Below are 144,179 nucleotides of genomic sequence, written 5' to 3'. Positions count from 1 at the left end.
AACGCAGATTTTGTAACGTCCAGCCCAGCTGTACAATAGAACGCAATTGGGACTGACCGTGTTGTAACATCAGTAAGTCTTGTTCTATTATATCGATTGCAGATGATACAATACTGTCCAGTGAATATATTCTGGAAGACAGAGTCATTAACCCATTGTCCACAACAGAAAGTGATTTTTCCAAATTAACACGGTCAATTTCCCGTATTTTCTCTGCTGTTTCAATTTGAGTTACTTTCCAAGCTTCATTGTAAGCTGCATATATAGAGGCCGCTATGAAACGTTTTTGACGCTGTTTGCGTGGTCCCATAATGAAATCACGCAAGTCAGCACCTTCTTTAAGTAAAGTCAAGTGTTGCTTAATTTCAACCAGTGTGGATGTTTGTAGCCATTTGAGGCAGAGTTTCCCTACACTGTAAGTAGTTACAATCCCTGGATGTTGTCTCTGGGAGTATCTAGGGTCTGGCCTGGTTATTGTGAACCCCTGTTTTTTGTTCAGGAATCTATCTTGACAGTTATTTGTGTCTGTGGGCCAGATCAACCATTTCTTCCAATCAGGATGTGTTCTGTTTTGGTTTAAAATATGTGATACGTCTATCTCAACATCTGTAGTGCTATTACTGTCGGGTGTTGGTTTTGGAATAGACGGTTTGTTTAAGTCTTTAATTTTGGCTAGGCCAAGACAGGTAGTCTGTTGAATTGTGTCATTCAAAAATATCATTTGTTTTGGGATCATGCAGGCTCTAAATAATGATTCTAAACCTTGCACTTGCCAATCTCTTGTACCCCAGATTGTCTTAGTTTCAATATTTTTGTTCCAGAAATCATAACCAAATGTTTTCATTTTTTCAAAAAATGTCTCTGAATAGATCAATTTTGTGTTTGTAAGCATGGTTTTCATTCCTGTCTTATTTAACAGTCTAAAATAAAACGTTTCTGCATCACTTGTGTTAAACCCTGAGAAGTATGAAAATCTATCATAAAATGTTTTTGAACTGCCTTTTGGTGGAGTAGCACAATGTTCCCATTGGTTGTAATTTAAAACATTTCTAGGTTGAGCAGATTTATGCAGAAAATGGTTACCATAGTGGTTATAACAATACATCTGGTCATAATTAGATGAACCTTGTAAATAATCATGTCCTGTAAATTTAGCTGACATCACTAGATCTGACATCATATCATTAATACTTTCAAAGTCCCAATCATCAGCGAATGTGCTTGGTTTTACAAAGTCACTCAATGAAATCTTGAATTGATGAGGATACTTCAGGAGCTCGACCGGACCATAGATTTCATAATCAGTTTTGTCCCATGCTACCCCACCGGGTATAGGATTGGCTGTGAAGTTTACTGAAGAAAGATCTCTTTTCTCGATGTGTGAAGACTTGTGTGGTTTCAGGACCAAGTTGATATTCTGACTTGCTGTGTCCATTGTAACATATTTTCCTTCAATGAAATGTCCAAAGCATAGTACCATGATGAGCCAAAGTATGAGGATGAATACTCCTAGTGCCACCCAAAGTTCAATCCATGGAGAAATCAGATAGGTTTCTTTTAGTTGATGAAAGAGTTCCTTCGCTTTGTTATTAAAAGATTTTGTTGTCGGCTGTTCCTCATGTTCACTTGGATCTTCAGAAAAATCATCGAAGTTGATGAAGTAGCCTGATGCTGTTTTGTCAATTGTTTCAATTGCTTCTGGATTCCTTTTTGTTTTTGGAATTTTCTTTGTTTCATTAGCATAGTCTGTGGTTACATAATTGTAGACTGGTGTTTCTTGATGTAAGATTTTGATTTGGGTTTCAAGAGGTTTAAGTTCCATGGCTTTGTTGCATAGTCCTTGTTGATTCACTGTAGGTTTATCAATTGTGATTAGTCTCTCAGTTTGAACCTCTGTATTTGTAGCAAACTTTGGTGTTCTACTACTTCTTGGGAGTCCACTTGGCCTACTACTTGTTATCGGCCACATGATTGTGGTTTAACCAGGTCGATGGATACAACTCGGTTCTCCTTTTTACCAGCAAGGGGCGGTAATACTACTGATCTTGTCCCGTTGACAGACAAGACAGGTACTGCTTTTCTGTAAGAAGGCCCAAATTCCTTCTTTACCGCAATCTTCTCTCTGACCAGATCCCCGGTTTTTGGAATCCAGACAGGCCTTGCTGGGACAGGTGGTTTCTCTTCAGTGGCTGTTGGCTGTTGCTTCAACTTTATGTTGCTCAGGTCTTTTCTCTTTTCGGTTAAGTCCTGTAAAATAGCCAAACGATCTTTGATATCAAAGCATTTTTCTTTAACCACTGAAGTTTGACTGTTGAGGTCCTGGATTAACATTCTAGTCCCAAACAATAGTTCGTACGGACTGAGACCTTTCAGAGAATTTCTTGGTAGATTGTTAAGACTACGTTGGACACTTATTAAATGTTTGACCCACCCAGCTCCCGAACCTAATACCTTTGCCGTTATAGATTGCTCTATGCCTTGGTTTTTTCTTTACACCATCCCGTTTCCCTCAGGAAGGAAGTGATAAGAGACCCGCAATGCAATGCCCATGCTGGCCATACACCCCCCATAAGCTCGAGAGCTAAAAGCAGGGTAATGGTCAGAATGTAGCATGCCCCATGCGTATATGCCATTATAGACTTGCAAATCTTTTTATAACAGTTGAGACGTCAGCCGAGAGCTGGGGTCTACATTTTAAGTGATGATAGTCTCTATATGTTAATTTGGGGCATTAATCCTACTGGGTTTTATATATTTATTGTTTAATCCCGTCTTGAGCGAACCGCCATGGTAAAACACCGTCTCGGTCGCCACTGCGATCTCTGTTGCAGTTTGGACAGTTTTTTGCAAATATGTGATGTTGCAGGCTCATTCCTGGCCATCAGTATGTGGATTGCAATTCTTCCAGAGAATCTTTTAGTTTGAGGTGTCTAAGACCCTCACACATATGTCCGTCTGCTATTAACAAGCCTCTCCTGTTCGTGTTTGGAATTACCCTATCCCCCACTCCAGGGATTTGAGCAAAAGGAACGGAGTTCGCATCGATTATGTATGTATAATTGAGTGGATAGTTGATGGGTAGCGCTGAGCAGTCACTTTTTGATGACGTTTTCACCGCCAGCATTGTTTCCCCGTCAATGTATTTTCCCGAACGCTTTTTTGTAGCTACGGGAGCCGATTTTGTTGCTTCCGCGGTGGCTGTCTCAGCCAATAAATTCCCTGCAGCGTGAACGCCATCACGCTGATGACTCAGTGTATGTATCACGTGAGTCTTTGGTAGTTCTTTCTGTAAAAGAACTACTTGTTCCCAAAGCGATTTTTGCTTTATTGTGGCACCTGTGTCATCTTTGTAACCGTTTCGAACCCATTTCTGTAAGTCTTCGTTGTATGATTTGACGCAGGAATGTGAATCGCACACTATCAGTGTCGGGAATTCGCGATCGGCAATATCGAGCACCATTTTTAAAGCTATTAATTCAGTTTGATGACCTGAATTGTCTTTTACAGATTGTGACATCGTTACTAGTGGCATCAATTTACGTCCGCGCAACCGGCATTTTACAACCTCGCATGTAGCGTTGTATGCTTTTTTTCCCAAAACTGAGGGTTCTGCATAACTGTTTGTGTATATTACGTATGGGCAGAATGTCGCTAGGCAGAGGATATTCTCTTTCATATTCTAGATTTTTTAATTTTTTCATTTTCGGGTCAAAATAGCATTTCACTCTGTCTGTAGCAAGAGAATCTTCCCATTGTATCCATTTTGGATTTAGTGCCATAGTAGGTAAATTACATGGGCTTGTTAATGCCTCAAAGGCTGATTCTGCTGTTCTGACTGTAATCCGTCTGCCGTCAGCTTGGTATCTTTCTCTTGCTACAGCTGTTTGAACCGCATGAATAATGTTTTCCTTAATGCTGAATGTCTTTTCAGCTTCTGTGTACAAATGTGATTTGTATGCTATTGGTACCGTTTCTCCCTCATTAGAGGTTAGGTATGTGAATCCGCATCTTCCTGGGATGACTCGAATCACAAGGTTGCGTGTGTTGTCGCGTGTTTGTAGTTTTGTTTTAACTAACATGTCTGTTTGTAAAGATCTCAAAATTTCTGTGTGTTCTTGAGTCCAATTGATTCTTTTAAAATCTGGTTTTATTAAGTCATAGAGAGGTTTAACCCTCTCCGCGTAATTTATAATGTAAGTTCTTCTGAAATTCAGGAAACCTAGAATTGAGTGTAAGTTTTTCAGCGTTCTTGGTGCTTGGAGTATAGCACATTTCTCTAGGAAATTGTCTGCCAGGCTTTTGCCTTCACTTGATAATTCATTTCCTAAAAATAGGACAGTCAGATGGGCAATTCTTGACTTCTTGAAGTTTAAATTTGTAACCCTCTGCTGCGAACCCAAGTATGATGGTGTTCACTCTTTTCAAGTGAGTATCCAAGTCATCATCTGTTAGATAGATGTCATCGACATAAGATAATGCCTCATCATCATATATTTGTAGTAACTCTGTTACTCTCGCTGAGAATAATCCTGGGCTGTTCTTTAACCCCTGTGGCAAACGACAGAAATTTTCTGCGAGCCATTTATTGAGAAAGCGGTCAAATATCTGCTTTCAGGTGCTATATTTTGACAAAAGAATCCATTAGAGATGTCTAATGTTGTTTTGTATTTTTTGCGCACTATGCTATTCATTAGTGCGGCACTGTGTGAGTTTTGTACTACAAACGTTTTGCAACATGAGTTAAGGTGTCTGTAGTCCAAAACTAGACGATATGAATCATCTGGTTTGGAGACAGGAAACAAAGGATTGTTCATTTGTGAGGTGCATGTTTCAATCACCCCCTGGTATTCAAGTTGATCTAAGATCTCCCTGACCTGTTTTTTAGCTTCTTGCTTAATTGGGTACTGGCTCTGTGCAGTTGGTTGTGATTTTAACTGGATTTTGTGAGGAGGAGAGTCCTCATCCCATCCCACATGATTTTTATATAATGCAGGAGCTTGGGCTACTGCCCACTTTCTTGCAAGTGTATATTTTTTATGTATTGGAATATGATTTGAGAAGGCCGGCATAATCATTTCTTCGCCATGAGGGCACTCCCTGACAAACTCTGGTGGCCAGTCTTTTTCAGCTAGAAGGATGTCATAACCATTGGAGAGATTTTACCAAAATAGACCCCTTATTTTCCTAGTCTTATCTCCCTCTATACGTAAAGTTAGTTCATATATTTTATGAGGTTTGCTAACTCTGGTATCTGCAGTTTCCACCTGAATGTACTCATTCGTGTCCACTGTCTCCAGATGATTCATCAGGATCTTGCGAGCTATGCTCACTTTTGCTGCGCTGTCTATCATTGTCTGAGCCCACTCTCCGTTTTTCAGCTGTGTCCTCAGGATCCTCGGCATGTTTGATTACTTTAATACTGGCTACCTTCTTCTTTGGAAATTGGAAATTTTTATTTTGATGAGCAGGTTCCTTGTCTTTGGACTTGACGTGCTCTTCCCTGTGTTCTGACCGTCCTCTTCTTTCTGATTTCTGCGAGGAAGTCTGAAAAGATCGAGATGGACGTGTATCAATATCTTGATATCTATCAGGTTTCTTCAAATTATCCCTATTCCTAAGGTTGTATTTTTTCTCAGAGGGCTCCCTCTGGGGAGACTTGTGTCCTTGGTCTGGAGATCTTTCTCTCCGCCGAGGAGACCTTCCTCTGGACTGGAATTTCTTCTCTTTGGGAGTGGATTTTTTATTTCCATCCCAGCTCTTTTTTGGAGTGTTTAGATTATTTTTAATAAATACCTTTTCAGGATTTTCAATTAGTTGGGGTTTCACTGGTTTCCCACCCAAACTATCTCTTCCTAGTTCTTCATAGGATTTTTCTATGATTCTGGCAAGTTAAAATGGTTGGTCTGCTATATCTGTTTCCTTCAACCTTTGGCGGATTGCCACATTTGCTGCTTCCCCCTTTATGTTGGCTAGTAATATTGCCGAGACCTGCTTAAAGTCTTTCAGTAATTTCATACCCAGAGTTAAAGCAGGTTCTGGACCGTATTCATTTTGAATCTGTTTTAGCACCTCTGGTATTACCGACATGGACGGAACACCATGTGTTTTTGTGTAAATGGAAGCAAAGACTGTACCCCAAGTGTCACAGTCCTCCACATGTGGTGCGATCCCCATTGGAAGACAGATAGTCAGAATTCTGTGTTTCTCAACAGGGGTGGTATCCGGAAATACCGCCTCTATTTGAGTTATTTTCTGTGCTAACCAGAATGGAATTTGTTCCCGTTTAATGGGTACTTTACCTAGACAGGACTGTATGTTCTGTGGTGTGATTTTATTTGTGTTCCCCTGATGAGGGGTCAGCTGTGGAATTTTAATAGCTGGTTGGACTGTTGAAGTCCGCATTACATATTGGACTAATTGTCTGTGTATTTTAATCAGTTGTTTTAACTGTGCTAATAGTTCTGGTACTGACATTTTTTCAATGTCTGGATGTGGTGTGTAGCTGGCTAGAACCGGCCACGTTGCTCCTGGTCTACCTAGTGGACCGAGCCTTGTGATGTGATCATTATGTTTTAGGGCGCCTTTAAACCAGAGCAGGTGCTCTTGGTATTTGAGTGGGATTTCCACCTCCTCGAAAGGGGTGTACTCATCCGGTGGTTCCTCTATTTTGTAATAGTGGAACTCCTTTGTTACAGCGTTTGCTGCTGGAAAGTTTATCCATGAATAAAATACCTCTGTCTGCCGATATTCATGTGCCTCAATTACAAATATGACTGTACCACCTTTTGATGTCAGTCCATTTTCTATAAGTTTTAAAGTTATAGTTTTTCTTATGCTGACCGGGATGAGTATTGCATTCGGGTCTTGCTGTAGGAGACTTGTGTCATCCGCTAGGAGTTGAGCTGCTAATCTAGCTGTCTCCCTATCTCCTTCACCGTCTGACATTTTACTGACAGGAAGGTTTTTTGTTGCAGATCAGGTTTTCACGGAAACAAATAATTAGGTGCACAATATTTTGGAACAGTGTATCCTTCAACGTTGAATAAACTAGAAACCGTACATAGGAGTCTCCTCCTACTAAGTTTGGCGGATTTTAACCTTTGACCCACTCCAGACGTCTTTGGAGTTTTATGGGAGAAAGGGTCTGTGTGGAAAAGCACGACTGAGTTACTCTAATGCCTTGCGTTAGTTTTATCGCCTTACCAAACCATTGGGCGACATGTAGTGTAGTTCCTATATTCCCAATAGGCTCTGCGCATTGGAATAATATCTTCAATAGTATAGACGTAGGACAGAGGTTAACTAGGTCTTCTACTGACGATATTAGACTTAAAGTTTTGTGTGCCAGCTAGCTCAGAGTTCACTAGAAACTTTCTCGAATAGGCGAGGAGGAGTTTAACCTCCCTGGATAGACAAGAAGGGATTTAGTTTCTGACAACCATAGAACATGACAACTTTGCTCTCCCTAATCAAGAGTATATCTCCAGAGTCGTGTGAAAACAAAAGACAGCTATTTTACTCAGTCAGTACATGCATACTTAGTTCCACCAGTTTGTAGAGAAAGAAGAGATGGGCGTGTTCAATAAAAGATGTTATTTATTGATCAGTCTCTTTTTCTCATACAAGAGAAATGAATCGCTACAGTTGCAATACTTAAGGTTAAGTAAAGTGCATACAGTAAAAGCAGGATTATAAAATAATACTGTAAAAGCATTGATATGGTTTCTTAGCCATATGATACTTAAAATGGATAAAAGATATACATACATATATACATTGACTAATCGGACTCAACTGGTGCTTCTAACTACGCCTACCCCGGTGTACCTGACCTAAGCCTAATACGTGGGAGGGAGTAACCGAATGCTTGAATGCAACCGAATGCTTGATTTTTATGAAGCGCTGCCTCTTGCTACATTGAGTTCAGCTTATGGATTATCGTTTCGATTTTCCTTTTTTACATGCGTCCAGCCTGTCTTTCATTGCCTGAGCTGCGATTTCGACTTGGCCCTGGATTTGTGTCTCTGCAATACGGTGTCTCCCAAAGCGGATTATGATCAGCTGATGAGCCCCTTAGTTGCTCATGAATTACTTTATTCGGGCGGAGGGATTAAGGCCTTTGCAGCGATGCATGGAGTCCAGGGACATTGGAATGTTTTTGGAGCGCGCATGATTTTTTGGCACGCACTTATATTGAAGAAAACCCGAGTTGTCCTCTGATGGTGCTAGAGGCTCCGGTTACTGAGGAACATGTATGTTCCTTCCCATTGCTTAATTGGATGGCTGAAATGTTTTCAGATGAGAACAATGACTTCCTGTTCGAGGCTGTTGCAACATACTTTGCATATGCATTGTTGGAGTGAGATGTATCGTCGCTTCTCTCTTTCCATGACCGAGGTCATATGTTGGACATTGGATTTTTTTAATATTTTTTTTTCTCTTGTCTTCATTTTTTCCCCCAGGCACTATTGACTTCCCTATGCCTGTGGAAAAAGTTCTTGAATTAATGTGTTTTAAAAATTTGGAGTTTGCTAATTTTTTCGCTGTGGCAATTTGAACTTGTTCCTGAACTCTGCTTTCCAAATTTGCCCCCTTCTTATCCGTGCTCAGATCAAGGGAGGGTGTCGTGGGGCTGAGCCTTGCACTCACACAGTGTTAAGTTGACATGAGCTTATTAGAAGTTTAAACGCCATTTTTCCATTCTGCTTCCTTTTGCACACGACACACACTTTATTAAATGTTTAGAGTTTAGCAGAGTGTTTTGCTTCCCACAAGAATATCATGTTTTTCTATATTAGCAGCCTTGCTTGGTAAGCTTAGTCTGAACAGTGAGTGCCGAAGCCTTCAAGGTTATTTCAACACAGTGATTGTTGTTCGGACTGATCAGCGCACGTTCTAGACATAATACATATGCAGCTGCGGCCACCACTGAGATTGGCGCGTTCTAATAATGCACTTTGTAGGCATAATTGAACACAATTGGAGAACATTTGCATGCTGAGAGCTTGTGCAGAATTTAAAGTGCTCCACTTCTGCTAAATACCAGAGGTATGGGGCCGTCTTTGTAATCCCAAGAGGCCTTCTGTAGATATAAAATAACCTACTAGCACGGGAGGGTGAAATATAGGTATATTTTAAACCTGTTTCCACTTAGCATTATAACATGCATTCTCCTTTTGTGTTTTATCGAATAGTACCTATGCTGATGTCTTGTTTCTGATAATATGTCTTCTTGTATTAGCTAAGATGCTACGCATGAGAACACGGTGTTAGAAATAAATATTTCAAACTTGCACATGTCTTCTTTTACTCCCTGGTTTGGACTAGTATGAGAGTATAACGAAAGAGTGTTCATGTTTTCCACATTGCCTGAGGTAACCTAAGTCACATGTTCTGGGTTGTCTAATCATTGGTATTTTGGAAGAGCCAATGAGACACTGATGCTAGTCTGGTAGGGGATTTTGGGTACTAAGATGCGTTTTGGCACACCCTAATTCACTGAGGTCCCAAGTCGTCTCTATGCACAGTTCTGTATAGGAGCAGAGTCCCTGCAACACTTCTGTACTGGGCCCCTTGAGGAGATTGAGAGGAAGGGGGAGGCAACCTATCTGGTGAACATGAAGACCCTCAGAAACCCTTAACGGTACTCTACATCAATCACCTCAAATCTACCATGGTATGTCTGAGGTCACAATTTTGTTGGTGACAGATGATGGAGAAGAAGGGGAGAGTGAACCTCTCCCTCACCTCCTGTCATCAAAGGTGAAAGATGGTTCAGTGCAAGTTGTCACCCTTTCTCCTACCCTGACCCCAGAAGACCAGTGGGACTTTCGCCAGTTGCTGGTACAGTATACCTTACTGTTGTCCCTCACTCCTGGGCTTACACATTTGTGTACCCATGACATAAACATGGGAACAGCCTTCCTGCCAAAAACTAAATATATGGGCTGTCAGACAAAGTGAGGGCCCTCATCAAAGAGGAGATATCTAAGATGCTGGAGTTGGGAGTGATTGAGCACTCAAGTAGTCCCTGGCCCAGTCCAGTGGTGCTGGTACCCAAGGCTGTCCCGCCAGGGGCTGCACCAGAACTCAAGTTTTGCATGGACTACAAGGGGCTCAAATTAGTCACCAAGACTGATGCTCACTTCATCCCCAAAGTAGATGAGCCCATAGATTGGTTAGGGGGTGCCAGGTTTCTGAGTGCATTTGACTTGACTTCTGGGTACTGGGAGGGCCAGCGCCAGTTTAAGGTGACGCTCTATTGGATAGAAGTACACCCTTCCACTGTCCAGAGGCTGGTGAACCAGATCTTAGCTGGGATGGAAACCTTCAGTGCTGCTTATCTGGATGACATACCTGTCTTCAGTAGTAGCTGGGAGGACCACCTATTTCGTCTGCAGATGGTGCTCAAAGCTCTGCAACAGGCAGGCCTGGCTATCAAGGCCAATAAGTGCCAGATAGGGCAGGGGTCTGTGGTGTACTAGGGATACCTGGTAGGTGGGGATAAGGTACAGCCACTCCAGCCTAAAATATAAATTATCCTGGCCTGAGAGACTGCCATAACTTAAGAAGAATTGAGGGCCTTTCTGGGCCTCATTGATTATTACAGGAGGTTTGTCAAGGGGTATGGCACCATTGCTGCCTCCTTGACTGACCAGATTCTAAAGAAGCAGTCCAAGATGATGATATGGACAGAGATCTGTCAGAAGCCATTGGCACCCTCAAACAAGCCATGTGCACAGCCCCTGTGCTCAAGGCCCCTGACTTTTCCAAGGAATTCATGGTACAACCAGATGCTTAAGAGCATGTCATGGGGCAATCTTATCACAGCTAAATGAGGAGGGCCTAGACCAGCCTGTAGCTTTCATCTCTAAGCGACAACTTCCCAAAGAACAGAGGTGGAGTGGCTTCGAAAGGGAAGCTTTTGCTGGGGACTGGGCACTGAAGAAGCTGAGACCATTCTTACTTGGGGCTTACTGCTGTGTTCAGACAGACCAGAGGTCCCTCAGATGTCTCATGCAGATGAGGGCTGAATCCAAAACTGTTGGGTTAGTCCATCTTCGTACATAGAACGGACTTCCTTGTGAAACAGAATCCTGGGTCCGAACATTACATTGCTGATGGCCTGTCAAGGTTCTTCTGCCTTAGTGATGGAAACCCCCAGGAGGTTGGGTAGTTTTCTCCACATTTTCCTTGGGGCGACACGTGTTAGATCTGTCAGCCTCAGGGTGATCTTACCCCAAACTTTTTTATCTTTACCCTCTACTTTTTACTGAAACTTGTTTTTGTTTGCCGTAGGACTCTGCACTTTGCTACTGCTAACCAGTGCTACAATGCTCACACTCTCTCCCTTAAACATGGTAAAACTGGCTTGCAGCGGATTGGCAAATTTAATTTATACATAAGTCCTTTGTAAAGTGGTATACCAGATACCCAGGGCCTGTCAATAAAATGATACTATCTCAATGTAGGGTTTTTAGTAAGACAGTAGGCTTGGTGCTCAGGCTGATATCATAATGTATGAGATGAGGAAAGTAAGTACAGTGCTGCCAGGTCGGGGGAAATACCCTGTAACCCCCATGGATGTGTGGGTCGTGAAAACCCACCCCAGTAATTAAGAACAAAGTCCCGGGCACACGTAATGAGGATACAATACTGGTAGAAATGTCTTGTATTTGTATTCAAGTGGTCGACATCAGTGGATTCGTTAGAAAGTTTTAATAATGCAACAATAAAAGAAACGACCAGCCGACTAGTGTTTCGTCACAAAGTGCAAAGTATCCTTTGACTCTTCAGGGCTGTGTTGCGGTGTAGGTGGATGGTATAATCAGAGAGCCGGTGGAAGAACCGGAGCGGCCAAGGGGTCCGATGAACCCAGCAATCAGATACACAGTTTAGGATGACGTGAAACTCACGAAACTCAGGGTGCCTAATGAGGATATGGGAACGTTTCACTGTGACGTGTGATGAAGAGGTAGTATCCTTGGTGGGGTGGTGAATACCAAAAGTGGTGACAGCTGCTGAAAATCAATTGACAGGGCGGATGCAGTCGGGCGGATAAGCTGTGTGCACATGGGAGCAGGGTGCCAGTATGGACCGTATGTAGACAGTCCAAAACCGGAGGGTGCAGGAGGCGGGTGTGCTGGACACCTCACGTAAATCGAAGACTAAATGCGCTTGCACAGACCCGGTCTTTGCATCCAGTCTTTGACTTATTTAAGGTGATACAGTGATTTGCCCAGAATCAAAGGATGGTGCACGTCCCTGCCGAGACTCGAACCTGGTTCCCAGCTCTGTGGTCGACCTCCCTAGCTGTTAGGCCAACTCCCCATTGCCAAACCTTAAACTCTCCTTTCATTGCCTATAAGTCACCACTAAGGTAGGCCCTAGGTAGCCCATAGAGCAGGGTGCATTGTAATTAAATGGTCGGACATGCACTTTAAAGTTTAGAAGTCCTGGTAGTGAAAGAATGGGTTGAATTGTTACATTTAACAAGTGCTAACCTTTGACTGGGTACAGATCAACATTTCAAGTTTGGTGTCTGAGAAATTGTAATTTAAAGTCCTCTTTATTGATACATTCCGATTTGAAATTACAATTTTGAAAGTGCACTTTTAGAAATTTTTTATTTTTCTGCAGTCCGTTATTGGGGCACAAGACCGGGTGAATTGGCAGTTATACTCTGTTTATTCCTCCAAGAGAGTCACACAATAGAGGGATTAGATGTGCCTGGGTGGACCACCAACTGGCAGGATGGGGCGCTGAGCTGGGCACAGCCCCACTTTCAATTGAATAGGCTTCACCCTGCCTTGACAGAAAGAACTTGCAATCACTGCAGTGCACTTCAAGAATAACAAAGGGGATTCTCTAGAAACTACTCCTACTTCAAAGAAGGCACCAGGCACTCAAAACTTCTACTTCAAAATAGGACTCTCAGACCCATTCTTCAGTTCATTTTCTGGACCTGCGAAAGTACTCTCAGAGGACTGTCTTCTGCAGTGGCCTGCCGTTTACTCCACAAGACTGTTTTGCTGCACCAGGATGGACTGCTTTACTGCGGGTGACTGTCTTGAATCCTCCGAGGCCTGCCCTGCTGTTTGAGCCCTGTCACTGCTGTTGAACCAGAGTATCTTGAAAGGCTAGTTGTCTGGCCCTCTGATTAGAGCCTCAGAGACAGAAAAGGCTCCAACCATCTGGAACCTGCATCTAGACCCAGACTGACTGAGTCCTAACCCCTAAGTGGTGCCCCTCCAGTCCTAGACCCTTGGTGGTGGTGCTGAAGGTGCCAAGATAGCCAAAATCTAAAACCTGAAACTTCAAAGATTTTGGACCAAAAGCTATTCTGAGAACTGAGGGAATACCGGGACTAACCTGCACACCTATCTGCCCATGGTGTATTACAGGTTGGCCTGACTTTGCTGGCTTTCAAACCATATTGTTCTCCACAGCATCAAATCCTGTTCAGAGGTCTTTCAGCAAAGGTTTATGCGGCCTCCTGGAACTTTAATTGGCTACAGCCTTAAGCTTCGTACCACTGGAGATTTTCGACTTCCAAAATGATGTCTGATAATGGCCTGTAGCCTTACCCCACCAAACTTTACCCTCTGAGAAAATTTTCCTCAAAATTTCTACTAAGTTCGAAGGTAAGCACCAACAGGGCCCAATCCACTCTTTGTATCCGACCCACACTCTATTGCAGTTGGGCATATTTTTCAACTCTGACCTGGTCACTAATTTTACATTCAGTGTTATAAATTCATAACTCTGGTTCTATTGATTGGATCTTTGTTGGTTTGATGTCAAATACTTTTTTTTAACTTTAGTCTATTTTTCTAAATTGGTGTGGCATTTTTCTTGTGTTGGTTTTTCACTTTATTACTGTTTGTGTGCTGAATAAAAACACATTGCCTTCAGGTTAAGCTGCTTTTGCGCCAAGCTACCAAAGAGTTAAGCACAGGTTAATTTATTGACTTTTGTGGTTCATCCTGACAGGGATTGTTGCTGTTGCTTGAACAGGGTCATCTCCATTCAACCAACATCCCAATATCTCACACTAACTCTTAATATTTAGAATGCCTCTGAACACTCTTTGCCAAATGGTACCAGTTTTTGTATGTCACTGTGTTTTAAACCTATTAAAGGTTTTGCAATCAAGGACAAATGTAGAATCCATTGATGACAGTAGACACCAGTTCCCAGGAACATCCTTATCTCCCTCAGGGTGGTAGGAGGATTCATATTCAGAATTGCATAAAGGTGTTCTTTTGTGACTTTTCTTTCACCCTTTTTAGACACATTACAGAGACAGACAACGTTCTTTAAAATGTAATACAATGATTAATTCTATGTATACTCATATGTACTGAATAGAAATTGCTGTCTCTTTAATGAATCAACCAATACACCTTAAATGTTTATTTCTTATTGCACCTTTTCCTTTATGATTTTGGTTTTGGTTTGATTACACACCTGTGGTCTACTTATTCTCTACTTATGCTTTCCTTTGTATGTTTAAAAAAACACATATTATTGTTTGTCCAAATATTTTTGTTTAATAAAATTTGGTACTGGCTTTGCTACTATAGTTCTTACAAATTGTAACTGAATAACACTGTTCGAATTACACGATTTGGTGTTTTGTATGATTGATTTCACATAGAAAGATCTATGAAACCAATAATTTTCTCAAAAATGAGTTCCATGGGAACGCCTGTCCAAGGATTACTTAATTACTACTGTTCACATGGACATAAGGGTTTCTCTTGTTCTTGTTTAAATATGAGGAAACTTTATGGCACTGTCTGCTAAATGATTCAGTAGTTGCATCAAGTTTACAGTCCTCTTTTGTCTTAGATGCGACCAGCAGATTACCAATATACATTACCAAGTCTGAGTTACAGGGTAATCTCAGATTTTCCAGATCTTTCTTCAGAATTTGGCCAAAGATTGAAGGGCTCTCTGTATACCCTTTTGCTATTCTATTCCACTCAAGAACTTTTTTTTTTACTTGTTTTTATTAACAACATTACTACATCCTATCACAATTTAGGGCCACATGCATGAAGCTAAGGAATAGCGATTCCTTAATAGTGATTCTAACGGAATAGCTATTAAGAAATTGCTATTCCTTATGCATATAGGTTTCACTAAATATTAGCGATTCCTACACATTTCTTAATTGTGAATTGCAATTTGCGATTCGCAATTAAGGAATGCCTTCCCATTCAGCCCTATGGGCCGAGGGTTGATGGTAATTTGCGATTCCGGTTTGGGAAAACGCAATTTGCGAATGCATAATGCATAATACATTACAATTAGGGAATCGCAATTTGCGATTCCCTAACTGTATTTGCCAAATAGGTAATCGCAACAATTGTAATTACCTGTTTTGTGAATGCATTTGTGACCGGTAAAATGCTTGATGCATGTGCCCCTTAGACATTTATCATATACATTTTATGTGAAATCCCCTTCATACTTTTGTGATCGTGTTACCCAAGTTCACCTACCATCCGCTCTACACATCCTGAGATTTTGTACATAGTGCAACGTGTTTCAATTTTTATATCAAACCTAATAGATAAATAATGGACCAACAAAAAATGTACTGCCTCCCTCTCCCCGGCAGCAATCAGCAGTAATAACATTAGTTTGTCTTGGTTTACAGGCGAGCTGGGATTATGAATGTGTAGGAGGCATTTTCATTGTTTGTGTTAGGTGTCAACATGCTGCAGGTGAGGGGTTGTATATGTCCAGTGTTATCATGGTAATGAGCTATCGTCGAGGACACTTCTGTCAACATCTTCTCCCATTTAGTTAGATCCCTTTCAGTGTTCTCATCTATTCTTACAGCCCATTGGCGACATTCTTACGCCACACCCCATTCACGCATATCATTGCACCATCTATCCAATGTAGTGTGTGCGGATGGGATCTAGTTTATTGCAATTTGTCTTTTTACCAGAACCAATCCTAACTGCGCAAATCTAAACCGTATACCACTCGAGAACTTTACTCTGAAATTGAACACAAAGAGGAACTGGATTATTCTCATTCACAGTGATTAAGAAGAATGCTTGGCATAAGTCAATGACTGTGTGCCATTCTGCATTTCAAGGAATTTGGAACAAAATCAATGCTGGATTCGGTACTACCAGAAAACAAGGAATGACAATTTTGTTAATTTTTCAAAGATACTTCATGAAGCACCATTTTCCACTAAATTCCTTTATCCCTATCACAGGAGAAATTGCAAGGGCCACCAGGTACTTCTCAAAGGCTACCTTGTGAATAATTTTCTCAGTAACAGGGTTCATCCCTTCCTCTGTTCCTATTGAAAGTTTCTATTGCTTAATTCTTGGGAAAATAGTATAAGATTACCTCTTTTTCAGAAAAATCACATACCTCTTCTTTGATATCATGTCATAAATCCAGAGTTCGGTCATCTTTTGCTAAAGCTGTTAAACAGAACCCTTGAATGTTGTTAATCAATTTTGAACACTGAACCCTAATCTTGTGTTTCAATCTCAACACCATCGGGTATGCATTAAATCGCACAATTAATTAATTTTAGACAGGACTTGAATCACACATAATGAATTCTCCATTTGCTAAAAAGGGGGAGGGGGACAAGGAAGTGGCTCGTGCTCCTGAATAATAGAATCATTGGTAGAGAGAGTCACAGATCCTAAGATGGGAGTAAGAAAGAGGAAGGAAGTTTTGTTCTTATAAAGGAGTCGGTGAGACCTTTACGTGATGCCCTCACACAATCCAAAGGATGTCATGCTTCATCATGGGGAGGTGCTCCTTGTTGGGCTGGCGCTGCAGTGCCCTCTGGAAGGGTCACTTTGTCATAGATCTTTTTAGTGATCTAACCATTAGATGTGTGCGGTCTAAGTGCAAAGATATATGAAGTGTGAATGTTAAAAGGTGACTAGAGGGAAGCTAAGGTAGGTTACTTTACTGGAAAGGATCCCTCTGTCATCAATAAAAGACAAAATGGTTGTGTGCTGCTCGAGGGTAATTATGACTGTCAGTAGCTAGACGAGTGCAAAGTATGTTTAAAACAAGGAAAGGGTCAAAATGTTTCGTGCTGTGGTGTGGTCTCAGGAGGAGCTCCTTTGCACTTCTTCAGGACCAAGGGGAAGTGAACTAAGTGGTGTGGTTGTGCCGTGGCCTAGTTGAGTATAGTAGTGCCACTCAATGGACCCATGTAGTGGTCCTATCTATTCAGTTTGGGCATAAGTGATGGCAGAGGTATTGGCTGTCGCAATTGTTGCGTCGCTGAAAACAGGTTCTTGAACCTACCCGACATCTCGCCAGCTTGGACCACTACACGGGTCCATTGAGTGGCACTACTATACTCAAATCTATGCACCCGGCTTCACTGGTGTAGGTAACGTGGGTACTAGGGTTTCCACAGGAGAAGTGTCTCTCCAACTTTCTGTCTTCCATGGGGTTTCTTCAGGGTCCACTTGAAAGGGTCCTTAATCTTTAAAATTCCAACCGCTACTTACACATAGAGTTGTACGGAGCACGCCGTCAAGTCCCCACACTGCACACTCTCTCCAAGGGGTTCCTAGTCACTCAACCTGGGTGGATCCTTGGCTCTCCAGCCCTTCTACGTCCTCTCGACATTGTCTTGACCCGAGTCGTGGTTCTTATACCATTTTCTTAGTATATAGCTTGGACCCCCTCCCCGGGGCCAACTGTGTATTCTGTGCTATTTACTGTATTTTTATGCAAAGTATTGTGTGCATCGTGTTTATCTCCGGGCAGGAGACATCTAAACATGTTAAAGAGCATTACATATTAAATATATATTTTCATAAATACCTTGTGTGGTTCTTTTACACTTAATCTATACTATACGTTTGCATTCTGGTAAAACAAGCAGCATTACACTCCTTCTGGACTCCACAGCTATGACTCAGAGAGCTTTCTGAGATTGTCTAAGACCTATTAAATCACCATAGGGGTTGTCTGGACTGATGCAAGGTGCCCACTTACCTTAGTGGACATCATACACCAGGCCAGCTTCTCACAACAGGCAACCCCAGGAACTAGAGAAGTACAATATTTGCGAACACTATATAAACATAGACTGGAGAAAAGAAAGGCCAGTCTGTGTGAAAGGGTTTTGGAAGGCCTAAAGCAGGCAACAGAAAGAAGGGATAGTAACTTATTTGGGAGAACAGTAAATCAGCTGTTTCATAGGGATATAACCACCCCCCAGGTCGAGTCCCATGTCCAACAAGCAAACTGGTTAGTCCATGTTGGTAGAATCTTCATCCCGGATAATATAGATGTGGCCCCTATTTATGAGGAAATAATTGTGGGTTTTCTCGCCTACTTACTCCCAGCTTCAATTTAAGAAGTGAATCTAGCCATTGGTGTGCAAATGGTAAGGCCCCAGGCTCTAACCTGTAGACACATATTAGTCACAAATAGCACTCTGAGAACCTATATTAACCCAGGGATTCACAGCAGCTACAAAAGGATGCATACCAACAACATGGGCTGAAAGTATCATAGGTCCAATTTTTAAAAAAGGAAACAGGTGAGATGCGCAGTGATAGAGACCGATTTCCCTCCTTGATACGTCAGTCAAACTATTGAGCAGGGCGTTATGGAAAAGATTAGTGAACCGGGTAACAGAAAATCATGTGCTCACAGACTCACAGCTTGGCTTTGGGAGCGAAGTTGGCACCTTGGAGCAATATATTAATTTACATTTGCTTGTGAGCAAATAAACAATAGGTAAGAAAGGCCATCTATTCTTGTGCTTCACTGACTTAAGTAGTGTCTTTGACCTAATCAATCATGCCAGGTATTGGGAAACCCTGGAACAGCTGAGTGCTCCTTCGGACATTATTTCCTTTCTTTTAGAGATTCATGGTCATCTGACTGCCCACGTTTTTTGTGGTGTGAATGGAGAATGCACCTCAGGTTTTATAGTTATGATGGGCATATCACAATGGTGTCTTATTGCACCACTTTTATTTTAGCTATATGTGAATGAGGTAGATGGTCATGTACAACAATGGAAGATGGATCCCCCTGTAGTTGGTTGATGCCCAAAGCCAATCCTTGCAGTTTTACTATGATGCACAGCTAACGGATTGTAGTGTTTAATTGATAGATTTGTCACATTTATGAGAACAAAGATATGACACAAAACTTGACCATAACGTATGTTATGGCCTGTGGTACAGGCAAAATGAAGAAGAAAACTCACTCTGTCAAGGGCCAGGCATTAAGAGAGGTAGACTATTTCTCCTATTTGGGTGTTCAGTGTTCTGAATCTGGCTCTTATAGCCCTTATTTAAACAACAAACAGTAAATTAGAATTTATTAGAACATCAGAAGCAATATTCAGGTTTGCATCTAAAATTGGAAATAAACCTACAAAAGAGATGCTGCTCTTGTATAAAAGCAAATGTATTAACATTGTAACGTATCGGGCAGCACATTGGGGGCTATTAAACAGTAAAGTATTCCAAACACTGGAGAATTATTTTTTGCGCCGACTTTTGGCAGTACCACAATCAACGTCGTCTCACATCATTCGTAGTGAACTAGCAGTTCCTCACATTGAAGACACCATTCACATTAACGCACTTATATTTTTGGCATAGCCTTTGGACTGAGTCTGGAATCAAGTTCACTAAAGAGAACATTAATGATGGACTAGCTCTTTAAGAGCTAGGTCGTCATGTGAAGAGCTTTCTAATGATAATAGATTCAAATAAATCCCTGGATGACCCTGTGGGCATTTTGTGTTATGGGAAAAAGGATTAAAGATACTCCTTATGAGCTGCTTGGAGGACAGGAGAGGTTCCAGTAAAAGAAACAAAACTACTGTACTTGTAAATAATGCACATTAAAGGGTTTATCTCACAATTCTATGATTAGGTAGTTTACATTATACTGTTGCATTTCCAAAAATGAGTGTGTTGAAAAACACTTGATCCAAATGTCCATGCAATGGAATATCTGTGGAATCAACAGAACATTTATACAACTTTTGTCAAGTTTATCAGGACATTAGGAAACAATTTTTTAAACCATTATTTTTAAAACAGAAATTGTTTTATTTTAAGGATGCACAAAATTATTTGTGTATTAAATACAGTAGAATTGTGCTCCACAGTATCACCATTTGTTTAACGCAATTCAGCAAAGAAAAATGTATGCCATTTGGAAATATTGCATCATGAGTGAGAATAATACATTTATGCCTCTTTTGACAGTACTTTCTTTTAATAAACAGTACGTGAGTTTTATTCTATTATATTACTGAAACAAAGATGCATTTGCACACTATTTTATATGTATTGTATATACTATGGGCTTTAACAATTTAACTATTTTATGTATAGAATTGTGTTTTCATATGCATACTTCTTTTATGGAACCTTTTTCAGAATAAAGATTATTTGAATTGAATTGAGTTTGAGAAACAGCTGGTGTATCTCTGCTAGGACTTTGCACTGCTGTCATTGCAATTCAGGTGGGGCACTCACCATTGAGCCACAAATATGTCGGTGGCCTCTGTGTCTGCATAGCTGTGCTATCTCCGGCTGTACCCACATCTGGTACTGTATGCAAGCTAGCACAAGTACCTTGTGAGCTGTCATTATATGGTGGCAGTCTAGAAGATCATTATTAAAATCACCCCCCTCATCTTTATCATGGTTCTATTCCCTTCCCTCCTTTTGTTTTTTTTCTCATCCATTTCTTTAATTGTTGCAGGAAAAACCCTTACACCCTCCATCATATTCTAACTCCTGCATTTCTCCTGTCAATCCCATTTGTTATCAAACCACTGTCTAAACGATTACTTCTTTTGCTTTGTCATTTTCTTTCTTTCCTTCTCTGTGGGGATTTGATTCAATTTGTTTATTGCCACAAACTGTGTGGGACTGAGCAACAACTTTCTTTCATTCATTGTTTGTCTCATAAAAATCTAGCTTTCTAATTTTAAAGGTACTTTCTAAAGCAAACTGTAAGTATTTACCAAAGAATTGTAATCATACCATTCAGATTGAAATACTGGCACACAAACAGATCACAATGTCCATCATGATTTATTTTGTGTGCAGGGATTCCCTCAGCAGGACATCTCTGACCATTTGTAAAAGTTACAACATAAACTTTAGGCTTTTTCAATACAGAACCCATTATATAATTCTAAACAATCTGAAAAATCACACAAAACCAATTAGCAAACAGCAGCCATTCATTGTTTGGCTCCTAACAAAGATCAACCATTGACAGTGTGGCATTGAGGTGACACCTCACCAATCCCAGTATGACTCCCTGGCTGACTACCCAATCACAGTGCGACTTCTCTGTGAAGGAGGAAAATGACTGCAAAACCTTTCTAAATCAATTTTCACAGAATGAACCCTTGTCTGCCCAACCTAAATAAGACAGAAATCAGCAAATGAAAGCGGGACAGTTTCACTAGCAGAGGAATCAAACAAGAAGAGCATCATCCTTTCGGTACTGTTTTCAAGCCTTAATTCACTGTAGCCGGACCTCGATCAGCAGCAATCCACCCCGGCTAATGCACACACTCGGGTGCACTAAGGAGCAAAGTACACCAAGTTTTATTAAACATAAAAGTGAAAAGGAAATATAATTAATTCAGAAATCCCTATCTGTGTGCATGCAGCACCTTGCACTACATGGTACCCTGTGCAGACATGTGGAGCACAATATCTCAATATCTTGGATTTTGACAAGTCTGATAACCAAACCAACTAATAGTAAATAAAATTCTTTATAAATGAAATTCTCAAGTAAGAATGATACATCAGCACAACATTGATCAATCCACCAATTGAGTCCAGAATCAACATTACATCCCCATATGCTTCGCATATCGCATAACAATCCTCATGAATCTCAAAAACATACTGCTGTATTCCTACTTACACTCCAAATCATTCAGCAACAGCATAGTAAGTCTGACTTCTCAGCAAAATCTTGACACTTTGAACTCCCCTGGGAAATCCACTATCCCCCAGACTGGGCATATAGGATAAAATAAGGGGTCTCTTGGCAAAAGGAGATGCTCTCTAACCTGCAGCCATCCTCTGCTACCAAGATTTATGGGGGCAAATTTGTTCCTCACAATTTGGACAACCCAAAATCTTACTTCATTCTAGTTCTCTCACCGATTGAATTATGCATTAGGGCACCTGCTACATGTCAATTAGCAGAGTAGAACTATTCAAGTTAGTAATGAAGTTCAGCCAATATATACGTTCTAGATGAATGACATTTAAAGGTTTTATTACAAAATTCAAAAATAAGTGGTACAGAGTTTATGTCATGAAGACTCCTAAATGCAAAAATAATAAGAGTATTTAAAATCTGAAATTATTCAAAATCCCAAATGAACAGTAAATCAAAACGAAGCAGAGCAGCATCCCTAGTAGCATAGGAAAATCCTCTCAAAATCTCCATACAATTCTGGCTCTGTGTTAGGGTTTGTGTACAGCAAAGAGCATGTCCCCTCTCATTGCACTAGTGGTTTCTGTAATAGCTCTCTTTAAACATACTATTGAAAGCCTTTCTTGTTATCACAGCCCCTCCTTAAGACTTCTGTGTATGTTGCTCAATGTATTCACAAGTTTGGACATTGCTGTCTTGTTTGCACATTGGACCTTGCTTTTACCAAGGCTTATTTAGAGCACTCCTCCCTAGGCCATGTGCTACTTCAACTCATTAGCATAATAACTGAAGCTCTGCACACCTGCTTGTGAGAACCACACCCAGTTCTTTGAACCACACCCAGCTCTTCAAACCACACCCAGCTCTGTCTATAAAAGGCAGCCCCTGAGCCTCACCCAGTGCTTGTGCCCGTCTACCTCCCACTTACCTGAGAACAGATCCTTCGGGGCTGGCACTCCTGCTCTCTCCAGACCTTCATTGGCTTCAACGGGCGTGGCTGCTGGCTCTTCCTTCTTCCGGTTTCTGGCTCCTTCTTGCCTCAGCCCCTCTTCTGTCCACTGCGATCGACCTGCAAAGAGAAAGAGGACAAGGTTAGACTGATCAGTATCCCTTTTCAGCAACAAGTAAGTGCACAACTTTTTATTACCTGAAAGAACTTTCTCGGCGATTTCTGGATTCATGTAAAGACAATTTGGAACAAGATATCTCCCACGAACTTTGTTGTTCAAACCCCTTTGTTACAATACTACTTTGTGGAACTTTGTGAAATAAACATTGTTTTACATTGAACTTTTTTAAGAATCAAACAGAAGAAACCATTGACCGCAAGGCAAACAGCAAATCAAGGACTTGCACAAATTACCTGTTGTATTTTGATGTATAAGTACAGTATTTGTTTTATAAGAAGTCTGGAAATGTGTGAAAAGTGAGTTTGCTATTAAGAATTTAGGCTTTAGTTATATTAAGGTGAATGTTAGATGTTGGTAATTCTGATAATGATATTCGTTTGATTTTACAGAAGTTTTACAGTAATAGAAAGCACATCCCAGAACAGTAACACATTCCAAACCTGGAAGCTAAAGACCAGGATCCAAGAGGTACTTTTAGAAGAGAATTTCTAAATAGATTAAGGGTTAGGGATAGGTTGCACTTATCTGTTCTTTGTTTATGTTTCATTAGGCACTAGTTTCTACAAGTAGTCAGAGAGGCCGCAGATTTTAGCAGCACTTCTACAGTGGAAACGCAAGAACGGTGTTGTCTCTTTTTTTATTTTATCCACTTCCCCTCTCCCTTGAGCTTCTGGTTCTTAGTGCACTGTTTAAAACTAGTGTGCTGGAACAAGCAGTTTCAGGGATGGGTCGGACTGTCTTCAACCTCCATCAGAACTGAACAGAAACTCAGGTGAGCTGGACTTTGACAGAAGCACAAGCCTTTAAAATACTCAGTTCTGTTGGACGATGAATGCCGGGGAAGAAACAGAGGGCATTGACGCCACGGATATGGCGCAGGCCCTAAACGAGGACTTGGCCCATAATGAATCAGTGTCTGGCATCTTGCAACATATGAAAGAGGAAATAGAGAAATTAAAGTTGGAAAACACCTTTTTAAAACAGGATTTAAGCAGGTATAAACCTGGGGAATCCCAGTGGAACACAGCTTTTACACCTTTGTTTAAAACCTCCTCAGAGACAGGGCGCCAGCAAAACATACAACTTTCCCTCCCTCAGTTGAGGTTACTGTTAATGTTCCTAATGCTGTGCCTTTAGCAGCACCTGAACGTTTTCATGGAGATAGTAACAAATTCCATGTTTTTATCAATCAATGTCAATTACACTTCATTTGTAAACCACAACCGTTCCCTACTGATGCTACGAAAGTGGCATTCGTCTTGTCTTATTTGGGCGGTACAGCAGTCAATTGGTCAATTCCTTTCGTGGATAGAGATGATCCCATCCTCCATGATTGGAATCAATTTAAACGTACTATGACCAGCCTTTTTGCAAAACACACTTTTATGCAGGCAAGTGATAATGAGGTTTTAAATCTTAAACAAGGTAACAAGGATTTATTGACCTATCTCACTAAATTTAATTGTTTACTCACCGAGACACGTTGCCCATAAGAAAAGCGTGTCTCCCTTTTTTATAAAGGTTTGAGAGACGAGTTAAAAGATGCGCTGGCTCATATCGTTGATTCGCCAGAGGACTATTCTGACTTTGTAGATTTAGTCATGAAATTGGAACACAGACTAGGAGAAAGAAAGGGAGATAAATCCAAACTGGAATCACGGTTAACTTTTATTAGACATGAGAAGAAAGACACAGATAATAAACTCCCTGAACCTGAGCCTATGCAAATAGGAACACTCAGAGGTCCACTCACGTCAGAGGAAAAAGAAAGAAGGAGAAAACTTCAATTATGTTTATATTGTGGCAAGGCAGGACATTTTGCCAGAGAATGTCCAGTAAAACCTAAAACTTCACGAAAGGGTACTGTTTCCTCTATCTCCTCAACTGAGTCGGGAAACGATTAAGCTCGACAAGGGGGGAGGTTACTTGTTCGAGAAAACATCCTAATCAAACCTCTAATTCTGCAGCCTTCATGGTACCGCACATACCTAGATATTTCATAATTCAGATCTTTTTAATTGTTACTGCCCAAGTTAGACATTCTCTCCCTGTCCTACTGGATTCAGGAGCAACAGGAAATGTTGTGGATAATAAGTTAGCTAACACATTAGGTCTTCCTATTTGCCTAAAGCCTTGTCCAGAAGCAGTATGTGCAGTGGATGGGTCAGAATTGACCTCTGGATTAATCACAAAACAAACAAGTCCCCTTGTCATGGTCTGTCAAAACGGACACACAGAGATGATTAGCTTTGATCTGATAGATACCCCTAATTTTGGCTTGATTCTCAAGGTACCCTGGTTAACAACTCATAACCCAAAAATTGATTGGGTGAACAGAACAGTTACTTTGGGTTCCTCATTCTGTAGAACCAATTGCTATCAAGAAGCAGGTACAGAACAGAGCACAGTAATACACTGTGCTAGTGTTATACAAGACAAACCAAGTCTCCCTCCTGAATATTCTGACTTTAAATACGTTTTTGATCCAGTGAAGGCTAGTGTGTTGCCCCCACATCGGTCATATGACTGCCGTATAGATCTTATCCCAGGGGCCCTTTTACCTAATAACAGAGATATGCTTTGACTGACGAAGAGACCAAATATTTAAGGACCTACCTAGACGACCTACTACAGTCTGGGTTCATCCGACATTCCACATCTCTGGTGTCATCTCCACTTTTTTTATCCCGAAGCCGGATGAATCTCTGCGCGCGTATATCGACTATAGAGGACTAAATAAGGCTACAATAAAAAATAAATATCCTCTTCCTCTAATACCTGTGTTGTTGGATCAATTAAGACATTCTACTGTATACACTAAACTAGATCTGCGGGGAGCTTACCACCTGGTTCGAATAAAAGAGGGGGATGAGTGGAAGCCAGCTTTCAAGACAAAGTTTGGTCTATTTGAGTACACAGTAATGCCCTTTGGGTTGTGTAATGCCCATGCGGCCTTTCAATTCTTTATAAATGAGGTCCTACACGAATTCCTGGACGTTTGTGTCATAGTATACATAGATGAAATCCTCATTTACTCTAAGAACCCGGAAGAACATACCCAACATGTTGGGGAAGTATTATCAAAGTTAAAAGAAAATCATCTCTTTGCTAAACTAGAAAAATGTACTTTTAATGTCAGCAAAGTGGACTTTTTAGGATACTGCCTGTCACCTCAAGGAATAATTATGGATGAAAAGAAAATGAGTGCTATAACTGATTGGCCAGAACCATCATCTGTAAAGGATGTTCAGAAATGTCTGGGTTTCGCCAATTTTTATAGGAGGTTTATTTCTCATTTTGCAGACATTGCAGCCCCAATAACCACCTTGTTGCGGAAAGGGCAACGATTTCTTTGGTCTGATGAGGCGGCACACGCCTTTCAACTTCTGAAACAAAAGTTCGCTTCAGCCCCAATTCTGAAACATCCTGATCCTGACTTGCCATTTTTTGTTGAAGCGGATGCTTCACAAGTAGCTTTAGGAGGAGTTCTCTCTCAACGAGATGCAGTAGATGGCCAATTACATCCTATAGCTTTCTATTCCAAAAAGTTATTACCAGTTGAACAAAATTACACTGTGGCTGAAAGAGAACTATTAGCTATCAAAGTAGCCTTTTCTGAATGGAGGCACCATTTAATGGGAGCCAAGTACCCTGTTACCATGTTTTCTGACCATAAGAATCTAAATTTTTTTGGATCACTAAAAGCATTAACTCCACGTCAGATGCGCTGGTTAAAATTTTTTAGTACATTTGACTTCGTTATAACCTATAGACGAGGTGCACAACAAATTCAATCTGATGTGTTATCTAGATACGGACATACCTCAGACATGAAACAAGACAAAATAGGAAAACCCATTATTCCTCCCCAAAAACTTTTGGCACCAGTACAACAGAAGGATTTCATCACAGATCTATCTAATGCACACATGCAAATAGCACCACAAGATTGGTTAAAGGATTCCCATAACTCAATACAACGAGGTTTATTGTATCACGACAACATGCTGTTAGTGCCCACCACAGAATTACAAACACAGGTGATAATTTGGCATCACGCCTCACCATTGGCAGGTCATCCTGGCTGGGTAAAAACTCTGGAAAATGTGCGAAAACACTTTTGGTGGGATAATATGAGTAAGGACTTTAAGCAATTTGTCACTACCTGTCCAGTTTGTGCAAGACATAAATCTTCTCATAAGGCCCCTGACTGTTTGTTAATACCAATGCCATCACCCAAACAACCTTGGCACACTGTGAGTGTAGACTTTATTGTAGGTTTACCACCAGTAAAATCCTTCGCAACAGTTTTAGTGATAGTGGATTTTTTGTCTAAAATGGCACATTTTGTACCATTACGGAAATTGCCAACTGCGGCAGAATTTGCCGATATTTTCATAAGAGAAATTGTCCGTTTACATGGTTTGCCAAGTAAAGTGGTGTCAGACCGAGGTAGCCAGTTCAACTCTAGATTTTGGAAAAAATTATGCGAAAAACTGAAAATAGATGTGGCATTATCTACTGCTTTCCATCCAGAAACAGATGGACAAACTGAACGACTGAACCAAACCTTACTTCAAACGCTACGTTGTATATTGGCTGATTATTCTAGTGAATGGTTGGAAGCTCTCCCTGTAGCGGAGTTTGTTTATAATAATACCGAGCATGCAGCTCTACTTTGCTCACCATTCTATTTCATGCAGGGGTATCATCCCAGAGCTATACCCATTTTATTAGAAGATTCCCTGTTGCCTACAGTAACAGATAGACTAATGAGATTAGGTGACATACAAGACAAGGCCAGGAAACATTTATTAAAGTACAAAGAAAGCATGAAAAGACAGGCAGACAAACACAGATCTGAGGCCCCAATGTATAAAATCGGTGACAAAGTATGGCTCTCCACAAAGAACCTAAATATAGAGGGATCCCGAAAGCTGCAACCACGTTGCATTGGACCCTTTTGTATAACTGCCATAGTAAACCCGGTAACAGTAAAATTGGACTTACCAAAAGAATACCCAGTACATGCTACATTCCATGTGTCCTTGCTTAAGCCGTACAACTCAAATAACCGACCTGAACCACCACCTCCACCCATACCAATTAAGGGAAATCTAGAATATGAAGTGAAAAGCATAAAAGACGCAAAAATAATTCATGTACGTCTGTTTTATTTAGTAGAATGGAAAGGATATGACGAAACTGAGAATTCATGGGAACCAGCGTCCTATGTACATGCCCCACGGTTGATTAGACAGTTTTATCTAAAAAATCCAGGGAAACCCCGTCCAGTAGGAGGTCCTTTGAGGGGGGTGACTGTTAGGGTTTGTGCACAGCAAAGAGCATGTCCCCTCTCATTGCACTAGTGGTTTCTGTAATAGCTCTCTTTAAACATACTATTGAAAGCCTTTCTTGTTATCACAGCCCCTCCTTAAGACTTCTGTGTATGTTGCTCAAGGTATTCACAAGTTTGGACATTGCTGTCTTGTTTGCACATTGGACCTTGCTTTTACCAAGGCTTATTTAGAGCACTCCTCCCTAGGCCATGTGCTACTTCAACTCATTAGCATAATAACTCAAGCTCTGCACACCTGCTTGTGAGAACCACACCCAGTTCTTTGAACCACAACCAGCTCTTCAAACCACACCCAGCTCTGTCTATAAAAGGCAGCCCCTGAGCCTCACCCAGTGCTTGTGCCCGTCTACCTCCCACTTACCTGAGAACAGATCCTTCGGGGCTGGCACTCCTGCTCTCTCCAGACCTTCATTGGCTTCAACGGGCATGGCTGCTGGCTCTTCCTTCTTCCGGTTTCTGGCTCCTTCTTGCCTCAGCCCCTCTTCTGTCCACTGCGATCGACCTGCAAAGAGAAAGAGGACAAGGTTAGACTGATCAGTATCCCTTTTCAGCAACAAGAAAGTGCACAACTTTTTATTACCTGAAAGAACTTTGTTGGCGATTTCTGGATTCATGTAAAGACAATTTGGAACAAGATATCTCCCACGAACTTTGTTGTTCAAACCCCTTTGTTACAATACTACTTTGTGGAACTTTGTGAAATAAACATTGTTTTACATGGAACTTTTTTAAGAATCAAACAGAAGAAACCATTGACAGCAAGGCAAACAGCAAATCAAGGACTTGCACAAATTACCTGTTGTATTTTGATGTATAAGTACAGTATTTGTTTTATAAGAAGTCTGGAAATGTGTGAAAAGTGAGTTTGCTATTAAGAATTTAGGCTTTAGTTATATTAAGGTGAATGTTAGATGTTGGTAATTCTGATAATGATATTCGTTTGATTTTACAGAAGTTTTACAGTAATAGAAAGCACATTCCAGAACAGTAACACATTCCAAACCTGGAAGCTAAAGACCAGGATCCAAGAGGTACTTTTAGAAGAGAACTTCTAAATAGATTAAGGGTTAGGGATAGGTTGCACTTATCTGTTCTTTGTTTAAGGTTCATTAGGCACTAGTTTCTACAAGTAGTCAGAGAGGCCGCAGATTTTAGCAGCACTTCTACAGTGGAAACGCAAAAACGGTGTTGTCTCTTTTTTTATTTTATCCACTTACCCTCTTCCCTTGAGCTTCTGGTTCTTAGTGCACTGTTTAAAACTAGTGTGCTGGAACAAGCAGTTTCAGGGTGGGGTCGGACTGTCTTCAACCTCCATCAGAACTGAACAGAAACTCAGGTGAGCTGGACTTTGACAGAAGCACAAGCCTTTAAAATATTCAGTTCTGTTGGACGATGAATGCCGGGGAAGAAACAGAGGGCATTGACGCCACGGATATGGCGCAGGCCCTAAACGAGGACTTGGCCCATAATGAATCAGTGTCTGGCATCTTGCAACATATGAAAGAGGAAATAGAGAAATTAAAGTTGGAAAACACCTTTTTAAAACAGGATTTAAGCAGGTATAAACCTGGGGAATCCCAGTGGAACACAGCTTTTACGCCTTTGTTTAAAACCTCCTCAGAGACAGGGGCGCGAGCAAAACATACACCTTTCCCTCCCTCAGTTGAGGTTACTGTTAATGTTCCTAATGCTGTGCCTTTAGCAGCACCTAAACGTTTTCATGGAGATAGTAACAAATTCCATGTTTTTATCAATCAATGTCAATTACACTTCGTTTGTAAACCACAACCGTTCCCTACTGATGCTACGAAAGTGGCATTCGTCTTGTCTTATTTGGGCGGTACAGCAGTCAATTGGTCAATTCCTTTCGTGGATAGAGATGATCCCATCCTCCATGATTGGAATCAATTTAAACGTACTATGACCAGCCTTTTTGCAAAACACACTTTTATGCAGGCAAGTGATAATGAGGTTTTAAATCTTAAACAAGGTAACAAGGATTTATTGACCTATCTCACTAGTTTTAATCGTTTACTCACCGAGACACGTTGGCCATAAGAAAAGCGTGTCTCCCTTTTTTATAAAGGTTTGAGAGACGAGTTAAAAGATGCGCTGGCTCATATCGTTGATTCGCCAGAGGACTATTCTGACTTTGTAGATTTAGTCATGAAATTGGAACACAGACTAGGAGAAAGAAAGGGAGATAAATCCAAACTGGAATCACGGTTAACTTTTATTAGACATGAGAAGAAAGACACAGATAATAAACTCCCTGAACCTCAGCCTATGCAAATAGGAACACTCAGAGGTCCACTCACGTCAGAGGAAAAAGAAAGAAGGAGAAAACTTCAATTATGTTTATATTGTGGCAAGGCAGGACATTTTGCCAGAGAATGTCCAGTAAAATCTAAAACTTCACGAAAGGGTACTGTTTCCTCTATCTCCTCAACTGAGTCGGGAAACGATTAAGCTCGACAAGGGGGGAGGTCACTTGTTCGAGAAAACATCCTAATCAAACCTCTAATTCTGCAGCCTTCATGGTACCGCACATACCTAGATATTTCATAATTCAGATCTTTTTAATTGTTACTGCCCAAGTTAGACATTCTCTCCCTGTCCTACTGGATTCAGGAGCAACAGGAAATGTTGTGGATAATAAGTTAGCTAACACATTAGGTCTTCCTATTTGCCTAAAGCCTTGTCCAGAAGCAGTATGTGCAGTGGATGGGTCAGAATTGACCTCTGGATTAATCACAAAACAAACAAGTCCCCTTGTCATGGTCTGTCAAAACGGACACACAGAGATGATTAGCTTTGATCTGATAGATACCCCTAATTTTGGCTTGATTCTCAAGGTACCCTGGTTAACAACTCATAACCCAAAAATTGATTGGGTGAACAGAACAGTTACTTTGGGTTCCTCATTCTGTAGAACCAATTGCTATCAAGAAGCAGGTACAGAACAGAGCACAGTAATACACTGTGCTAGTGTTATACAAGACAAACCAAGTCTCCCTCCTGAATATTCTGACTTTAAATACGTTTTTGATCCAGTGAAGGCTAGTGTGTTGCCCCCACATCGGTCATATGACTGCCGTATAGATCTTATCCCAGGGGCCCTTTTACCTAATAACAGAGATATGCTTTGACTGACGAAGAGACCAAATATTTAAGGACCTACCTAGACGACCTACTACAGTCTGGGTTCATCCGACATTCCACATCTCTGGTGTCATCTCCACTTTTTTTATCCCGAAGCCGGATAAATCTCTGCGCGCGTGTATCGACTATAGAGGACTAAATAAGGCTACAATAAAAAATGAATATCCTCTTCCTCTAATACCTGTGTTGTTGGATCAATTAAGACATTCTACTGTATACACTAAACTAGATCTGCGGGGAGCTTACCACCTGGTTCGAATAAAAGAGGGGGATGAGTGGAAGCCAGCTTTCAAGACAAAGTTTGGTCTATTTGAGTACACAGTAATGCCCTTTGGGTTGTGTAATGCCCCTGCGGCCTTTCAATTCTTTATAAATGAGGTCCTACACGAATTCCTGGACGTTTGTGTCATAGTATACATAGATGACATCCTCATTTACTCTAAGAACCCGGAAGAACATACCCAACATGTTGGGGCAGTATTATCAAAGTTAAAAGAAAATCATCTCTTTGCTAAACTAGAAAAATGTACTTTTAATGTCAGCAAAGTGGACTTTTTAGGATACTGCCTGTCACCTCAAGGAATAATTATGGATGAAAAGAAAATTAGTGCTATAACTGATTGGCCAGAACCATCATCTGTAAAGGATGTTCAGAAATTTCTGGGTTTCGCCAATTTTTATAGGAGGTTTATTTCTCATTTTGCAGACATTGCAGCCCCAATAACCACCTTGTTGCGGAAAGGGCAACGATTTCTTTGGTCTGATGATGCGGCACACGCCTTTCAACTTCTGAAACAAAAGTTCGCTTCAGCCCCAATTCTGAAACATCCTGATCCTGACTTGCTATTTTTTGTTGAAGCGGATGCTTCACAAGTAGCTTTAGGAGGAGTTCTCTCTCAACGAGATGCAGTAGATGGCCAATTACACCCTATAGCTTTCTATTCCAAAAAGTTATTACCAGTTGAACAAAATTACACTGTGGCTAAAAGAGAACTATTAGCTATCAAAGTAGCCTTTTCTGAATGGAGGCACCATTTAATGGGAGCCAAGTACCATGTTACCATGTTTTCTGACCATAAGAACCTACATTTTTTTGGATCACTAAAAGCATTAACTCCACGTCAGATGCGCTGGTTAAAATTTTTTAGTACATTTGACTTCGTTATAACCTATAGACGAGGTGCACAACAAATTCAATCTGATGTGTTATCTAGATACGGACATACCTCAGACATGAAACAAGACAAAATAGGAAAACCCATTATTCCTCCCCAAAAACTTTTGGCACCAGTACAACAGAAGGATTTCATCACAGATCTATCTAATGCACACATGCAAATAGCACCACAAGATTGGTTAAAGGATTCCCATAACTCAATACAACGATGTTTATTGTATCACGACAACATGCTGTTAGTGCCCACCACAGAATTACAAACACAGGTGATAATTTCGCATCACGCCTCACCATTGGCAGGTCATCCTGGCTGGGTAAAAACTCTGGAAAATGTGCGAAAACACTTTTGGTGGGATAATATGAGTAAGGACTTTAAGCAATTTGTCACTACCTGTCCAGTTTGTGCAAGACATAAATCTTCTCATAAGGCCCCTGACTGTTTGTTAATACCAATGCCATCACCCAAACAACCTTGGCACACTGTGAGTGTAGACTTTATTGTAGGTTTACCACCAGTAAAATCCTTCGCAACAGTGTTAGTGATAGTGGATTTTTTGTCTAAAATGGCACATTTTGTACCATTACGGAAATTGCCAACTGCGGCAGAATTTGCCGATATTTTCATAAGAGAAATTGTGCGTTTACATGGTTTGCCAAGTAAAGTGGTGTCAGACCGAGGTAGCCAGTTCAACTCTAGATTTTGGAAAAAATTATGCGAAAAACTGAAAATAGATGTGGCATTATCTACTGCTTTCCATCCAGAAACAGATGGACAAACTGAACGACTGAACCAAACCTTACTTCAAACGCTACGTTGTATATTGGCTGAATATTCTAGTGAATGGTTGGAAGCTCTCCCTGTAGCGGAGTTTGTTTATAATAATACCGAGCATGCAGCTCTACTTTGCTCACCATTCTATTTCATGCAGGGGTATCATCCCAGAGCTATACCCATTTTATTAGAAGATTCCCTGTTGCCTACAGTAACAGATAGACTAATGAGATTAGGTGACATACAAGACAAGGCCAGGAAACATTTATTAAAGTACAAAGAAAGCATGAAAAGACAGGCAGACAAACACAGATCTGAGGCCCCAATGTATAAAATCGGTGACAAAGTATGGCTCTCCACAAAGAACCTAAATATAGAGGGATCCCGAAAGCTGCAACCACGTTTCATTGGACCCTTTAGTATAACTGCCATAGTAAACCCGGTAACAGTAAAATTGGACTTACCAAAAGAATACCCAGTACATGCTACATTCCATGTGTCCTTGCTTAAGCCGTACAACTCAAATAACCGACCTGAACCACCACCTCCACCCATACCAATTAAGGGAAATCTAGAATATGAAGTGAAAAGCATAAAAGACGCAAAAATAATTCATGTACGTCTGTTTTATTTAGTAGAATGGAAAGGATATGACGAAACTGAGAATTCATGGGAACCAGCGTCCTATGTACATGCCCCACGGTTGATTAGACAGTTTTATCTAAAAAATCCAGGGAAACCCCGTCCAGTAGGAGGTCCTTTGAGGGGGGTGACTGTTAGGGTTTGTGCACAGCAAAGAGCATGTCCCCTCTCATTGCACTAGTGGTTTCTGTAATAGCTCTCTTTAAACATACTATTGAAAGCCTTTCTTGTTATCACAGCCCCTCCTTAAGACTTCTGTGTATGTTGCTCAAGGTATTCACAAGTTTGGACATTGCTGTCTTGTTTGCACATTGGACCTTGCTTTTACCAAGGCTTATTTAGAGCACTCCTCCCTAGGCCATGTGCTACTTCAACTCATTAGCATAATAACTCAAGCTCTGCACACCTGCTTGTGAGAACCACACCCAGTTCTTTGAACCACACCCAGCTCTTCAAACCACACCCAGCTCTGTCTATAAAAGGCAGCCCCTGAGCCTCACCCAGTGCTTGTGCCCGTCTACCTCCCACTTACCTGAGAACAGATCCTTCGGGGCTGGCACTCCTGCTCTCTCCAGACCTTCATTGGCTTCAACGGGCGTGGCTGCTGGCTCTTCCTTCTTCCGGTTTCTGGCTCCTTCTTGCCTCAGCCCCTCTTCTGTCCACTGCGATCGACCTGCAAAGAGAAAGAGGACAAGGTTAGACTGATCAGTATCCCTTTTCAGCAACAAGTAAGTGCACAACTTGTTATTACCTGAAAGAACTTTGTTGGCGATTTCTGGATTCATGTAAAGACAATTTGGAACAAGATATCTCCCACGAACTTTGTTGTTCAAACCCCTTTGTTACAATACTACTTTGTGGAACTTTGTGAAATATACATTGTTTTACATGGAACTTTTTTAAGAATCAAACAGAAGAAACCATTGACAGCAAGGCAAACAGCAAATCAAGGACTTGCACAAATTACCTGTTGTATTTTGATGTATAAGTACAGTATTTGTTTTATAAGAAGTCTGGAAATGTGTGAAAAGTGAGTTTGCTATTAAGAATTTAGGCTTTAGTTATACTAAGGTGAATGTTAGATGTTGGTAATTCTGATAATGATATTCGTTTGATTTTACAGAAGTTTTACAGTAATAGAAAGCACATTCCAGAACAGTAACACATTCCAAACCTGGAAGCTAAAGACCAGGATCCAAGAGGTACTTTTAGAAGAGAATTTCTAAATAGATTAAGGGTTAGGGATAGGTTGCACTTATCTGTTCTTTGTTTATGTTTCATTAGGCACTAGTTTCTACAAGTAGTCAGAGAGGCCGCAGATTTTAGCAGCACTTCTACAGTGGAAACGCAAAAACGGTGTTGTCTCTTTTTTTATTTTATCCACTTACCCTCTTCCCTTGAGCTTCTGGTTCTTAGTGCACTGTTTAAAACTAGTGTGCTGGAACAAGCAGTTTCAGGGTGGGGTCGGACTGTCTTCAACCTCCATCAGAACTGAACAGAAACTCAGGTGAGCTGGACTTTGACAGAAGCACAAGCCTTTAAAATATTCAGTTCTGTTGGACGATGAATGCCGGGGAAGAAACAGAGGGCATTGACGCCACGGATATGGCGCAGGCCCTAAACGAGGACTTGGCCCATAATGAATCAGTGTCTGGCATCTTGCAACATATGAAAGAGGAAATAGAGAAATTAAAGTTGGAAAACACCTTTTTAAAACAGGATTTAAGCAGGTATAAACCTGGGGAATCCCAGTGGAACACAGCTTTTACGCCTTTGTTTAAAACCTCCTCAGAGACAGGGGCGCGAGCAAAACATACAACTTTCCCTCCCTCAGTTGAGGTTACTGTTAATGTTCCTAATGCTGTGCCTTTAGCAGCACCTGAACGTTTTCATGGAGATAGTAACAAATTCCATGTTTTTATCAATCAATGTCAATTACACTTCGTTTGTAAACCACAACCGTTCGCTACTGATGCTACGAAAGTGGCATTCGTCTTGTCTTATTTGGGCGGTACAGCAGTCAATTGGTCAATTCCTTTCGTGGATAGAGATGATCCCATCCTCCATGATTGGAATCAATTTAAACGTACTATGACCAGCCTTTTTGCAAAACACACTTTTATGCAGGCAAGTGATAATGAGGTTTTAAATCTTAAACAAGGTAACAAGGATTTATTGACCTATCTCACTAGTTTTAATCGTTTACTCACCGAGACACGTTGCCCATAAGAAAAGCGTGTCTCCCTTTTTTATAAAGGTTTGAGAGACGAGTTAAAAGATGCGCTGGCTCATATCGTTGATTCGCCAGAGGACTATTCTGACTTTGTAGATTTAGTCATGAAATTGGAACACAGACTAGGAGAAAGAAAGGGAGATAAATCCAAACTGGAATCACGGTTAACTTTTATTAGACATGAGAAGAAAGACACAGATAATAAACTCCCTGAACCTCAGCCTATGCAAATAGGAACACTCAGAGGTCCACTCACGTCAGAGGAAAAAGAAAGAAGGAGAAAACTTCAATTATGTTTATATTGTGGCAAGGCAGGACATTTTGCCAGAGAATGTCCAGTAAAACCTAAAACTTCACGAAAGGGTACTGTTTCCTCTATCTCCTCAACTGAGTCGGGAAACGATTAAGCTCGACAAGGGGGGAGGTTACTTGTTCGAGAAAACATCCTAATCAAACCTCTAATTCTGCAGCCTTCATGGTACCGCACATACCTAGATATTTCATAATTCAGATCTTTTTAATTGTTACTGCCCAAGTTAGACATTCTCTCCCTGTCCTACTGGATTCAGGAGCAACAGGAAATGTTGTGGATAATAAGTTAGCTAACACATTAGGTCTTCCTATTTGCCTAAAGCCTTGTCCAGAAGCAGTATGTGCAGTGGATGGGTCAGAATTGACCTCTGGATTAATCACAAAACAAACAAGTCCCCTTGTCATGGTCTGTCAAAACGGACACACAGAGATGATTAGCTTTGATCTGATAGATACCCCTAATTTTGGCTTGATTCTCAAGGTACCCTAGTTAACAACTCATAACCCAAAAATTGATTGGGTGAACAGAACAGTTACTTTGGGTTCCTCATTCTGTAGAACCAATTGCTATCAAGAAGCAGGTACAGAACAGAGCACAGTAATACACTGTGCTAGTGTTATACAAGACAAACCAAGTCTCCCTCCTGAATATTCTGACTTTAAATACGTTTTTGATCCAGTGAAGGCTAGTGTGTTGCCCCCACATCGGTCATATGACTGCCGTATAGATCTTATCCCAGGGGCCCTTTTACCTAATAACAGAGATATGCTTTGACTGACGAAGAGACCAAATATTTAAGGACCTACCTAGACGACCTACTACAGTCTGGGTTCATCCGACATTCCACATCTCTGGTGTCATCTCCACTTTTTTTATCCCGAAGCCGGATAAATCTCTGCGCGCATGTATCGACTATAGAGGACTAAATAAGGCTACAATAAAAAATAAATATCCTCTTCCTCTAATACCTGTGTTGTTGGATCAATTAAGACATTCTACTGTATACACTAAACTAGATCTGCGGGGAGCTTACCACCTGGTTCGAATAAAAGAGGGGGATGAGTGGAAGCCAGCTTTCAAGACAAAGTTTGGTCTATTTGAGTACACAGTAATGCCCTTTGGGTTGTGTAATGCCCCTGCGGCCTTTCAATTCTTTATAAATGAGGTCCTACACGAATTCCTGGACGTTTGTGTCATAGTATACATAGATGACATCTCATTTACTCTAAGAACCCGGAAGAACATACCCAACATGTTGGGGCAGTATTATCAAAGTTAAAAGAAAATCATCTCTTTGCTAAACTAGAAAAATGTACTTTTAATGTCAGCAAAGTGGACTTTTTAGGATACTGCCTGTCACCTCAAGGAATAATTATGGATGAAAAGAAAATTAGTGCTATAACTGATTGGCCAGAACCATCATCTGTAAAGGATGTTCAGAAATTTCTGGGTTTCGCCAATTTTTATAGGAGGTTTATTTCTCATTTTGCAGACATTGCAGCCCCAATAACCACCTTGTTGCGGAAAGGGCAACGATTTCTTTGGTCTGATGATGCGGCACACGCCTTTCAACTTCTGAAACAAAAGTTCGCTTCAGCCCCAATTCTGAAACATCCTGATCCTGACTTGCCATTTTTTGTTGAAGCGGATGCTTCACAAGTAGCTTTAGGAGGAGTTCTCTCTCAACGAGATGCAGTAGATGGCCAATTACATCCTATAGCTTTCTATTCCAAAAAGTTATTACCAGTTGAACAAAATTACACTGTGGCTGAAAGAGAACTATTAGCTATCAAAGTAGCCTTTTCTGAATGGAGGCACCATTTAATGGGAGCCAAGTACCATGTTACCATGTTTTCTGACCATAAGAACCTACATTTTTTTGGATCACTAAAAGCATTAACTCCACGTCAGATGCGCTGGTTAAAATTTTTTAGTACATTTGACTTCGTTATAACCTATAGACGAGGTGCACAACAAATTCAATCTGATGTGTTATCTAGATACGGACATACCTCAGACATGAAACAAGACAAAATAGGAAAACCCATTATTCCTCCCCAAAAACTTTTGGCACCAGTACAACAGAAGGATTTCATCACAGATCTATCTAATGCACACATGCAAATAGCACCACAAGATTGGTTAAAGGATTCCCATAACTCAATACAACGAGGTTTATTGTATCACGACAACATGCTGTTAGTGCCCACCACAGAATTACAAACACAGGTGATAATTTCGCATCACGCCTCACCATTGGCAGGTCATCCTGGCTGGGTAAAAACTCTGGAAAATGTGCGAAAACACTTTTGGTGGGATAATATGAGTAAGGACTTTAAGCAATTTGTCACTACCTGTCCAGTTTGTGCAAGACATAAATCTTCTCATAAGGCCCCTGACTGTTTGTTAATACCAATGGCATCACCCAAACAACCTTGGCACACTGTGAGTGTAGACTTTATTGTAGGTTTACCACCAGTAAAATCCTTCGCAACAGTGTTAGTGATAGTGGATTTTTTGTCTAAAATGGCACATTTTGTACCATTACGGAAATTGCCAACTGCGGCAGAATTTGCCGATATTTTCATAAGAGAAATTGTGCGTTTACATGGTTTGCCAAGTAAAGTGGTGTCAGACCGAGGTAGCCAGTTCAACTCTAGATTTTGGAAAAAATTATGCGAAAAACTGAAAATAGATGTGGCATTATCTACTGCTTTCCATCCAGAAACAGATGGACAAACTGAACGACTGAACCAAACCTTACTTCAAACGCTACGTTGTATATTGGCTGAATATTCTAGTGAATGGTTGGAAGCTCTCCCTGTAGCGGAGTTTGTTTATAATAATACCGAGCATGCAGCTCTACTTTGCTCACCATTCTATTTCATGCAGGGGTATCATCCCAGAGCTATACCCATTTTATTAGAAGATTCCCTGTTGCCTACAGTAACAGATAGACTAATGAGATTAGGTGACATACAAGACAAGGCCAGGAAACATTTATTAAAGTACAAAGAAAGCATGAAAAGACAGGCAGACAAACACAGATCTGAGGCCCCAATGTATAAAATCGGTGACAAAGTATGGCTCTCCACAAAGAACCTAAATATAGAGGGATCCCGAAAGCTGCAACCACGTTTCATTGGACCCTTTAGTATAACTGCCATAGTAAACCCGGTAACAGTAAAATTGGACTTACCAAAAGAATACCCAGTACATGCTACATTCCATGTGTCCTTGCTTAAGCCGTACAACTCAAATAACCGACCTGAACCACCACCTCCACCCATACCAATTAAGGGAAATCTAGAATATGAAGTGAAAAGCATAAAAGACGCAAAAATAATTCATGTACGTCTGTTTTATTTAGTAGAATGGAAAGGATATGACGAAACTGAGAATTCATGGGAACCAGCGTCCTATGTACATGCCCCACGGTTGATTAGACAGTTTTATCTAAAAAATCCAGGGAAACCCCGTCCAGTAGGAGGTCCTTTGAGGGGGGTGACTGTTAGGGTTTGTGCACAGCAAAGAGCATGTCCCCTCTCATTGCACTAGTGGTTTCTGTAATAGCTCTCTTTAAACATACTATTGAAAGCCTTTCTTGTTATCACAGCCCCTCCTTAAGACTTCTGTGTATGTTGCTCAAGGTATTCACAAGTTTGGACATTGCTGTCTTGTTTGCACATTGGACCTTGCTTTTACCAAGGCTTATTTAGAGCACTCCTCCCTAGGCCATGTGCTACTTCAACTCATTAGCATAATAACTCAAGCTCTGCACACCTGCTTGTGAGAACCACACCCAGTTCTTTGAACCACACCCAGCTCTTCAAACCACACCCAGCTCTGTCTATAAAAGGCAGCCCCTGAGCCTCACCCAGTGCTTGTGCCTGTCTACCTCCCACTTACCTGAGAACAGATCCTTCGGGGCTGGCACTCCTGCTCTCTCCAGACCTTCATTGGCTTCAACGGGCGTGGCTGCTGGCTCTTCCTTCTTCCGGTTTCTGGCTCCTTCTTGCCTCAGCCCCTCTTCTGTCCACTGCGATCGACCTGCAAAGAGAAAGAGGACAAGGTTAGACTGATTAGTATCCCTTTTCAGCAACAAGTAAGTGCACAACTTTTTATTACCTGAAAGAACTTTGTTGGCGATTTCTGGATTCATGTAAAGACAATTTGGAACAAGATATCTCCCACGAACTTTGTTGTTCAAACCCCTTTGTTACAATACTACTTTGTGGAACTTTGTGAAATAAACATTGTTTTACATGGAACTTTTTTAAGAATCAAACAGAAGAAACCATTGACAGCAAGGCAAACAGCAAATCAAGGACTTGCACAAATTACCTGTTGTATTTTGATGTATAAGTACAGTATTTGTTTTATAAGAAGTCTGGAAATGTGTGAAAAGTGAGTTTGCTATTAAGAATTTAGGCTTTAGTTATATTAAGGTGAATGTTAGATGTTGGTAATTCTGATAATGATATTCGTTTGATTTTACAGAAGTTTTACAGTAATAGAAAGCACATTCCAGAACAGTAACACATTCCAAACCTGGAAGCTAAAGACCAGGATCCAAGAGGTACTTTTAGAAGAGAATTTCTAAATAGATTAAGGGTTAGGGATAGGTTGCACTTATCTGTTCTTTGTTTATGTTTCATTAGGCACTAGTTTCTACAAGTAGTCAGAGAGGCCGCAGATTTTAGCAGCACTTCTACAGTGGAAACGCAAAAACGGTGTTGTCTCTTTTTTTATTTTATCCACTTACCCTCTTCCCTTGAGCTTCTGGTTCTTAGTGCACTGTTTAAAACTAGTGTGCTGGAACAAGCAGTTTCAGAGTGGGGTCGGACTGTCTTCAACCTCCATCAGAACTGAACAGAAACTCAGGTGAGCTGGACTTTGACAGAAGCACAAGCCTTTAAAATATTCAGTTCTGTTGGACGATGAATGCCGGGGAAGAAACAGAGGGCATTGACGCCACGGATATGGCGCAGGCCCTAAACGAGGACTTGGCCCATAATGAATCAGTGTCAGGCATCTTGCAACATATGAAAGAGGAAATAGAGAAATTAAAGTTGGAAAACACCTTTTTAAAACAGGATTTAAGCAGGTATAAACCTGGGGAATCCCAGTGGAACACAGCTTTTACGCCTTTGTTTAAAACCTCCTCAGAGACAGGGGCGCGAGCAAAACATACAACTTTCCCTCCCTCAGTTGAGGTTACTGTTAATGTTCCTAATGCTGTGCCTTTAGCAGCACCTGAACGTTTTCATGGAGATAGTAACAAATTCCATGTTTTTATCAATCAATGTCAATTACACTTCGTTTGTAAACCACAACCGTTCCCTACTGATGCTACGAAAGTGACATTCGTCTTGTCTTATTTGGGCGGTACAGCAGTCAATTGGTCAATTCCTTTCGTGGATAGAGATGATCCCATCCTCCATGATTGGAATCAATTTAAACGTACTATGACCAGCCTTTTTGCAAAACACACTTTTATGCAGGCAAGTGATAATGAGGTTTTAAATCTTAAACAAGGTAACAAGGATTTATTGACCTATCTCACTAGTTTTAATCGTTTACTCACCGAGACACGTTGCCCATAAGAAAAGCGTGTCTCCCTTTTTTATAAAGGTTTGAGAGACGAGTTAAAAGATGCGCTGGCTCATATCGTTGATTCGCCAGAGGACTATTCTGACTTTGTAGATTTAGTCATGAAATTGGAACACAGACTAGGAGAAAGAAAGGGAGATAAATCCAAACTGGAATCACGGTTAACTTTTATTAGACATGAGAAGAAAGACACAGATAATAAACTCCCTGAACCTCAGCCTATGCAAATAGGAACACTCAGAGGTCCACTCACGTCAGAGGAAAAAGAAAGAAGGAGAAAACTTCAATTATGTTTATATTGTGGCAAGGCAGGACATTTTGCCAGAGAATGTCCAGTAAAATCTAAAACTTCACGAAAGGGTACTGTTTCCTCTATCTCCTCAACTGAGTCGGGAAACGATTAAGCTCGACAAGGGGGGAGGTTACTTGTTCGAGAAAACATCCTAATCAAACCTCTAATTCTGCAGCCTTCATGGTACCGCACATACCTAGATATTTCATAATTCAGATCTTTTTAATTGTTACTGCCCAAGTTAGACATTCTCTCCCTGTCCTACTGGATTCAGGAGCAACAGGAAATGATGTGGATAATAAGTTAGCTAACACATTAGGTCTTCCTATTTGCCTAAAGCCTTGTCCAGAAGCAGTATGTGCAGTGGAAGGGTCAGAATTGACCTCTGGATTAATCACAAAACAAACAAGTCCCCTTGTCATGGTCTGTCAAAACGGACACACAGAGATGATTAGCTTTGATCTGATAGATACCCCTAATTTTGGCTTGATTCTCAAGGTACCCTGGTTAACAACTCATAACCCAAAAATTGATTGGGTGAACAGAACAGTTACTTTGGGTTCCTCATTCTGTAGAACCAATTGCTATCAAGAAGCAGGTACAGAACAGAGCACAGTAATACACTGTGCTAGTGTTATACAAGACAAACCAAGTCTCCCTCCTGAATATTCTGACTTTAAATACGTTTTTGATCCAGTGAAGGCTAGTGTGTTGCCCCCACATCGGTCATATGACTGCCGTATAGATCTTATCCCAGGGGCCCTTTTACCTAATAACAGAGATATGCTTTGACTGACGAAGAGACCAAATATTTAAGGACCTACCTAGACGACCTACTACAGTCTGGGTTCATCCGACATTCCACATCTCTGGTGTCATCTCCACTTTTTTTATCCCGAAGCCGGATAAATCTCTGCGCGCGTGTATCGACTATAGAGGACTAAATAAGGCTACAACAAAAAATAAATATCCTCTTCCTCTAATACCTGTGTTGTTGGATCAATTAAGACATTCTACTGTATACACTAAACTAGATCTGCGGGGAGCTTACCACCTGGTTCGAATAAAAGAGGGGGATGAGTGGAAGCCAGCTTTCAAGACAAAGTTTGGTCTATTTGAGTACACAGTAATGCCCTTTGGGTTGTGTAATGCCCCTGCGGCCTTTCAATTCTTTATAAATGAGGTCCTACACGAATTCCTGGACGTTTGTGTCATAGTATACATAGATGACATCCTCATTTACTCTAAGAACCCGGAAGAACATACCCAACATGTTGGGGCAGTATTATCAAAGTTAAAAGAAAATCATCTCTTTGCTAAACTAGAAAAATTTACTTTTAATGTCAGCAAAGTGGACTTTTTAGGATACTGCCTGTCACCTCAAGGAATAATTATGGATGAAAAGAAAATTAGTGCTATAACTGATTGGCCAGAACCATCATCTGTAAAGGATGTTCAGAAATTTCTGGGTTTCGCCAATTTTTATAGGAGGTTTATTTCTCATTTTGCAGACATTGCAGCCCCAATAACCACCTTGTTGCGGAAAGGGCAACGATTTCTTTGGTCTGATGATGCGGCACACGCCTTTCAACTTCTGAAACAAAAGTTCGCTTCAGCCCCAATTCTGAAACATCCTGATCCTGACTTGCCATTTTTTGTTGAAGCGGATGCTTCACAAGTAGCTTTAGGAGGAGTTCTCTCTCAACGAGATGCAGTAGATGGCCAATTACATCCTATAGCTTTCTATTCCAAAAAGTTATTACCAGTTGAACAAAATTACACTGTGGCTGAAAGAGAACTATTAGCTATCAAAGTAGCCTTTTCTGAATGGAGGCACCATTTAATGGGAGCCAAGTACCATGTTACCATGTTTTCTGACCATAAGAACCTACATTTTTTTGGATCACTAAAAGCATTAACTCCACGTCAGATGCGCTGGTTAAAATTTTTTAGTACATTTGACTTCGTTATAACCTATAGACGAGGTGCACAACAAATTCAATCTGATGTGTTATCTAGATACGGACATACCTCAGACATGAAACAAGACAAAATAGGAAAACCCATTATTCCTCCCCAAAAACTTTTGGCACCAGTACAACAGAAGGATTTCATCACAGATCTATCTAATGCACACATGCAAATAGCACCACAAGATTGGTTAAAGGATTCCCATAACTCAATACAACGAGGTTTATTGTATCACGACAACATGCTGTTAGTGCCCACCACAGAATTACAAACACAGGTGATAATTTCGCATCACGCCTCACCATTGGCAGGTCATCCTGGCTGGGTAAAAACTCTGGAAAATGTGCGAAAACACTTTTGGTGGGATAATATGAGTAAGGACTTTAAGCAATTTGTCACTACCTGTCCAGTTTGTGCAAGACATAAATCTTCTCATAAGGCCCCTGACTGTTTGTTAATACCAATGCCATCACCCAAACAACCTTGGCACACTGTGAGTGTAGACTTTATTGTAGGTTTACCACCAGTAAAATCCTTCGCAACAGTGTTAGTGATAGTGGATTTTTTGTCTAAAATGGCACATTTTGTACCATCACGGAAATTGCCAACTTCGGCAGAATTTGGCGATATTTTCATAAGAGAAATTGTGCGTTTTCATGGTTTGCCAAGTAAAGTGGTGTCAGACCGAGGTAGCCAGTTCAACTCTAGATTTTGGAAAAAATTATGCGAAAAACTGAAAATAGATGTGGCATTATCTACTGCTTTCCATCCAGAAACAGATGGACAAACTGAACGACTGAACCAAACCTTACTTCAAACGCTACGTTGTATATTGGCTGATTATTCTAGTGAATGGTTGGAAGCTCTCCCTGTAGCGGAGTTTGTTTATAATAATACCGAGCATGCAGCTCTACTTTGCTCACCATTCTATTTCATGCAGGGGTATCATCCCAGAGCTATACCCATTTTATTAGAAGATTCCCTGTTGCCTACAGTAACAGATAGACTAATGAGATTAGGTGACATACAAGACAAGGCCAGGAAACATTTATTAAAGTACAAAGAAAGCATGAAAAGACAGGCAGACAAACACAGATCTGAGGCCCCAATGTATAAAATCGGTGACAAAGTATGGCTCTCCACAAAGAACCTAAATATAGAGGGATCCCGAAAGCTGCAACCACGTTTCATTGGACCCTTTAGTATAACTGCCATAGTAAACCCGGTAACAGTAAAATTGGACTAACCAAAAGAATACCCAGTACATGCTACATTCCATGTGTCCTTGCTTAAGCCGTACAACTCAAATAACCGACCTGAACCACCACCTCCACCCATACCAATTAAGGGAAAAATAGAATATGAAGTGAAAAGCATAAAAGACGCAAAAATAATTCATGTACGTCTGTTTTATTTAGTAGAATGGAAAGGATATGACGAAACTTAGAATTCATGGGAACCAGCGTCCTATGTACATGCCCCACGGTTGATTAGACAGTTTTATCTAAAAAATCCAGGGAAACCCCGTCCAGTAGGAGGTCCTTTGAGGGGGGTGACTGTTAGGGTTTGTGCACAGCAAAGAGCATGTCCCCTCTCATTGCACTAGTGGTTTCTGTAATAGCTCTCTTTAAACATACTATTGAAAGCCTTTCTTGTTATCGCAGGCCCTCCTTAAGACTTCTGTGCATGTTGCTCAATGTCTTCACAAGTTTGGACATTGCTGTCTTGTTTGCACATTGGACCTTGCTTTTACCAAGGCTTATTTAGAACACTCCTCCCTAGACCATGTGCTACTTCAACTCATTAGCATAATAACTGAAGCTCTGCACACCTGCTTGTGAGAACCACACCCAGTTCTTCGAACCACACCCAGCTCTTCGAACCACACCCAGCCCTGTCTATAAAAGGCAGCCCCTGAGCCTCACCCAGTGCTTGTGCTCGTCTACGTCCCACTTACCTGAGAACAGATCCTTCGGTGCTGGCACTCCCGCTCTTTCCAGACCTTCATTGGCTTCAACGGGCGCGGCTGCTGGCTCTTCCTTCTTCCAGCTCCTTCTTGCCTCAGCCCCTCTTCTGTCCACTGCAATCGACCTACAAAGAGAAAGAGGACAAGGTTAGACTGATCAGTATCCCTTTTCAGCAACAAGTAAGTGCAAAACTTTTTATTACCTGAAAGAACTTTGTCGGCGATTTCTGGATTCATGTGAAGACAATTTGGAACAAGATATCTCCCACGAACTTTGTTGTTCAAACCCCTTTGTTACAAGACTACTTTGTGGAACTTTGTGAAATAAACATTGTTTTACATGGAACTTTTTTAAGAATCGAACAGAAGAAACCATTGACAGCAAGGCAAACAGCAAATCAAGGACTTGCACAAATTACCTGCTATATTTTGATGTATAAGTACAGTATTTGTTTTATAAGAAGTCTGGAAATGTGTGAAAAGTGAGTTTGCTATTAAGAATTTAGGCTTTAGTTATATTAAGGTGAATGTTAGATGTTGGTAATTCTGATAATGATATTCGTTTGATTTTACAGAAGTTTTACAGTAATAGAAAGCCCATACCAGAACAGTAACACATTCCAAACCTGGAAGCTAAAGACCAGGATCCAAGAGGTACTTTTAGAAGAGAATTTCTAAATAGATTAAGGGTTAGTCAGGAACTCTTTTAGGGATAGGTTGCACTTTTCTGTTCTTTGTTTATGTTTGATTAGGCACCAGTTTCTACAAGAAGTCAGAGAGGGCCGCAGATTTTAGCAGCACTTCTACAGTGGAAATGCAAGAACGGTGTTATCTCTCTTTTTTTATTTTATCCACTTCCCCCCTTCCCTTGAGCTTCTGTTTCTTAGTGCACTGTTTAAAACTAGTGTGCTGGAACTAGCAGTTTGAGGGTGGGGTCGGACTGTCTTCAACCTCCATCAGAACTGAACAGAAACTCAGGTGAGCTGGGCTTTGACACTCTGATTCACATTTCTTGCTCAAATGAGGAAAACTGTGAGACCTTCAAGTAGGGTGGAATCTCATAAAGGTCAACAAACACAGCAATGTTTGGTGCCACAACAAAGTGTTCTCGCTGGGCAGAACCATCTCACATGCATTTGATGATGTATCTTCGACAACCATATACTGATCTGTGTGAGAAGTAGGGATTGCCTCTTGGTACTTTTTGTCCTTGCCTTTGGACTGCTTGGACTGGTTGTGGCATCCACAAAGACAAGGTCAGTAGCAGAGCACTTCAGCAGTCCAAACAGTACACTGTAGCACAGTCTTTGCAGGTATGTGTTGATGTTGATCTTCCCTTTAATGGATGTGGACTGCAGCTAATGTACTCCTAAAACGCAGTGTTTGGTATGTGCCTATGTGGCACAAGGTTGAAAAATTGTTCAGGTTCAGCTTCAGAGGTAAATAATGTGTATTCTCTCCAGATATACACTGAAGACAAAGACCCCTATTTCGATGTTGGACGGACCTGAGACTGTCCGACATTGATTCGGTACTAGGACTGTTGTGTAGTTCTGAGGAATCCCCAGGACGTGCGTGTTTTAGATGACCTCAACAGAGGTCTCGTGTCCCGACTGCTTCTGGAAACCCCCAAAGGATATGTCAGCCGTTAGACCAGCTAACTCTACAGTGCCAGTACCACCCCCCTGTATCTTACAGTGGTGTAGGTAGTTTCTGGCAACCACTGAACATGACAACCCTTATTCCTCAGGGATTGTGGAAAACTCCTACATTGTACGTCTTGGCACAAGACATACAACATAGGTTTTTTTTCCATTGAAGAAGTACGCTAGGAGCAGGAAGGGGAGTGGCAAGACAGGGGAGGAGGCAGCCACACAGGTAAGTTTCTTCTTTTTAAAATTTTAAATAATTTGGGGGTATGGGGATGGCTATCTCCGTTCCACCACAAAGTCAGAGTTTTGCCTACCTCTGCGTTCACAACGGAGCCTGAAGTAGGCAAATCTCTGCAAACTCCGATGGTGGAGCGGAGTTACCCCCCAGGGTTGGCCTAGATCTGTATGTGTAGCATGTATATGTAGATATGTGTGTAGCAAAGAAACCCCTAAGGATGAACCAGCCCCCTCACCTGATAGTTGAGAATGAAGGACCCCATCACTGGTTCGAGGCTGACACCCCGCAAGGGATGTCAGGCCACTCTATGTCGATGATTCAGCATGCAGGACCCCATCTCAGCTTGGAAGGAATTGTTCTTTAATTTGTAGGGGGGAGTGAGGGTATTTTATACAACAGTGTTCACGTAAGGGTTTTTTCTAGAATCAATATGTTTATAAAACAATCGTGGATGTTTTGAAAACAATCGTAAATGTTGTGAAAACAATTACCAATGCTTTTCTAAACAAATGCCATCATGCACAGCTGGCTGTTGGCCAAGGATGAAAAAAGTGGTGACCCTTATACAGAATAATTCTGCCGTGCCTGGTGACATGTTTATGTACATCAGGTACAGGAATTATGATACGATACTAAGAGCCGGGTGTCAAAGGGATAGGAGCAAGCTACTAGGTAAAAGGTCACCTGTTTAGAATCAGTATTGTCATGTGGATAAGACAAATGTATGTAATAGGGGTATATATGACAAGACTAGCCTAAAAGACATGACACCCACTCCTCATCAAAAGGTCAACAAGGTCAGCTAGATAATGATAAAGCTTATGGTTATTAAAAAGCATACAAATTATTTACATAAAAAATACTAAAAAGCCCTTTTTTAAAAGCCTGAAGATATGTCCATAAAAGAAAAGTCATTTTTCCCTAAAAAAGCATTCAAAAGGTCCCCTAAACTTGTATATGTTGTGATTATTGCACTGAAAACCTTTAAAGCATTGAAGCTCAGTTAGAGCTGAGAAGAAAAAAAAAACAAAGTCACACTCGACCTTCAATTTGGTAAATGTTTTAAAAGTTGCCAAACGGTTCCCAGCACAGGGGAGGCAAATTGTTTACAAATCCGGTGTTGAAGACTCAACATCACTGAACATCGTATCCGCAGATGGCAATCCATCTAGAACTTCCAGTATCATGTTGAGTGAGCAAAGATGTTCATATCTGGATCCCACAGCATCTGCAGAGGAAGAATTAGATGCCTGCACACCTGATACCGATGCCTGTACCTATGGAGCAGAGCAGATTTCCCTTCCAACAAAAGCGGAAGCATTCTGTGGAGGCTCCAAGAATGGAGTAATCAGCATGGGAATACGCTGGGGACAACTGTGCACATGGACTGCAAAGGTGGCAGTAGCACTTATATGTCTGGCAGCACAACCTATGGACGTGCCAGACACAGGTCCAACACACAGCCAAATCCGCAGAAGAGGCAAAGGAACACAGGCAGGGCACAGTCTAGCCTGACCGGTCTGAAAGACAGGAACCAATGCTCACTCAGCTCTCGAACCTGAGGCGTAGTCAGGAAGAACACCATACACTCACAAAAAGGTCATTCGAGCAGTGTTCTCTTCATGTCTTGAGGGATTGAGACATCCCATGCAAAGCAATTGGATTACAATTCAGGATCCCCGCTTCTGATAGCAGGACCAAAGGAAGCCCTCCAAAAACACTTCCAAGTATGGAGTTTATGAAGACTTGAATTACTCCGACGAAGGTCAGAAAGGTGGTTAAGAGAACTGATCTAAGTCACTTAAATAAGTGTATTATCTCACTTGTATCAGACATGTTAAAGATACAAAATAAATCGGGAAGTTTGTACGAACCATGGCCTATATCTCTGCTGAAGACCTTGCAACCTGGAGATCAAAAGTCTCTCGGGCGGAAGCTAAGGCCACATTTTCTTGAAACAACATGCTTTTCAGTCTGCTCAGTGAATCAAACCTTATACTGGAAACATTCAATGAAGGCCACAGTGGTGCCTCCCTAACTGTGTGAGCCGGGGGAAACAATACTGGCTCCATTCCACAACAGCCTTGAGCATTCAGCACTAAATAACTTCCATTCAAAAGCAATACAAAAACTAGAATAATAACGGCAGCTGGGGAGCCTTTCAAGTAGCCTTTCAAGTAGCAAGATAAGTTTGCTTTTGATGCATTGCACGTTGCATGAAGCAACACTTCTTTGCACACTAAAGCCCCACTTAAAGCCTTCCCGCAGTCAGTACCACTTAAGAAAACTTCAGGAACTTATTTCTGCATCAATATATATAAATATATATATATATATATATATATTACCTACTGGCGGTTGCCAGTAGGTAGTTATAGTTAGGATTGTTTTCCATAGGGAAATCGCAACATTCTATTGGGAATAACGTTGGCGCCGGTTGTCCCCGTTCCTTTTCTACATTTTGTTTGAATAACCACATTCCCCATGTTCACTCTCCTTCTCCTTACTTTCGTTCCCAACACTCACCTTCTTTCAGTCCCCCTACTTCACTCCCTTTCTCCTCTCATACTTTTCTGTTCTTTCTTACTCATTTTCCTTTCATTTATCAATGCACTCCACTTCACTTACTCTTTTTCATTTTTTTAAGAATATAGCTCTTTGATGAGAATTGGAGGTAGTTCTGAAAAGAACTTTTTTTTCTTCTTTTTTCTTTTTTTAGAACTACAACTAAAACAGGGAATGGAAACTGCTCAACAGGAGCAAAAAAAAAAAAAAATTAGGGCTGGTAACGGCAGTGATGGTTCTCCAATGCTCGAACCATGAGCAGAACACTTTGCTCCCCACAGGAAAGTAGCCGATCACAGTATCTGCATTTAAGGGCGCCTTTGTTAAATGAAGGCTGAATGTTCGGAACCTGCTCTTGTGATCTCCCCCTCACCGATGGTGTTCGTCCTCCGGTTGATGTAGAGGCCCCATCACTGGGAACCTTTTGTGCCAGAGCCCTGACACAAATGTGAAAGAAGAAGTGAAGGAAATGGGTGGGGATTTCATTCTTTATAAAAAAAAATATAGCAACCAATGAAAAGTGTTATTTTCAGGTCACATGACCCGACACGCTTACGCTTCGCGCCCCGGGCGCTTACGTAGCTCGTTCGTATGCGCGTGGGTGCTTCCGGGTGCGCTTACGCCGTGCGTATCACGCAGACGCGGCTACGCGATACGTTACGATGTTGTTTTCGTTCACGGCAATAGCGCTAACGGGACGCTCACCGGTACGCGCCCCGGGGCGTGCCGTAACACTGCGCTTACCAGTGAGCGCACCGGTACGCGCCCCGGGAGCGCTCCGGACAAAAAAATATATATATATTACATAATTATACAATATAAAATTCAATTCAATATCACATTTCATACCTATAGAGATTTGCTATTAAAAAACCTATGAAATTCACTGAAAAAACCATAGGTTTCACACCAGTTATAGTTAGGAATTAGCATTTAAAAAACCTATTAAATTATAGGTATGAAATGTGATATTGAATTGAATTTTATATTGTATTTGTCCGGAGCGCTCCCGGGACGATTAGACACGGCTACAGCCCGAACCACTGAACGGAATTACACCAAATTTGGGAAAATTGTAGGGTCTGGTACGCAGATCACGCTTTTGTTTAAATGGTGTAAATCCCTCCAGTAGTTGGTGAGAAAATTAAAGTTAAAATCAATTATATATCTATAAGCGCGCACCGTGCGCGCACCGTGCGCGCACCTTGCCGTGCACGAGCTTCATGCTGATTGGCTGCCACTGTCTGTCAACACTCCAAAACAGAAATTGATGGCAGCCATCTTGTGCCTCAGTGGACTGAGGCACAAGAAAGCAGAAAAAAAAGTGTAGAACTCAAAAAGGGGGCAGGGTAGAAGCACCCTGACCCCCTAGGCCTGCTCAGGCAAATTTCGAAAAATCGCGGGGTGCGCACCCCGCGATTCCCCCCCCCCAAACATTTTTTTTTTTTTTTGCCTTGGTGGTCCATGTGGGAACCCCTGAGCAGGCTTAGGGGGGTCAGGGTGCTTCTACCCTGCCCGCTATTTGAGTTCTAAAACTTCTCGAGCACGAGTGCTCATTGGCTTTCAACACTTCAAACCAGGAAGTGTTGGCAGCCATCTTGTGCTCGGTAGACCGAGGCACAAGAAAGCAGAAAAACAAACGTGTAAAACACAAAAAAGGGGGTAGGGTAGAAGCACCCTGACCCCCTAGGCCTGCTCATGGGGTCCCACAAGGACCCCCAAGGCCAAAAATGTTTTTTTTTAAAAACCCGGTATGTTTATTTAAAAATTACCCCCCAGGGCGACCAAATTGTGGGGGCATAGTGATAAAGAAGTGTGGGGGGTGCCCAATCCCCACCCACACTGCCCGGGGACCGCCGCCCTCCGGGGCAAAGCAACCAGCCCCCTGGCGCATACTGGAGGCTCCTGTTGGGCTAGTTGCCTCCCAGGGACCCCCCAATATGCAAGGGGAATTAGTTCCCCCTCTACAAACACGCCCGGGGGCTGCGTTGCAGAGAGGTTTAAAAAGGGGCATAGCCTCATTACACCTCTCTGCAATGCAGCCCCTGGCGCATACTGGAGGTTCCAGGTGGGCTAGTTGGCCCCCAGAGACCCCCAGTATGCAAGGGGAATTAGTTCTCCTTCTGCAAACGCACCCAGGGGCTGCGTTGCAGAGAGGTGTAAAAAAGGGTGTGGCCTCATTACACCTCTCTGCAATGCAGCCCCCTGGCGCATACTGGAGGTTCTAGGTGGGCTAGTTGGCCCCCAGGGACAACCAATATAAAAGGGGAATTAGTTTCCCTTCTGCAAACGCACCAGGGGCTGCATTGCAGAGAGGTGTAAAAAGGGGCATAGCCTCATTACACCTCTCTGCAATGCATCCCCCTGGCGCATACTGGAGGTTCCAGGTGGGCTAGTTGGCCCCCAGGGACAACCAATATAAAAGGGGAATTAGTTTCCCTTCTGCAAACGCACCAGGGGCTGCATTGCAGAGAGGTGTAAAAAAGGGTGTGGCCTCATTACACCTCTCTGCAATGCAGCCCCCTGGGGAATACTGGAGGTTCCTGGTGGGCTAGTTCCCCCTCTGCAAACGCGTCAGGGGGCTGCATTGCAGAGAGGTGTACAAACATTTTTTATCAATATATATTAAAAATATGTAATGTAATTTAAAAAATAATGTATCTAAAAATAAAAAAATTATAATAATGTAGTAAATCAGTATAAAAAATATAACAATTATTACATTAAAAAACCTTTCATTTACAAAACCATTGAAATTCACTGAAAAAAACCATAGGTTACAGCCACGTTATAGTTAGGAATTAGCATTTAAAAAACCTTTGAAATTCACTGAAAAAACCATAGGTTTTACACACGTTATAGTTAGGAATGAGCATTTTAAAAACCTTTGAAATTCACTGAAAAAACCATAGGTTTCACACCAGTTATAGTTAGCTGGACATTTTACTCATACAAAACCTTTGAAATTCCCCTATTATAGTTAGTTCAGCTAACTATAACTCGCGCGCCAGAAATGCACTGCTGATGATGTCACATATTACATCACTCATGACATGGTCAGTGACATCACTCATGACATCACTGATGACATCTCAAATGACCTATGGTTTTTTCAGTGAATATATATATATATATATATATAAAAAGTGGGAGGAACAAAATGTCAGGACTATAAGCATTTGAGAAAGGCGTGTTGCCGAAACCGGTTATGCTTGCCTGTGAATAAAAACTTGAAAACCGAAGCCCCGTTTGAATTCATATATATATATATATATATATATATAGTAATTCCCAGATTTCCTGCATGCACCCTTCACCTAACACTTCATAGCTGCCTGCTTGGATGTATCTAAGGCAGTATTGGAACTGAAATGTTGTGATTGGCAGAGTGATATAGCCTTGAATTAACCATTCAGTAGATGGTGACTCAGCTACTGTGAAAGGTAACTTCTCAAATTTTTCAATAAGCAGGATTGTGTACTTTGCATCTCTGCATGCCATAGTCAAGTGTCTGTTGGTCAGATTGTAAACCGAGAACAAACTTGTGCTGTTAATGTATCGCCATGGCATGTGGCCTGAACGCAATAAATGCAGCGTCTAGCTTAAAAGAAAAATGGAGCTCAATCTAGATTGCCCTTGTTGTAGAATAGACAAATCTTGTTCCATTATGTCAATTGGCAAGGACACAATGTTGCTCAGTAAATAAATACGTGAAGAAAGTGTGGTCATACCATTTCCTACAGGTTAATCCTATCAATTTCACGTAATCCCTCAGCAGCATCCTGTTGGGAGACTTTCCACAGTTCATTGTAGATGGCATATAAGAAGGGTTTCTTACGTGTTTTTTTGGGACCGAACAAGAAATCCCTAAGATCCATGTTGTCAGCAGGAAGGGACAAGTGTTGTTTCACCTGTTGCAGTGTTGAGGTTTTTAGCCATTCTAGGCACAACTTCTCAAAAGTATAAGAAGTCACTACCCCTGGGACATCTGTGTGTACTTAGCGTGGGTCAGGCCTAGGGATATTTAACCTCTGCTGGTACCCTTGAATCTTGCTAGACACCTATTTGTGTTGATAGACCAAACCAACCAGCCATTTCAATTGGGAGGTGAAGAATTTAATGTACCATTCTGTATCATTGTACCCAATACCTCCTCACTAATCAGTGTGTCATTCGATATACCTTCAATAGGGATGTTTAAGGGGATGTGTGGTGTTATCAGGTCTTTAATTTTTGCAAACCGGTAGCAGGTAGTCTCTTGTACTGTTCTGTTCAGGAATATTATCCGTAACGGTATGAGGCAAGCTCTAAATAAAGCCTCTGTTCCCTGAACCTGCCAATCTTTCGTCCCCTGGAAGGATTTTGTGTCTATTGTGTCCCTCCAATAGTTGAAACCTTGTATAGACAGTTGGGAGATGAAAGGTGCTGAATATATGAGCTTGGCATTTGTCAGCATCATGTTCTTCACAGTTGCATTAGTCTGTACTAACTTATAGTAGTATGACATTGGGTCTGGTGTATTAAACCCTGAAAAGTATGCACATTTCTGCATGAATGTGGCAGAACTACCCTGTGGTGGTGTTGGGCAATGTTCCCATTGATAGTAAGTGTTTACAGTGTGTGGAACACTAGCTCTGGGCAAAAGTGATGACAATACATACTGTTGAAGTCAGGTGTATCTTCCTACAATTCCCTGTAAGAAAAATGCAGCAGATTGTTCTAAATCTGAGAGCATAGTATTTACAGTCTCAATGTCCTAATCATCAGAGAGTGTACTCAGGGTAATGAAATCATTCATTGAACTTTAAACGTGTAGAATTTTCAAATGTTCAGTAGGACCAAATACATCATATGAAATTTAATCCCAAACTATACCATCTATATACCGGATGGTATAGTTTGGGATTAAATTTCATATGATGTATTTGGTCCTACTGAACATTTGAAAATTCTACCGGTACTGGAACTGCTGAAATTCTATCAGTACCGGTACTGGAACTGCTGAAATGTTCAATAGGGAGAGGTCTCAAGACCAAGTACAAAGGTTGTACTGCAGAGCATTGTGGGAGGTAATGGCCATTCATCAGTAGGAAAAAGACAGTTACTATACCAATCTAAATTAACAGGAGCAGGATCCCTAGTGCAAGCCAGTGATAGAATAGTTGACATATTTCTATCTTGGAAATGGGTGGAGTTTGCTCAGGTTCACTTGGATCTGCAGAGAAGTCATCAAAGTTGATGAAGTAGCCAGACACAGTTCAATCTATCTTGGGAAGCTCACAATGTTTGTAGAACTGGCAGTAGCTTCTTGTGAAGGTCCGTTGATGTAAAGTTCATTATTGGACTGAATTACAATTCGCGTTTCAGTTTCATTAAGATGTTGTTCTGTTTTGACCGGTATAATTCGTACTCCATGTTTTGCCACTCCGGCTTGTTATGCTGAGGAGTCTTGATATGTTATTAGTCTTTCCATCTGAACTTCCTGTGTAGTAGCGAGAGGTGCTCTGCATTTACTCAGGAATCCACGCAGCCTGCTGTTGAGAATCGGCCACATAGTGTGGTTTGATCAGATCAATGGAGACAAATCTTTTTTTCTTCCTTACCGGCAAGAGGCGGAAGAAGCACTGTTCTTGTTCCTTGAACCATCAAGACAGGTACAGGTGTTCTGTAGGATGGCCCAAACTCCTTGTCCACGATATTTTCCCTGACCAGGTCCCCAATCTTTGGGACCCAGACAGGTCTTGCCGGAACCGGTTTTTCTTCCCCAGTGATGGTGCGTTTTACTTGGAGGTTGCTTTGTAATGCCTAGAATTCATTGAGTTCCTGTAAAATAGCCAAACAATCATTCAATTCGAATGGTTTTACATCCCCCATTGTACTGTCACAATCGAGATGATTGACCGAACTACCGCCCGCACCTAATACCCTTGCTGTTAAGTATTGCTTTATGTTCCAGTTTTTCCTCCCCACCACCACATTTCCCTCGGGATGGTTGTGGGAGGAGTACCGCAAGGCCACACCCATAATATTCATGGCTGCCTTGCAAGCCCGAGAGCTAAACGCAGGGCTGCGGTCAGAATATACTGTGCTGATTGCGTATGTCCCGATGAAAACTTGCAAATCCTTTATAATTGTTCAAGTGTCAGCCGAGTGCTGAGGCCAAACCCATTGAACTCTAGAGCATGAATCTACTGCCAGCAAGATGTACTTGTAAGCCCTGTCTGAATTTAAGGGACCGCAGTGATCCAAATAGACACATCCAAGAGGTCTGTCTGAAATAAGTATTGGTGTTTGTGGTAGCCGTGCTACGGTGCAACCTTTCATCTGCTGACAGATGTCGCACTTTAAGACATGAGCCTTCGTTTGTTTAGATAAACTTGGCCACCAGAATCGCCACTTCAGTAACAAAACTCTCAAAGTGACTCCTGCATGTGTAGAGTGCAGACCCTTGTGTGCAGCTAGTATTAAACCTAATCTACGATCCATGTTTGGTATAACTCTATCTCCCCATTCCTGGAATTTGAGCATACAGTGTGTTTTGCACATATAATGTATAGGAATATTTGAGTGGAAAGCCTTTTGTAACAGCAGAGCCCTTCTTTGAGGCATTGACAGCAATCAGTAAGTCTCTGTCTATCCTCGTGCTAGAACGAGTGATTGTAGCAATGGCAGCAGTTCACACTGTTGCCTTGGTGGTTTCATCAGCCAGTGAATTCCCTTCAACATGTATGCCAACACGCTGATGACTCAAGGTGTGAATAACTTGAGCCCGTGGCAGGCATGCTTTCAGCTCAGCCACTTGTTCTCATAGCAATTTATGTTTAATTGTGCTACTCTTGGATTCTCTATACTCATTCAGGCCCCAGTAATGAAGATATTCATTATAGGACTGCACACAGTATAACGTATCACGCACTATCAGTGTGGGGAATTCCCGATCTGTATACTGTAGTGCCAGTATCAGGGCTTTCAGTTCTGTAAGCTGTGCTGTACAATCTCCCAGAGATTGTGTAGTCGTATTGCTGGTTTGGAACTTACCAACCCACATAAGACTCATCACTCTAGCACATGCTGCGCTTTACTGCAGGTTACTTCCTAGGGCAGGCTGAGCAGATCCATCAGTGTAAATGATATATTCATATTTCTCTAGAGGCAAGATTTCATTCGGGAGAGGGTATTCTTGTTCGTACTGCAGGAATGCTTGTGTTTTTAAAGTAGAATCGTATCTGTAATCTACATCTGTTGCAGTGAGAGAATTAGCCCATTGTATCCATCGTGGATGCAATGCTTTCGCATTTGTAATAATCGTTTTGGTAACAGCTTCTAAAGTTGGTACCGTTGTTACAACAATTATGCATTTCCCCTGTGCTAGTGCTCTTTCTCTCACAACAGCAGTCTGTACTGCTGTCAGTATTCTTTCTGTTGCTGAAAATTTAATTTCAGCATTTGTGTACAAATATAATTTGTATGCAATTTGGACTGTCTCACTTTCATTGAAGGTGATGTATGTATATCCTGATAAACCCGGCACCACCCAGATCACCAAGTTAGTGGTATTCACACATGTGTGCGAATGTGTAGATGCTATCATGTCAGCCTGAACTGAACGAAGAGTATCTGTGTGTTGCTGTGTCCACTGATGTGGTGTAAAATCAGGTCTGATGAAGTCGTAGAAAGGTTTTACTTTTTCTGTGTAATCTAGAATGTAGGTTCTGCCACAATTTAGAAATCCTAAAATGGATTGCAAACCCTTTATATTCTTTGGAGGTTGGAGAGGTGCACACTTTTCTAAAACGTTGGCTGCCAAGCACTTGCCTTCACTTGATAGCTCATATCCCAAAAACAATACATTGACGTGGGGAATTTTAGATTTCTTGAAATTAAATTTGTAGCCCAACTTGGCAAATCCCACAATTATGTAGTCCGCCCTGCTCAAGTGTTTAAGTATTTCGTTGTTCGTCAGATAGATGTCATCTACATAGCACACTGCCTCCTCATTGCATGTTTGTAATATTTCTGACACTCTTGCCAAGAATAGCCGCGGGCTGTTCTTATACCCTTGAGGCAAACAAAGGAAGTGACGCTGAGTGCACAGGGCAGGAAATTCTGTCAAATATCTGCTGTCTGGAGCTATATTTTGGCAGAAAAATCCATTTGAGATATCCAATTTTGCTTTGCATTTTTTTTCGCACAATGCTATTCATTAATGAGGCACTATGTGCATTCTGTACTGCAAATATTTGTGTGCATGCGTTTAAATGTCTGTAGTCTAAAACTAGACAATATGAATTTTATGGCACGACACGGAGGCCAATATTATGCAAATCTCCTTTATTGCGTAGCTCACAGCAGCAACAATGAGAGATCTAGAACTTGAATGAACATTCCAACAGAGAGGATATAGTCCATGAACACACAGTAGACTTCCTTCTTTGTTGCTGCTGCTCACAAGATAAGTACCTTATTTTTGCTCTCCGCACTTTACCTGTCTGTGCGCTCTGTATGTATTAGATTGGGTCGAGGGAGACTGTATTGAGTGTTTCTTCCCACCCTACTCCTCTCTTCCCTTTATCCAGCAGCATATCTTATATACTTCATATATTTCACATACTCTGTATACTTTATGTACTCTGTTTGCTTGTACATATTGCCTGTTACCTATCTTTTTCCTTAACCTGGGCAACCTTGTGCCCCCCTGCGCGTGGTTTTCTCTGCCCCCTCTTGCCTCTTGCCTCTCGAGCGGCGCTCGGTGCTTTTCCCCACCCGCCCGCTCCTCCTCTTTCCCCCTTGGCTCCTTAAGGCCGAGCGGGGCTCCGCTCCCCCCTACGGGCCTGAGTCCCTGTTTCCTTCGTTCTTCCAGCGCTCCTTGTTACCCCTTCACGCGGGACCGGCGTCCTTTGAAACGCCGGCCCGCGCCCTTGGTTGGTGCACGCTGGGACTCGCACGGGGACCGGCGTCTTTTGAACACCGGTCCCGTACTCTGGCCTCACACGCGTCTCCATGGTGACAGCACGGCGCCCTCGCTTCAACGCGAGGTCGCGCCGCGCTACCATGGAGACCGGATCCAAGACCGACGAGTGAGCCTCGCTCCACACGCGAGAGGCTCCAACAGCCTAAAGACCCTTACCTGCCTCCGTTTCCTCCCGGATCCTCGGCGCTATCGAACCCATGCCCTCCGCCATCCTAAACAATTAAAAACATATTAAAAAAAAAAAAAAAAAAAAAAAAGGGGATGATCACAAACATAAAGGAAGGACTAAAGGTCTAAAGGGCATATTTTACACGAAACCAACAAGGGACTTACAACCCTTACTCGAACTGTTAGAGGAAAGACCCTTTCCACTACCCCTGTTGCCATAACTACCTACATCCATTTTGTCTTCAACATTCTCTCTTTTTCAGTTGATTTTCACTCCTTCTGATCTCAGCCTGTTAGCATGTCCTCTGACCCTTCCTCCTCCTCTATGGAGGACAAATTGGAAAGCCTTATTAACAAAACCCTTGACAAGGTAATGGGATCCCTTGAGGATACCATTAACAAGAAATTGGAAACCCTGGCCAAATCAGCTTGGCCACCTATGAGGACCCAAGGGGACCCTACCGAGCCCTCAACAAGCCAAAGAAAAAGGCAGTCCACTTCCAATCCACCCCAAATGGCTAAAAAACCAAGAAGCACAAAGCCTTTGCTCTCTGATTCACGCTCTGGCGGTGACTATGCTGGTGCCTCGGGCACGCTGGATGGGCAACTCAGAGGCCCTAGCCTTCCTATCCCCATTGACAGCGACGATGGAGGCGAAGATGAAATTGACCTGTCTTGCTCCTCAGAGTTTGACTCTGACCAGGAGGAAGGCGAAATCAGAAACTTATCTGGTGAGGCATCAGGGGCCTCGGGCTCAAAAATGGGGATACTTGACCCCTTTGGGGAACATATGTTTGACCCGCTCCTCATCAAGCATCCACTCTCCCCAGAGTGGACACCATCCCAACACATTGCCGAATACCTGTCCTTTTGGCTCCGCAAAGAGATACCAAAGGAGGTCAGGGCCCGCCTCAGGTCCGAATGTCCTCGCCCCTCCCTCCCCGACAAAATAGCCATGACCCCCGAACTAGACACCAAAGTGGTGGCATTCATTGCCAAAACGGGGAAGGACCCCAGGAGGGGACTTGACAGAGGACTCAAATCCTGCCAGGACAGATTACTGGATATTACAGGCCCCCTGACCAAAATGTTTGAGATGGCCGAAGGAGCTTACGTCTCTGATTCCCCCATTGACCCAAAGGAACTGCGACAGTGGGCGCAAAGGGCTATATGCCTCCTGGGCAATGCAAACACTGCCCTCTCTAATGAAAGACGGAAGAGCGTGCTTCTCAAAATTGACCCTAAACTAGCTGAGCTATCCAACAAGGAAGGTGGCGCCTCCTCCCAAGGTCTTCTCTTTGGAGAAGAATTCATTAGGGATATGGCCAAATACGTGGGAGTTTTTAACTCCATCCAAAAATCCCAGAAAGACATTAAAAGGGTTTTCAACACCAGAGGTGTTTTTTCCCGGGCCGGGAGGATGCGGGGTCGATTCCCCGGCCGTGGAAATGGCTCGACAAGACCCTTTGGAGGACGAGGAGGAAGGTCCTTTCAGTCCGGTTATGGCTTCCAGTCATCATCCTTCTTTCCCCAAAGACAACGATCCAGAGGAAGAGGATTCAGAGGCGAAAGGAGGACAAGACCCTTCTCTACCGGTAAGATCTCCCAAAGACCCTTCAGATACCCCTATAAAGGTGGGCGGGAGACTAGCCCTCTTCTCTGGGAACTGGACCGTAGTAAGTCAGGATCCCTGGGTGTTAGACACCGTCAGAGGGTACAAAATAGAATTCGTCGGCTCCCCTGTCCAGGAGAGACTTCCCCGAGAAATACGCTTCTCACAAAAAGATTCTGCTTTAGTTTCCCAGGAAGTAAAGGACCTCTTTTCAAAAGGTGCAATCCGGCAGGGGAAAGAAATAGGCTTTATCAGCAACGTTTTTCTCGTAGAGAAGAAGGACAAGAAAATGAGACCCGTCATAAATCTCAAGGAGCTGAACCAGGGGGTGGTCTTCCGACATTTCAAAATGGAGGGAATCCACCTTCTCAGAGATGTCCTGAGGAAGGGCGACTGGCTCACTCGCCTAGACCTCAAGGACGCATATCTGATTATCCCAATCTGGCCCCCTCACCAGAAATTCCTTCAATTTCTCTGGGAGGGCAAACTTTGGCAATTTTGCAGCCTTCCCTTCGGCCTCTCCTCAGCCCCTTGGTGCTTCACCAAGGTTCTTCGTCCCATAGCTGCTTGGCTAAGGAACCAAGGGGTCAGACTGATCCTCTACCTCGACGACATCCTGATAATGGCCGAATCCAAAGAGGTCGCTTCTCGACACACTACCCTTGCCATAAATCTTCTGGAACACTTAGGGTTCGTGATAAACACGAAAAAATCCTCCACTTCTCCAACCCAAGTCACTCAGTTTTTGGGTTTTTCAGTAGATACTCTCCATGCCGAACTGAAGCTTCCTGGCGACAAACTCAGGAAACTGAGGAAAGAGCTGAGGAAGGTGCTAAAGATTCGATCCTTTCCCCTAAGGACCCTAGCGAGGATACTGGGTCTACTCTCCTCAACTATCCAAGCAATCTACCCAGGTCCCCTTCACTATCGAGCGCTTCAGAGGCTCAAAGCCAAAGCCCTCAGATTCAACATGTCCTACTCTCAAATAGTCTCCCTGGACACCGACTCCAAGAAAGAGATCATATGGTGGTTAAAAAATGCAGAAGCCTGGAACGGCAGAGCAATCTTCGGAGAAGAACCAGACCTAGTCATTCACTCGGATGCGAGCCTGGAGGGTTGGGGCGCGACCTGCGGCGACTCCTCGACCGGGGGACTTTGGACCCAACAGGAAAAGGATCTTCATATCAACTGCCTGGAACTCCTGGCGGGATCCTTTGCCATCCAGAGCTTTACCAAAGACCAGATGAAATGCTCGGTCATGCTTCGCATGGACAACGTGTCCGCTGTGAGATACGTGAACAAAATGGGCGGCCCTCATTCCAAGGGCCTCTCGGACCTAGCCAAGAACTTTTGGGCCTACTGCCTCAACAAGGGCATTTCGGTCATTGCCGAACATATTCCGGGGTTGAACAATGGGGTAGCAGACTGGTTCTCCAGGAACTATGTGGATTCAAGCAACTGGAGACTAATGAGGCACTATGTGCATTCTGTACTGCAAATATTTGTGTGCATGTGTTTAAATGTCTGTAGTCTAAAACTAGACAATATGAATTGTCAGGATTTCATTACTGCAAACAAAATCCTATTCATCGGGGAGGAGCAAGTCTCAAATACACCTTGGTATTCGAGTTGGTCTAAGATTTCTTTGACCTGTCTTTTTGCATAGTTTTTTACAGGGTACTGTCTCTTAGGATTTGGAGTAGATTTTAATGGGATTTCGTGGTGGGTAGACTCCACATCCCACCCTACATGGTTGCGATATAATGCCAGAGCTGGCGCTAGCGCCCAATCCTGCGCATTTGAGTGTTTTAAAAATTACAGAACAAGGTCGGAGAAAGCAGGCAAAATTACCCTTTCCTCCTTAGGGCAATCCATCGCAAACTCATGCGGCCAATCTCTTTCTGCTAGCAGTATGTCATATCCATATGTTACGTTCTTCCAAAAGAGACCTTTAACCTTTCTTGAGATGTCCCCCTCTATTTGAAGTATAATTCCGTACAGTCTATGCAGGACACTAACTCTGGTATCAGGTTTTCCCACCATGATGTGTTCATTCAATGCTGCTGTCACCAGAAAATCATTCAGGTTCCGGCGATCTATTGTTACTTGTGTCTAGCATCGTCATAGCCCATTCCCTGTTCAGAAGCTGAGTCCTCAGTAACCTGGGCATTTCTAATTTTTAAGCCAGCTACTTTTTCCTTTTGAATTGATGTTTTGTTTTAGGCCGCTCTTCCTGTTTGAGAATATAATCTGAATTTCGATGTGTTTCCCTTTTTGTCTTTGGTCGGTCTTCTAGCTTTTCTTCTGATTGCCCGTCCCTCTCCGAGTTTTATGATTAATCCTGAAAGGAACAAAAGGAATGTGTATCAGTTTCCTTATACCTATCAGGGTTCCTAATGTTATTGTACCTTTTTTCAGAGGACTTCTGTTGGGGATACCCACCCCTTGATCGTGAACTCTTTTCTGAATTATTATTTTTAGAATTTTTGTTTTCGCATTTCTTTTTAGAAGAAGTGGGTGCTTGCTTGGAGTTGTCCTTGTTGGGACAGCCCGGCCTTTGGGCCTTTGCCTGCTTTGGTCCCCAAATTATCTCTACCTAATGCAGCATAGGTTTTGTTCAGTAATTGTTGGTAATTCTCGCTCCCTATTTATAGGAGCTGTTTCCCTTAGGTGCCTAAGTATGGCCACTGCTGCTGCCTCCCCCTTTATGTTGCTCAGCATGATTGCAGAGACTTGGGTAAAATTACCAATCAGTTTCATTCCCAAGTCCAGGGCTGGTCTTGCCCTGTACTCATTCTGTATCTGTTTCAATACCTCAGGAACTAATGCTAAGAAAGGGGTACTGTGTACTCTGATGTAAACTGTAGCAAAGATTGCTCCCCAAGTGGTACACTCCTTAATCAATGCAACCATCCCCATTGGCAAGCAAATGGTTAGCATTATAGGTTTATCCTCCGGACCTGTATTGTAAATACTGCTTCCAGCTGTGCAATTTTTTGTGCTATCCAGAGCAGAATTTGCTCCAGTTTGGAAGGAATTGTCCCGATTACTTGTTTCAGTGTTTGAGGGTTAATTGAAGGTGTGTTCTGATGTGCACCAGCTGGAGCATTTCTCACAGGTTGGACTGCTAAAGTTCACGTGACGAACAGGAAAATATGTCTGTAAAGCCTGACTATGTCTTTGTATATTGTACGGACTGGTAATGTATGTATCTCTGGATGTGGAGTATATGTTGCTAAGACCAGCCAGGTCGCACTTTCTATGCTGAGTCGACCGATTCTCACGACAGAGGTTGTGTATTGGAGGGCACCTTTACACCAGTTTCTGTGTTGCTGGTAAGTTAACCCAACTTCAATGTCTTTGTATGGAATGTCTTCATCTGGTGGTTCAACTATAATGTATGTGTGAAACAATTTAGTCACTGGATCTGTAGGTGGAAAGTGAACCCAAGAATAGAATACCTCTGAGTTGAGCACCTCGTGTGCCTCAATCACAAAGGTAACACAGTCACCTGTTGCTGGTATGCCTTGTTCTAACAATTTCATGGTAACTGCATGTCTGCAGTTTTCTGTAATGTTAAGAGCATTAGCCAATTCTTCTTCCCCCAAGCCTGAACCACCACTAGATGGCTCATTCATTCTCAGGAGAAGAAAAGCTTCAGTCACTTAGTATTTTGCACACTGTGGGGAACTTTTTATCCTTACAAGCTTACTAAGCCTTCAGCCAATACACAGAGTATTTCTGCTAAGCTGAGGCGGATTTCCCTTCCCACTTCACCTAAGTAGGGCTTTCTGAGAAAGCATGACTGAACTACCCAGATTTTTTTCACTTTTAATATAAGAACCAAACCAACGTTGGTGGCGCCATGTCTTGTAATTCCTAGGAATCTTCAGGTACTGCACATTTTGAATAACCTAAACTGAGGACTTGGTGTCCCAACCACTTCCGGACACCCCCACAGGATATGTCAGCCATTAGACCAGCTAGCTCTACAGTGCCACTAACCCCTCGTATCTTACAGTGGGGTAGGTAGTTTCTGGCAACCACTGAACATGACAACCCTGATTCCTCAGGGATCAATGAAAACAGTACAGTATGTTTCGGTTAGATACTCGTGCTTGCTTTCTCTCAGAAAATACACAGCATGGCAATTAGGACGTTTCAATAAGTATTTATTGGTCCAGCGACAGCCTTGTGTACAACATATGTGCAGCAACAATCAGTAGATAGAAGCATACGAAAGAGATTGCGAGTGCAAATATAGTAAATAGTAGATACATTTCTACCTTAGTGCTAATAAGATTAACATAAGCAGTTCAGATAAAAACAGGAGCACTTGCATATTCCAGTTCAGTTCAGTTAATAAAGCTTTATTTAGATAAATAAATATCTTAAAAGCTGTACAATCCAATATAAAAAGTATACAGAATAGACCATAATGCACACATTTTAAAAACAAAATAAACAATGAAAACTTTAAAATTAATCATTTAAAAAAACAATAAGCGATAAGTAGTTATAAAAGTTTTCTCGGCAACTGCGTAGTGGTACACGGAAAAGGGGCATTATTGGAGACTAAGTCCATTCTCAGATTTCGTGCTTCAGGAGTTAGCCTTCATTTCTTGTGCTCTGATGCTCCATGCCCATTTAATATATTTAGCTAATCCACAGGCGTAGAGATCCCGAGTGTCGGATTTTAGGATACGCAGTGCAACTCGATAGCTGCCAGTGCCCATCTCCTTGCATATTGGTTTCAACCAACACCCCCTTGGCACTTTGTATGCTTGACAGACAAACATAAAGTGTGCAATCGACTCAGTGGAAGCCTCGCAACTTGGACAAAGAGTTGTGGTTTGATGGGGAGGCTTCCATTAAGCAGTCATCTCTCTTGTAAGAAGTGTGCCTGTCCTGAACTCAAAGTAGAGGGCTCTATCGTGTGGTTTTTGTATAAAATCTAGATAGGGCTCATAGCGGATAAGAAGCTTATGCTGCATGAACTCTTCTGTGAGTCTGCCCATTCTTGGGTTGAGGAGATCGTTTTTAGCAACCCACTGCCAGTAGAGCCTCTTAACTTCTGCTTTGGGCGGGGCAGTTCTATTTTGCCACTCTTCTTCAAGGTTCAAATCATGCAGAAGTTTTTTTACGCTTTTGAGCCAATGGATCTTGTGCCACCCGTCCATATCCATTATCTCCCTCAGCCCTGCTGCGTATTTCAATAGCTCTGGGGTCCGCCACAGGCGTACCCATAGCAAGAGTGGGCGAAGTCTTGCTATGTCCCTGAGTGAATGACAGCCTAAATCATATAAAAGGGGCTTGGTGGGTGTCCTCTGAGGGAGCATCATTAGGTCTTTTAAGAATTTATTCTCCGATTTTACAATTTGGTCTATATTAGAAAAGCCCCACAGTTCGGCACTGTAAAGGGCCGAACTTACTGCCTTAGCCTTATAGATTGTGAGGGCGGGGGCAAATGGTCTGCTCGTGGAAGAGTGATGCTCTTTTAATATTGACCCCACCACCCTTTTGTGGGACAGAAGCATTTTCTGTGTGTGTGGTGACCAATTCATAGAATCGGAGATCCGGATACCCAGATAGTCGAAGGTGGTGACCCTTTCTAGTTGGACGGAGTTTAGCAATGGAGGGTTTCTGAAGGTTCTAGATGGGTTGAGTGTAAGGAACGTAGTCTTCAGTGTGTTAATGGACAGCCCTCCGCTAGTACAAAACCGTTGGAAACTTTCCAAAATGGTCTGCAGGTCATTCAGGGTTTTTGAGATGAGAAGGGTGTCATCGGCAAACAGGAGTGTTGGAATTTTTTCGCCCGCCAGGGATGGGGCATCAGATGGTATTTGCTGTAAATATTCGTCCACCCCATTCACATACAACGAGAATAGGGTGGGAGCTAGCACGCATCCCTGGCGGACTACCCTGTTCACCGGTATCCGAGCTGTTTTTTCCCCTTGTAACCCCATCTCACTTGGGCATAATTGCCCTTGTGGAGGCGAATCAGTATGTTCAAGATGTGCCTAGGAACTCCCTATTCTGCCAAGGCCTGCCACAGGCGCTCACGTGGGACCAGGTCAAAGGCAGTCTTTAGGTCGATAAAAGCGAGGTAAAGACTGCCTTTGCCTATTCTGACCACCTTCCAGTACAGGAGGAGCAGCCTGAACGCCTGCTTAATTGTCCCCTTGCCTGCCCTGAATCCAGCTTGGTAATCCGAAAGGACTTCGTTCTCATCCGCCCATGCAAGGATTCTCTCCAACAAGACTCGTCCTACCACTGTCAGGTTGTAGAAGCCGCGCCTGCCAAGAACTACAGTTCCCAGCAACACTGGGGGTTGAACTACGTTTCCCAGCATCCTTGGCGCAGTGCACGATATCAGTGGGCGGAGATGGGCGCTCGTTGCTAGCGATTTTGATGGTGAGGAGGACGCGGATGCTTCTCCTCGATTCCTGCTTTATGGAGCTGATTAAGGATTTGGTGAATGCCTTTTCCTGAGGTTTGAAACTGTTTAGATTGCCGAGTGAGCTTTCACGCTGCTTAGCGTGTTTGTTTGCATATCTGTTTCCCGTGTCTGTTTAACGGGGAGCAGGCTGCTGATTCACTGCCTATCTGGCAGCGTAGGGCGAGTGAGCGTTCACGCTGCCTAAACGTGTTTGTTTAAAGTCCTTTTTCATGTGTCTTCAAATGGGGAGCAAGCTGCAGATGTACTGCTGATTTCGCAGCTACCCGGAATGCATTAAGTATGGTGTGAGGACTGATTTATACTGGTTTTCGGCTTTTTTGCTTGATAAGGCAGAAGTCTTCAAGCTCTTTGTATTTGTTCAAGTGGCGGAGTGCAGGGGGGGATTGAGGACCTCCGCACTGCCGGCATGAAGTACCATGGTTGGCCACTCGTCATATGGAAGGGAGTTTAAATACCAAAGTGGATGTCAGTAGTTAATCCTACGTCATTCCGTGTTTGGATTTGTTATGGACATTTGAACCTGTACTTACATACTGTGTAAAGAAGTCATTTACACTAGTGGATCTAAGGAACTTCTTGTGTTTTCAACAAAGAAGCTTTGGGCTTTATTTTCTTTATTTGAGTTGCTGAAACTTAGTTACCTCCTGGTTGTGGATATCACAGGAATCCTGGAACCTACTTCTAAAGTAGTAAAGGAGGCTATAGGGTAGGTTAACCATATGTGTCATCTATTAGGTTGTTGCATATAGTAGGCACAAGTTTAATATGTTCTCTTGTGTTGAACAGGTTTGAAGGATGATTGGAGAAACTGCGGTATAGTGCCGGTGTACAAAGCTTACAGGTGATTGCTAAGAGGCTGTATAGTGAGAATTACATGAGCGTAGCCATTGATGAATTACTAATCGTTCCTTTTTGTTTTCCAGTTTCTTTTTCCCTGCTGCCCTTCCCTTCTTCTCTTTTCTTTTGGTTTTTTTCCCCTTTTGGGGTTTTTCCCTCACCGTATCGTCTGACCACCCTGTGTATACTTACTTCAGGGTGGTCGGAGGGTCCGGAGGTGGAGCATTGTCGCTGCATGCTGATCCTGCGGAACGCTAACCTGACAGAATCGCTAGCCCACGAATTGTCGTTCCGCCCGGTCTGCTTGTAGCAACAATGGCGTCTATGGAGGATGTGTTACATGCTTTAGTGCTAGTGCAACAGGAATTGGCCTCGTCTAAGGCCGAGACTGCTGCCTTAAGAGACAAGGTGGAGCGTTTGAGTAGCAATCCGTTTAGTGCTTCTGGCCCATCCTCTGCTGTTCAGGTTACTGTGCCACCCCCCATCCCTCTGGCCACCCCCGAAAGGTTCTCGGGAGACCCCCGTAAAGTCCATGTTTTCATGACTCAAATCCTTTTGCATTTTTCGTGTAAACCGTCTTCATTCCCCTCTAACCATTCTAGAGTGGCATTTTTAATTTCTTATTTGGTGGGGGATGCGGCTGAATGGGCGGTACCCTTAGTAAAAAGAGATGATGCCATCTTATCGGACTGGTCAGCTTTTAGGAAAGAGTTCGAGAGGGTTTTTGACCGCAGAGCAACCACGTTCAGTGCGGATAGAGAATTGCTTACATTGAGACAAGGCAGAGGTGAATTGGTTACATATTTACCCGCATTCAATCGTCTAGTAGCGGAAACAGAATGGCCGGAAGAAAAAAGAATGTCACTGTTTTATCAGGGTTTACATGATGATTTGAAGGATGTTGTGGCACAGGTGGATCCCCAACCTACCTCCTTTATTGATATGGTGAATCTGGTGTTGAGATTGGATGCACGTATGACAGACAGGGGGAGTAATAGAAGGAGATGGGAAAAAGGGGTGTATAGTAGCGGGGGACCTCAGCGTAAGGCTACTGGGGGGACCGAAAACCCTCCTGAACCTATGGAGATAGGAGCCCTCAGAGCCCCTCTATCTAGGGAAGAGAGAGAGACCAGAAGAGTACAGGGCCTGTGCATGTACTGTGGAAGGAAAGGACATTATGTTCGGGACTGTCCGTCCAAACCCAAGGCCTCCGGCTTTAGTAGCAGGTTTAAGAAGGTTGCAGTGTCTAATATGGTGCCGGAAAGCGAGCAGAAAGGAGACGGCATGCCTAGCAAAGAGAGAGAGCCGCCTTGGAAGCTCACTTCTTTGTCTTCTAAGGGAGATGACGAAACAGAACCTCATATGGTGATAGGGATGAATTTGGAATGTAACCTAGAGATACACCACGTCCTGGTTATGGTGGATTCTGGAGCCACGGGTAATTTTGTGGATGAGGGCCTGGTACGACGTTTGGCCTTACCTCGTGTCTCTAGGGAGAAGCCTGAGGAGGTATTGGCGGTCGATGGTCAACCATTAACGTCAGGTCAGATCACCGAACGAACCAGTGAAGTAGGGTTGTCTGTAGTGGTACAAGGCATGGTGCATACAGAGGTGTTGTCCTTGAATATCATAGCAGCACCTCAGTATGAAATAATTCTGGGTATGCCTTGGTTAAGGAAACACAATCCGGTGGTGGATTGGCAGACAAAAACCTTTCGTTTTCTTCCTGCACATTGTTACGAGCATTTAGTGCCATGTGTATCTGCCAATGTCGCTACGCTAGCCAGCCCTTTTTTGGCCGCAAGCGCGGCGGAAAAAAATGTCGCACTACCAGTTGAATACTCCGGTTATGGTGACGTGTTCAGTGAAGTGAAGGCAGAAGTACTACCCCCCCACAGGGAATATGACTGCCGTATCGATCTAGTAGAAGGGGCCACGATACCATCTTGCCGAGTATATGCTTTGTCGGTGCCTGAGACCGCCCATTTAAAGGAGTATATAGAGCATTACTCTCGTTTGGGGTTCATACGGCCATCTCGCTCTCCGGCCGCTTCACCTCTCTTCTTTATCGCTAAAGCCAATGGTGACTTGAGAGCGTGTGTGGACTACCGCGTTTTGAATAAAAACACCGTCCGCAACAGATACCCACTCCCCCTCATCTCTGTTTTACTTGACCAGGTGAGAGAGGCCAAGATCTACACTCGTTTGGACCTACGGGGAGCGTATCACCTGGTCAGGGTAAGAGAGGGGGATGAATGGAAGACGGCATTCAAGACGCGGTATGGATTGTACGAATATTTGGTAATGCCGTTTGGCCTGTGCAATGCTCCCGCGGCATTCCAGTTCTTTATCAATGATGTTCTAAAGGAATACGTGGATCGTTTTGTTGTCATGTATATAGACGACATACTGATATATTCCGAGGATGTGTCTTGTCATACCTCTCATGTGTGTATGGTGTTGGACAAGTTAAGAGAACATCACCTGTTTGTGAAACTGAGTAAGTGTGAGTTCAGTGTAAAGGAAGTGGAGTTCCTGGGGGTCAATCTTAGTCCACAAGGACTGCAGATGTCGGAGAGAAAGGTACAGGCGGTAAGGGATTGGCCAGCCCCAAAGAATGTGAAGGAAGTACAGAGCTTCCTGGGGTTCGCAAACTATTATCGCCGATTCATCTTGCATTTCTCCCAAGTTGCTATCCCCATCACAAGACTATTACGGAAAGGCAAGGTTTTTGCTTGGACAGAGGAGGCCGAGGAAGCTTTTGTGGCCTTGAAAAAAGCTTTCACTTCGGCACCTGTGCTGGCTCATCCGGTATTGGAACATCCTTTCATCGTAGAAGCAGATGCTTCGGATGAAGCCATAGGGGCCATATTGTCCCAGAGGAACGCACACACCGGCCAGCTTCATCCGGTTGCCTATCTCTCTCGGAAGCTGAACTCGGCAGAGCTCAATTATTCCATAGCTGAAAAGGAGCTCTTGGCCATAAAGAAAGCCTTCCAAGAGTGGAGACCATACCTGTGGGGGGCTGTTCAGGCTGTGACGGTGTATACCGATCACAGGAATCTGCAGTACATGTCGTCTGCTAGGCATCTCACGCAACGGCAGATGCGGTGGATGTTGTTCTTTTCCGAGTACAACTTCGTTGTTACATTTCGTCCAGGCTCGGATAATAGAAAGGCTGATGCACTGTCCAGGCAGGAGAGTCCTGTGAGAAAGGTTGAGGAGGAATGTTCCATCATCCCTGCGAAGAAAGTGGTGTGTGTGGTCAGAGCCGAAAGCTTTTTGGATGATGTCAAAGGCTCCAGATCTATGGGCTCATGGATCAGATGGGCAGCTGTCAAATCAGATCGGGCACTGAAACAGGGATTGCCTTTTCAGGGGGGATGTCTATTTTTGCCCACAGAGGAGATAAGGAAGAAGGCCTTCAGGTGGTGTCATGAGGCTCCTATGGCTGGACATCCTGGGGTTACAAAGACCGTGAACCTGCTCAAGAGACACTTCTGGTGGGAAACACTGGTCAGAGACACTACCCGGTGGGTAAACATGTGTGATTCTTGTGCCAGAGCAAAAGGGGAAAACACCAGAAAGAAGGGCTTGTTGATGCCGATGCCCTCACCTGATCAACCGTGGCAGAATATCAGCTTAGATTTTATCACAGGGTTGCCAGCTGATCGGGGCAACACGGCGGTACTCGTAGTGGTGGATAATCTAACAAAAATGGGTCATTTCATCCCTTGTGTGACCCTTCCCACGGCTAGTCAAACGGCACAACTGTTGGCCTCACAAGTCATTCAATTACACGGCATACCAAGAGTCATCGTGTCTGACAGAGGGCCGCAATTCATCGCTAGGTTTTGGCATATGTGGTGTAAGGCTTTGGGGATCGAGTCGGCGCTATCCACTAGTTTCCACCCTCAAACAGACGGACAAACAGAACGTCTAAACCAGACTTTAAAGAAGTACTTGCGTTGCTACTCCAGGGAAGCACACGAGTCATGGGTGGAATTGTTGTGGATGGCGGAATTGGCATACAACAATGCTTGGCACAGCTCCATCAGAATGTCCCCTTTCAGGGCCAATTACGGTTTTGATGCAAACACACTGCCAGTAGCCATCCCTGAAGACTTGGCGACTCAGCCTTCTGTAAGGAAGCAAGTCCTTACCTTGCGAAGGGTGCATAAAGCTGTGCAAAAGCGTCTTATACAAGCCAAGCAGGTGTACAAGCGTTGGGAGGACAGGCATCGTACTTCTGGGCCTCAGTTCAAGGTGGGGGACATGGTTTGGCTTTCCACCAGATACATCCGATTCAAAATGAGGAGCATATTCCACCCACGCTTCATTGGTCCCTATCCTATTGTGCGACAGATAAACCCTGTGGCATATAAATTGAAACTGCCTGCTGCACTGAGAATACATCCGGTGTTCCATGTGCATCTGTTGAAGAAGGCCCTGTCTTCTCGTCGAACTGCGCCTCCTGCAGTGGCGGCCGATGGGAATCTGGAGTATGAGGTGAGGTCCATTCGAGACTCCAAATACCGTAGGGGGGCACTTTGGTATCTTGTTTCTTGGAAGGGGTACGGATCGGAGGAGGATTCATGGGAACCAGTACACAACATCCATGCCCCTCGGGCGGTGATGGCTTTCCACAGGAGGTGTCCTGCTAAACCTGGGCCTAGGAGGCGCTTGGGAGGAGGGCGTACTGTCAGGTTGTAGAAGCCGCGCCTGCCAAGAACTACAGTTCCCAGCAACACTGGGGGTTGAACTACGTTTCCCAGCATCCTTGGCGCAGTGCACGATATCAGTGGGCGGAGATGGGCGCTCGTTGCTAGCGATTTTGATGGTGAGGAGGACGCGGATGCTTCTCCTCGATTCCTGCTTTATGGAGCTGATTAAGGATTTGGTGAATGCCTTTTCCTGAGGTTTGAAACTGTTTGGATTGCCGAGTGAGCTTTCACGCTGCTTAGCGTGTTTGTTTGCATATCTGTTTCCCGTGTCTGTTTAACGGGGAGCAGGCTGCTGATTCACTGCCTATCTGGCAGCGTAGGGCGAGTGAGCGTTCACGCTGCCTAAACGTGTTTGTTTAAAGTCCTTTTTCATGTGTCTTCAAATGGGGAGCAAGCTGCAGATGTACTGCTGATTTTGCAGCTACCCGGAATGCATTAAGTATGGTGTGAGGACTGATTTATACTGGTTTTCGGCTTTTTTGCTTGATAAGGCAGAAGTCTTCAAGCTCTTTGTATTTGTTCAAGTGGCGGAGTGCAGGGGGGGATTGAGGACCTCCGCACTGCCGGCATGAAGTACCATGGTTGGCCACTCGTCATATGGAAGGGAGTTTAAATACCAAAGCGGATGTCAGTAGTTAATCCTACGTCATTCCGTGTTTGGATTTGTTATGGACATTTGAACCTGTACTTACATACTGTGTAAAGAAGTCATTTACACTAGTGGATCTAAGGAACTTCTTGTGTTTTCAACAAAGAAGCTTTGGGCTTTATTTTCTTTATTTGAGTTGCTGAAACTTAGTTACCTCCTGGTTGTGGATATCACAGGAATCCTGGAACCTACTTCTAAAGTAGTAAAGGAGGCTATAGGGTAGGTTAACCATATGTGTCATCTATTAGGTTGTTGCATATAGTAGGCACAAGTTTAATATGTTCTCTTGTGTTGAACAGGTTTGAAGGATGATTGGAGAAACTGCGGTATAGTGCCGGTGTACAAAGCTTACAGGTGATTGCTAAGAGGCTGTATAGTGAGAATTACATGAGCGTAGCCATTGATGAATTACTAATCGTTCCTTTTTGTTTTCCAGTTTCTTTTTCCCTGCTGCCCTTCCCTTCTTCTCTTTTCTTTTGGGTTTTTTCCCCTTTTGGGGTTTTTCCCTCACCGTATCGTCTGACCACCCTGTGTATACTTACTTCAGGGTGGTCGGAGGGTCCGGAGGTGGAGCATTGTCGCTGCATGCTGATCCTGCGGAACGCTAACCTGACAACCACCTTTTGGATCGAATCTATCAAGCTTATTGGGCGGTAGTTTGCAGGATTGTCCCTGGCCCCCTTTTTAAAAATCGGTACTACTTCAGCCCCCTTCCAGGAGTCCGAAATCGGGCAGCCACTGTCAATGGCATTAATTAGAGATGATAAAAATGTTGCCAAATTTACAGGATCTGCTCGAAGGAGGTCCCCTGGCAGGCCGTCAGGTCCTGCTGCTTTTGCCGGGACTATTTGCCAAATGGCGGTTTCTACCTCCAATTCTGTGAAAGGGTATCTAGTAAAGTCCTCGGAAGCCGCCCAAGGGTCAATTGGTGGGCCATCTAGAGTAACTTCCTAATCATTGCCGTATAGGCTCTGGAAGTGGTCATACCAAGTTTTGCTTGAAATGTTGTTAGTAATAATCTCACTAACAGGGCACTTTTTTTCCTAAGGAGATCCCAGAAGAGGTTTGCATCCTTCCCCAGGCTAGCAGCTGATAGGGCCTGCCAATGCTGCTCCTCCCAGTCTTTTTTTGCTTTAAGGACTGCCACCTTATACTCCCTTCTTGCTGTCATAATCCCAGAAGGAGACTTGCTTTTGACAGCCGTTATAAGTGCAGATTTTTTATGCCTGCAGGATGCCGTATACCATGTATCAATGGAGTTACTATGCAAATTATGTCTCCTGCTATTTGTGTAGAAAAAGGTACCCAAAGTTTTGATGGTGTTCTCATATATTAGCGGTATGTTCTGTATGGCATCTGCATCAGTAGTAATATTTTGCAACCCAGTTAGAGCCCCTTTTAAGGTGGCTCTAATGCCCGATAATTTTGACTCATCAAAGGCGACTTTATTTCATTTGAGGTGCCTACCAGAGTTCGAGGGAATTAGTTCCCTTGTCTGCATTAAATCTACGGATTGTGGTCGCTGTCAGTAGTTGGCAGTACCACCATATCTATTAAGTGGCTCCAGAACTTGTAGTCTAGCAAGATATAATCAATCCTGGAGGAGTGGCCCACCCTGTTGAATGTGTGCGCTCCTATCAGGTCGGACTGTGACCTCCCGTTGGTTGGGAATTCAGCTGGACCGCTAATTGGGTCCACTTTTTTTACAGGGGGTAAATTCAGCGGAGGAACTCCCTGGTTTGCATTGTCCTCGTCTAGGCCTAACATGTCATCTACAGCAAGGGGTTCAAATGTGCAATTGAAGTCTCCCGCTACCAAGATGTATGAATCTGAAGGGCAGCGGGAGAGTTCAGCTGAGTGATCTTTTAGGGTCAGGACATTTACAGTTAATCTGTTGAAGTGTGCAACCCAATGAGATGTTGGCCCAGATCAGTAGGCCGCCAGATGGCTGCCCCTTTCCTGATGCTGTTAATACTGAAGGGATATGATAGGTTGCAAAACCCACTTTGTGATGGGGTACCAAACTCCAGGTCTCCTGGAAGTTGCAAATATTGTGGGTTTCAACAAAATTATTCCATTCAGGAAGAGCTAAGTTCTTTTGAAGGCCAGCTATATTCCAAGACAGATGTTAAGGTTTGAAATCTTAGCACTAGAGCTTCTTAAAGTGGTTTCTAGTGTGACCTGGGAAAGGTTGGGTCCCATTGTACTACATACTGCTAGATGTGTATTAGTGCTTATAGTTATAGTCCCGGGATTAGTGGCACTACTAGGGTTGTGCAATGGCTCTGGGTTTGATGTTGTCGCCTGGGCATATATACTCAGAAGATTAGTAGGTTCTTGGTCTGTAAGGACCCGAACCTGAGTTGAAGTGTTCCTGATGGGAGATTGTGGGGCATTTGTTAGTCAATCGATTTCGTTTAGATCAGACCCCTTGGAGAATTACAGCCTGGGGTTTTGGTAATCGTGTTTGCACCTATGGCAGGTGCAAATGACCTAAATTGGATATCCGATGTATTGGGAGGGCAGGTCCTAAACTCAAGAGCCAACAGGCCCTCAGCCAGTAGGGCGGAGGTCAGTATAAGTTCGATTGTGTCTAATGGCTGGTTACGGACAGAGATCCTCCTGGCTTTTAGGATGTCCTCTATTATTAGTGATCAACACCCTCTAACGTGTCGGATCCAGTGAGTTACCTTGTTAGTAAGTGAATCTCCCTGTTCATGGCCCAAGCATTTGGGAATGTTCACCATATACACCGTCTGCTTCTTAAGATGGGAGGAGAACCCTGAAGAGTGTTGTGCAGGTGCTAAAGATGTATACGAAGGGGGCTTTGCTATAGAAGCATTCAGTTTACTATGACTGGATTCCGTTGAGGTGCTTGTTTGCCTTCTGTTTTGGGTCAAAGGCAATGTCGTGAAAGGGCCCGTAGATGGATGGGATGGACTAGTATGTGTATGACGGGACTGCAAATGGCCTATTGCGTCTGCAGGATTAGTGCCGGGTGATGGCAATTCTGAGGGGAGCAGTCTATCAGGGAGGTTGGGTGACAACTGTTGCGAGGTCAATTTCTTGACAGTTGCTGTTAGGTCTAGAACTAGGGTTTTCAAGTCTCTCACCTGAGTAGTTAGAGAATTTATCAGTGATATTAATATCGGGACACTGGTGCCAGGTACAATTATCCCCTCCATCTGGAATTGAGATGGTGCCTCTGGTGGAAGTACAATAGGTGAGTCAACCGGTATGTCCGAGTCTGGGTCAATACTCAGAGGTAAAAAACGATTGGAACAAACTACAACAGAGGGTTCCAAGGGACACGAGCTGGACTGTGCTGGGGGCGTCAGGGGCATCTGGGAGTACAGAGGGTTTACAAGCTCTGGGATAGGGCAGCTTGGAGGTGTCCCAATGTTAGTGCTAGGTGGCTTCAAGTGGGATGATTTGGAAAACATTTTGGGTATTCGTATTGGCTGGGCACGCTTGTCAGTTTCGTTAACTTTATTGTGCTGAACAGTCAAGACATCAGTGCCTAGGGCAGAGTCCGCCACTAAAATGTCTCCACATTCTTCTACAGGAGATTCGATCCTATCCATAACATGTGAGATATATGTTTTCTTGCTACTCTTTTTTGCTTTCTTAGCTTTCCTGTGACCCTGAACAGAGTTAGTTCCTGTAGCCCCTCCCGGCCCCTCCATGATTTTTCGCTTGCCCATAGTGATTCAAATTAGGGAGAGGGTTAAAAAGTACCTTTACAGACAGTCACAGTCCAATGCGGCTTGTTCCTGTAGGTGGCAGGCGGCAAATATCAAGGGGTGGCCCTGCCCTGGCTTCTCCTGGCTGTGACGGGCTTGGACGGGCCCACCCTTGGCCCGGGCTTAGCCCGGCGCACGCCCGCGCGCGTCCCGCGAAGCGGGAGGCGCGAGTTGTTGATATAGGGCAGGAGGGAGGGGCTGTGTCAGCGCTCATTGGTCCCTGCTGTATCCTGGGACAGGTAGTCCTTGGCTTGCCCCTTCTGTCAGCCGAAGCGTCTCCCGCGAAGCGGGAGGCGCGAGTTGTTGATATAGGGCAGGAGGGAGGGGCTGTGTCAGCGCTCGTTGGTCCCTGCTTTATCCTGGGACAGGTAGTCCTTGGCTTGGCCCTCTGTCAGCCGAACCGTCTCCCCAAAAATGGGCGCCCTAAGTAATTTGCCTAAATGTACTTAGCCTAGATATGTATATGTAGCATGTATATGTATATATGTTTGTAGCCAAAAAAACCCTAGGGATGAACCCGCCCCCTCACCTGAAGGTTGGGAATGAAGGACTCCGTCTCTGCTTTGAGGATGACACTCCGCAAGGGATGTCAAACCGCTCTGTGTTGAAGATTCAGCATGCAGACCCCGTGTCAGCTTGGACGGAATTCTCCTCTAATTTGTAGGGGGAAGCGAGAGTCTTTTATACTAAAGTGGTCAATCCATGTTTTTTCCAGAATGCTTTTAAAACAAGCATGGATGTTTTGAAAACAATTGTAAATGTTTTGAAAACAATCAGCAGTGCTTTTCTAAACCAATGCGATCATGCACAGCTGACTGTTGGCCAAGGATGGTAAAAGTAGTGACCCTTATACAGAATAATTCTGCCATGCCTAGGGACTTGTTTATGCACATCCGATACAGGGATTATGATAGAATACGAAGAGCCTGGTGTCAAAGAGATAGGAGCAAGCTACTAGGTAAAAGGTCATCTGTTTAGAATCGTTATTGTCGTGTGGATGAGACAAATGTATGTAATAGGGGTATACATGACAGGACTAGCCTAAAGGACATGACACCCACTCTTCATCAAAAAGTCAACATGGTCAGCTAGATAATGATAAAGCTTAAGGTCATTGAAAAGCATATAAAGGATTTACAATAAAAAAGTACTAAAAAGCACTTTTTAAAAAGCCTGAAAAAATGTCCATGAAAGAAAAGTCATTTTTCCCATAAAAAGCATTTAAAAGGTCCCCTAAACTTGTATATGTTGTGATTATTGCGCTGAAAACCTTGAAAGCCTTGAGAAGAAAAATAAAACAGAGTCACACTCGACCTTCGATTTGGTAAATGTTAATAAAATTGCAAAATGGTTCCTAGCACATGTATGTATGTATGTATGTATGTATAGGCATTTATATAGCGCACTACTTACCCGTAGGGTCCCAAGGCGCTTCGACCGCTGCGAAACCCTTCCTGGCTTCCCTGAGAGATGGTCCCTTAATGGGTATCTCCAGGGTGAGGCCAGGCATCCCCGGCGGTCTGGTGGGGCCGTTAGTGAAGATGAGGCAAGCTAATGCCCAGAGTTGCCGAGTGTGAACGCTGATCAGAGTGGGCACCAAGGCGAGAGAATTATCGAGTCCGCTGACCCTGGTCCAGAAACCTGCCGCACCGGGAATCGAACCCTGGTCCCGGGCCGTCCTCTGCTCTCGGGTCTGCCGCCTCTAACCAGTGAGCCACACTACTTCACTTGAGAGGCCAAATTATTTATGAATCCGGCACTGAAGTCTCAACATCACTGAGGATCATATCCGCAGGTGGCAATCCCTCTAGAATTTCCAGTATCATGTCGAGTGAGCAAAGATGTTCATCTCTGGTTTCCACAGCATCTGCCGAGGAAGAATTAGATGTCTGCATGCCTGATACCGATGCCCGTACCTCTTGAGCATAGCCGATTTCCCTTCCAACAGGAGCTGAAGCATCCTGTGGAGGCTCTAAGAATGCCATCATCAACATGGGAATACTCTGGGGACAACTGCGCATGTGGGCCTGCAAAGGTGCAAGTAGCACTTCTATGTCCTGCGGCGCAACTGATGGAAGTGTCAGACACAGAATAATTCTGCTGTGCCTGGGGGCATGTTTATGTATGTCAGGTACAGGGATTATGATTGAATACTATGAGCCTGGTGTCGAAGAGACAGGAGCAAGCTACTTGGTAAAAGAATTGTTATTGTCATGTGGATGGGACAAATGTATGTAATAGGGGTATACACGACAGGACTAACTGGATCACTGCAATAATATCGAGGGACAGAATATCGACCAACAAAAATATCGTTGACAAAATATCGAGAGACAAAATATCGAGTTTCTATCTACAAACAGGTAAGTACAAAAATATCGAGTTAAAAATATCGTTTACAAAAATATAGTTGTAAAAAATATCGACTTTAATAAAAACAATGTTTAATTACATTAATATAAAAAATTAATTACTAAAATATACTTAACAATACTTAAAATAACTTTTAATAATTAAATAATTAATGAAAGTAAAAGAATTATATTTTTTTAATCATATTTCTTAAAACATATATATATAGTAACAAAATTTAATTAAATAATAGCCAATATTATTAACGTACAAATACAAAAGAGTAAAAATTACTATTCCCACTCCAGTGGGTGCAACAGTAGGGAAAGCGTTGGATAGCGTAGGGGTTAAAATTACTATTCCCACTCCAAAGAGTGCAACAGTGGATGTATGACGTTACAACGCAACTTTTACAACGTACTACCATTACAACGTAAGTATTGGTAAGTATATAATAATTTTTTTAATTTAAATTATTTAAAATTATTTTAATATAATTTAATTTAATTTAATTTCATTAAATTAAATTAATGTAAATTTAATTTTACTTTATTTTTACACTGTACCCCTGTACCCCAAAAACTCAAAACTGACCCTGAACCCTAAAAAAAAACCTTTACCCAAAAACCCAAAACTGACCCTGAACCCTAAAAATACCCCTTTACCCACAAACTAAAAACTGACCCTGAACCCTAAAAATACCCCTTTACCCAAAAACTAAAAATTGACCCTGAACCCTAAAAATACCCCTTTACCCAAAAACTAAAAACTGACCCTGAACCCTAAAAATACCCCTTTACCCAAAAACTAAAAACTGACCCTGAACCCAAAAAATACCCCTTTACCCAAAAACTAAAAACTGACCCTGAACCCTAAAAATACCCCTTTACCCAAAAACCAAAAACTGACCCTGAACCCTAAAAATACCCCTTTAATTTAACATAATTAGCAATTAATCAATTAAATTAAATTAATTACCAATTACATTTTAATTAATTAACAAATATTTTTTAATTAACAATTAATTAAATATTACTACCAATTAATACATTTACATATTTAATTAATTATAATTAAATTACTTCCCACCCTATTCCCCTATAAACCCACAACCCGCTACAGGAAATAAATTATTTTAATTTACATAATTAGCAATTAATCAATTAAATTAAATTAATTACCAATTAAATTTTAAATAATTAACAAATATTATTTAATTACCAATTAATTAATTATTACTACCAATTAATAAATTTACATATTTAATTAATTATAAATAAATTACTTCCCACCCTATTCCCCTATAAACCCACAACCCGCTACAGAATAAAATTACACAATAATTTTAAAAAAATAATTAATTAAAAATAATTATAACATAAAATGACACTTTTCACACATATTATAACATAAAAACACTATAAATAATTAAATATTATTTAAAAAACTATATTTTTTACTATCTAGATTATATACTTGGATATTTTCACTTTCTATATTATTTACAGTCGATATTACTTCACTTACCTTAAAAACGATATTTTGGCTGTCTATATTCTGTCCTGTCGATATTTTGTCCAAGCGATATTTACAACTCGATATTCTGTCCAAACGATATTTTGGAGTCGATATTATGTCTGTGCACCGGACTAACTAGCCTAAAGGACATGACAGGACCGACGACCTCCTGGCGGCGGTCCCAACCCAGCAATTATGATGCAACCAAACACTGTGCGGTCACACTCCTATTCTTTAGAATGGGAGCATGTATTCTGATCACAATTAATGCTCTCATTGCAAAGATAAGAGATTCAGTTCATCATCCCTGCACCCTGTGGAAGGCACCTCAGGGTGCCTGCCACGGGGTGCAGGGATCAACAGGGGGGCACCATAGGTGCCTCCTCTGCCTCCAACCCTGCTGGGGGTCCCTAAAGTCAACTTCTGACAGCCTCTTTGAGTCTGAAACTCTGGCACAGAAAGGCAGTTGAATCTGACATTGTAATCCCTCAGGCAGAAAAAGCCTCCCTTGGGATTACTGGAGACTTTCCAAATGGCAGACGGGCTCTCCAAGCCCGTCCGAAGCCATTCGGAAATCAAGTTTGGATTAATTTCCGACCGACTCCATCCAAATGGGTCAGTCGGAAATTAATCCGAACAGCTGACTATGATGCCATAGGAACAGCTCCAAACGAGGATCGGAGTAGTTTACTATGGCCTCGTAATCTGCACCAAAGAAGCAAGAGGTGAAAAAGAAGTGATGGCTTGGCTCACTCTTGTTTCTTATTGCCCATTTTCCAGCTTATATTCAACTTTTATACCAAACTAAGGTCTCAGTATTCTATGGTTACCCCTAATGACTCGGATGGGAAAGGTGACTGCGATCAGTCTTCTATTTGTGCTTGTTTCAATGTTCACAATAATTATTGCAAGATGATGTCTGCTACCGTTTCCATTCATAAACAAAAGACAATGAGATCCCATTTACGAGTGGCCATTGAACTTGCTGTTCTTATTTTATTAGTAGGGTACACCAAGAGGAATGCTAGGGACAACATGTAAAATGATGGGGATGGAAAAGCTCTGCAGTCATTGAGAGGTTTTCATCAATGCAACAATATATATTGGTCAAAAGCCTTATACCTTGACCTAAAGCAGGGATATAATCATTGACTGTCTAAATAGGTTCCAGTTGGATTCATGGCATGTCAGTTCTCCTATTCGTATAGTCTGGACCTGTAGATACTTTTGATCTAAAGAGATGAATTGTTATGCTACTCGAATTTTACAGGATCCATGGAATATACCTACCAATCCTCTCTACATGAAACAGAAAGCACCACCTGTTCTGTTAACACTTAAGCTGGGATGCACTAAGAAAGTTCAAAAACACTATGGGACTGACTATCAGAAAACGAACTCTTTCTCAGCCCTAAGAAAACAGCATATTTCTTAGCTACTTTCCTTAACCATCTTATCCCTAGAATGACGACAACAACTAATCAATTGACAATAATTAATTGAACTTTTCGTAAATTTAAATTTCCATAAAGTTCACAAACAATTCAAGGTGATCCCCTGGAAAACTTTGAAATTTGCAGTACAATGAGAGTATTCACATGCGTAAAAAGTCTCTGTGGAGGTTTGGCTTATTGGGAAATTATCCATACATTTGATGGTCATCTGTATTTACATTTTGTTTGCTGAGGGCAAAACTAATATTTCTTGGCGGACATACCTAGCACCTCCAGCATTGTGGGGAGTACGAGCCCATCCGCTGCACTGGCTGGCTCAAGGAGCCCGTCGGATGTTTGGCAGCCGGTCTTTACGACTGACACACGTCCGCCCACTACCATAATATGGCGGGCGGTAGAGTTGGTTACGATGGCGAGGAGACCACCACCGACAGCCTATTGCTGGCGGACTCCCCACCATTGTAATCAGCCCCATTATTATTTGCTCTACGTATCCTTTAAGCCACACTGCAATGTTCTTGGTGAGATAAATGTACACTGCACATAGCTCCAGTTCAGAGGTTCAGATTCAAGTAGGGCCATCTAAAATTGTCAGGTTCTTATGTACCATTAATCCAGGCACATATTCTGTTTATTCCACTAGCAAATGGCAAAACTCTGGTGTAAGCAATTTATTTAAAAAAGCACATCTTACTATAAATAGACTTGGGGACAGATTTACTGAGGGCTTGCATTGTGCCTGTGTGAAGCAAGTCATCATAGGGGGATGTAAGCCCTTTAATGGGTGATTTCCACCTCCTTGCTTTTCTTTGTAAAGAAATGTGACACGATGCAGTTGTTTGCTCTGTGCTGCGTTACATTTAGTAGTTGTAGGTGTTCCGTCGGTAGAACATGGGTGTTTCTGTGCATCCACCTATGGAATTTGATGCATTTCCGGATTTACTAAAGGCAGTAATCCTGGAAGTGCACGAAAATGGTGCACCTACCACAGAGAGGCATAAGGAGGAGAACAGACTTAATTTCTCCTTGTTCTTTCCGTATGTGCTGCAGGCTTGTTTTAGTGCAGGAAGGGATTCCTTCTTGTGCACAATCCTGCCAATATAACAGGCACACATGCACCATTTTGGAAGAGTCTCTGTGTTGGCACTAGGCACCACACAGTGCGCCAGTGCTAGGAAGAGCAGAAGTATCTTGGTAGAAATTGTGCATTTCTGCTCTGTTTCACGCCATGCAGCAGAGCACAGCAATTCCCCTTGCTGCGTTGCGCTGCCTTGAATGTTAGTAACTCTGGACTCCAATGTATGACGTCGAGTTGTGTTGCACACCTTCTGTTTAACTGTGCCCCCCATCCATAGTACCAGAGACATCGCCCCTAACAAACTAATCCCGCACTGTGACTTCCAGGGACGTCGAAGCTTATTTCTTGCAACACAAAAAAACAGAAAACAAAGATTGCATGGATAAAGAAAAACAATATAAACACTATTTCTGATTCACGAAAACAAAAAGACGGGAAATAGAGATAATAGGCTGCAGAACCAAGGGAAGTGATTAGCAGAGAAATATGGCCAGCCACTGCCTTCAAGGAAGGATGGCGGCTCGGCTAGGCATGACCCTGCATGAGAATGAGGTTACCTCTGCAGATACTTTGCAGTAAGTGGAAAGCAATGTTTTCCATGGTTTCCCACGAACATGGAAGGTTTATTTTTAGCCTCCCTGCCCAGAAGGCAGACCCCGCTCATGCTATGTGAATAAATCCGTGAGCGCGTATGTGAAATGGGTGGGAGAGGAGAGAGGTAAGACGCACTCGGAAGTCTGCTCAAATGTTGCATTTACAAAGCACGGCGGCTCACAGCATTAGCTTGCACTCACACCCACCCACCACAGGACGACACACCTGGGCTCACGAAATACGAACGCATTGAAATAAACCGGAAGGTCAGAAACATAATCATGTCTGTCTGTGGATTCGATAAGCCTAACTGTTACGTATTGCAGCAACATGTCCGTGAAAAGCGTGTTTTCATAAAAAGAGTGACAGCATCGATTGCGATTTACTTGGTGAAATGTAAAGAATTATCATGCGAAAGTTACAATTACGTATAGAAAGATTTATAAAAAAATAAATTCTATTCAAAGCCCAAAACACATCTATAAGACAAAGGTGTGATAGCTAATAGATCACATCCACGCATGCGTATAAATGTGATGATTGTGTAATCAATTCGATTAGAAGTGGAACGTGGTTGCCATGGGCAAGAAGGAAATAATATTCAGATTATATCCTCCCTCACCCACATGTCAATGCGATGAAAGTGTGATCAATGCAATTAGAAGTGGAACATGGTGGCTGGTCAAATAATGCGTAAATTACATCATCACTGACCCACAAGGCAATGGGAATTTACAAGAGCTTTCATAAGCACTTGCTCCACTTACGGAAGCCCACTATCACACTTAAAGGAACTCGGCCTCAATTTGTGGAAAAAAAACAGGAGGGTGAAAGCACACTGCCTCACATCCCAGCACTCAATTTGGCTCAGTGCATCATGGTAAATGCAGTGTATGATAACACTTACTTCAGTAGTAGTCTTTAACTTTTCACCTTGTTGATGCAGTCTTTGCTGTGTAAATCTAGACGTGTTTCTGGATTTATTCCCTTGTCAGTAGAGTGCAACAAGTCATTGTGGGGGTGCTGGAGATGCTGCTTAAAGTCTTCTCGGGTCTCTGTACCACTCACTGGGCGCAGGTACATCAACACAAGCTAGACAGCTCAGTAGCTCAAGGGAGCCTTTTCAAACAGGAGGCGGGGAGCACATTGCCTCACATCGCAGCACTCAATTTGCCCCAATGCATCATGGTAAATGCAGTGCATGATAACACTAACTTCAGTAGTACTCTTTAATTTTTCACCCCTACTGGTGCAGCCTTTGCTGTGTAACACTAGACACATGTTTCTGGATTAATTCCTTCATCAGTAGAAAGCAGCAAGTCATTTTGCAGGTTTTGGAAATGCTGCCCAAAGACTTCTCAGGCCTCTGTGCCACTAGGTGCTGGGATGTGAGGCACTGTGCTCCCACCCTCCTTCTCAATTTGTGAAAAGGAGGGTTAGGGAGTCCAAAAAACACTAGTCAAATGCTGCTCACAGGAAGTCATATTATGAAAATGAAACTTAATTTTTAAGGAGGAAAGAAGAATTCTGTTAAATAAATATATAGTAAAAATATGTTAAGTTATTTGCCTCTAAGACCACAAAAAGCCTCCAAGTTTTAACTTTCAGACGGGGAACCTACAAATTGCATAAGGTAAACCTTTTTTGGGAGGAATTTGAAATGACCCCAACGTGTCCAGAATATACATGGATGAGGGTTGCATTTAAGAACTAGAATAGGGTTGTCCCATAGATTTCTCCTCTTAGCTCCCAGTGTGTTCTTCACAGTCCTGACCAAGGTGGACACTGTTCAGTATAGTCAGGGCCACTGGACTTATGTGGTGAGAGAGGACCAAATTATGTGGCAGAGTTGACTAAAGTATATGGCAAAAAAGGCAAATTATGCAGGGTAATGTAGCACATTTTTGTGACTGCATTACTTCAGGATTTGGTCATTTTTGGCCATGTTAACACTATTTTAGCAAAGATCTTGCCTAATTAGTGCAATTAAGTCTCAAATACAATTTTTTATTTTTGTATTTTTAGGGGTTTTACATTTGCACATGGCCCTTTAGTAATGAGTGTGGGCTTTAATAAATCGTGGTCTGGTTTTTAGTATTGATCTATGTTTCTTTTTATGAGGTGCAAGTTTGTATTTATTATGTATCTATCTATTTATTTATCAATTAATTTGTATAGTTCTGTAATTTCTAAGGAGGCAAGCTAAAGATTGTTTTAAACCTTTCTTTCCTTTCTCTCCTTTTTTGTATCTCACATTCTTTTTCTCTAATTCACTTCCTTGTAACAGCTTGTCTTACTTTAATTGAAATGTATTGGGAAAGAAAAAAAACAATTGTTGGCCTAAAAAAAGAAATAACACTGTAATACTGCAATAAGCTCCTGAAAAGTGATTAGTCAACCTTCACTTCACAAAGGGCCTTCCACTGCCCAACAACACGTCACTACATTTTTAGTAACTTTTGATCAATTCATTCTAGAAGCAAGTGTGTTTTTAATAAAACCTGTAAATTCTGCAACATATGATGGATTATGTGATCAAAGCTGCGGCTGCCCAATCACATAATTCCAGCGACTCTGAGTATAGTCTAATCAGGACTTTGTTCTGACAAAACAAAAGAATGAATAAACAAAGAATTATTTTAATACGCGCTTACTAACTGAGCTTTACTCACTATATAAGCTGTGTCCAAACGGAAGGAGTGCTAGTCACCAATGCCTGCCTTTTAAAACAAGGTCCACTGTTGAACAACTGTCGAAAGCAGACCTAGATTGGGTGCACGTGCAAGTGAACGCGTGCAGGCTGAGTGAGTGAGATTGCTGCCTAACTCAGTCATGCATCTGTGCACAGGCAGCCTGTTGCATAGACGACCCTTCATGAACTGATGATAAGCTGTGAAGGCCTCATAATGTCCGTGGGCATACAGAGTGTACATCTGTAGTGCTTAACTGAAAAGTGAGGGTGTTTTACTGTAGTTTACAATATAGCCTAGAATTGCACTACGTACAGTTTTGTCATAGATCTAGAATGTTATTGTAAGCAAGTATCCCAAGTGCAAATGTAATGTTAATTTTATCATATCTGCCCTCCCTTTGGTACTACAAGTTCATCATCATTTTCTGAGCAAGCTCCTTAATGAGATTCTGGCTTTAGACTAACCTCCTGGGCGAAATGAATTACTCTGCTGAGCAGCTGGGGGATCAACGCCATCCCCACATAATAAAGCCATTCACAAGTGATTGATCGTGCTCCGGGTAGATGATAAGAAGGTAAAAAAACCTGAATGTGCTGATAATCTTACACACCTCACCAGTCCTGGGAAGGCTCATCCGAAGGAGAACAGGAGGGCAGCCAGACCTCTGGCCCAAGGGCATCTTCTCAAAAGGGAAGGGAACATGCAGCTGCAGAACGTTGGGTCAAGTCATCATGCTTCTAGGGAGCTCTTTCAACATATAGCTTAAATTCAACATGTTGGAATGGCCCAAAGTGCTGTGCACAAGGATTGGGTAAGGCGTGGAATGATCATGTGTCATCCTAGATTGGACAGAGATGCCTTTTTTCTGGAACTTTCACCAACACTTAAAAACTCAGCACAAGACAGAGGAAGAATGAGAGAGAGTTTGGGTTTCGCCTGACCCTATAGAAGACTGGACCCTGTCTTTGCAGATATATTCTACACTTGGACGGAATGAGACTCAGTGGATTCACCTCTTTAGGAACAGTGGTGATGGCCCTTCTGGTTGAAAGTAGAAGGATGGAGCCGGTTGGTGACCGTAGGCATAGTTTTCCTGGAATTTCTGGGGAATTGCTCTAGAGGTGGGTAAACCTCATCAGAGGGGGCCCTTGACTTCTGCTAACACAAAGGTATCCGGCAAAGGCCAAAGGGTAGTCTGCTTTGAGGTCAGAGGAGTGCTGCAGGAGAAGGCCCCATGAGGAGGAGAGTGGGTCTGTAGAAGCTAAAGGCAAGGAGGAAAGCCCCCAAGCTCCCAATCTTCAAAGAGAGGGTAGTAAAAGCAACAGTTCCTAAGAAGTTTGCAAAATTATAGGGTCTGGAAGGCTGGAAAGAAGCCCCAGGAGTGTGCCAAGAGGAGCCAAACACCACCTTCACCATCAAAAATGATCCAGATGGGGCCGGAGTAAAGACTGTTGAAGTACTCCCTTCGTTTTGGAGCTGCTTGGCCTGTTCCCTTAGGCTGCCATGCCCAGAAAACTTTTTTTTATAAAAGAAAATGTTTGTGTCCTCATTCTGCCGAATTACTTGTTGGCTATACTCCCTTCCCATTGCTAGGAACCGGCCAGGGATAGAGTCATTCCACTCAAGAAATTAAGCTACTTCCACTTCCACCCTTCTCTGGCATACCGCACAAACGAAGGGAAACAGTACCGACAGCTATTTATTGGCTTAATCATTGGACCCCAGATTTTGACTCCAATCGACCAACATAGCCCATGTCTTTTCCCGACTACTAGGGTCACATGCCATGTCCTGTTGACTTAAAGATACAACATTATTTATACATTCCAGAAAAGGGGGTGGAACGCCTGATTTCCATGCTCTGCGGATCTCCGGTCCCCCCGATAAAATCACATAAAAGATAAATCTTACGACATTCTTATTAGTAACAGAGCTACTACCTTGGCAACTTCCAAAAAACACAAGTAAAGGACTTACCCTAACCAGTACACCTGTACCTTCCAACAGAAATTTACAGAGTTCAGTCCAAAATTTGGTAATCTCTGGGCATGTTAAAAACATATGAAGGTAGTCTGCAGAGGGATCTCGACATCTTGGACAGAAAAATTGTGTATCTGAAAATGTCGCTAATTTTGTTGGGGACCAATAGAGCTTGTAAAGGGTGAAAAGAGGTTTACGTTTAAGAAAGGCAGGTTTAACAATCTCCCTGAGCAATGCAAATGAAGTTATCCATGCCTCCGTCAGATTTACATTTGCTAGGTCATTACCACAGAGCTTTTGAATATCCTTCTCCAGTTCAAATTCTGCTTCTACAAACATTCGATACCACAAAGCAACCTCATTCTTAATGGTATTAGGTTTTATTGCTTGGTCTAACCAGGAATCATCCTTATGCTCCTCCCAGTCTTGACTAAACCCACCAAGCAGAAAGTTGATAACATTTGAATCTGGCTAGTTGACCCTGTGAACATAAGCTCAAAGTTTCCTAACTAACCAAATCAATTCCCGACATCAGGTAACCCCCAACGGGAAATTCCCGCCTGTTTAGGCTAAGCAGGTCTTTTAAACTCTCTGGGGTTCCTGGTGAGTCCCATTTCGGGGCGTTGGCAGAGTAATAAGATACTCCTAGTTTTTTCCGAATAAAGAACCAAGTCTTCAATGCCTCTAACATAATCTTCAGCCTTACTTTCTTAAAAAACTTTGGGTCCCCAAACTTAAAAAGAAATTGCTCTTGCGCATCCCTAAACTTACTGAGCATTGCACTATAGAGAATACCAATTGCAGAATGACCATATTTATTTAACAGCATCCGACAATTCTTAAAATGAAAAACATGACCATATATCAACAGGTCAAAAAGTACCAACTCCCCCTCTCCAGCCTTCTCTTCAATCTTTTCTAAGATATACGGGGGCCCTTCGAGGCCCAGATAAAACTGCCAATCTTTCCATGTAGTTTTGCCATCTCTCTTTTATCAAATGATAGCGGTATAGAATTGAAGAGGGAGGTGACCTTTGGCAGGACAATCATCTTGATAAGGTTAACCCTACCATAAAGGTTAAAAGGAAGCTTTGCCCACCTGACCAACAGTCTCCCTACCTCCTGACTGATCTTCCTCCAATTGACAGTAGTTAGATCTAGCAATTTCTGCCTAATTGTGACACGGAGATAGCGCATATGTGACTTTACCCCCGGAGTCTGAGTTGGTTGGTTCCACTCGATGATTTCAGTCTTATCTCTGTTTACTCTGTACCCCGATTCCTTCCCAAAGAATTCTGCTTTAGTCATTAAAATGGGGACTGCCTTCTCTGGCTTTTGAGTATACAGAATTAGGTCATCTGCGTACAGGGCTAATTTAACCTTAAAGTCACCATATCTAAAAGTGGCAATGTACTTATCCTGTCTGATCCAGGCAGCTAATGGTTCAATATAGACATTAAATGAAAGCGGGGACAGGGGACACGCCTGTCTTGTTCCTTGCATAATGCTGAACCAGTCTGTTAACTCCCCATTTACCAAACCCTTGCTCTAGGTGAGTGATATAGGAGTTGAACAACTTTTATTAGCTTATTAGGAAATCCAAACATCTTTAAAGCCTCCGAAAGGTAGGGCGAGTGAACCTGATCAAACGCCTTAGCGGCATCAACTGCCACAACCGTTACTGGCTGGTTTTATGATTCAGCTAAATCTACTGTGAAAGTTAGCTCATTGAGCTGCCTTTCCGCGATAAAACCTCTCTGATCTCTATGGACAACACCCATTATGATCTTAGCCACCCTTGCTGCCAATATCCCTGTGAACACCTTATAATCTGTGTTCAACAGGGATATTGGTCTGTAAGATTCCGCCGCCTTGGGGTCCTTATTTGGTTTCAAAATTAAAACCACTGTTGCCTCAGCCCAAGATGACGGAGGATATTCCCCCTCCATCAATATAGTATTAAAAAACATTTTAAAGACAGGTACAATAGTATCTAAAAAACCCAGATAGATCTCAATTGGAAGGCCATCCAGCCCGGCCGCCTTCCCTCTAGCCATCTTCCTTAGCTGTACTCGAATCTCCTCTTCATTTATCTCAGAAGCCAAAGTCTCCCTCTGATATTCACTTAGGTGTGGAAGTTCGATATTCTTTAATAACTCCTCAATATTCTCCCTCCCCGGAGAGATATCCTCTTTATACAATTTACTCACAAATCTACATACTTCCAATCCTATCTTTATATTTGTGTCTGCTATGTCTCCTGTTATACTCTCTCTTAGGCTGCTTATTTGATTAGGGACTTTATCGACTTTGGCTTTCCAAAATAGGACCACTCTTCTCACCATATGAGAAGTGTTGTAGTTTACTGACCTTCCATCCATCAGATAGGATCTTATCAAGAGCCCCTTGGTATTCTGCTTGGAGCTTTTCTAACTCTTTGGTCAGCAGGGGGACCTTACTAAAGCATTCTAACAATACCTTTTGCACCTCCGACTCATTGTTTTTAATATTTTTCAGAAGTGCTACCTCCCGTTGCCTCATACTACATCTTTTACATGCCATTATGGAATAGCCGATCGCTCTCAAATAGGGCTAGAATCGTCCCACATTGTCTGAATTTTTAATGACCCGATTTTAGCTTTAAAGAAAACCATAACCTCATCTCACAACTTAGATATCACTGTCTCATCTAACAATATTGTCTTATCCAGAGTCCATCTTGTTATACCTTTCTTGGCCAGGAATCTCAAAGAGAGGTGCACAGCGGAGTGATGGGAGAGAATAGCAGGGAGGTGGTTGATCTTTACTACTCCTGTCAGTAGCTCCTGATCAATTGAGAAATAATCAATTCGGGAGTGGTGCCCACACTTTTTGCTAAAAAAGGTAAAGTCCTTCTTGTCCCCCATCTTATTTCTCCAGACATCAACCTAATTGAATTCCTGGCACAAAGTTTTTAATGCCGCCGTTTCTTTAGGAGGGCTTACATACTTTGCTTTAGAAGTTCTGTCCTGATCTGTCTGTTGGACTATATTAAAATCCCCTCCAATTATCAATGGGGGATTGGTTAGTAGTAAAGCAGATTCCAGTTTAATTAATGCGTCAGGGTTATCCATGTTCAGGCCATAGTAACTGGCACAGACTAATATCATATCTTGAAGCCTTACCTTGGCTAATACTCATCTCCCTGATGCGTACGTCTGATAGCTTTCAAATTTTATATTACCGTTAGATCATATAATGAAAGTTAATCCCCTTGTGCTACCTCTCTGATTGGAGCAAGTGATATCCTGAACCCAGGCCCATTTTTTAGTGCACTTATACATTCACTTTATTCTAGGTAGGTTTCTTCTAGCAGGATGACAATGGTCTCGGTTTTCCTGAGGAATTCCATGATTCAAGCCAATTTCCTTATAGACCTCACTCCATTGACATTCCAAGAGGTGAAGTGAACCAATTTCCTACTCATTTATCAAATAGTAGGGCCCACTTCCTCCAATTCCGGTCAATTTGAGAATACTTTAGATCTCCAGATTTAGCAGAACTAAGGATTTAAAATGGTTTTATCAGGGTAACATGACTGTACGACAGATTAATGACACTATTTTTTTTCTGTTTCTCTCACATGCTCCCATCAGCCCGTGACCCCTCCCCCCCTCACTAGGGAACCCCCCCTCCATATCTCCTTGGGTGCTGGCCCCTTCGAGAAACCCATGTGCTGGTGAGGCAAAATCCGATACAAAAATCAATACCAATACCTAAAACTGTAAGTGCGAGCGGCATATGATAAGTGCCCTAATAAAGTGATAGCTACAAGTTTAAATCTAAGTGCCAACTTACTAAAAATCCTTTAAATCTCAACACTCATTCTATATACATATACAAATTATAGAGAACAATACACCAAGCTCTATTTCGATCCTTCCATCTGCTTCAATAGGGAATCCACCTCATCCGGATCCCGTATATTGTAAATTTTGTTTTGCCACATAATCTTAAGCATGGCAGGGAATTCCATGTGCACCTGGGCTCCTCTAGAAAGTAATTCATTCATTTTTGTGCCTAAAGCCCATTGCCTCTCCGCTGTTCTCTTGCCCACATCAGAGCGTATTTGATAGGTACAATCCTCAAACTTCAACAACCATTCTTTCAATGCCCGACCCAGGACCAAATCTTTAATTGAAAAATACAGAAAGTATATTAATATCTTCCTGGGTGCTTTCCTCCCTGGATGTAGCCGATAAGGATATCTGTGTACTCTTTGGAGCTCTCTTTCCCAATCGATATCAGTTCTGTCCCGAAACAATTCTCCCAATAGCTTACACACATAGCCTTTGATGTCCGGACCTTCTGCGTTCTCAGCAATACCCATAAGGCGAATATTATTTCGTCTAGCCTGAAGCTCAAGCCTTTCCATATCCTCTTGCAATAACTTATTTCCTTGTTTAAGCCTCTCTATTTCTGTAACATTTGCAGCAGCGACCTCACTCAGGGCCTTCACCTCCTCTTCCAAAGCCCCTGTACGAAGAGCAATTCAATCAATCTTCTGTTCAAGTGACCCGCATTACTCCTGGATGTTCTTCTGATTGTTTTCAAAGGTTTCAAACTGAACCAAAATATCTTGTCTCAGACTATATATTAAATCTATCAACTCGGTCTCTGAGGAGACCGCCTCCTGTTGGCCTCCTAGCCCAAGGCTCTCAGCGTCCCTCGGGGATATTCCATTTCCTCCATTATCTTCAGTATATTCAAGTGACCTGCATTTTGAGCCATGGGGACATGGGGAGGAGAGACTCAGGAGTGCCAGGGATACTTTCCTCACTCACTGCTAGGGTGGAGGACCGATTCTCAAACCTCAATGGATTACCCTGTTTTAACTAAAGCAACGTACTTTCTATCCCGTTTATTGTACTCCCAGTCTCTCCCTCAAAGACAACTGACCTCGCCACCTGTTCCACGATTTTAAAATAGGACCTAAGGAAAGGAGGTGGTTTTGGGTGTGAACGCGATTCCCTGGCTCAGCACTTCCTTACTTTGACTTTTCTAGTGGGTTTCTTAATAGGGGTTACAGGGGTTGCACCTAAGGGTGCCTTTTGTGCTTTCTCTCCACCCGTCGCCTTTTTATCCGGAGCCGAACGTAATTGGTATCTGCTCCTTTCTGGTGGAAATTGTTTCCCCCTATCAGTGCCCGTGGAAGCCACGGGATCCCAAAGAGCTTTCACCCCTCCTGTATTGGCCTGATCAAATATGGGATCCCCAACCCCGCTTCCCCCCGGATTAAGGCAGCACTGGGTGTTAGAAGGTGAAACTCTAGGAAGGGAATCCCTCTCCATCCACCCCCTCTTCGCTTGTTGACAGGTACTGAGGCTGTCGCTTTGTTGAGAGGCCTCTGAGACACAGTGTATTGTTCCCTCAAAACCTCTTACTGACCGCCCAAGTTTTCCAAAGTCCCTTTTACCCCTCTTGCCCATTACGTGTGTTGTACCGGTTCGACAAGGATCGAATAGAGTGCCTCTCCATCTACCATATAGTCTCCAAGCAACTTCCCGAGTCCTCCTCAGAAAAACCGCTGCCCGGCTTCAACTCCGTTGGGGGGCTGAGTTGCATCTCACGGTAGCGGAGGTGCCGCCATCCCAGCCCATACACTACTTTACCGTGGGGCTGAAGATGGAAGCTGGAAGCTCTGTCCGGGATCTGAATCAACCAGTGATCCTCAATGCTCTATTATATTCGATCTTCGATTGTGCGGACCGCACTGATGTTCGCCGTCTGCATCGGATTCGTCCTGCCGCCCAGAGGTTCTCCCGACTGGCGTTAGCCAGCCGCCATGTTCCCCAACCACATGACCTTCCGCCATGCCAGAAAACTGACAACCTCGAGAAGTGGTGCTTACTTGTCCCCCAGAGGACTGACTGGATCAGTAGGGAATGGAGTCCTCACTCAAGATTTATGAAGGGATGTAAACTGTTAAAGGGTGTCACCATGGGTATTTCCACCAGAAATGTTGTATATATTTTTAAACTAATGCTTAGTATTGAGCAACATATGTTTGATAAAGTACTTTGCATTGTCTGGTCGATGATTTATTGAGTGTTGTTTGTTGTACATTTGGAACTGTGGTACTAGCCCACACCATCTTCCCTGAATAGACCTTGAACTGTTCTGCTTCACTACCCTAAGAGATTCAAGTGGTGCAAAGGTGTTCTTGGTTCCCAGGAAAAATAATATTTGGACCTTCTTCCTTCTGAAGGGTTTACATCATTCAGAACTATAGACCACCTTCTAACATTCTTTTTAACCTAGGATTATTCAGTGAATTTTGGAGCGTTTTGAATGACATAGTACATTCAGAGCCGGATTTATCATACTGCGGCATCGCCTTGCGCTATGCAAGGGATACAAGGGAGACACAACACTAAAGTCAGATATATCAAGCCACGTAAGGCCACCTTACATGGCCTTACATGGCTTAATAAATCTGGAGTAAAGCAAGGCAATGTAAATCACTGCCTTGCATTACTCTGCCCCATGAAGGCATTCCATGGGTGGGGCGTGAGTGTTCCCACATGTACGCCCATGGATTTGTGTGCATTCCCAGATTTACCATTAGTTTTAGACCTGCCAATATGTCATGATGCTACTCCTCTCCAGGGAGGCATAACGTGGAGAAATATCTTTATTTTTCCTAATTTTCCTTTTTCTACGTGATGAGCATTCATAGAAAGAGGAAAATGCATCTGAGGATTGTTTTTGTGCAGGAAGGTGTCCCTCGCATTACAAAAACCATCTTGCCTGCTTGCAGCCACCCTTGTACCATGACCCAAGGATACCTGTCTTGGCGCTAAGAAGCCAAAAGCGCGCCAGTGCTAGGAAGGGACAGAAGTGTACTGTTGTATAGTGTTTAATATGGCACATTCCTGCCCTTTTCCTTTCACGCAGCACAGCACAGCGGGTGGCTTGGTGCGTTGCGACGCAAGGGCTTCATTGTTTTCAGTTTAAAAAGTTATTTGAGCACAAATCCTGCTTGACTCCTGGTTTCAGATTAGGAAAATATACTAGCTTTAAAGTTGTATATAGAGAGAGACTCCAAAATGTTAACATAACAAAACTCAAGAAGAGACCCAGGAGTTCGACCAGGAACCTACTGTAATGAAAAGATCGCGAAACAGTGATCCCTGAAACTGTTTAACCAGCAATATGTTATGAGAACACTTGGGGCAGATTTATCAAGACTTTGCACTTCCTCAAAGTGAGGCAAAGCAGCACAGCGTCTTCAGAAAATATTTACTTGCCCATTCAAAACTTTTTTGTACTTGAAAGTTGCCTGTAAAGTAGCACAAATAGTGCTTTGTGCTGTTGTGCACTGCTTTATATAAAAGGAGTGTTCCATGGGTGGTAAATGGGCATTCCAATGCTACCGCCCATGGATTTTGATGCAAAACCCGGTCCACAAAGATTGTTAGACCTCACTTTGTGTCGTCAAATAATTCCTCTTTGAGACAGGCATTAAGTAGGAGAAATGGAGTTCTCCTAAAAAGTCATACCTTGCATGTGTCCTACGCTGTACAGCGCACATCCAATTTGTGAAATGTTTTAAAATATGTGTAAGCATGAAATTGTTACTGTGCTACACATCACGTTTCCCAGTTCTATCCTTCAAGCTAACAGCTCTTCGCATGAAGTGATTTTTGAGCCATTACGTGGAAAGCAAACCTATGAATCCTGTAATGCGAAGAACGGTTGGCCTAGACCCCAGAATTGGACTCAAGTATCATACAGGGGGCTTCTATTGCAGCTATGACAAATGATGAGCAGTGTGATTTGTGCAATCAAGCCCAGGAAAGAGAAGGTGAGGGATGCACAGGGGAGGGGTGACCATCCAGGAGGGAGGCAGCGCAGAAGGCCGATGGTCAGAGGTAGATGAAACAGCTGCAGGATTAAATTGGATTTTACAACAATGGATGTCTCCTGTCTTGGACACGGTGTAAAATGGGTTATAGATGGCAGCGCCAGGATGCCCGTAGTGTTACAGTGCGCTTTATAAGTGTTCATCCAATACAATACAATACAATACAAATATTATAACTCAGGCTCCACCGATGCGTGTGACTATCCTTCACACAATTACATCGTATCACCTCCACACTAGTCTGTGTTGATAGGAAGCTTGAATTTTCTTGAGTCGGGCTCCACCCAATGGCACAGGGAGGACTCTAAGTTTGCTGTTCTGTGCTGGTAAGAGTGGGGGTGACACTGACTTCTTCCGGGGGGTGGGGGTGGCAGCCGACGGACGACTTGTTCTCGGGCAGGGGCGGGATGGGGGTAGTCGACAGACACGACTTGCTCACCTCCGCCGCCCCCAAAAAGAGTGCTGTCCAGGGCACACTGCCGCCCATCCCAACCCCATCCCCAGATACGTCAGTGGCTTGACCTCATATTTACAGCCATTAGCAGCTAGGAAGCAGCCCCCTACAGGTCAGTACAACTGCTTTCAGAATATTTAGTTTAGAAAAATGTTTCCTCAGCTGAGAGAATGACAGGTAAATCAGGGTTTTCTTCATTCCCTGACAGGTAAATCAGGGTTTTCTTCATTCCCAGAGCATTGTGAGTGCTGGTGCCCAGATGATACAAAGCACACATACTCCCAATGGTTCAGTGCTGGCAGGAAATCTTAAATGTCCCGTCAGGAATGCTGGGGGGAATGTAACTAAGAGAGGTGATGCAGATAGGTTGTTTCTCTGCATTATTTTACTGCTACTAAACGATCCATGGATTTTGATGCATTCCCAGATTTACCAGGAGTGGTAGACCTGGGAATGCACCTGTTAGAAATGGGGGTCTCTAGTTGGTAGTGGTATACACCCTGTCCAAGTAGGGACCCATCCTTACAGTCAGGATAAGGGACTTACACGCTCAGATCACCCCTGCTCACCCCTTAGTAGCTTGGCACAAGCAGTCAGGTTTATCTCAGAGGCAATGTAATTTGTACAAAACACACAGTAACACAGTAAAAACACTACAAAAGGACACCACACCAATTTAGAAAAATAAAGTATCTTTACCTAACTATAAAAGACCAAAACATCAAAAATCCAACATACCTAACTCAAAATATGGCTTTTTAAAAGGTTTCAAACAATTTTGCCACAGAACTCTATGGATGTTGTGATTTAACACAAAGTACCTCAAATGCATCAAATTCAACAAGGCAAAACAGCAGCAGAGAAGGGATGCATCGGAAAACACAGGGATGTGTCAGTCCCTGAGTCCACAAGGAGGCAATGTGTCAGTTCTGCATGCAGAAGTGTTGCATACAATCCAGGCTGTATGTGATGCGTCGAAGTCCAAGACTGTTCTGTTCAGTGGCTGATGCATCAGGAAAACTGTCACACAGGTGTGATGTATGGAAATCTGGACGCGCTGGAGTTCGATCAGGCAGTGGCATACAGGTGCTGAGTCGATTTCTTGAGGCAAGGTCACACGGTGCTTTGATTCTTTCAGCTGCAGACAGGGGTCTCTGACTTCAGAGATATGGTGTGCTGGACTCAGGCTGCAGTGGTTTCTTCTGCCACTGACAAGCACTGCGTCAATGTCTTCAGCTGCACGGCAGCGCTGTGTGAAGATTTCTCCCACACAGTGGTGCTGCTTATGAAAAACAGGCACTGGAAGGGCGATGTGTCAGTTTTCCGGTTTCTTGTAGCTTTTTGCAGCAGGAACAACCTCCAAGTGCCCAGAACTGAAATTGACACCACAAGGCAGATCAGTAGTCCCAGCAGTGGAGTTCAAGGATGCTGCAGGTGAAGTATTTGTGTCCCCAAAACGTTTTAACAGGAGGCACACTCTACTTCAAGCCCCTGAAGAATCTTCTCAGGCAGGATACAGCAAAGTAAAGTCCTTTCCGCTGCCCACAGACATAAGCAGCAACTGCAGGCCAACTCAGCAAAGCAAAACACAGCAAATGGGCAGTACTCTTCCTGATAGCTCTTCAGCTCTTCTTCTTGGCAGGGTCTTCTTGATCCAGAAGTGTTCTCACAGTCTGGAGTTTAGGCCCAATACTGATACACCTTTTGGCCTTTGGAGCCATTGTAGTTTACAATTTCCTGCCTTGCCTGGCCCTGACTCCAAATACGCTACAGGGAGGTGGAGACAGCATTGTGAGAGGACAGGCACAGCCCTATTCAGGTGCAGGTGACAGCTCCTCCCACCACCCTAGCTCAGGAAGACACATCCGCTTGGTGATGGGCATCAGCATATGCAGGGCACACCTCAACTCCCTGTGTGTGACTGTCTAGTGTGAATGCACACAGGCCCCTGTCAGTCTAAATCAGAGACCGATTCCACAGGGAGGCAGTGGCACAGGAAGGTTAAACAAGAAAATTCCCACTTTCTAAAAGTGGTTGCATCAAACAGGGGCAGCCCTATTACCCTAGTCTGGGGCAAATAAAGACTATAATACTAAAAAAGGTTCAAGCACAAGAATACACTCTACATGAATATAACTGGTGTTGGAAATAATACAAATGAAACATATGTAATAATGAATGTTGAAACCTATATCATATAGAGAAGCTTACACGAAATTATGAAAATGAGACCCGTACAGAATGAAACAAGATATGCTGCTTTTACTTAGACAATAATATAAAATTACAGTACTATGATAAATCAATGGTGCTCATGCAGTTACACAACAAACATTATAAACATGTTTACACAGTTGACATTGTAAACAAAAGGTCAATGGTAGAGGCAAACAAATTAACATAAAGACTGATTGGCAAATCACAAGAACAGAAGCAGCAATCAATGCTGCCTCTTCAATGTGTACTAAGGAAAAGCATCAACGGCATTTCGACCAAACTAAATTGGTATGGTCATCACCAGGACAAATAGTATAATTATCAGAGTATCCAACAGAAATTCTGAAACAGATATGTACCGGAGAATCAAAATCAAAAAAATTGAATTTAATGATATTAGCATAGAACAAGACCAAATAGAACAAATATTCAGTGTTGTGCATTGAGAACTGACAGTGTGCTAATCATAAAAAAGAGGAGGGATCCAAATTAATCTCAAAAGCACACCAAGTGGAAAACGACAAATCAGTGTGCTCACAGTGTCATGCATTAAGAAAGCAAATGAGAAAGAAGAAACCAAAATATGGCCCACCTATAATGCACGTGTCAGTCAATCACAGCATGATGGCCCATAGGTGATCAAACATCTGAGAGAACCTTTTTGCTCACTCAAGGTCAAAAACTCATTTGAGGACATGAGTATATTAAGTTATGGCCAAAGAGACGAAGAAATTGCATCAGAGATTTTGGAATGAATCTGAAGTCCTAATCAACAAAGGAAAAGGACAGTGAAAGCCGGAACCAAATGGAAACTAAAACATTTCAAACGAGTATTGGCATTGTCAATAGGTCTCGTCTTGGGACCTTATAAGTGTTTAGTTATCCAGCACAATATCCTTGGTGCAACAACATTAACTGTTGCATGGCTAAACACTTATAAAGTCCCAATGGCTTCTGTGCCAAGCCCAATGTTGGAGGGGGGGTCTTTTACTTGTCGTGGGACTCCCCTGCTAAGTGACACCGGGACATTGATATGGTGATTAGCTTTCATTTTCCTATAGTTGTATAACTTAAATAGGCTTGTCATTGTTTAGTAATGTCGTACGCTCTTTTTTGCTTACACAGCAATACACCATAAGCACTGCATTGTAACTCTGTTGGTGCCCAGTTATAACTTATGATATTTGACTGTGGACCTGTCCACATCTTCCTGTTGTAGCTGATCAAGACTGTTGGTGCGCCATTCTCGTGTATACCATGCTGACGTAATGTCAGCGATAGTGATTTTGTGAGGCTTTTTTTTTTGACTGAAAACCTGAATAATACAGTTTAATGAAAACTGGGGGATAAATAGAACAGAGATATGAAGGTCGCTCACAAACTAGCACATGCTGTAACAATTCGTGGCAGGGAGGTGCGAGTAAATTTGAAACTGACCTGTCTTTAGGAAGGAAAGAAAAATATAAGAGCTCTTTTAGGGGCGCGGTTTAACGACATAGCATGTTAATGTTTTATTCTGACCAAAGATTTCAAGCGGAAAGCCTGGAATTAGCATCTAGCTCAATGAATAAAAGAACAATAGAGAAATAGCACTGAAAAATCAAATTCGGAACAGGAGGAACTAGCTGGGTGAAAAAGCAGGCTCAAACATATACCATTTGGTATTTTAACAGATTTTAAAGTAGTTTCCAATACCACCAGGTATCAGCATGGAACTCACTATGTTGATATTGACAGGAACACTAGGAATAACCAGTGTTATAACCATCAGCTGTGTACCGCTTACTGTTGCCCGAGTACTCTACCCAGTGCCTGCCATCAATAGCAGGTAGTGTGCGAAGGGGCTGTCTTACAATCCGGATCTCCTCCAGTCCTTCACACCACTGTGGACTCAGCCCTACAAGCAAGGACCAGATGATTCAGGACTAGGGCTAGAATGGCCCACACGTACAGCCTTCAGCTTTTGTCTGGTTGCACTGAGGGAGCAAGAGACTTTGTCAAATTAGTATTCTGCGTGACCTACCTTCACTTACAAAGGCCTGGTGCTGAGCTCAATCATGATCCCTGGCCAGAGAGCTCTAAAGCTCAATGCACCAGAAATGTTGCTGAAGAGTTTAATGCCTTGAAGACAACGACTTTTCCAAAAGCGGAATCGCTCAAATTTGGGAACTGCAGCAATGGTATGTGATGTACTTTATATGTGAAGTCCTAGCCAGGACTGGCAGGGTCTAAACAAAACATGGTAAGAACTGCGGAAGAGTAGAGGCATCCTCTTTCATGACATGCTCAAGCTGTACACAAGCATAACAACAAACTGAACCTGAAATATTTCCTAGCATTAAGAAAACCATGAAGGTCTAGAACAGCTGGCAAAAGAGCCAAGCTGGGCACCTCTGCGTTCGGGTGCAGTATTCTCCAGAGGAAGATGTGCAATAAGTTCCTTCGATAGGAAACTCTACCCAGAAGTAATAGATTACAGGGATCAACCTTCTGCCTTCGATCGGTGCAGTTCCATATATCTGAAAAGATCTGTTAAGTGCAATAATTTCTACTCCCAGTGAAAGAATTCACAAAAAGAGGATGTAGCAAAGCCCTTCAAGCAAAACAGACTCGAATTACCTTCTAATGTATGAAATCTGAAGGAATCCATAAGTCAGTGACTAGTAGCAGGAGTGTGTAATAAAACAGGTAGGTCCGTGAGCATAAAACCTTCCTTGCTGTGTCCTTTCCTCTTTGGGGAGGAAATATACAACAAGACAAGCGGAACGGCTATGGGTTTTTCCTCAAGTCCGAGTTACGCGTTCCTGTCGATGGGCTGGTGGGAGCAGCACTTCGCCTGGCACCCAGACAACGACATAACACTGAAAAAAAACATTGTTTGGCTACGATTTATAGACGATCTGCTAATCATATGGAACGGTGATGAACAGGACTTCAAGGACTACTTTTCCATTTTGAACACAACAGAAGCAGGTTTCAAATTTACCTACATGATGAGCAGAGAACGTGTAACCTTTTTGGACACAGAAATTTACATCAACAATGGTAAAATCCAAACCACCCTACACCGCAAAATAATGTCCACGAACTCTGTTTTACACGCAAACAGTTTTCACCAAAATTCACTAATCTGCAGCATCCCCTATGGGGAATTTCTGAGAATTCGGAGAATCTGTTCAGAAGAAAACGAATGAAAAAAACATAGCCAAAAAACAGTGAAAAAGTTTGAACGCAGAGGATACCACCGAACAGTAATTGAAAAAGGTTTGGAAAAATCCAAAGAAAAAACAAGGGATGAAATCCTAAAAGAAAAAATAACAAAGCCCGAATCTGGAAAAATAAGATTCATAACAACTTATTCACAAGAGTCAGGCGAGATAACGAAAATTCTGAGAAAGAACTGGAGAATCTTAAAAATGGACCAGCCTGTGGCAGAAATTGTAGGTAATCACCCCGAAGTGACATACAAACGAGCAGGCAATTTGAAGGATAAATTGGTACAAAGCCATTACTGGAAAAATCAAAGCAAGAAGAAACATTGGCTCAAAACATCGTGCTTTGTAAAGTGTTCAAGTTGTAAGGTATGCCAAATTGCAAAAAACACTAAAACATTTACAGGTTTTAATCAAAAGAAAATGGAATATTCGACAACTGATAAATTGCAAAACACAATACGTGGTGTACATCATAGAATGATTGGAAGGCCTTAAAATTTTACGGTATTGAAAGCGTGAACAAACATGCAAGAGGTGGGAACCGTGAAACAAGACTGCGGCAATGTGAGTCTCGTTGGATTCTATCACTGCGAACATATATCCCATATGGCTTGAACCATGATGAGGAGATGTATGTACATTTTTTATAGCCAGCACAGGTTCTCAAGACACTTGAATATTCATCCCCCTTTCCCCATCCTCTCGGGTATTGGGGAATTAAATACTCACAATGGTAGACCTCCAGAAAAACCAAAGTGAACGACAAGGAAATTGCCTCTAGGGACAAGGGGTATCCTTGGCAAAAATTTTTTTATTCCCGACCAGAAATTGAATCACCCTCCCCCTCCTTACCCCTAACACCGCCATCCCCTCTTTGCCCTCCCCCCTCCTAATTTAATCATTAACAAATGTTGTGAACAAAGTATCTACACAATAGAAAATAGGGGTCTAGGACTACAGGTAAATCAACAAAATAATCTCATTTAATGTTAAAAAGGAGAATTTGCAAATGCCCACTGGAGGGCATGACCTGAAAAGCTAATTGATGGAAAAGATTATGCGTTGTTTTTCAATACCTGAATTGAACAGAGCATGATTGAAAAAGAAAGGTGTGGTGATGAAAAATTAATTGTTAAATCGCAGTAAGTCGTTTTAATAACTACATATACCAGAATTCCTCCTGTGAGGAAACAGGAAGTCATGTGACAAAAAAGTTTGAAAAGTGTATATATGTGAAAAAAAGAGTAATGACCTCCGACCGTGATCAAGGTGTCAGCAGACACTGAAACGCGTTGGTTGTGCAACGATAATTGGAAATAAAAAGAAAATATTTGGAAAGTGCCCGTGAGTGCGAATCCTTTCTTCTTTGGGAGAGTGAAAGAATATTTTACGGCTTGGCTCTGCCGTGGAAATCGCACCGCTGAAAGAGGCGCCATGCCCCGGCGAAAATGGAGTCACCCAGGAAATTATATATATATATATATATATATATATATATATATTCACTGAAAAAACCATAGGTTTTACCTACGTTATAGTTAGGAAGTAGCATTTAAAAAACCTATGAAATTCATCGAAAAAACCATAGGTTTTACACCAGTTATAGTTACCAGGAAATTTTACTCGCATAAAACCATTGAAATTCCCACGTTATAGTTAGTTGGACTCACTATAACTTGAGCGTGCAATGCACTGCTGATGACGTCACATATTACATCACTCATGACGTGGTCAGTGACATCACTCATGACATGAAGGTATTTAATATTTGAGAATGTATACCTTTCCTCATTTTCACATTTTAAAACTTCATTAAATTAAACCGATACTTCTAATTCACGTACGTGTCCGGATTCCGTCACCGCGTATACGTCCTAATACGCGCATGTCAAATCATGTGACTTGAAAAGAACACTTCCTATTGGTTCATAGTAGTTTCGATTCCGAAACTTTCCAGAAACCACCAACTTCCCTCACTATCTATTTGGCGCTGAAGAGAGAACAACCTTTTTCATATTTCCAGACACTTTGCTGAAATGGTTATCTTCCTTTAAAAAAAAAAAAAGGAATCTTTTATTTGGCAATTTTTTACCTTTCCTGAGGGGCAAAAAAAAGTAAATGCTCCGAAAGTAACGTGCACAATTTGTGGCTCCGTACTTTCCAGAGGAAATCCAACCAAAAAATATTCTTTTTCAATTCATACTATGAGGAGGCATATGAACCAAGTCCACCCTGTTCATTATGCAAAAGCAGCGACAAGAGATCTGGCCACACAACTGCCACCATCTCAGGCCAGTACTTCATCGAGCAGACGACCTACATCTGCATCGCTTGAACAGATGGAGTTGAAACCATTTTTAAACGAAGTGCATATAAAATGCAACAAGTGCGAAGGATTAATTGTGTACTGAGAGCAAAGCGTCATTCTTATTGAAAGAAGATTTAATCAGCATAAAATGTTCGAATGCATCTAATTTTTTTACAACTTCAAATGTTCCTGTTTTACAGTTTAAAAATTTGGTTCCTGTTTCACAAATTTTAAAGAATGAAAAACTTTTTCAAAAAAACAAAAAAAAAACCAGTTCTTTTCAGAACTACCTCATTGTACCAAAAAGAGCTCTATTCATAAGCTAAATTATTGCCGCATTTTAGGAACAATAATTAAAGAATGCGGCAAAACTTGGGACATATTATGAAGACGTGATAATTTCACTTCGCTTTAATCGGCATAACGCTGTTAAACAAGCGCCGATAATCGCCTTCATAATATGAGCCATATTATCAAGGATGGACGATACAATATCGCCGCTTCTATCGACAGCAAACTGACGATAAACCGGCGATAATGGACTTGATAATATGCTGTATGAAATTCCTAGCGTAGCCCATATTACATGTTTTCGCATCTTACATGGGCTTTCATAGGATTTCCATAGAGCAAATTATGAAACCCATTATCGCCGCTTTATCGCCAATTTCCTGTTGATAAAAGCGGCTTAAATGTATCGACTGTCCATTATAATATGCCCCTATGTTTTTCAAAATTCAAAATAAAACGTATGTTATATGCCTTTATATCTAACATGACGTTCCACTGCAATTTATAAAGCATATTATGGACGCCGTTTCCCCCTCTATATCGGCAACTTCCTGCCGTTCAAGGCAGCGTTAAACTCTTTTGAATCTTTGTAAATATTCGTCAACATCTTTATAAGAACGTGATAACACCGCCTGCGGTAAAAGCACTTTGCATTTGTGCCGCACAGACAGTTAATGACATGCATAGTAGGGGTATGTTAAACTATAAGCAAAACCTGTTTAAAGGCAAAAATACTATCTCGTACACGACTCCTGTTAGGAAAACAGTTTAAATAAACTTGTTTATCGTACGAGTGCCACGGGCAGCTGTGATGAAGCATTTGGCAGCGTTAACGTGGAGGTGTGGAAAATAACACTAAATCAACCCCTCTCGTATTTACAAAGCACACATTAGTGCATAAAAGCAACGCTTGTTTTCACGCGGCAATATTAAGTGCCGCAGACTGTTACAGGAGTACTATCACATATGTATTAAAATTACGTTAAGACTGCCTCTTTTGTAATTCTCTGCTAACATGCACTCTCATGATTAGAAGTGAAATCATAGTCCTTCTTCTATTTTCATTTTATATGCCGTTTTTTGCCTTTAGCAATCTACTTACCGTATACGACTAGCAAAAATTATCACTATGTTGGCTTACTTCCAATAATTTTTCGTAGACCAGCGGTGATCTTTAACGCTTAGGAGTGATACAATTATCAAACTTTAATTCTAAAACTAGTGATTCCCGAACTGTGCACCACGGCTCCCCAGTCCGCCTTAATGAGGTGCCAAAAACACGACGCACACTAGGATGCCTAACCGTCTGTAAATTGCACAGACGTCAGTACTCTGTTATGTGTAACTGTATCCATCTCAGAAAGCTGCGCGCTCCTCCCCTGTGATAACGCTGACAGTCCATCCTGAAACGGCCTTGAATTATACTGCAGCAGGAGAACCCGTCCCACACATTGGAATTCTCAAAGGAGCTTTCTGCCTCAATAAACAGAAGGCATTGTTTTAGATAAAAAAAAGTTAAACTACCATCAAGGCTTATTATGAAACAGTTTCTTTAAAAAAGTTTATAAAACAAAATTATTAAATCAGAATAACGTTCTTTGATTATCTTATAAATTTAAAACAGCAGTCTTTTTATTAACATATTCAACAATACCATGGTTACTGCTTATGTACATAAAGGAAGTAGGACCTAATCTCAAAGGCAATAGTGTTTGCTTGTTATTTGTGTGAAGGTATTTCCTAAACTACATATCTGCATGCAGTAAGACAAACAACATACCTCCAGTCGAGCACCACAATATACTACACGCATATTTGTAGTTTAGATGCTTTAATCTGCCTACACAATAACATCCAACACCTCCTTTGAAAACACTCCTTCCTTTTTTAAAACATTGCTAAAAGTCAGGGGCAGATTACCAAGGCGGACATTCGGAGATGGGCCGAAAGGCCAGTGCCTCAGTGCTCTCTGTGGGCCGTTTTTTTCTCCTCTGCCCCAGTCCACACAGAGTGCACTTGGAAAGGGGAGAAAAAAAAGCCGACCCACAGAGTACACGGAGACAGACAGGGAAAATAAAAGCAACCTCTCTGTGCGGCTGAACACCCCTGCCCTACCAAGCAATAAAGCTAAGGCTGGGCTGGGGAGGGATGATTGTTTTCAAGAATCGACCTCCCTAGGGGGTAGGTGTTTCTCAGGCCTTTGAGCCATTTTCACCTAAGCTCCCCTAGGGCCCATGCAGTCCATGCAGCAAGTATGTAAAGTAAACAAAAGTAAAAGGTAGCATACAGTGTGATACCTACAAAAACTGAAGTGTGCAAGTAACAAAAGAGTACCATACACAAGTACAAGGATAATACTACAGTAAATGGTAAATACTTAATCTGACAGAACACACTGGGATGGTACTTCCCATGCACCAGCTTCACCTCAACCTCCCTCTGCCTACCTGGCTGTGTTTTGTGGTCCCCTGCTAGGACATTTTCCCGAGGCCTGTAGGACTAATTAATTACCTAATTGCAGGGGCCTTACCTCTCTTCAAGTGCTCCTAAGCTAAAGGCCTGGGAAGGACTAAGTAGGTTAGTAATACCAGCGGCTATTCTGCTTTTCAGGTGCTCCTGTGCTGAACGGCTAAAATAATTTTGTGACAGAAAGGGGCCTTCCTATTTTTTTTAGTTGCTCAGCATATTCCCATTAGCACCTTGGCCCTGTGCCCTATAGAAGAACAGTGTCCTCCCACTTTTATGCTTTGTATGTGCAAATGATGTTTCATGAAAGGGCACGCCCCTTGAATATGGACCACACCCATTAAATATGGACCACGCCTCTTGAATGTGGACCACTTTTTTTGCTCAGGGGCAACTATTTGATTTTGATAATTTTCAAATATAGCACAAATATGTTCAAAAGTGAGTAAAAACAAATAGTAATGTTAGCAACTGTTTGCAGTCACTTACATCTTGCAATGTTAACTTTCTATGTCAATTATATTAAATTTCACAGACAAACAAAGCACATCCCAATATACTCATTATCTATCATTAGTTGTCACTAACTGCTGTTAGCATCAGCTACATACTAATAAGACAATTTTATCTGCACTATCTTGCCTTTTAAAATCAAAAATGCAGAATAAAATTCCTTTGATAATTTCCTGAAAAGTTCTGTAACACATATCATTTACCTGCAATATTTTCACACATCCGCATTAGTGAACTGACTGACTGAAATGTTATTGATTTCTTAAATTAATTTTTTAGACACTCCTTGTGACCGTGCAGCCAATCCTCCATGGAAATGTTTATATAAAACACAACACTAATATGACCATGATACTCAAAGAAATAACACAGGGTGTAAAAAGTATTTTTATTATTTATACTTACCTAAGCAATAGTAACAAAGAAAATATTGAAAAATTTGAAAAACATGGTATCTGTGAAAGATAAGTAAAAATATGGTTATAGTGTTATTTCATTAAACAAAACAAAGTAGAAGTGATTGAAGCAGAAAGTGAAAGAAAAGAAGACAGAGGAACAGAAAGAGACCAAGACAGAATATTTTCAAAGAAATAAAAGCACTCAAACAATGACAGTCTAAAGGAAACTAAAGTGACAGGCAAAATAAGAGTATGATCAGTGATAATACACAAAACAAATAGTCTCTGAAATAAACAGACTAAGAGTACCTACATATCTTAAAGAGATAGATAAAATAAAGAACCAACACTAAGAGAAAAAGAGTCAAAAAGGTAGAGTAACAGAAGAGAAATAAAATACAAACAGACATGGAGTATAACAGAGACATATAAACAAAAATAAAGTAGGATGACAAAACTAAACTATAGATTTTAGATTGGAAAGTGTTCATAATTAAAGAAAGAAGAGTAAGGGAACAGATTGTAAGGTATAGTAAGACAAACAAATTAAGATTCAGGAAACAATGCCAATAAAACATCAATGAAGCTAACTCTCTGTAAAGCAACGTAGGTAACAAACTGAAGACTAAGAAAGACTGAATAGAATACTAACAAAAATGATGTAAAAGTAAAAGGATGAGTTAAAGAAAATAACCATATCTAAACACCATTATCAAAGGAAGAGGATGAAGAAAATTAGAGTAAGAGATAGGTACACGAAACTTTCAGATATGATTAGTTGTTCTTACCTTAAAAATATAATATCTGTGGAAGACAATAAAGAAATCTGTTATAATACATACTTCCAAATCCAATATAACAAAATATCTTAAACAACATATTTACTGGTTTATTTTTGCTGTCTTCAGATAAATTGATTTTCACTATAAACAGTGATTTCAATAGTAATCATCATGTAACAGCGGGGAAAAAACCCCACAAACAAAATGATTGTATTTAAAAAACCCATAAAAGATCTCTATATATACTATAAATACCTAGAAAAAAACATGTCTCAAATGTTTTTCTCTAATTCGCAATTTCTTGAGTAAGCACACCACATATTCCACAATTATAAACTAACTAAAGTATACCAGTTACTTTTAAATACCGCTCCACAAATACCCGTGCAACTATGTTCTTAAAACATTTATCTCAAAACAACATTTTTATATCTGATTTTTTTCCACATGGCCAAATACTATGAGATAATTCCTTATTTTTTTGAGTACCTCTCAACAAACTCGCGAGTAAGTATGTTCTAGAAACATTTATCTGTATTTCACATTTACATATCTCATACATTTCCGCAAGGCCAAATGGTATGAGTTAATTCGTTTTTTTTTACTACCTCTCCACAAACTTCCAAGTAAGTGTACTCTAAAAACATTTATCGTAAGTCAACATTTCCATATCTGATTGTTTTCCGTGTTGCCAAATAGTATAAGTTAATTCCAACATATCCTGTACCAGAAACATTAAGGAAAATTTACCTGATGCTATCACTTTGGCACATAATAGTCTCATTTCCATATTTGAACACCCTTAATCACATCATATTTCTAAAGAACACATTTTCATATCTTTACAGTATTACTCTGACTCGACCAAGTAATTTCACTGAAATTTTGGTTGCAAAAATATCAAATAAGAATTTCTTAACTCAGAAGGCAAACGTTTCTTAACACTTAATTGACTATCATTGCACAGCGTCCAACCAGTTGGACTCTTCAAATAAGCTATGTAATGTCCTGATGATATAGATAACCCTTCATGAAAAATAATTGCTACAGTTACAAATGTTCTTCTAGAAATAGATATTTGAGAAGCCACATAATTTTTAATTAAAGTTGACAATTTACTTCCATCAGCTCTGCATCGTTGAAGCATTAAAATAACATACTGTCCATATCTATGGATAAATAAGGTAGATAACATTTCTGAATTACATTGAGAACAGACCATGTTCTGATATGCATCTTTAACTAGTTTATTAAAGGACACTGTTTTACAATCTGGTAATGTTAAATATATAAATCTTTCTGTGTGTATGTCAGTAGTACTTGTAAAAGAGCAATTATCGCAAATATGTTCCCATTTATAAGAAAGGCCAAATAGACTATCAATACCTACACCTTCTTCTTCCAAAACTGTAAGCATATACATAATAAATTCCTGACAATCTTGCTGAATATTCTGAGAAAATTGATTTAGTTCTGCACATATATCTAAAACATTCCTTACTTCTGAAACACTTGCTACTTCACTATTACCACTAGTACATTTTTCAAACACAGAATTTAAAGAACAACAAAATGTTTGCTCCTGATTTTCTCTAATCTGTTCCTGTAACTTTTTTAGAAAAAAAACCACATTAACCACTACATTTGCATAGCAGTTGACACCAGACCTATTTTCAAATTTAAATCCAACAATCTCTGTAGAACTAACGTTTTTCTGACTCTTATCAATGACAGTATCATCTTTTTTTCTTCGTTTCTCTAGTACTTCACTACATTGTTTCTCATTTCTCCTTTTCTGACCAACTATACTCTTTTTAATTAAAGGATATTGAGGTAAATGTGGAGCGTATTCTCTTCTTAACCTATTATACTCCTGTACACATTTTAAATCTGCACTGATCTTTGTCTCATCAAAATCAATTAGATAAAGCCCAGATAAAGTTCTAACTCGTGATAAAGCAACATATACCATACCCTCTTTGAATACACTATTTCCAATATTTACCAAAGCACAATCTACACTTAAACCTTGCGATTTGTGAATAGTCACTGCATATGCCAAACAAATTGGAAATTGTTTCCGACGGACATACAAGTCTTTTACAAGTAAAAAACGACTTAAGCAGCGACTGATTAGTTGAACTTCTTCTATTTCATCAAATTTTATTCGTAAAAATTCAATCTCATCTCTATTTGGATAATTTACAAAACTAACAACATTACCCATTGCTCCATTCACCAGACCTCTTTCTACAAGTAAATTTCTCCGTAAAATAATCCGACAATTTAAACATACATACAGATTCTTCTCTAAACCAGCAGTTTTAGATATAGAAGTCTGTAGACTATCCAATTTTAACTTTAATTTATCAGACAAAACAATAGTACTTCCTTCATACTCTATTTTATCTTTTGCTTCCAGTTTCTTAATTTCTTCATTTTCCAACTTCAACATTTTCTCATTGAAAACTGAGCATTCTTTTAGAGTTGGCATCAAGCATATAACTGACTTATCTTTTACCTCTTTACTATATATTTTCTCAGGTACATTATCTTCATTGGGAAACAACTTACATATTAATCGAGTTTGTAGAGCTTCTTTTGCATCTTCAGTTAGTCTTCCAATCCTTATATCTTGAAGAATCTCTCCATATTTAGTATCCTTTGCCTGTCGGATATTTTGAATCAGTTCAGTATATTTGAAATGTGACCATATATTTACATTTCCAATACTGCCAAGGCACTTTCTCGTGTCCTCATGTGTCACAGTTTCAAATACAGATTGTCCTTTTACAGGAGTTAGTTGCAGTAGATCTCCAAAAACTATGACATGTTTCCCTCCAAATAAAACATCAAAGTCAGTTTTAAGTATCTGCTGCATTCTTAAATGTACAAAAGCAAGCATTAAATTGGATACCATGCTTACCTCATCAATAATAAGAAGTTTCATTTCTTTAAGAACTCTTGAAACTTCATAACAAGCATCTCCAGATAGCTTGTGATATTGTAATTTGTTTTCATGTTCAACTGGCAGCATTAATACACGATGTAAAGTAATACCTTTAATATTATGTGCTGCCAATCCAGTTGGAGCTGTCACAACACAAGACAATGGTGACTGAGTTGTTTGCTGTAGATATGCAGTAATTCCTTTTATAAGAAAACTTTTCCCTGTACCAGCTTCTCCACTTACATATAGTCTTATAGGTTGAAATGACATACATGAGCATTCTTTTTTCTCATGACGAAAACCATGCTCAATGTGCTCTGTCACTTCCACATATATTTGTCTTTGCTCAAGATTAAATTCCTTCTCCAATTCTTCTAAGTTTTTTATATCCTCTTGAGCTTGCTCCCTTACTGTTTGTACCTCATCCATGGCAGTGGCTGCTTCATTTCGGATAATTGGTTCTCCCAGTGTATCCTGACTCAACGATGCTGAACTTTGTGTATCTTGTGAACTTTGTCTTGCAATCTCCGCTGCAATTGTTGCTTCTTGCTCTATTTCGTTGTTCAACACTTTCAGATAATTACTAAAAGCAGGACATTCTATACTACTTTTAGATGCGTTAAAAGAATCTTCATAACTTATAAACTCTCCAAGTAGTTCCTCTTCGGTACGCCATGGTTTAAAGAGTTGCAAAAGAGCTAAATTGTAAAATTCTCTTTTGTCTGGATTTTCGCAACTCAGTTTTCGGTGATTAATCAAATGTCCTTTTGTTTGTTTCACCAGACATCCTTCCTGTCCAATTACAGCGTACATACCTTTTTCAACATTCTCTCTAACATTCCTTTTAAAAGTGTATTTTTCAAGAACTTCATACAGACAAATATTTTCTAGCAGAGTACTTCTATTTGGATAGTATGTATCCAACATATTTGTTTTCAAAATGTCTGTACTGTTTGGTTCTTTCTGTGCTAAATATTCAATTTCTTGCACAGTTTTCAAAACATGGTTTCGTGTTCCTGCTAGACCTAAACTCACCCACAGGATACTTCGAGATTTCGCATAAAGACTTGCTGATGATAATCGATCACAGCATTCATATGCTCCAATTTCTCGATGTGATAACATCTTCAAACTGTATGTATACAATTTCTTGCTTAGGCTCTTTTCATGAGAAATATCTTCCCACATCTCCTTCAGTTCCGTCTTTTCAGATTTTGTGAAGTAAGACGTTACATATCGAGCCACAGTAATAGAGTTATCCGCAACATATTGTATATCCATGTTAGCATTCCACATGGACAAAATGACAGGGTTGTAGTCATTTATATATTTGGACTCTTCTCCTCTTCTTAAATTATAAGTATTTTTGGGTGATCTTCTACTGATGTTATGTCGCAAAGATGACATCAAATTATTCACTCTTCCTTTTGAAAGCACTGGTCGTGCAAATCCAAAACGACATTTTGTATAGAACTTATCCTTTGTTTTGAATTTTCGCAGACAATATTTCCCACAACGATGTCTTTGAAACTGTAACACTTTTCCTCTTAAGTCTTTATCACTTGTACTGTTAGGTATGTCACAAGTGGCATATTCCTCAATAAAAGACAGTACAGTTTCATCTGAGTCTTTTCCAAATTTGGGAGCATCCTTAATCCATAGTAACATATGAATATGTGGAGCACCTCTAGCTTGATACTCTTTTCTCCAGAAGAAATCCAAAACTTCACCAAGTGGTGGATTCTTCTTGTTTGTAAGAAACGACATCATTGCTTCAAATCGATGATTAAAATATCGGCAAACATTAACCGGATCCAACGAACACAATTCTCCTGGTATCTTGTAGTTTATATTTTCAATATTTACATTCGCCTCTCGAAGATATTCAAGTAAATCTTCCCAGGCGTACTCTGCACAGCTTAGAGTTACAAACCATGTTGGTGCTCCCAAGTTTCGTAGCATGCATTTTAAATCTCCATGACGACGGTACCAATATTCATTAGTACCACGCTGACATGCCATTAAATTAATTAGATGAGAATCCAAAACACTATCTTTCTGTTGCACTTTATCCATGAAATCCTTTGCAGAAACATTATGCAGATGCACTCCACTTTTTAAGACATGGTTTACTGCATAAGAAAGACCAGATAAGTCACTCTCAAAGAGAAGATGAAACAAATATGGAATACATTGACGAAATCTGGGATCTTCTGCATACAACCTTGTGGTCCGGTACTCAGAAGCAGGAATCTGCATAGGTCGATCATCATATCGCGCACCTTCACCTGTTGGGAATAAGTGTGGGAAACAACGACCTTCCAAACTTTTTTCCCACACACTAATAGGACTTCCTTCTGCTTTTTTCATCTGAAATAACTCAATTGCATTCCCCATTGCTTCTTTGGAATGCAGTGGATGAACACTATAATGTTCATAAATTTCTTCACTTCTGGACATGTCAACTTTTTCAATTTGTCCAATAGACAAATCATTATTCTCTTCATCACTTACATCTTTTGTTCTACATACACATTTTTATAGTATTTATTATTTTTAACTAAATACAACGTTGCCTTCTTCACTTTCCTAGCATCCACTAAATCTTGCCAGATTTTCTTACTCTTTGTAGGTACACCATTAACTAGAATAACAAGACGTTCCTCTTCTACATTTTCAATACCAATTGTCTCCATATTTTTTTTTAAATCAAGTGGCAAATATACAACTCTACCCTTTAATCCTCTTTGTAAATCTGTAGGATTTAATTTCCCAGTCTTAGGGGTCCATTAGGATGTCTGGCGGTGGCACCACCGCGGCGATGGCGGGGCGGAAAAACAGCTTTTTCTGCCCGCGAGCAGCGGAACTCACGTCCGCCACATTAGGATAGGTAAACACAGGTCATTTCCCGTCCGCCGTGGAGCGCCGCGCTCCGCCATTAAGGTGCGCCAGCCACCGCGGCGGCTGGAGCCAATCGAGACGCTCCGCCGCGGCCGATGACGTCCGCCCCGCTCGACAAATTAGGATGGCCCAAACAAGCAGACGCACGGCAGCGGAGACACCGCACAGCTGAAGCAGGCGGAAAGTCGACAGCGGAGCACGAACGCCGAGACCCGACATGAACCCCATGGACCCAGCCCTCTACATGCATCCGGTCATGTACCTGCTGCAACACTATCGCCAGATGGGCCGCCGCGGATGCCGTCGCAGGTACGCCACTACACATATGCACCACACATCTCACATGCCGACACAGTGCCCAAACAAAACACTGGCATCCTGCTGGGGGGCACAACACATTCACATGGGCACCCACACATCACCCACCTCACAACAAGGCACCCCACGGCATCCGGAACACACAACGTCCGCCAACCTGCAGCAACGTCACGGTCATGGACACGTCACCGCCGCGGTCAACACATGCGCACTATGCAGAAGGCAGGGCAACACCAAGGCATGGCCAGGTCCCAAACATCACAGTGACACACCACCCCGACCAACACTGCACCCCACCCGAGCTAGTCACAGGCCAGGTGCCTATCCCGTGCAACCCCATGCACACCAACAAGCACTGTAACAACAAGCACAATACACACACACTGCGACACACAACCAGGGACACAGGCACTGCAGGATTGGCTGACAACGAACACACAAAACCAGTGCACTTCCCACAGCCCACACAATTGCATACAATCATCCACACAGGGCAAGACAAAACAAACAACAGGCATACAACTCCTGGCTGACACATGTGTGTCTCACACCATACAGGGGCACACATACATACACTACAAACTAACGCCCTTCACACTGCACACCTCTGCCACACCCAACACCACACATGCCATGTAAGCCATGCCACCAGGACTAAGGGCCAACACAAGACGTCCATACACATACACGCCTGGGCACACAGAAAGGAAAACACACACACCTCATCACATCATAGACATCGACTAAACCACAGCACAGCTGCACACCCTGTGCTGCCAGTGTCCCCCAAGGTGACCTGTGAACAGTGTATGCAGCAATAGCAATTCACCAACACGAAAACTGCATGGCCTGTAAAATAGCCATCACACAGTACAACATCAGCAGGGCCAGAATGGACTGAAGACCCTGTCCCCCCTGTCTAATAATCATATGGCCACATAGAGCCTTGCAATGGTGATTTACAAAATAGAGCATGGTACTCAGTCAAGCAGATGCAAACAAGAAAAGTACTTTAATCAGTAAGGAGACAGAGAAAACACACCATAAGTAACTGTATTTATTCACATATTGCACAGATATAGCTACACAACATTAGTAGACACCAGCAAGTCACAAAATCATGTACAAATGGCACAGACTATGCACTGGTCAAACACAATCGGGAAGTGCAGAGTCCTTGGCAGAGCAGAGCAGAGTACATCAGAGCAACAGGCCCAGAGTCCTTGGCAGAGCAGGGCAGAGTACATCAGAGCAACAGGCCCAGAGTCCTTGGCAGAGCAGAGTACATCAGAGCAACAGGCCCAGAGTCCTTGGCAGAGCAGGGCAGAGTACATCAGAGCAACAGGCCCAGAGTCCTTGGCAGAGCAGAGTACATCAGAGCAACAGGCCCAGAGTCCTTGGCAGAGCAGGGCAGAGTACATCAGAGCAACAGGCCCAGAGTCCTTGGCAGAGCAGAGTACATCAGAGCAACAGGCCCAGAGTCCTTGGCAGAGCAGGGCAGAGTACATCAGAGCAACAGGCCCAGAGTCCTTGGCAGAGCAGAGTACATCAGAGCAACAGGCCCAGAGTCCTTGGCAGAGCAGAGCAGAGTACATCAGAGCAACAGGCCCAGAGTCCTTGGCAGAGCAGGGCAGAGTACATCAGAGCAACAGGCCCAGAGTCCTTGGCAGAGCAGAGTACATCAGAGCAACAGGCCCAGAGTCCTTGGCAGAGCAGAGTACATCAGAGCAACAGGCCCAGAGTCCTTGGCAGAGCAGAGCAGAGTACATCAGAGCAACAGGCCCAGAGTCCTTGGCAGAGCAGAGCAGAGTACATCAGAGCAACAGGCCCAGAGTCCTCGGCAGAGCAGGGCAGAGTACATCAGAGCAACAGGCCCAGAGTCCTTGGCAGAGCAGAGTACATCAGAGCAACAGGCCCAGAGTCCTTGGCAGAGCAGAGTACATCAGAGCAACAGGCCCAGAGTCTTTGGCAGAGCAGAGTACATCAGAGCAACAGGCCCAGAGTCCTTGGCAGAGCAGGGTAGAGTACATCAGAGCAACAGGCCCAGAGTCCTTGGCAGAGCAGAGTACATCAGAGCAACAGGCCCAGAGTCCTTGGCAGAGCAGAGCAGAGTACATCAGAGCAACTGGCCCAGAGTCCTTGGCAGAGCAGGGCAGAGTACATCAGAGCAACAGGCCCAGAGTCCTTGGCAGAGCAGAGTACATCAGAGCAACAGGCCCAGAGTCCTTGGCAGAGCAGAGCAGAGTACATCAGAGCAACAGGCCCAGAGTCCTTGGCAGAGCAGGGCAGAGTACATCAGAGCAACAGGCCCAGAGTCCTTGGCAGAGCAGAGCAGAGTACATCAGAGCAACAGGCCCAGAGTCCTTGGCAGAGCAGGGCAGAGTACATCAGAGCAACAGGCCCAGAGTCCTTGGCAGAGCAGAGCAGAGTACATCAGAGCAACAGGCCCAGAGTCCTTGGCAGAGCAGAGCAGAGTACATCAGAGCAACAGGCCCAGAGTCCTTGGCAGAGCAGGGCAGAGTACATCAGAGCAACAGGCCCAGGAACACACCCAGATCGCTAACAATGGTCTAGAGTAGCACACCTCTGTGTGGCACAGGCGTCTGAGGGTGTTGACAACTCACTCCTGGCTGTCATGTGGAGTGGGACCTGGCTGTGTGTCAGGGACTGCAGGTCCACTTGACTGGTGTGACAGAGGGACATGTGATGTGGCTATAACAGAAGGCCTGCAAGGTGGAGGGCTGTGCGGACCAGGTGGCACCGTGGCACGTGGAGGTGGAGTCATGCATGCCCTTGACACAGTGTGGGTGGGAGAGGTTGGAGGGGTGCCCTTCCACTTCTTCGGAATATGAATTTGCTTCCCTGTCATGGGGTTGATGGGAAGTGGCGTTGACACCACCGGCACCCCCCCCAACTGTCCCACATCAGGGGCAGACACTGGCACTCCCTCTGGAGAAGTGCTTGATCCTGCAGTACGCTTGGGCTGGCTACGCCTCCGGACCACCTTACCCTCTCTGGAAGGTGTACCCCCCACAGTGACCACCTTCCCACTTACCCCAGGGGTGGTGTCTACAGTGCCCTCCTGTCCCTTCTTACCAGGGATGGTCACAACACTGCCCTCCTCTACCTGAGTCACTGGCCTGGACACAACACTGCCCTCCTTTGCCACAATGACTGGGCTGGTCACAACAGGGGTCTCCTCTGCCACAATGACTGGGCTGGTCACAACAGGGCTTCCCTCCACCTGCCTCGATGTACTTTGTTCTGGGGTTGATGTGGTAGGTGGTTGTGTCCCTGTGCTCTCCCCAGGTGTAGCCAAGACATCCCACACATCCTCTGTGGGCATAGCTGAGTCAATTTCTGGTGATGCCTCTGCAGCATGTGAGCCTGGTGTCTGACACAATGCTCTTCTGGCCTTGCTCTTCTTTGACTTCACCTTGTCTGTGCATATTGGGGGGGCCCTGCTCTTCTTTGGGGATGGAGTCTGTGGACGGGATTGTTTGCTTTGGGTATGACCTGTGCTCCTAGTGTTGTATCGTTTAGTTGATGTATGTCCCAAGTGCTCACTGTCATCTGATGTGGCCTCGGACTGGGTGGACGTCACAGGCACCTGAGCTGCAAAGGGGGCATGTGCCTGTTGGAGGGCTGACGTCACTGTACCTGACAATGACAGGAGTGTACTATGTAGGCCACCCACGTCAGAGTGTATGCCCTCCATGAATGCCAGAACCTGGCCTAATTTGTTATCGTGTGTACTGAAGGCATTGAGCAGGGCGGTCTGGCCCACGCAAAGTTGCCGCAGGAGATCTACGCACTCCGCACTGAGGGCAGCAGGGGGGACAGGTGCAGGTGCAGCGGTGCCATGTGTAAATGTCACACGTCCCCTCTTAGTGACACGGATACGGGCAGGCCCAGAGTAAGAGGATGGGAGGGTGGGCAGTGGCCGCTGGTAGTCTGATGCAGCAGCAGACTCTCTATCTCCTGTGGCTGCTAACAGGGACGCATCCCCCCTGCCCTCAGATGAAGTGGTACTCTGTGTCTCAGCCACAGATTCCTCATGCATACTCCTGTCACCCTCAGTAGCGCTGGTGTGGTCAGTGTCACTTGGCTCCGTCTCACTTTGCTCTGCTGCCGCTGTCGTGCTGGTCTCGCCACCACTTTCAGGATCATGTTCCGCCGTGGTGTCTTGCGAATCTGCATTAGTGACAGAAACATGGTTGTCTAAGTGTTATTGTCTGGTCACACGATATCAGATCAATGCAGCACATGAGAGGCCTAGAGCTACATGGTAACCACCACACCCTGCAATCACTGTGCAGCTACACACCATATAGACCACAACAGTGCCTGTCATGCGGACAAACAGGCAGGAGTGGACCAATGTCGATGACATACAGCACTACACCCTGCCCATGGATGGTGTTCCCCCAGCCCACATTGACCTGCCCCATGGACATGATGTAGCCACAACAAACATCACCACTTACAGACCAAAAGGGATCCAGAGGTGAATACACACACCTGTATTGTCTACACATGCCATATTGTCAAATAGGCCATTACAATCACCATGTGCCAATCTGGGTTCACATTGTCGTCAGATGTGTGGGCCACTACCATGAAGGTGCATGCAAAGTAGACAGACATGGTGTCACACTCATTAAGTGGACATAGCTGTACGGCAGAATAGGGACTACACCCACCATCACAAAGAAGAGTGACCATGTGGACAACAAAATATCTGTCAAGGACAGAAAACTGCAGGCAGGAGCTGCACAGTAAGGCCATGGTGGGCCAATGCCTCATACAGACACACATCACAGTTGCCACTCACATCACATATCACAGCATGGCAGCACACGCACATAACATGTGTCACCGCTGCCACAGGCACTCTACACATGCATCCACTCCCAGACAAACTCTCCCTCCCGGGATACTCACCATCTCTGTCTTGCTGCTGAAGCCCCTTCAGACGTGCATCCAGGTCTGGATAGGTCACTGCCAGTATGCGTCCCATCAGCGGAGTCATGGTGCGCCGTGCCACACGCCCTGTGCGTGGTACCATCCCCAAGGTCATCTCTGCCACTTGCTTAGCCAGCCGGCTGATGTCGTCCCACCTCTTGTGACAGTGTGTGTGTCGTCTGTTTGATACCCCCAGGGCTCGCACCTTTGCTGCTATGGCCCTCCAGACAGCCTTACGTTGGTGTACCTTGAGCTGCAGGAATGAGAGTAAAGAAGGCCAAATGAACATTTACACAATGTCATATGTCAGCATCTATCAGTACAGCAGCCAGACACTGAATCGGGACTCACAGTGACCTCCCTCCCTCCAGAACTGGGGGTACCCTCACAAGGCCACTGTGCATGGCATAAACATTAGTGAATGCATGCACACATTGAGGTTCGTAGTCTCCATGATAATCACACTAAAGAATGATGCTTCAACACAAATGCATCGACAGCACTGTGTAATTCAGAAATAGTACAGGGCATTGATGGGGCATATCCACTAATCAGTGTGAAGCAACTGTAGCATGTAAGTTGGCTGATGGACAACATTTGGCTGTGCAGCCACTGAACCTACTCTGTGGGGCACACTGACTATGACAACAGGGGCACCCTGAAATTACATCACAAGCGGACACTGTCCAGGCAGCTACAAGGCAAACAACCGTAGGTTATGTCTGCCCAAAAAAATAGCAAATCCCACTCACACATACAAGTATAGGCCTAGGACAGAGTCACAATGCAAAACACACACTCCCACCACCTGGAAACATCTTGTCTGTCAGTGTTTGTCTGCACCCCACATCAAAAAGCACATACTGCAGCATCATGAATACACGTCTGACACCACCCTGCCCTACTGCTCCCTTCATGTTGACTTACCACGACATTGGGGCCACCAAACAGGCGTGGGTACTGTGCCAGCACCTCGTTCACAAGGACATCCAGCTCCTCACTCGTGAATGGACTGGCACGGATCTTATCTGTTCTTGACATCCCTGTGGATATGGCAGACCTGTGGCGGAAGTGAGTTGTGAGGTGTCCCAGGCAGCAGGCTCTGTGAGCAGCAGGAGAGGGTCCCAGGCAGCAGCAGGAGAGGGTCCCAGGCAGCAGCAGGAGAGGGTCCCAGGCAGCAGGCTCTGTGAGCAGCAGGAGAGGGTCCCAGGCAGCAGCAGGAGAGGGTCCCAGGCAGCAGCAGGAGAGGGTCCCAGGCAGCAGCAGGAGAGGGTCCCAGGCAGCAGCAGGAGAGGGTCCCAGGCAGCAGGCTCTGTGAGCAGCAGGAGAGGGTCCCAGGCAGCAGCAGGAGAGGGTCCCAGGCAGCAGCAGGAGAGGGTCCCAGGCAGCAGCAGGAGAGGGTCCCAGGCAGCAGGCTCTGCGAGCAGTGGGAATGTGTGGCTCACTCCCACAGATGTATAGCCCCCTGGGGTAGTTAGGAAGCTAATAAGCTGCTACAATTGGTTGTCTGGGTCTGCCTTATTCAAAAGCATCCAATGACCGGCTCCGCGGCGGAGCACAGCTTCCGCTATTTTCAAATATGCATCATGCCACAGCGACCACCCATGCCATTGGCTGCATGCAATGCGCCATGGCGGTGACGCAACGCGGGTGTCCGGGGTGCGCTACCGCGATGGTGCATCATTCAAAAGCATCCAATGACCGGCTCCGCGGCGGCGGAGCACAGCTTCCGCTATTTTCAAATATGCATCATGCCAACGCGACCACCCATGCCATTGGCTGTATGCAATGCGCCATGGCGGTGACGCACCGCGGGTGTCCGGGGTGCGCTACCGCGATGGTGCATCATTCAAAAGCATCCAATGACCGGCTCCACGGCGGCGGAGCACAGCTTCCGTTATTTTCAAATATGCATCATGCCAACGCGACCTCCCATGCCATTGGCTGTATGCAAAGCGCCATGGTGGTGACGCACCGCGGGTGTCCGGGGTGCGCTACCGTGATGGTGCATCATTCAAAAGCATCCAATGACCGGCTCCGCGGCGGCGGAGCACAGCTTCCGTTATTTTCAAATATGCATCATGCCAACGCGACCACCCATGCGATTGGCTGTATGCAATGCGCCATGGCGGTGATGCATCGCGGGTGTCAGGGGTGCGCTACCGCGATGGTGCATCATTCAAAAGCATCCAATGACCGGCTCCGCGGCGGCGGAGCACAGCTTCCGTTATTTTCAAATATGCATCATGCCAACGCGACCACCCATGCCATTGGCTGTATGCAATGTGCCATGGCGGTGATGCACCGCGGGTGCCCGGCAGTAGGTACCGCGACTCATGCGGCGGAGCATAGCCACCGGCATGTACACAAGTCCATGTGCCAATGGCTACCTTGGCTGGGTAGATGGTGGTGCTGGGGTCACACCGCCGGGGACCGGCGGTAGGTTCTGGCATTTTCGTACACATTGCTGTGTATGTCAATCCTGGACAATGTATAAGTACCCTGCAGCTACATGGTGTAGGGCACATCATTGTACACACGATGCCACACAGCCATTGCATCCACAGGAGGACGCACGTTCAGTGTGAGCCACTTTAGCATGTGTTTGTGCCATTTTAGTAAGGGTTTTGATGTGTGATGATGATTGACAGACGTCAGGTGCTCTACATAGATGTCGTGAGGTTTAATGTGTTGTTGGTCAGTGCAGACCTTGACCGGGCTGATGGCACTGCATTGTATCGTACCTGACTTGTGGATTCACAACTGATCATGCACACAACCAGAAGTGTCCCTGCTACTGTGATCATTGTGTTAATGAATGGTTGCAGAATGTACATGATGCATTGAGGTGTGGCAGGTACGGCAGATGGGTATGACAGACATGTTAAGTCACATTACATTTGTGGCTCTAGTAGCTCCATGTCTGCGCATGTCAAAAGTTCAATCATTATATCCACTTTCACATTACCCGATGTGTTACTGTCACTTGGGTATTGTCACTGGAGAGGCCTGCCCTCTGTGTGTAGCTATTGGCCAGCCATGTAACCAGATGTGCCATGCATCTCTCTGGCCCTTGTTGTTTTCCCATTACATCATTGATGCTTTGTGCTATGGCCATCTCATGATGCTTGTCATTGACCTATTCTTTATAATCCTAAACTAGGAGGAGGCCAAATCTCCTACGTCAGTTGATTGTGCTTAAGGACATGGAGAATGAGGCAATCATCAGGAAATTCAGGCTGGACAGACCGACATTGAAGATCGTGTGTGATCTATTGGAGCCCCACCTGCAGCCTCGCCGTCACTATCCTACGGCATTCACACCAACCTACAAGGTAATGGCAGCACTACACTTCTTTGCGACTGGTTCCTACCAAGAGACCGTGGCTAACGCTGGGGGGATGTCGCAGCCCGTGTTCAGCATGGTGCTGAGGGATGTACTTGAGGCCATGATGATATATCGCAATCGCTACATACATTTCCCCAGGGGACGTGAATTGGCTGCCGTTAAGGGGGACTTCTATCCACTTGGGCGCATCCCACATGTAGTCGGTCCCATAGATTGCACCCATGTGGCTCTGGTGGCACCGCAGGCGACGGAGCACATTTATCGGAACCGCAAACACTACCACTCCATGAATGTGCAGGTGGTGTGCCTAGCGGACATGACAATATCACATGTGTGTGCAAAGTATCCCGGTTCGGCCCATGACTCTTTCATTATGAGGAACAGCATGGTGCTACGGATGATGGAGAATCTGCATCCCGAACGTGCCTGGATTGTGGGTGAGTTACACTACTGCATTCACGTGCTATGTGTCACTGGCTTTACTGTGGCCGTACAACATTGCTATGGGTGTTTTTCATTCACAGGGGACTCTGCATATCCCAGTAGGCCATGGCTGTTGAGCCCACTCCGGAATCCCCAGACACCAGCAGACATCCGCTACAATGAGGCCCATGGCAGGACACGACGGGTAATTGAACGGACTTTTGGCCTGCTGAAGTCAAGGTTCCGGTGCCTTGACAGGACTGGAGGCGCACTCGCATACTCGCCTGGGAAGGTGTGCAAGATCGCTGTGGCATGCTGTATGCTACACAACCTGGCCATCCACAAGGGGGTCCCCCTGCTCCTGGACGATGGTGAGGAACCAAGGCCACAACCTGCTCAGGGACCTGAATCCAGTGATGAGGACAGTGGAGAGGAGGAAGGAGTTGACCTACGCCAGCAGCTAATCCAACGCTACTTCACTTGAAGGTGTGTGACAAGTTACAACGTCTACATAGTCTAGTGTGGTAGCTTTTGTTGTGAATGGATATGCACAGATGTTCCCAATAGCCACATGTTCTGTCACCTATGTATGGTATTGTTGTAATGGACGTTACGTACGGAGATGTTTTCTGGACCGTATTTGTGCATATCAGCTAGACAATGTGTAGTGTACCTGTGATAAATTGGATATTTGTGGAGCAGTGATCTGTGTGTGTTGGCATGATGAGACCAGTGACTGTAGTTCTGTTGTGTCTCCCTAGGTGCTCCAGAGTGTTCCTGCCCTGCATACTGTACATCATGTTTACACATCATGGACATTATCATCAATGTAAATACTGCACTAAAGAATTCAATACACCAAATCTGGAGTGTCAGGTATTTTATTTATGGGATGGACATGTGAATTGTGCGGGAATATTTACAGGAAGGTGGTGAATGAGCAGTGAGTTGACAGTCATGGTCGCAGAGATGCAAGAGTAGACACCACATGGATGTAGTGACCCAGTCCAACAGACAGGTGCCATTGCCAAGGCAATGTGGGGAAAGACAGTCCAAACAGTGAATGCAGTTGGGGAGAGGGTTGTCTTCACGGCTGGCTCCGTGACTGGCGTGTGGCAGGTGCTTTGCTTCCAGAGACTACCAGGCTCTTCTTCGGACGCCCCCTAGATCTTTTTGGCGGTGGGGGGCCTGCTGAATGGCCAGCGGCGTCAGAGGACTCGCCCCTCTCTGTTGGCGCAGGGGAGGATGGTGGACTGTCATCCTGCTGCACAACAGGAGGGGACGGCCTGTCCCTCTGCAACGAGACTTGCTGGCCCATGAGGTCCACCATCTGTCCCAGGCGGTTATCAATGGACCTCATCAGCAGGATGAGCTCCCTTAATAGTTCATCCAACCGGCCACTTTGTCCCTGGACCTCTTGGTAGGCATCCACAACTCTGGTAAAGTGGTCCAGGGATGGTGTCCACTCCTCCCGAGGTCTGGTGTTGACCCTGGCCCTCCTGCCTGCTCTGCTGCCACAGACCTCTTCCCTCGCCACTGGTGCGCCACGCACTGGCTCCCTGCCCTCCACAGTTGTTGGTGTGGGCTGGTCATCCCTAGGGACAGGGAGGGTGCTGCAGGTGGTACTGGTGGTAGTGGTGGTGTTGGTGGCAGTGGCTGCGGTGGTGGTTGCGGTGGAGGCAGAGGCCGTGACAGCAGGGGTCTGCTGCGTTGTTGTTGCAGCAGAGGTGATGGTGGGGAGGATGGGGGCCTGGGACCTCTGGCTCTGTGGAACACCAGATGGGCCGGCCTGGAGCTCATCATCCAAACTGTCCTGGGAGTCTGCATCTGTGAGTCCATGTGCCGGAGGTGGAGACTGGCTCTGCTGGTCGTTGGTGTTGTCCCCAGCAGTGAGTTCTTCATCACCTGTGGAGTAGATGGGGAGTGGTCAGTGTTTGTGTCATCTGCGTATCATCAGCTGTCTGTACACTAGTGCAATTTGCTGTCATCAGTTGTACAAATCATGGCAACACCGTGTTACATTACATAGTGCAGAGTTACATCATGGAGTCATAAAGGTTGATTGTCTATGCATGGCGTACAATAGTTATTTGATTTCTACACACACACACTTCATGAAGATATACGGTAGTTACATACCTGTAAGGTGAGTGTGCAGGGTGCAATGGCTGACACATGCTCCTGGCTGGGGGAGGCCTCCATGCTGCTGGGCTGTGGGACAGGGGGGCATGCTGGGAGTAGTGAGACAGGCCTCCCTCCCTCCCTCACACCCACAAACAGCCTCCAAGTGAAGATGGCTACCTACCTGTAAGTTTGTTTGTTAAACAGTGCAATGGCTGACACTTGCTCCTGGCTGGGGAGGCCTCCATGCTGCTGGGCTGTGGGACAGGGGGGCATGTTGTACTGACATTCCGGCCCCATACAGGCCTCCTCAGCAGAATGGCTGGCTACATGTTGGTTAGGGATGGACAGTGTATTGGTGGTTGGGTATTGCAAGGAGGTAAATCTCAATGCGGTGTTACACATTTGTCGGTACTTACCAGCCTCTGCTCCCCCGGCTACTCCTGTGAAACTCTCAGGTAGCAGGATAGCAAGCACTTTCTCCTCCCATGGTGTGAATGTCTTCGGTGGGATGGGAGGGCCACTGCCAGTCGCGTTTGCCAGCGTCCAGTTCTTGCTCCTCCTCTCCTTGACAACCCTCTTGAGATCATGCCACCGCTTCATGATCTCCTTCTTGGATCTTGGGGTGGCCCCAACTGCATTCACCCTTTGGACTATCCTTTCCCACATTTGTGTCCTGGTGGCTAATGGTGTCTGTTGGACTAGGTTACCAAATAGTTGTGGTTCTACTCTCACAATCTCGTTAACCATGACTGTCAACTCACTCTCTTTGAATTTTGGCATTTTTTGTGATGTCATGGTGTGGGGGGGTTGAGGTGTTTGTGGGTGCAGGGGTGTGTGGGTGCAGGGGTGTGGTGATGAGGTGTGTTTTTGTGTGCTGAGGGTTTGATTGTGATGGTGTGATGTGGTGTTGATGGTGGTGGTGGGTGGGTGGGTGTGGTGTGCGATTTTGCCTCTCCTCTCAGATGTGGTGTGTGGCCTTCTGTTCAGGAAAGATGCAAAGGATTGTGGTGAGTGGAGGGGGTGGCTTTGTACTCAGCTGTGTGGGTGTGTCCAATTGGATTGTGGTTGTCAGGTGTGTTGTGGGTGTGGTTATGTTGTTTTGTATATTTGTTTGACATTTCTGTATCTGTGTGTGTGTGTTGTATCTATTGTGGGCAGAGCTACTTTGTTTATGCAGTATTTGGCATCACTGCGGTGCTTTGACATCGACCGCCATGTATTTCATGTTCGTCCGCTGCGGTGAGTTTGCTGGTGCTTGGCCGCCATTTCTCCCATGCAATCCTGCCTTCGACCGCGGCGGTCGGTGCCTGCGGTTCCGCCCGCGACACCCTCGGGGATATCGTAATTTCCCGTGCGGTGTCTCCGCTGTCCCTGTGGCCGGTTTTGTATTTTCCGCTGCTTTTCCGACCGCCGCGGTCGGAGTTTTGTCATCACCGCACACGCCGGGCGGTTTCATTTTCACCGCTACCGCCGCGGTCGGTCTGTACTGGTGGTCGATCCTAATTTGTCTGCCGGTTGAACCGCCTCCATGGCGGGCGGTTGTTTTCCGCCTCCATGGCGGGCGGGGTGGTTTTCCGCCCGCTATCCTAATGGGGCCCTTAGGCTCCATACGAACAATAGCCTGAAAAGGATGTACACATTGAATCAAAATAGTCTCATAAGTATTTAAATCCTTCAGTTCCGATGGAATATTTATCAACTCAAGATTATTCTGAACAGCTCTAGCAGGCATTTTATTTTCATTCAATTTATTATAACAATATTTACAAATACGTTGTTCAAAACCCAAATCAAAATAGTTTTCTAACAGCAAATAAGTCGCAAACACTATGAGTATTATCTTCATCTTCACTTTTTAAATATAAATCAACTAACCTAGTTTGACTTTTGTAATGAATGCGTCGACAACACACACAAGTTAAATTTGGTTTTTCACCTGCAATGACCTTAAATTTTGTTATTTCCTGTTCAAATTCTTCAGTATTAAAGTGTCCAATATTTTCTAACACATTTCCTTCTCTAACTATATCAGTTTCTACATTCTCTTCATCTCGACCAAAATAACTTACCTCAATTTCTGCACAAATACTCTTCACATCTAATACAGACCCATGCAAAAGAGCACTATTTAACTCTTTAAGTTTAAGTGCTGGACTTTTTGCATAATACATATTTCTGACTAATTTTCTCATTTTGGTATGATGCACTGCTAACATCCTAAAGTGATGAAAAACACTCTGGCATATTTTTTTGAAAGACAAGCCAAAGAATGTCCTTCCAAACCCGTTTTTTCTCTCACTCTGCAACGATCTAATTCTTGCAACAGTACAATTTTTTTTTTTTTACTTTCCTTAGTGTACTTACGTAAGAAATTGCGAAAGAAATCAATTGAATCCTGTCGCACACTGCAAATACTGCTACAATTCCAACTATAAACAGGAGCATGAACACGTCCCTGTAAAACTTCTCCACCTATTTCCCCTTCTGTATTTCTCACCTCAATTTTCTCTTTCTCAATAGGACAGCCATCCTTCACTTCATACGCTCGACCACTGGTGTCAACTGCATGCAACAAATCGTTACTTTGAAAGTAACTCTCTTCATAAAAAAATGGCTTAGAATTTGAAGTATGCATCCATTTACCAGAAAAGATTTTACAAAAATTAGTTCTATTTATGTGTCTCTTCCATTTACTCTTAGCTTTTAAAACTCTGATTGCCTTATTTAGTGTATTTATTCTTTTAAGCACTAAAATAAACAATTTTTTTTTCGTCTCGAACGCATCATCCACAACTTCCTCTATATACTTTTTTTTCTTATAAAAAGCAGATTTCCTTTTTGAAACTTTTTTCTTTTGTAATACATTCATAACAACTCTCTTATGAAACATACGTTTCCTTATTTCCGCAAACTGATTTGTACGTCTTTTACTGTACATATTTTCCTCACCACTCTTTTCCAACACAGTTTTCTTTTTTCGTGCATTTCTCCTTGTAGATCCTGAAAACTGTTTTTCCTTTGCAACATTATCCAATTGACTTTTCCTCTGACACAATTTAAAAAAAAAATCCTTATTGCTCTTACCAGGAGCACTCTTGTTTTTGTCCGTCCTTTGTTGATTACGTAAATCTTGTCCCTCTTTTCTCTTCAAATGGTATGTCTTTTTATACAGCTTTCTTTTTTCATTTCTCGTCGGCATACTGATTGATGTTTCTGATATTAATGATAACCTGTTTGGAAAAAAGTTAAAAAATATTATAGACCCCTACTACCATATACCATACAAATTATAACCAAGGCTTGATTTTATAACTTGAATAAAAACAAAGAAATAGTCTCTTGTCAGAGTAGGAAATCCTATACTGAATATTGTTTCTAAATTTGTGACACTCCATATCTATGTTATCCTTACACATGTATTGTATGAATGTAATTTTTGAGAGATATAAGTACTATTCTAACTTTCAAGCATTATCGATGTTCCTAATGCTTTTTATTTTTATAACTTTAATCTTTTATCCACCTTATCACAACTTTTACTGTCATTCTTAAAAAAGAGAATACTGATTAACGGTACAACAATAATATTTTCAATTTTTTTTTATTTAATCAAAAATAATTTTATTCATTTAATAATTCATATTCCAGAATCACATTTAGCATAATTTCATCTGATATTTCATTACTATTTTGCTCTTCCAAATTCTCTTCTTCCACCATCTCTAAGTATGCACTATCAAAAGTACTGTCCAAAAAGTCCTCATTTTCAGTTGGAATTTCATCGTCAAATACTCCTTCAATTAATTCTTCTAGGACTTCTTTTGCCATTTCAAAATTAATAAACTCATTTTCACAGTAATCTTCCATCTTTTTATTAATTTTCTATCTTCTTTCTCCTTTTAAAAAAATATAAAGACTACTTTAAATATTTTTTATTATTAGTTAACCAATGATTACCTTGAGTAATCTTTTAACTACATACACTTTCATACTTTTAAAGACATTAACTACATTGATTATTATAAGACCTTCCTCTTTATTTTTCTAAAAACAGATACTTTCATCCTAGACATTAACATTTTCCTATTAAATTTTTTAAATTAAAATTGTGCTATAAAAACACATTTCACTGTGAAATTTGCTTTCTGCATTTCGTGCTGTAGAACTATTTATACACCTTCTAATTTTTTTGTAGAGATCTATTTTCTAACTTCACCACTATAAACTGTGATTCAAACTGTATGCAAACTGAAGGAATAACTCACAACATACCAATTAAACATTCACTAAACCGATTGCTACTTCCCACAGAGACAGTTGCTTTTACCTTTAACAGCATACTCATCATGTAAATTTCATCTAATGTAAAACATTTCATCATAGTCATATAAAACCACAATGAGCCGCAACTCGTGGAGGCAATTATGGTGCGACAGGGAGACAAGGAGGGAAGATCTTTGCTGGAGGGACCTAAAAAGCAGTATACAGATAATTTGTAGTAAATACATAATTTAATTATTTAAATGAATTTTACAGTGTGCACTACATTCCAAAATGCGATGCTGTATACACTGTAAAAAAAAAATTATTAATTAAAATATATACTTTCCTACATTTATCTATATACCATATTTTAGATCTCTCTACCCTACACCTCCCCCTCCCTCCCTCCCTGCCCTACCATTACTCCCTCGATGGCGTCCAATTGACCTCATCATAATACACCTGTGCAAATGCATATAATAGAATGCAAATACATAGTACTGTCACAAAAAAGCATCTGAAATGTCCATCACGCCAACAGCCATGTCATAATATACCTCTATAATTTCTCAAAAATTACTGTACACCAATGATACAGCATAAAGTTGAAAGATAATGATGACTTAGCACAAATTAACCAAGGTAAACAGCAAACTCTTACAGTCAAAGAATAGATGAACCCAAACTGTATACAAAATAACACATGAACCCGGCCCATCAAAAGATTGTAACAATTAACAATAAAAGCGTATTTCAAAATACATATATACTACAAGCATGTTCAGACATGTTGAAAGTACAAATTAAAACCCTCATGTATAAGAGAAGCAGTGTTAATATTTTTTAAATAAACATGCATATTATGATAATCTTTTCCAAAATAAGTTATCATTTTAAATTTTCAACTCACCTGTAAAAAAGGATTTTCTGGTTCTATACTCTCACGTTCAACCTCTGGTTGTTGCTTTTCAGCACCAAACACTCTTTAAAAAAAAAACAGAACTGAATTTTAGTTATCATAATACACACATATGTATTACACAACATACACCCATTTTACCAAATATCATGCCTACCATATACATTCCCTAATTTTCTATCCAATATATATCGTAAAGCCTAAGTGTAAGGGACCTTATTTATGAAATCCTTGCACCACCGGTGCGTCACTTTTTCCCATGTTAAAAGTAACGCACCAGCAACGCAAGACCTTCATAAATGAGACCCAAGATGTCTTTGTGAACCACATTTATTTATCAAATTTTTCCCCCTACCATTTTTTTTAAATCAATCATTATATACAATATAATATACCATACATTACCAGGATACTACATGCAATATTTTTGTTATACACTACTACACAACCTTACTTTCTATATTTTTTACGTAAATACATATACATTATGTGCAGGGAGTTTTTTAACATAATGGCGCTCAACACTTTCTGAATTCCCCCAAATTGGGCATATTATCAAGGGAGTTTATCTCCACTTTTTCGCCTTCAAGTGCCAACAAAGCGAAGATAAAATTATTTCCCTATTACGTAGCTGTCGCTAACACCAGTTAGCAACACCTAGTAGCAGATAGCAACCATCTAGTGCGCCACTTTGCATGTCAGTAATAATTATCACTAATGATATCCTAAAGTGAGCGTTGTAAGATGGTAGCAACTGGAAACAGTCACTAACATCACTATCGCCTATTACCAATTTTGAAGATATTCGCGCTAAGCGTGAATATCTCCAAAAGTTAACATCTGCCCTGAGCAGTTTTTAGTCATGTTATCCAATGGAACCTAGATAACATAGCTAAGAGCATTAGCTTGGTATAGCATGAAAATCGCTAACTTTTTAACAATATGCATGCATTGCAGCCGTTTTTTATACCATTTATTATAATAGCTGCTGAACGTCTCTCAACATTCCATTCGGAGGAAATAAGGAAGTGTTGCCGCCATTTTGTTAATACGACTGCATATATTCTACCGAACAAACGGTAACTACTTGGAAAGAGAAAAAGGCACAGATTATCTAACCGAGTACGTTTTCTCAGGGAGTGCACTATAGACCCTGAACGCCAGAACAACATTTTTTTTTTCTAAAAAAAGTTACGGGGTGCGCGCACTCGATCGCGCAACCCTATTTACAAGACTTAGATTCACATGCTTTATAAGTAAAATTTAATGCTGGAAATACAGACGACACTTGAAGATCGTTTCAGATCTTTAAGTTTACTTATTTTGCCTATTATTTAAAATTACAAAAATATACAGTTTATAGAATTCTCATTTGCTGTTTAACATCTGTTAACATTAGAATCAGTGCAAATCAGAAAGTATTGGCCGCCATTTTGTAACTGCGAGTGAATATATTGTACTAATCAAAGGGTTAGAACATGAAAAGGACAAAAGTTACACATTATGTAACCCAGTACGTTTTCTCAGGAAGTCCAGTATAGACCCTGAACGTGAATGAAACTTTTTTTTTCAATGTAAACAGTTACGCGGTGCACGCATTGGATCGCTGAATATCGCTAACTTTTTAACAATATGCATGCATTGTAGCCGTTTTTTATACCATTTATTATAAATAGCTGCTGAACATCTCTCAACATTCCATTCGGAGGAAATAAGGAAGTGTTGCCGCCATTTTGTTAATACGACTCCATATATTCTACCGAACAAACGGTGAGAACATGGAAATAGAAAAAGGTATAGATTATCTAAGCGAGTACGTTTTCTCAGGGAGTGCACTATAGACCCTGAACGCCACAACAACATTTTTTTTTTCTGAAAAAAGTTACGGGGTGCGCGCACTCGATCGCGCAACCCTATTTACAAGACTGTGATTCACATGCTTCATAAGTAAAATTTAATGCTGCAAATGCAGACGACACTTGAAGATCGTTTCAGATCTTTAAGTTTACTTATTTTGCCTATTATGTAAAATTACAAAAATATACAGTTTATAGAATTCTCATTTGCTGTTTAACATCTGTTAACATTAGAATCAGTGCAAATCAGAAAGTATTGGCCGCCATTTTGTAACTGCGAGTGAATATATTGTACTGATCAAAAGGTTAGAACATGAAAAGGACAAAAGGTACAGATTATGTAACCCAGTACGTTTTCTCAGGAAGTCCAGTATAGACCCTGAACGTGAATGACATTTTTTTTTTCTCCGTAAAAAATTACGTGATGCGCGCATTGGATCGCGCACCCCTATTTACAAGACTGTGCACTATTACCTTTTCTCACAGATTATTAGCTGCACATATTAAATACACCATAATTTACTTATTTCACTAATCTTTATCAAACTTTAAGTAACAGTTCCGCTAACACTGTAACAATATTCTCATACGTTAGTTTGTGAAAAAAATAAAAACTATTCCATACTAAATGTAACTCTCTTTAAAAGTTTTCCGTTCCGTAACTACACTACACTCACCTAACATCATTTCATTGCCTCACTTCTCCACTAGTCATAAGTACACAGAGCCTTATTTATGAAGCCCTTGCGCCGCCGGTGTGTCACTTTTAACATAGGAAAAAGTAACGCATCTATGGTGCAAAATTTTCATAAATGAGCCCCACAGTGTCAAAAATATCAATGCCGCACATAATCGTTCACATCCAGGCACTACCAATTGCATAACTTGTTTAACATGAAGCGCTGTAATGTTGCATGTGTCTTCAATGATACACCGGTATCTCCTATTATGCCTAATTTTACCATAACACTCAGCAGTAATTATTTATTTTCAAGCAATGTTAATTACTATGACTTTTTAATAAACGACAAACTTTAATCTGAAATAGTCACTCTGCAAATGTTTCTCTGTAAAAATGAACTTCACCCACCCACGCATGGGAACCTTGATGTTTGCATCTGGCCGCGAAATACGGCCTTGAACTCAAAGTTCCATCCCAAGACTTGAACAACAGCCTTATTGTCCCAAAATCAAGCTACCCGAGCATCTGTTCACAAACATATCTCAGTCACTTAGCTAACAGTCGCACAAAACTGCATATCTTATTAAATAGTGACCTTCCTTTACAATTTTCTAACGTGACTCTCATAATCTTTAAGGCTCCTCCACTTTCCAGCTGCACTATTTTTTTTACAACTACTAACCAATGCTTTGGTGCTTTTTTTGCACCAAATCATTTAAAGGCATTCTGCTACTCTCACTCTATACTGTCTGATCTATGTTTCTGGACATCCTCATCTATTACCAGCAGCTGCAAACTTTGTATTCCTATTTTCGTTATTACAAAATGGATGTCCGTCCCGCCTTTGGAAACGAGCTGGAACACTTACAACTATTTCGCCACAGAATGCTTGACGAGTATGGCATTCTGCCACTCGCGACGTTGAGTGCATCATATGGATTATCGTTTCGATTTACCTATTTCACCTGTGTGCAGCCTGTATTTCATTGTCTGAGCTGTGATTTCATGTGGGCCCTGGACTTATGTCTCTGCAACTCAGTACCTCCTGAAGTGAATTACAATCATCTCCGTTACTTGATCATGAACAGCTTTGTTCCGACGGAGGGATTATGGCCTTTGCAGCGATACATGGAGTTCTGGGTCATTGGAATATTTTTGCAGCGGCACAAGATTTCTTGGCACACAGCTACATTGAAAATTCACCGAGTTCTCCTCTGATGCTACTAGAGGCTCCGGTGATTAATGACTTTGTATGTTCATTTCCTCTTCTCAATTGGATGGCTGACTTGTTTTCGGATGATAACAATGACTTTCTTTTAGAAGCAGTTGCCACTTACTTTGCCTATTCAATGAAAGAATAGCTGTTCTGCAAACCATTGACATCTTGACTGTTTTTTCCCTTCCTAATTTTTCTTATTTTTTTTTTCTTATTATATTTTATATAAACTGACCTATTGGCTTTACTAACATTGGACATTGTAATTTCCTACTGGTGTGAATTTTTTAAGTTAAGTGGAGTTAATTTTTTTTCCACACCTCCTCCATTTTGTTCAAAACATTTCATGATGCTCTAATTTCAACAAATCACTACCTTATGTTATCTTATCTGATTTAAAATATTCTCGAACCAAGGCTGCGTAAAATATGATTAAATGTGCCCTGAGAAATGTGTAAAGTTACAATGACTTTTTATAAGATTTTATATGGTTTATCACCATTCTCCCTTTCTACTCCTTATTTCCGCCTCACACACATGTGCTGCTTTTAATTTATGCATATTGAAAGATTTTTGATTCATAACTAAAAAGTTTATGATTACCCTGATATTACCATTGCTTATCAACCTGTATGAGACATTGTGTACTGAAACCTTTCAAAAAATTATATCAATACCATAGTTGTTCTGAGTACTGATTTTCGAATGTCCCTGCACATAACATACATGCACCTCGAGCCAAATTCTCCCTTTTGGCGCGTTTTTCATTTCCTTTCACAATACCATACAACAAGCTTGTTACTGCTTCGTATGCTGTAAACTAACTGTAAATGAAGTGATGTTTAACCATTACTATTTTCATATATGATTACTGAACTTAAAATCAAAACACACCTTCTTGCATGCAATATAATTAAATATATTTGATTGCGGGGCTGTACAATGTTTTTTAAACGATATTCATTTTGCTTCATACTACATTTCCATCATTTGTGTTCTATGAACTAGTAACTATACCCACTATTTTCTTTAGATTATGTTTACTTGTATTAAATAAAAAACTTTCTCTCAAAACACTGCATCATTGAATAAAAATTTGAAATGTATACGTTCCCTCTTTTAACCCATATTCACAACTGAAATAATTTATACTAAAACTGTAATAATGTGTTTTACATAATCTCAGCTGCACTCAATTCATGTTTTCTTATGTCAACCTGAATTTTTCATACTTCAACCCGCTGGCCTGTGACGGTCAGTCAACCCTTTCTTTACGAGTTGTGAACCATAGCATCAATCGTACCTCTGGCAAAAAAATTATTTATTACTGTAACAAAACTCCGCCGCAGTTGTGCTTCACTCAGAGTATTAATCACTGCTCCCTCGCTTCCACAGAGCACACGCTATATCCTATTTCAGTACTTATCACCCTTTCATCTCCACTATAACAACTGTGTCTGCCTGCAGAACAAACTTCCTTAGCTCAGACTGAACGCACACATACACACATACACACACTAACATAACACAAAGCAACTAATATAGAAAGCAGGAGTGAGATGAAAATGGAGTCACACTGTGGTACACAGAAACCTCTATATATATTTGCTCTTCTACATCAATTTATAAAAGGCATATACTCCACGAACCTGTCTACAACCTCATGGTCACAATTTTTCATTTAATTGTACTGGGACACCTCTCCTTCTCACCCCACCCCCACCACTGCATTCCTCGGCCGCAAACCGCACTGTAATTTTTTCCTCAAACTTAAAGTTTAAAATACCAAAACCATTACCACTTTTTTTCGACAATATCACATTTAATCAACTATTTTTCTCTCTACCTGCATTATCTGTACTCTACCAATTCCTTTTTTTTTTATCTGTAACCAACTTTACAAATTATGTGCAAACGCTCCCAAACGTTTATTAACTTCTGTCTATTTCATTACATTTTATTTTCTATTTATTCAGTTTTCCACAAATACATTCAAAACTATAATTCAGACTTGAAAGAAAGTGAAGAAACGGCGCACAACCCCCATTAACTTCACAGAACTTCAGCCCCTCCCCCCCTCTCACGTCTGCTGTGGAAGCCCAAGATAACACACATCCCAGATACACACAGAGCCGCACCTGAACATTTCACATCTCTATAAAGAACCATTTCAATATTAATTAGGCCTCGCACTTGTTATACCCATTCTAAGAGCCCCTCCACCTTAACTCTACCTACTGATTACACGTTCATGTCCCCCTACAAAAAATCATTTTTTATCGTCCTTCCCCCCCCCAAATTTCGTTGCAGATCCGTCTCTAAGTAACATTTAATTCATAGACCTAACAGTAGCTCATAACTTCAAAGCATGACTGAACTCCACTATCCTTAATCACATTAATTAATCGTAATTTTAAACTAATAATTAGAAAGAAACAATGTTCCAAAACATTGATGTAATAAAATGGAACATTAGTTGAAAACATATCAAACTGTATCAAAGTCAAAAATGTGCTTCCTTAGACACAGTAACTCACATACTCAAATATATTGATCAAACCACATTTAACGGTACATCATAAAACAAACAGTTATACACTCACCTTTACCAATGCTTTATCAGATGTAGAACAATGATAGTTGTACAACGATAGCCGTTTGACGGAGCTCTCAATAATACTTCTATCACTGCAACCAAAGAATAATGGCATAGATTTTCTGTCAATACACACTCATATATGTCTCTTCAACCAATCATATTTGTTCCCGCACAATTTCATATTCAAATTAACATTTCAGTTGGTTATCCTTTCAATATTTTCAAAGTCACATAACGTTCACCCTTCACCCTCTGCCTTCTCTGGCTGTTACCATGGTAACAGCTCAATCTGCACCTGCCTGAAGGCACAGGTCAAAAGTTCATATCTCAACGTTCTAAATCCAAGCAAAAAGGATAATTTCCCTCCAAACACACCTGCCTATCCACTCTTGTTTTACATTTCTTTTTTTTCCACGACCAATAGAAGATTTGTTTGTAATAAAACTATAACATACAGCGTAGTCTTCAATCTTGAAGTATATCAATTAACCAATCATGTTCAGTTTTTCTTTAACACCAAACCTCACACACTTTTTTTATCGTGACTTTCACCATCTACTTGCCATTCCACTTCAAGAACCCATCGGAGTACTACTGCATCTACCTTGAAAATGAAGGTTTGGCTTGTAGGACACAGTTATATTCACTGGAGTGAAAAATATGCTGCAAACAGACGAATTTCTAACCTTGATTTACCAAATGTGCAGATTACGTGAATTGGCCAAAGAGGATTAAGATGTCACCAATTGATACCATTGGTGAAAACTTTTACGCATCTCCCTGAACCTAACCTGATAATTGTGCACTGTGGTGGGAATGATCTAGGCACATTAACAAGTGTAGGTCTAGAAATGCTTCTAAAAGACACCTTTCGTCAATTGATGTCACTTTTTCCTCGAACTGTCTTGGTGTATTCAAATATATGCCAAAGACAAAAATGGAATTGGTCCAATGAACGTTGTCCACAGATTGAGATAGCAAGGAAACATGTAAATAAATCTGTTTCTGCTTTCCTCAGAGAATATAACATGGGTTCTATATACAACAACAACCTACGTTTCAACATGGAAGGCATCTATCGGAGAGATGGTGTTCATTTCACGGATGAGGGAAATAGAATTTTCCTCTGTAACATGAGACTCTGCATCAGAACTTACTTATAAGTTCAGCAAAAACTCAATTAACACAAGGGCTCTTTTAAGAGCCACCTGTTGGACTAGTTGGCCACTAGGGGACCTCTGGATTTAAGAGGAATATATTCCCCAACCTAAAACGCGCCACAGGGCGTGTTTGCACACATGTCACCTCAAGTCTCGCCCCCTACGTTCACCACTGTGCAACCATGCCCCGTAACGCGCTCTAAGTTGGGGGATTAAGTCCCCTTGCATACTGGGGGTCCATCGGGGCCAACTAGCACACCAGGAATCTCCAGTATGCGCCAGGGGGCAGCTTTGCAGAGAGGTGTAAAAAGGGGTGTGGCCTCATTACACCTCTCTGCAACGCAGCACCCTGGCACGTTTGCAGAGGGAGAACTGATTCCCCTTTGCATACTGGAGGTCCTTGGGGGCCAACTAGCCCACCAGAAACCTCCAGTATGCGCCCAGGGGGCCCCTTTTCACTCGTAATTTGTTGCACGGCGGTCCAGCCATGAGGAAGCACCTCTGCGCTACTACACGTGGGCCGAGGGCTCGGTAATTACGGGGCCCTTTTCGGACCAACAGCAGGCCTTGTATTCTGCAGTAATAATGGACATCTTGAAAAGAGCCCACTTATGACTAAATATTAATTTGGATTGAGGACGGTACTGCAATATTGATTTCAATGGTGTACACTGAAAGACATTGCGAGTGACACGATTGTGAAACTACTGCTACCATAATGCAATGCCTTATCATGTGACCAAATTAAGGTAAATAAATGGACGGTGTTACTCAGCAGCAGTTTCTTTATATGTGTGCAGCCGCCCTGCCTGTGAACAAGAACTTTTAAGTTTGAAACACGTAAGGCACAGCTATCAGGATCTTCAAGCTTTTACATTACAATGCTGCCGTACTATGTTGGTGAGTGCCTCCTGAAGCTCTTGGGCACTTGTGAAAAGGTAATTTGTTGCACGGCGGTCCAGCCATGAGAAAGCACCTCTGCGCTACTACACGCGGGCCGAGGGCTCGGTGATTACGGGGCCCTTTTTGGACCAACAGCAGGCCTTGTATTCTGTAGTGATAATGGACATCTTGAAAGGAGCCCACTTATGGCTAAATATTAATTTGGATTGAGGACGGTACTGCAATATTGATTTCAATGTGTACACTGAAAGACATTGCGAGTGACACGATTGTGAAACTACTGCTACCATAATGCTTTGCCTTATCATGTGACCGAATTAAGGTAAATAAATGGAAGGTGTTACTCAGCAGCAGTTTCTTTATATGTGTGCAGCCGCCCTGCCTGTGAACAAGAACTTTTTAGTTTGAAACGCATAAGGCACAGCTATCAGGATCTTCAAGCTTTTACATTACACTGCTGCCGCACTATGTTGGTGAGTGCCTCCTGAAGCTCTTGGGCACTTGTGAAAAGGTAATTTGTTGCACGGTGGTGCAGCCGTGAGGAAGCACCTCTGCGCTACTACACGAGGGCCGAGGGCTCGGTGATTACGGGGCCCTTTTCGGACCAACTGCAGGCCTTGTATTCTGCAGTGATAATGGACATCTTGAAAAGAGCCCACTTATGGCTAAATATTAATTTGGATTGATGACGGTACTGCAATATTGATTTAAATGGTGTACACTGAAAGACATTGCGAGTGACACGATTGTGAAACTACTGCTACCATAATGCTTTGACTTATCATGTGATCTAAATAAGGTAAATAAATGGAAGGTGTTACTCAATTCTTTATATGTGTGCAGCAGCCTGCCTGTGAACAAGAACATTTTAGTTTGAAACGCGTAAGGCACAGCTATCAGGATCTTCAAGCTTTTACATTACACTGCTGCCGTACTATGTTGGTGAGTGCCTCTTGCATCTCTTGGGCACTTGTGAAAAGGTAATTTGTTGCACGGCGGTCCAGCCGTGAGGAAGCACCTCTGCGCTACTACACGCGAGCCGAGGGCTCGGTGATTACGGGGCCCTTTTCGGATCAACAGCAGGCCTTGTATTCTGCAGTGATAATGGACATCTTGAAAAGAGCCCACTTACGGCTAAATATTAATTTGGATTGAGGACGGTACTGCAATATTAATTTCAATGGTGTACACTGAAAGACATTGCGAGTGACACGATTGTGAAACTACTGCTACCATAATGCTTTGCCTTATCATGTGACCGAATTAAGGTGAATAAATGGAAGGTGTTACTCAGCAACAGTTTCTTTATATGTGTGCAGCAGCCCTGCCTGTGAACAAGAACTTTTTTGTTTGAAATGCGTAAGGCACAGCTATCAGGATCTTCAAACTTTTACATTACACTGCTGCCGTACTATGTTGGTGAGTGCCTCCTGAAGCTCTTGGTACAAAAGGGGGTGGTGAAAAGATCTGGGTTTGATCCATCACCGTTCTTTAGCCCACTCTGCCACCCCAGTTCAGACATGGCTATATGCAAATCAGTCTGACCCTGTGCCTCATGGGAACAGTCTAGCCCGAACTGCCAAGCCATGCCTTCCCTGGACCGAAAACAAGCTTCCGAGGATCGGTTTCTGGCATTACAGCTGTCTTCAGCCCGGCTTGCTTGAATCCAGTGGCAAAGTGAGCAAGGGACTCATGTCTGAGCATACCCTGCCACATGTATGGTGGCCAAAGCGGTACAAAAGGGGGTGGTGATGGATGGAGCCTCTGAACCAATCAAACACCCACCCAGTCAAAAGATCTGGGTTTCATCCATCACCGTTCTTTAGCCCACTCTGCCACCCCAGTTCAGACATGGCTATTTGCAAATCAGTCTGACCCTGTGCTTCATGGGAACAGTCCAGCCCGAACTGCCAAATCATGCCTTCCCTGGACCGGAAACAAGCTTCCGAGGACCGGTTTCTGGCATTACAGCAGTTTTCAGCCCGGCTTGCTTGAATCCAGTGGCAAAGTGAGCAAGGGACTGACGTCTGAGCATACCCTGCCACACTTATGGCGACCAAAGCGGTACAAAAGGGGGTGGTGATGGACGGAGCATCTGAACCTATCAAACACTCACACCCAGTCTGGGTTTGATCCATCACCGTTCTTTAGCCCACTTTGCCACCCCAGTTCAGACATGGCTATATGCAAATCAGTCTGACCCTATGCCTCATGGGAACAGTCCAGCCCGAACTGCCAAGCCATGCCTTCCCTGGACCGGAAACAAGCTTCCGAGGACCGGTTTCTGGCATTACAGCCGTCTTCAGCCCGGCTTGCTTGAATCCAGTGGCAAAGTGAGCAAGGGACTCACGTCTGAGCATACCCTGCCACACTTATGGTGGCCAAAGCGGTACAAAAGGGGGTTTGAAACGCGTAAGGCACAGCTATCAGGATCTTCAAGCTTTTACATTACACTGCCGCCGTACTATGTTGGTGAGTGCCTCCTGAAGCTCTTGGGCACTTGTGAAAAGGTAATATATATATATATATATATATATATATATATATATATATATATATATATATGCAGGTCCACAAAACGTAGCAAAACTACGTAAATGCACTCCCCTTGAAAGATCAGGAATCAAGATATCCTCAGCAAAGTGCGCTTTTCCAAAAGTTCATGTTTATTTAAAGTGCAGCATCGTGACAAGTCATGGAATCACAAAACCCAACGCGTTTCAGCGAGGAAACTCGCCTTGATCACGGGTAGTTTTCAAATCCAATGAACAACATTTAAATAAAGTTTCACCTGGTAAGTGCAACATAAACAAAGGACTCAAAGCTTGTAAATATGGTGGCCATCTTTGAATGGAGTACACCCATTAGTCACACAGTTCAAAGCAATACATATCTGATTCAAAGGCACCCAATAAACAAATTATATGGCCTAAATGAGCCCAAATTGTCACATATGTGTCATTATAAAGAAAAATAGATGCGAAACATTATCTGCACTTTTCTTAATTCAGTCGACATCTTAACTGTAAATAAACCAGTTCTTATAATTCAAATCCACATTATAAGTAAGATTGATCTGAAGCAATTGTAATTGTAAAGTTCTCGATCACGTATAAACCC

This window comes from Lissotriton helveticus, chromosome 4_1 (genome assembly GCF_964261635.1).
Source record: "Lissotriton helveticus chromosome 4_1, aLisHel1.1, whole genome shotgun sequence".
Classification (NCBI taxonomy): Eukaryota; Metazoa; Chordata; class Amphibia; order Caudata; family Salamandridae; genus Lissotriton; species Lissotriton helveticus.
Note: the sequence above shows the minus strand (reverse complement) of the source record.